This window comes from Pangasianodon hypophthalmus, chromosome 4 (genome assembly GCF_027358585.1).
Source record: "Pangasianodon hypophthalmus isolate fPanHyp1 chromosome 4, fPanHyp1.pri, whole genome shotgun sequence".
In the NCBI taxonomy this organism is placed as follows: Eukaryota; Metazoa; Chordata; class Actinopteri; order Siluriformes; family Pangasiidae; genus Pangasianodon; species Pangasianodon hypophthalmus.
This window is the reverse complement of record NC_069713.1, coordinates 33,032,094-33,153,147: the sequence shown is the minus strand read 5'-3', so window position 1 is coordinate 33,153,147 and position 121,054 is coordinate 33,032,094. Positions and strand designations below refer to the sequence as shown.

General features: G+C 40.4%; 1 protein-coding gene, 2 long non-coding RNA genes and 10 gene segments (V, D, J or C); all 13 read left to right on the top strand.

The window, feature by feature from the left end:
- Nucleotides 1–8,006: 8,006 nt before the first annotated feature.
- Nucleotides 8,007–8,513, top strand: LOC128318207 (T cell receptor alpha variable 12-3-like; the record flags this gene model as incomplete). The annotated part of the segment is given in 2 exon segments: nt 8,007–8,046; nt 8,212–8,513. Coding segments are annotated over 2 exon segments (342 nt in total), but the record flags the coding sequence as incomplete, so codon positions are not given.
- Nucleotides 8,514–16,067: 7,554 nt separating this feature from the next.
- Nucleotides 16,068–16,732, top strand: LOC117597178 (T cell receptor alpha variable 5-like). The segment is given in 2 exon segments: nt 16,068–16,176; nt 16,325–16,732. Coding segments are annotated over 2 exon segments (384 nt in total).
- Nucleotides 16,733–18,937: 2,205 nt separating this feature from the next.
- LOC128318199 (T cell receptor alpha variable 12-3-like) lies at nt 18,938–19,441 on the top strand (the record flags this gene model as incomplete). The annotated part of the segment is given in 2 exon segments: nt 18,938–18,977; nt 19,143–19,441. Coding segments are annotated over 2 exon segments (339 nt in total), but the record flags the coding sequence as incomplete, so codon positions are not given.
- A 10,611-nt stretch (nt 19,442–30,052) lies between these two features.
- LOC117596924 (uncharacterized) lies at nt 30,053–31,067 on the top strand. The gene is made up of 3 exons (XR_008301568.1): nt 30,053–30,146; nt 30,617–30,723; nt 30,988–31,067. It is a non-coding gene; the product is annotated as an uncharacterized LOC117596924 (long non-coding RNA).
- A 9,882-nt stretch (nt 31,068–40,949) lies between these two features.
- LOC117596956 (T cell receptor alpha variable 12-3-like) lies at nt 40,950–49,928 on the top strand. The segment is given in 3 exon segments: nt 40,950–40,989; nt 41,147–41,450; nt 49,868–49,928. Coding segments are annotated over 3 exon segments (405 nt in total).
- A 2,506-nt stretch (nt 49,929–52,434) lies between these two features.
- Nucleotides 52,435–52,935, top strand: LOC128318191 (T cell receptor alpha variable 12-3-like; the record flags this gene model as incomplete). The annotated part of the segment is given in 2 exon segments: nt 52,435–52,474; nt 52,640–52,935. Coding segments are annotated over 2 exon segments (336 nt in total), but the record flags the coding sequence as incomplete, so codon positions are not given.
- A 947-nt stretch (nt 52,936–53,882) lies between these two features.
- LOC117596965 (T cell receptor alpha variable 5-like) lies at nt 53,883–54,848 on the top strand. The segment is given in 2 exon segments: nt 53,883–53,936; nt 54,086–54,848. Coding segments are annotated over 2 exon segments (483 nt in total).
- Nucleotides 54,849–63,903: 9,055 nt separating this feature from the next.
- LOC117597170 (T cell receptor alpha variable 21-like) lies at nt 63,904–64,404 on the top strand. The segment is given in 2 exon segments: nt 63,904–63,946; nt 64,061–64,404. Coding segments are annotated over 2 exon segments (387 nt in total).
- An 11,756-nt stretch (nt 64,405–76,160) lies between these two features.
- Nucleotides 76,161–77,079, top strand: LOC117596943 (T cell receptor alpha variable 5-like). The segment is given in 2 exon segments: nt 76,161–76,324; nt 76,474–77,079. Coding segments are annotated over 2 exon segments (384 nt in total).
- A 4,247-nt stretch (nt 77,080–81,326) lies between these two features.
- LOC117596949 (T cell receptor alpha variable 22-like) lies at nt 81,327–81,827 on the top strand (the record flags this gene model as incomplete). The annotated part of the segment is given in 2 exon segments: nt 81,327–81,366; nt 81,532–81,827. Coding segments are annotated over 2 exon segments (336 nt in total), but the record flags the coding sequence as incomplete, so codon positions are not given.
- A 1,616-nt stretch (nt 81,828–83,443) lies between these two features.
- LOC117597129 (uncharacterized) lies at nt 83,444–96,246 on the top strand. The gene is made up of 7 exons (XM_053233555.1): nt 83,444–83,486; nt 83,602–83,806; nt 84,020–84,084; nt 85,853–85,906; nt 93,337–93,401; nt 95,537–95,576; nt 95,742–96,246. The coding sequence occupies exons 1-7, from the start codon at nt 83,444–83,446 to the stop codon at nt 96,113–96,115; spliced, it is 846 nt and encodes a 281-aa protein (XP_053089530.1). The 3' UTR covers nt 96,116–96,246.
- A 7,635-nt stretch (nt 96,247–103,881) lies between these two features.
- LOC117596925 (T cell receptor alpha variable 12-3-like) lies at nt 103,882–104,438 on the top strand. The segment is given in 2 exon segments: nt 103,882–103,921; nt 104,077–104,438. Coding segments are annotated over 2 exon segments (402 nt in total).
- Nucleotides 104,439–104,445: 7 nt separating this feature from the next.
- Nucleotides 104,446–109,276, top strand: LOC117597138 (uncharacterized). The gene is made up of 3 exons (XR_004577912.2): nt 104,446–104,494; nt 107,874–108,095; nt 108,243–109,276. It is a non-coding gene; the product is annotated as an uncharacterized LOC117597138 (long non-coding RNA).
- The last annotated feature ends 11,778 nt before the right edge of the window (nt 109,277–121,054 follow it).

Genomic DNA, 121,054 nt, shown 5'->3' with positions numbered 1-121,054 from the left:
TGGTTCAAGGATAAGCAAGAAACAAAACACTTATTTCTCAAAATCAATAATAAAATTTATTACAAAGGAAAACCTAAGCAATAAAGAAGGTCGGTCTTGAGAATGAACACTGAAGAGATGACGATAGTGCATGATTTTAAAAGTCTGGACAAATTTGCTTCCTGTAATTGGCTAATTCTAATTTGTCTTACTCACGCTAACTCTCTTTACCGCCACTAGATGTCTCCCCATCCCTTTACATCATCCATTTGCATTTTATGTTATCTAAAGCAGACGAGGCCACTGAGACCACACCAGATCAGACTGTCTTTTACTTCTCCTCATCTTCTGCATAGCCTGGAACAAACTAAATTGATTAGACAGACTTACTGGAGCCTGCCTAAGTTACAGTTTAAAAATTTTTGTTAAAAAAACTTCCCTTGGTCAGTTTGTAGTTTTTTGGGAACTCTACCTTCCTTTAGAATGGAATCAAAAGCTTTAGTCACCTCAGTTCTGGTCTTGTTTTGTAACACACGTACATACGTTCTTTCAGCATCATTAACTCTTTTACCCATTTTCTCAACATCAGCTCTTTGCAAACTCACCATACGGCCCTGGGTCCGACGGTTTATAATGTACTGAATATTATTCATCAATTGTTCAGTCATCATGACTATGAAAGATAAAACCTGTTGCATAAGTGTGTAAAGGATACGTGGTATTTACAACAAACAGAGAATCCCGATTTTAGTAAAATCTCTCATGTTCATGAACATTTCTAGTCGATAAACAACTTCTATATCCTAAAGGAAGCTGATTAATAAAAATACTTTGGTTGTTGTCTCTCAGTTCTACATTTTTTTGGAGAGCAGAGGTAAACTCAGTCTTCAGGCCTTCCTCGCAGTCAGAATAGCCGTGGCATGTTTTGAAGTTTCTTATGTATGTAGCTGGTCAGAGGGTTCCAGAGATGCGTGAAAGGTCCAGTAGTCCACAGCAGCTTCATACACTTGGTCACCACAAATTTCTTGTGTTTCCTCTTTGACCTCAGATTTGATGCGAGGCTCATCTCGCCAATCGCAGATGATGGCTTCAGCGATACCTTGAATTTTTTCCGAGGACGGAGTATGTTTGATACCGTGCAATTTCAGAGCTCTAGCCAGCGTGTATTTCAACCACAGTTTAAACAGCTTTTTCACCAGTCTGTAGGTGTTCGTGTGCAGATAGCACACGTCAGGATGGAACAAAAGTGTGTGCTGGAGTTGACTCAGGTGATCAATCACACAGCCGTGGCAGATGATAATTCTGTCCAGCGGTTCTCCGCGCGGATGATGGCTAGCACGGTGGTGGTTATGCACCCGTCAGTTTCATCATTCATTGATAGATTTTTTTTCCTAGGGTTTCACCAAAGTTTTTGCCGTCTTCAAAACCCGAACTGGTCACATCATTATCCATGGTAGCAACCGAGTTGTAAAAAATGGGCCTGAATTCATGAGCCGTACAGTTTGCTGATGCTCAGAAGGCTTTAACTCAATATGTAGGTGAACTCATTTATACCTCATACGGCAGGAGTCTCGGGAGAAAGTGGGGTTTCTGCTCTGCCTTGAAAGAGTAGCAAAATGATGTCCTCAGAAGAGCTCATGTAGTCTTACTTTTATTTCTGCTTTTTTCTCTGTTTTTTCCTCGATTTTTGTATCAGACTCTGCACTGTACTACTGCGCCATGCAGCCCACAGTGACACAAAACTCAAACACACTGTACAAAAAGTGAAGCTGGATTTTCTCTCAGGAGGGGGAGCCGTTTACCTGCTTCATTCAAATACACTTTTCTTTCTTAGTTAACAGACTTTAATGTTTGTTTGCCTTTGAAAAAACCCAATAAAGAAAATTCCCTATATGTAATAAAGATGTAACACTTTCCCTATGAAGATGTAAAATAAAGTTCAATATACTTAAGATGAATTTAAATAAATTGAAATACTAATTTATAGTTGAACAATATGTCTTCTACCCTCAGTAGAAAATGTCAAAATTTCACCATGTGAATGGTTTTTGCCAGCGCATCACACACACATAACTGCACTATATAAAAACTTTGAAACACTTGTGTTATATTGAAGGCAGTTCTACTGATGAATTTTACATGAACGTTACATATCCTTTCCTGGGGGATTCTCTTTCTCTCTCACTGTTCACATTGTCCTCTTCTCATTGGCTGCAGCTCAGTGATTCACTCTGTAGTAACCGCTTTGTCCTGATCAGGGTCATGGTGGATCAGGAGCCTATCCTGGAAACACTGGGTGTGAGGCTGAAATACACTCTGGATCAGACACTCTGGATCAGACACTCTGGATCGGACCCTGCATACACACACACACACATTCAGACACACTTTGTTTATCTACTGGCATATTTTTGGGAGATGGAAAAAAAAAACATGGAACCAGGAATCCACATGGACATGGGTCCAAAGACCCACAGGTTTTTCTCCTCGGTGAACACAAGATGGCGCAGTCACTTATCTTATTGTGGACAAAGTACTAGAGCACCACACAGCCCTGCTCACATCCTCCAGAGATGTTGAGTTCTTTGCTGATGAATACTACTTTTCACAATAAAACCTCTGTGATAGAGGCTATAGCTGTTCTTCTATCATACCTACTGCATATATATTATCCTATCCAGTAAACTCTCTTCTTCTCATGCTACCTTGAGTACAGGAATGTTTTATTTTTCATATTTCAGTAACTACCTGTAACCATGTGTTGTTATGGCTAAGCATTAGAGGCTTAGCTACCTTGAATTAACAAGTAAAGAATATTGAGTTAATACCAGATCTTTATCTTAAATAAAAAAATCTTCTCTCCTACTGCTGCACATGGCTAGCTATCATTTATCCTCCTGGTTAATGAACACTCCAGTGCTAACAAGTTGTGAGCGAAGCTAGTTAAAGTAGTAACTAGCCTCTATACAGAATACTTAGCTGGCACAAGCACATTTAAAGCTCTAGTCAAGTTTCACTTCTTTTCACAAATATGTCAGATCTCCAGTGGTGCTGGTTCTGATAGCAATTAGTAGCATTATTAGTGGTTATGGTTCTAGTTTAGTGCAGTTCAAATCAAACCCCCAACCCCGGAGGTGTGAGGCACCAGTGCTAAGCTCATGGTCATTCATGCAATTATTCAATCAGCCAATCATGTGGCAGCAGTGAAATGCATCCAGTCATGCAGATACAGATCAAAAGTTTCAGTTAACCTTTACATCATGGGGAAAAATGGGGAAAAACATGATCAGTTTTTCATAATTAGGAAAAAAAAATGAAATTACAGTAGGGCTATACATACAATTTCAAAATAACATGTAAGCTATAATATAGTTTGTCTCCAGCATGGACAAGTACACGATGACTGCAATGAAGAAAACGGGCTCATGTAATGGTGGTGTTTGGCATGAGATAATGTAAAGCTCTAAGCACTCCAAACAGACTCCCCTTTAAGGCCTAATGGCTTCCTTGATTGTCAAGACCAGCAGCTGTTTTTCCCCCTCAACAAATACCTCAGAAAATGTTTATCCTATGCAATAAATAAATTTGAATCTTTTACTTGCTACACTTAGTTATTTATCATGCTTTGCACTTCTGCATGATATCTGGTGTAGAGACACCACTGATTCAGAATATAGTAAAAGAAAACGTGCTTCATCAGACCAGGCCACTTTCTTCCATTGCTCCATGGTCCAGTTCTGATGCTCAGGTGTTCATTGTAGGAGCTTTGGGTGGTGGACAGGGTCAGCATGGGCTCTCTGACTGCTCTGCAGCTACGCAGCTCCATACGCAGCAAGCTGCACTGCACTGTGTGTTCTGACTCCTTTCTATCAGAGCAGCTTTAACTTTTTCAGCAGTTTGTGCTACAGTAGCTCTTCTGTGGGATCGGACCAGACGGACCTTCACTCCCCACACGCATCAGTGAGCCTTGGACACCCATGACCCTGTCGCTGGTTCACCGGTTGTCCTTCCTTGGACCACTTTTGGTAGGTACTAACCACTGCACACCGGGAACACCACACAAGACCTGCTGTTTTGGAGATGCTCTGACCCAGTCGTCTAAACATCACAATTTGGATCTTGTGAGAGTCGCTCAGATCTTTACACTTGCCCATTTTTTCCTGCTTCCAACACATCAACTTCGAGAACTGACTGTTCACTTGCTGCCTAATAAATCCCTCACCTTTACAGGAGCCACTGTAACGAGATAATCAACGTTATTCACTTCACCTGTCAGTGGGGTTAATGTTATGGCTGATCAGTGTGTGTGTATATATATATATATATATATATATATATATATATATATATATATATATATATATATATATATATATATATATATAGTGTGTGTTGCAACATTGGTGACACTGTCATGTGATGCTGTGGGGCGGAGCTTCATCAACCTTTATGATGTTAACATATCAGAGTACAGAAAGAATATTTTCATTCAGCTAAGACCATTCATCATGTTCACTGTTATATTCATGTGTCTGTGGCTTTCACTAGGTGAGTTCTACATTGACTTTTTGTTCTTTCAGAAATATTAAGTGTTGAATTAGTGATTAATTATTGTGTGTGGTGTTAAGAAACATCAGAATGTGGGTGTGACTTATGTAGTTCTGGTTTGATTGTGTAAAGGTTAAAAACATCATGTTCTCTTCTCTATGACAGGTGACTCCATGGCAGATTCAATACAGCCACTTTTTTACAGTCCTGAAGCTGTAGCTGAAAGTGATAATGTTATTCTGTCCTGCAAATATGAAACAAGTGGTAAAAACAATGACCTGTACTGGTACAGGCAATATCCAAAATCTAAACTTGAGTTCCTTCTCTATATTACTCAAACCGGAGCTCTGAGTCCCAACATCCCCAAAAGAATGTCTGCTGAAGTTCCTGGAGATAAACGAGTGGATCTGCTCATCTCCTCTGCTGCTGTATCAGACTCTGCACTATACTACTGTGCTCTGGAGCCCACAGTGACAGGAAATCCAACTGCACTGTACAAAAACTACAGTTTTATTACTGAAGGCAAATAAACTAATAAAGTTAAATAATTTGCTCTTCAATCCTAGTTTTACTGGATTCTTTCTTTGCATATTGTATATTTCTATCTATTAATTGATGCGCATTGTTGACTTAATATTAATTTTTATTGGCACCTTTAGGATTATATGAGGACAGCAGCAATATAAAAAAGAGATATCTGGTTGTAGACATTCATGAATCCATCCATCCAAACATTTTTAGTAGCCACTTTCTTCTGGTTAGATCATCAAACACACATACAGTGATTCATACCTTGAGGAAATTTAGAGTAGCTAAGTCCATCTATCAGCATGATTTCTGAGGAAACTGGGGTGATGTACAAAAACACTGCCTAATAAAATACAGGGTAGTTGGTCCAGATTTGTAGTCTCAGATGATATCAGATTTGAACTTCCTGTCTGTGCAGATTATAAACTATGAGCAGGGCCTTAGATTAGTGAACAAAAGTACAAACTTAATGTCTCTTGTCTGCGTCTTTATCTAGAGCTCTAAACTCACACTCAGGAAAACACTTTTTATTGATTCCTAAGAAATGGATTCCTCTAAAATGACCAATTTGTAGACATGCACTGACAATTGTCAAAGGTGAGAGGTGCTATTTTTTTTTTTTTTTACAGAGACTCAACCAACACCAGAGTCTCCTCAGCAGGCAGAGTTAGAACTGGGAAGAAGTGGTGGGCACAGAAGACAGTGGAACAGGCAGAAGCGAGTCTGAGACAGAGGGAGCTTGGACTAATTGAGACCATACAACTGCCCATAAGATCACCTGTTTCTGAGTTTCTGATCCAGTTTCAAGTTTCTGATCCAGTCAGTGTATGATGTCCTCCCAAGCCCATCCAACCTGCATTGCTGGTGTCTAGCCAACACCCCGGCATACCCACTGTGCCTGAGAAGAGGTTTGTTTGAGCACATCTTGAGCTGCTGCCAGAAAGCCCTGGGAGAGGGAAGGCACCATTGGTTCCATGTCCAGGTGTTGAAGGCCGTAGCTGACACCATCTACACGGGAATCCAACAGAGCAAACATCAGCTCCCAATAAGACACAACATCGCCTTTGTCAGAGCGGGAGGAAAACCTCAGGTGGAGCTCAGGGCCTCAACTGGGCTGCTAGCCTCAGCTCGTGTCTGGCAGCTGAAGTTTCCAGAACACATTGCAAGGACGACACTCAGGCCAGATTTGGTCTTAACATCCGAATGTTCTAAGCAAGTGGTTATGTTGGAACTCACTGTCCCTTGGGAAGACCGGATAGAGGAGGCCCCCGAGCATAAGGAGGCAGAATATCTCGAACTGGTAGAGGAATGTAGAAGGAAAGGGTGGAAGCTCCACTGTGACCCCATTGAGGTGGACTGTAGGGGCTTTGCAGCGCAATCTCTACATCAGACACTCAGCTTCCTTGGTGTCAGAAGGTTGCAGGAAAGAAGAGGCACCAAGGACATCAATGAAGCTGTAGAAAAAGCATCGAGGTGACTGAAGATCAAGAGGAGTGATGATCTGTACAAAGTTATGCTACAACAGCAGCACTTCCTGGGTGTGGCCTTCTAGAGACGTGTTCCCTCATGTGTAAAGTTCAGCACATACAGAACTATTATACACAATCCTCACAGAGCTGTGTTCAGAAATGGCTCAACTATACAACTTACTGTACATAGTGAGATACACACCACTGATTCTCACTCTAGCTACAGGTAATTCACTTTCATTAATAAATTAATTAATTTTATTAATTACTTCCCATATTTGAAGCATTAAGATAGTCATTTCCTGAGATAATGTTTTAACTTGTTTACAAAAATACTTCACAGATTTATTTCTTTATGTTCTTCTCTACAGCAGGCAGTTTTGCAGATAAAATTGGGCCGAAGGATGAAGATACCAACATTATCAGGAAAGAAACAGACACTGTTACTCTGAAATGTTCATATGAGTCAAGCAGCAATAACATTTGGCTTTACTGGTACAAACAATATCCTAACAGCGCACCACAGTTTTCACTGTATAAAGGCGCAAGGTCAGCAACTACAGAGCGCAAACCCACTGACACTCGATTAGAGTCAAAAACAACCAGAGACTCTACTGAACTTACTATCAGAGGTCTAAAGCTCTCAGATTCTGCACTCTATCACTGCGCTCTCAGAGTAGCAGCACAGTAATACAGAGTCAATGAAAGGCTGTACAAAAACATAACGATGGTTTATATGAAGTTTCTAAAACCACATCAAAGATACTCCCTTTACCAACTTGTTATCAGTTAACCACAGACACAAACAGCATTTGTGGTAACATATGCAGCTGAAAGAAACAGGAAAGAAGAATAAAGAAGGATTCACACGACAGCTACACATTTTTATCTTACTCAGTTACATTAGATAGAAAGCTGAACTCCAGTGAAGCAGCTGAGGCTCTGTACAAGTTCAGGAGTTAAATAAAGTTATGTTCTGCAAATTACTATTTGTTATGATTTGTGAATGAAAAAGAACTTCTTATTCCCAGCATCCCCTTTTTTAGTGCAAACTGGGGCATAGTGGTAGGGTTCAGCTAAAAACCACACAAACAAACAAAAACCCTTGGTGTGTTAAAGTCTTTCTCCTTTCTCCACAAGATGGCGTAGTCAGTTTTCTTATTGTGGGCCAAGTACTAGGACCCTGCTCACATCCCCCAGAGATGTTGACTTCTTTGATTATGAATACTACTTTGCACAATAATATAGACTCTACAGTTCTTCAATCATACAGACATAGTACCTTTATATATAATGCTTTGTATAATTTACATAATGTGATACTGAATGTAAAGCCAGGATGCTTCAGTAAGAATCAACAATCTGTCAGTAACATTGGTGACACTGTCATGTGATGCTGTGGGGCGGAGCTTCATCAACCTTTATGATGTTAACATATCAGAGTACAGAAAGAATATTTTCATTCAGCTAAGACCATTCATCATGTTCACTGTTATATTCATGTGTCTGTGGCTTTCACTAGGTGAGTTCTACATTGACTTTTTGTTCTTTCAGAAATATTAAGTGTTGAATTAGTGATTAATTATTCTGTGTGGTGTTAAGAAACATCAGAATGTGGGTGTGACTTATGTAGTTCTGGTTTGATTGTGTAAAGGTTAAAAACATTATGTTCTCTTCTCTATGACAGGTGACTCCATGGCAGATTCAATACAGCCACTTTCCCCTCGTGTAGTTGTAGATGAAGGTGATGATGTTACTCTGTCCTGCAGATACAACACTTCCAATGCTGCAGCAACCACCTACCTGCACTGGTACAGACAATATCCAAAATCTAAACCTGAGTTCCTACTTTACATCACTGCAAATGGCCGTAAAAGTGACCCTCTTCCATCACGTCTGTTTCCTAAAGTTGATGATAAAAATAAACAAGTGGATCTGCTCATCTCCTCTGCTGCTGTATCAGACTCTGCACTATACTACTGTGCTCTGCGGCCCACAGTGACAGGAAATCCAACTGCACTGTACAAAAACTACAGTTTTATTACTGAAGGGAAATAAACTAATAAAGTTCAGTAATTTGCTCTTCAGTCCTTTTACTGGATTCTCTCTATGTATATTATAAATTTCTATCTACTAATTGATGCAGCTTGTTGACTTGATATAAATTTTTATTGGCACCTTTAGGATTATATGAGGACAGCAGCAATACGAAAAAAAGGAATATCTGGTTGTAGACATTCATGAATCCATTCAAACATTTTTAGTAGCCACTTTCTTCTGACTTTCTTGACTGGCAGCTGAAGGTTGACCTAGGGAAGCAGCTGAAGTTTCCAGAACACATTGCAAGGACGACACTCAGGCCAGATTTGGTCTTAACTTCTGTCTGTTCTAAGCAAGTGGTTATGTTGGAACTCACTGTCCATTGGGAAGACCAGATAGAGGAGGCTGTTGCTAAAGGTGATGCATTGATTTTAACAGGCAAATACCAAATCCTTTTTTTCACCAGTCACTTTTTTTTCTTTTTTTAGTGTACAAATAATGTAGAAAACACCCAAACTGGCAGAGGCTTAGATTTTTGTATAGATGTTAAATTTTCAAACACAACACAGGCTGTCACTGATACTGTGAAGTGATGATCTGTACAAAGTTATGCTACAACAGCAGCACTTCCTGGGTGTGGCCTTCTAGAGACGTGTTCCCTCATGTGTAAAGTTCAGCACATACAGCACTATTATACAGAATCCACACAGAGCTGTGTTCAGAAATGGCTCAACTATACAACTTACTGTACATAGTGAGATACACACCATAATTAGCATACCTACTAATCTGTGTTTCTCTTGCTCTCTCCCTTATTCTTTCTCTCTCTCTGTCGGGCTACACATGCTGCTCCTGAGATACCAGTGATCCTGACCCCTTCTGCTCTCAGGACCTGCCTGATCCATCCTGATGCCCTACTTCTGGTTGAAGTTCTCATCATGTGGAAATCACTCGCTGCTGCTGAGGATGGCTTCACATGGACAGCCTGAAGATACATGAGATTACTGAGGATGGTTCCACTTAGAAACCATGAAGATGGCTTTGGACTGCAACTGCTATGAACAGTTTTGCACTCAAGTCTCCATAAGTGAACAGTTGATAACTTCAACTAAATAGACTTTTACACAATTGCACTATATATAGAAGGGAATTGGCATTTCTCAGCAGTACCTCATGCTCCTCCAATGTTTTGGAGAATACAATCAAATCATCCAGGAATACCAGCACTTTGTGCTAATTTATATCTCCCATGCACTTCTCCATTAAGCGTTGGAATGTGCTTGGGGCATTTGTCATTCCTTGTGGCATACGATTCCATTCCCATAATCCTAGGGGGAATACAAAAGCTGTCTTTCTCCATTTCTATTTGGTAGAATCCTGACTTGAGGTACGTCACCGAAAACGACTCAGACCCGCTGAGTGCAGAGAAAGATTCTCCCAGGTTAGGTGATGCATAGGCATCTTTAATGGTTTGTGAATTAAGTTTCTGATAATCAACGCATAATCTCACGTTGCCATTCTTCTTGCGTACCACCGCGATAGGTGATGAAAACAGGGATTCAGATTTTCAGATGATGCCTGCTGTAAAGGTATGTCCGCGTGTTTTTGTGTTTTGTTCCCTCCCCTTTTCGATCGCCCTCCCTCTCTTTCACTCTCTCTGCAGCAATTGCCCCGTTGTCCGTCTCAATTATCCCCGCTGATGTCATCGGACGTGACAACCAATCCACCTCTGACCCCGCCTATTTAAAACTCGCAGCCATTCGTTCATGGAGAAGTTGTTGTTCTGGTTGTTAAAACTAAACTCATTGGTACCTCTGTTTGTTCTGTGTTCTAGTTACGCTGCCTTACTGTGTTTTGTTCTAGTATGTCAATTGTTCCATGTTCCCCCTGCTTTGTTCTAGTCACTTGTTTATATAGTTAATTTATTGTTCGTTACCCTGATTGTGACTCTGTTAGTGTTGGGGAAAAGGGGACAGGTAAGTACGTCACGTGACATACATGGTGCAGCACGCAGGAGGTCCGTTTTTTTTGTATTAGCCACACTAGGTTAGGAGCGAGCACCACCCTCTGTACTTTTGGTTTGGCTAGATAGAGTAGGTCCTGGATGCTGAAGATTTATTTTCTATCTTTTGTTATAGTTAGGTTAGAGGGTTACAAAATAGTTAGACTTGTTTTGTTTTGTTCATTTCATTGCTTTGGTGCAGCTCGCGTCCCTTTTCCCCTTTGATGTCTTGTTAAGTATTAGTGTTAATATTTACAAATTATTTACAATATCACTTGGCACTACACATTTTTCCACTTGTATATAGATAAATAAATCACTTCTATTGATTTGCACTACTGGTTATTGGTCCCTGACACACACATTTTTTAATAATCAAATAAGTGTTATTCCCCACATACCCCTAGACTAATTGGGGTTGTAACACCTGCATCCGGGAGGGATTGTAAGTCCTTCCTAATGGCCTCATAATCTCGTGGATGCAGGGAATGGGAACACTGCTTGAATGGTGTTTCATCTGACAATTTGATTCTGTGCTTGACCCTTGTTGCATGACTGTAATCTAGATCATGGTGTGCAAAAACATCAGAATAACTGTTCAGTTCTGCACTCATCCACATTCTCCACTCCTCCGAAAGAGGAGAATCTCCAAAGTCAAACTTCAAGTTTGGAATGTCAAACTTCAAGGAGGTAATGTCACTGTATTGCTCGAAAATGGAATCCAGAGTATTTAATTCAATTCAATTCAATTCATTTTTATTTGTATAGCACTTTTTTAGAAAGGTCATTGTCTCAAAGCAGCTTTACACAAACAAAAGTAAAGTGAAGTGTGTGTGTGTGACGTCTCTGATGAGCAAGCAGGGCGACGGTGGCAAGGAAAAACTCCCTGAGATGGTGATAGGAAGAAACCTTGAGAGGAACCAGACTCAACAGAGAACCCATACTCATATGGGTTTACACTGTAGTGTGTGTGTGTGTGAGCACAATGTGTGTTGGTGTAGTCCATAGAAAACAGCTGAAGCGTTTTCCTGGCAGTGTGAAGCATTGCCGGTGGACAGGTCCAGAGTGAAGGGTTAGGGTTACATCCACGAGTCCCCCAGATCTACTCCTTTGTCTAAAACACTAGTCGCTAAATGCTAGGTTAAATAAATAAGTCTTCAACCTCGACTTAAACACTGAGACCGTGTCTGCTTCACGTACATTAACTGGGAGACTATTCCATAATTTTGGGGCTTGGTAAGAGAAAGCTCTGCCCCCTGCCGTGGTTTTGGCAATGCGTGGTACTGATAGACAGCCTGCATCCTTAGAGCGAAGTAGGTGCGGCGGAACGTAAGGTACTAACATATCGCTTAAATACTGCGGAGCGAGACCGTTTAATGCTTTATAGGTTAGGAGTAATATTTTAAAATCGATGCGGAATCTTACTGGGAGCCAGTGTAATGTAGATAAGACTGACGTGATATGCTCATACTTCCTAGTCCTAGTCAGGAGCCTCGCTGCTGCGTTCTGAACTATCTGAAGCTTATTTATGCATCTAGACGAACATCCAGATAGTAAAGCATTATAGTAATCTAATCTGGACGTGATAAATGCATGGACTAGTTTTTCAGCATCACTTAGCGAAAGTATATTTCTAATCTTAGCAATATTTCTGAGGTGGAAAAATGCTAACCTGCTTACATTATCTACATGCGCCTCAAATGAGAGTATTTGTCCCTATTCTGGCTGGTACACTGCCATTGGAACGTGTGTCTGATACTATCAGGGCTAATATCTGCATTTGAGGTTCTGAGTTAATGAACTCTTTACACAACTGAACACAGACCTACACACATCCAATATATGAGACTCTTTGACCGGTGGCTCCTTCAACTTCCAGCACATCATTCACAGGTTTAATAGGGTGTTCGGAGAGGTACTGATCATGGAATGATTGGGAAATTGTTGTGACCTGTGATCCAGTATCAATTAAACAGTTGCAATCAATTCTTTCCAGTTTAACATTGGCTGTAATTTCACTTCAAACCAACCCTTTTGGAAGTACAGTGTGATGATTAAATGCTGCATTTACTTTAGGCCTCTGATTGGAGCTTATCTGTTGTCTAGTTCCCATCAGCTCCTCAACGGGAATTCCTCCTAGTTTAAAGAGTGGGATGTTTTCTGTTTAGCTCCATCGTCCCTCTCCCAAACCTCCTGCTTTATCTGCAGCTCTTTTCTCTTTGCTGAACCAAGTACTGGATTTAGAGGATTGCTGCAGCTGTTGGTGATATGGCCGTCTTTGCCACATTGAAAGCAATAGGAAGGCCTAGGTTTTCTGCTTACTCTACAGGGTTGGTTAATGTTTGCTTCTTGAACGTGGAATCTTTGCTTGACTTGGGTTTCTTTTCCTTCGTCATTTTAGTTTTCTCTGATTCCCCTCTTTGGATGTGGTGAAAGCTGCAAGTTGGGCTTGGAGGTCAGCTATTTGTTTTTGAATCTGCTTCATTGCTGAAGATGAACTATCAACCTGCTTACTCACATCAACTTAGACTGAGAGTAACATATATCTTCTTTATAATTATTGATTGATTTATTTATTTGTTTATTAAACTTTTATATTTTGTAACTGGGTTACACAGAGTTAAAGGTGTACATGTGATTTCAGCATGGTGGAATGTGTGTTTTCCACCAAGTGGAGAGAGAAATGAAGATATCCAGGTGCAGATAATGTCAAGGTCAAGTTTATATTTATTGTATATTGTGTATTAGTTTATTGTGTCAGTAATTTTCCACTACTCTCCCTCTCAACTCTCTGTGACTCTCCCTTCCTTTCTTTCTATCTGTTAGATTATCTGCAATATAGTCATCATACATTTGTAGGAGACCTTCACAGACACACATGTACGGGGAAAAGCTGAGCGACGTGTAATATTTCAAATATTTCCAGCATCTTCAAATACCTTAAATTACTGGTTATGAAAAAAGTATAAATTTCACATATTTCTGCATGTCAAAAAAATGTTAATAACTATGAACAAAGCTTTACTGCACTTTTAAATAACATATGGTTATAAATCTGGATGAATTACAGATGTTCTCATTTTCCTCTCTAAGTCTCCACTACAGATGACCAACTCCCACATTTCAGGAGGAATTTAAAACTAACACAGCAAAATAAACACATAAACAGAATACTCCTGTACACCCCTCCATTATATATGGCCTTCATGCAATAAAAAATATTTTGAAACACAATAACAGCAACATTGGCTTGAAGTTAAACAATTTTAATCAACTGCTGCAAAATTGAAGTAATTGAATGAAAAGATTTGGAGGGAAAAGAGCAAGTGTCTGTTTTTCCACTAGGGGCAAAATAAAGCAATAACTCAGCTACTGACAAAAAAAAGGTGCTACTTTCACTCTGTAACCATGTCTACGAAAAAAAGAATCAAGAAAAGTTAAAGAAATTGAACAACTGTTTGTTGTTTGTAAATTTTCTACTCAAAATGTGGATTTTTTCCCCGAATGAACTGCAGTCTATTTATCTGTTCTGTAGGTGATGTATTCATCTGTACACTGAGAATAAAGCTTTCAGAAAGATGCTGATAAATAAATGATCACATTTAAGGGTTATTTTATTTATTGGTCATTGAATGTAATGTCAGGATGCAGCAAGTCAACAATCTGTCAGTAACATTGGGGACACTGTCATGTGATGCTGTGGGGCGGAGCTTCATCAACCTTTATGATGTTAACATATCAGAGTACAGAAAGAATATTTTCATTCAGCTAAGACCATTCATCATGTTCACTGTTATATTCATGTGTCTGTGGCTTTCACTAGGTGAGTTCTACATTGACTTTTTGTTCTTTCAGAAATATTAAGTGTTGAATTAGTGATTAATTATTGTGTGTGGTGTTAAGAAACATCAGAATGTGGGTGTGACTTATGTAGTTCTGGTTTGATTGTGTAAAGGTTAAAAACATTATGTTCTCTTCTCTATGACAGGTGACTCCATGGCAGATTCAATACAGCCACTTTCCCCTCGTGAAGTTGTAGATGAAGGTGATGATGTTACTCTGTCCTGCAGATACACAACGAGTTATACAGGAAACAACTACCTGCAGTGGTACAGACAATATCCAAAATCTAAACCTGAGTTCCTTCTTTATATTTCTGAACGTGGGGCTCTGAGTCTCAACCCTCCCCAAAGAATGTCTGCTAAAGTTCCTGGAGATAACCGAGTGGATCTGCTCATCTCCTCTGCTGCTGTATCAGACTCTGCACTATACTACTGTGCTCTGCAGCCCACAGTGACAGGAAATCCAACTGCACTGTACAAAAACCTACACAGACCTCACAAATGAAAGTGTTGAAGAATAACAAGAAGAAGAAAAGACAGTAAACTCTGCCTACAATTAGCATTCTAGTTACTGATCCAGTAGGAATGTAACCAAATGCAAATACATTATTTGGATTAAACAGATAACGCATTCTAAACGAGTATAACTGTAGATATGAATAGGAGAAGCAGGATTCATCCTGGAAGATCATATGGGCATTATAATGAAATGCAGCTTAAAGGATCCTAGTTTGACTTGCAGCTGCACTGCATCCCAGCTTTGTAATAGATTCTGATATCGTGTCCAGAGAATGTTTCTGATCTTTCTGTACTGTAACAAACTCAAAGAGTGAATTAAATCTGATCACATATTATTAGTTGGATATAAACTTTCTGAAATCAAGGAAATAGTGTTTATAGTGTCACAGAAATCATCAAAATTAAATAACATGGCAATGTGACTTGGGAACACAATTCTTTCACCTTGCAGAGTTTCCATCCATTGGTTAAGGCATGTTTGCTCCACGGAGTTTCCTTAAAATCAGACACTTTCCTCCAGGTTCTCTGGTTTCCTCCCACCTCCCATTAACATGCAGGTAGGTGGATCAGCAACTGTAAATTACCTCTAGCTTTGAATAGTGTGTGAATGGCTGGCATCCCATCCAAGCTGTGATTCTTACCTCGTGCCCAGTGTTCCTGAAATTGTGTGTCTGGATTCACAGCAACCATGACCAGATAAAGTGGAGACTGAATATGAATGAAGGAATGAACACTCACTATCTGGTTCTGGATCCTTGTGTTCCAAATTAGCTCCATGCAAAGATGCTGAACTTTAATGACATTTGCTGCTTAGCTGGGTAAATTAAACAAAGACCTATGTTTATATGACTTACTTATATCCAAAAATAAAACCAGTCACTTGGGCCAGCTACCCAGCATGCAGCTGGGCTGACTGCGGGGATGAAGATGAGTCCTGGCGTGCCACTAACACATGCTCAGCGCATGGCCCAATTCCTCTTCCATTTCTACTGAACTGTGTTTTGTTTTTCATAACGTTCTTGTTCAGGATCCTGCAGCTGATCCAGTTGAGCTGGAATGAGGCAAGTCTTCTGGGGTTGTGGAAAGCCAGAGCACTTGACTACGCCTAAGTAAAAGTGGGAGGAGCTAGATGTGGTGAGATACAGTTTAGACAGTTTCACAGAGATACTGCCGTTTATATCTACTGCAAGAGAGACACTCACAACAATCATGTTCCTCTTCTTTGTTTTCATAGCTGTTAAAAACATTGGTAAGTCATTTATATTATACACAAACTTTAGGTGGATGCTGGAGATTTGTACTGATACCTAAACATGATGATTCAGTTGGTGAAAAAAAAAATAACGTCCTTAAGCAATGAAAATAGAAATGTTTATGTTGTTGCAATGTCTTTACAGCAGGTGCTGTTGACAGCAGCATTACACCAGACCAACCCGTCATATCTTCAAGTGAAGGCAGCAGCACCACACTGACCTGCACATATGATCAATCAGCTGACTATCTCTACTGGTATCGACAAAACCCTCAATCAGGACCAGAGTTTCTGCTGAGGATTACAGTATTTACAGGTGATGTCACTAAAGCTGAACAACTTGACCCAAGACTATCCATCAGACTCCGTAAAAATGAGAGGAAAGTAGATCTGGAGATCTTTCCTGCTGCAGTATCAGACTCTGCACTGTACTACTGCGCCATGGAGCCCACAGTGACACAAAACTCAAACACACTGTACAAAAAGTGAAGCTGGATTTTCTCTCAGGAGGGGGAGCTGTTTACCTGCTTCATTCAAAGAAAGCAAGAGAAAGCAAGCAAGTTTATCTGCAAATGATGTAGAAGTGAGCATGGTACGCTACTGACTGGCGTATGGAAAACAGTGTAAGATCTGTGAGAAAATTAATCAGTTTGTAAGATCTAGTAAAGTGCATGCAGTTGATGACAGCGCAGTCTTTTTCATCAGAGGCTTTACAATCTTTTAATAATCTCTAACCTGCGATAATAGGCCGAAAAACCAAGGAAAGACTTCAAATTTAAAAGAGTTGTCTTTCCTTGGTGAAGTCTTTCCTTGGCTTTTCGGCCTATTATCTTAAGTGGCTTTACTTTTTCTGGGTCTGTTTCCACTCCTTTGCATGATACAGCCCAAAAAGCCAAGGAAAGACTTCAACTCTTTTACAGTTTGTGGTCTTGGCCAGGTCTTCAATGCCTTTACTTTTTCTGGGTCTGTTTCCACTCCTTTGCATGGCCTAAATAAGTTATAACTTATGGCCTAAATAACATTCCGAAGTACATCCCTCCACTTATCTAATGTTAGCTAAATCGAAGCTACATTGATAGATTCTCTCTCACATTAATAATCTAAAAATATTATATCTACAGAACCCAAGGTGTTGGAACCTCATCATGATTAACTATCAAACCCGAGTCATCTGCGTGCAAGACTGGAGTTTAGCTACCTTACTGTCAGGGCTGATAAGAAAATTTTACATTAAGATGCACATGTCAGGAAATGATTCTAGACCAGTTGTATAAAAGTCTTCCAGTGTTTTGGAGAAGACAATCCCAGCACTTTGTGCAAATTTATATCTCCCATGCACTTCTCCATTAAGCACTGGAATGTGCTTGGGGTATTTGTGATCCCAGGAGACCAGGAGAATTGCTACTTTTGGATGCTCTCTCTCAGTATCAGGATGTATTTATTGATAGAGACTAATTAAACACTTCTGTAAGTCACTCTGGATAAAGGCATCTGCCAAATGCCATAAATGTAAATGTAAAGTAATGAAATCTACATAAAAATAATCACTTAAACTGGAGAACCCAGAGGAAACCCACAAACACTGGGAGAACATGCTCAGGAACCAAAGTTCAGGATCAAACCTGGAACCCTGTTCTGTGAAGTAAGTGTGCTGTAATGAGACAAAAATATCATTAAGCCACTGTATGCTCTTAGTATTCCTAATAATCTGCTCTTTCTCTCTTTCTCTCTCTCTCTCTGGATCCAGCTGTGCTGCTGTGATGCCGGTGCCTGAACCTGACTCACTTCTACTGCTGTGGCTCCTATAGTTAATGATCAAACACTTTATCTGCTGTCACCCAGAAGAGGATGGAGTCTCTGTTTCACCTTTCAAAGTTTCTTCCTCACGTCATCTCAGGGAGTTTTTTCCTGCCACTGTTGCTTAATTCTCCATCCAGATTTCTGTAAAGCTGCTTTGTGACAACAGCAACTGTAAAAAGAATTGAATTGCACAGAATTTCTTTACTCAAGCAGAATAACGACAACATCAATGACAAAAAGAACTGGACCTGTCACAGGCATGCTTTTATAAGGTGAAATTTCATGTTTCATGTATTTTAAGTTGATAATCTCTAAATTAAAAAAAAAAGGCAGAATGTAATAACTTAGTATTAGCTAAACAAAATTTAGAAGTTAACATTTATCCAGTGGGATACTGGCTAATCTGGCCCACCAAATACGTTTAGAAATGAATTTTGTTCTAAATTAAAACTATGTTGTGGAAGTAATTGAATGGAAAGATTCAGAAATAAAAGTGTGAGTCTCTGTTATTCCACTAGGGGGCAAAATAAAGCAATAAACTCAGCTACTGACAGAAAGGTGCTACTTTCCCTCTGCAACCATGTGTCTTTTTTTAAGAAGAAAAAAATTCAAGAAAAGTTCAGGAAATTAAACAATTAAAAATTTTGTACACAAAATGTGGATTTTTATTTTTTCCCCAATGAACTGTAGTCTATTTATCTGTTCTGTAGGTGATGTATTCATCTGTACACTGAGAATAAAGCTTTCAGAAAGATGCTGATAAATAAATGATCACATTTAAGGGTTATTTTATTTATTGGTCATTGAATGTAATGTCAGGATGCAGCAAGTCAACAATCTGTCAGTAACATTGGGGACACTGTCATGTGATGCTGTGGGGCGGAGCTTCATCAACCTTTATCATGTTAACATATCAGAGTACAGAAAGAATATTTTCACTCAGCTAAGACCATTCATCATGTTCACTGTTATATTCATGTGTCTGTGGCTTTCACTAGGTGAGTTCTACATTGACTTTTTGTTCTTTCAGAAATATTAAGTGTTGAATTAGTGATTAATTATTCTGTGTGGTGTTAAGAAACATCAGAATGTGGGTGTGACTTATGTAGTTCTGGTTTGATTGTGTAAAGGTTAAAAACATTATGTTCTCTTCTCTATGACAGGTGACTCCATGGCAGATTCAATACAGCCACTTTCCCCTCGTGAAGTTGTAGATGAAGGTGTTAATGTTACTCTGTCCTGCAACTACAAACCCAGCAGTGCTATAGCAAACAACTACCTGCACTGGTACAGACAATATCCAAAATCTAAACCTGAGTTCCTTCTTTATATTTCTCAACGTGGAGATCTGAGTCCCAACAGACCCCCAAGAATGTCTGCTAAAGTTGATGATGATAATAAACGAGTGGATCTGCTCATCTCCTCTGCTGCTGTATCAGACTCTGCACTATACTACTGTGCTCTGGCGCCCACAGTGACAGGAAATCCAACTGCACTGTACAAAAACTACAGTTTTATTATACAGTGTTGAGCCTCATCAGCAGAATGAAGAGTCTACACACAGAGAGAAGGTCGGATTTGTTTAAAGTGAGAATGTGAAATAATGATTTAACATTTCAGTTTTCTTCCTTTCATTTTATAAAGTATATTTCTGATGCTCATTTGGCAGCTTATTCTCCTCTCAGCACAGTTCTTCCTGATTTTAGTCTGGTCCTTACTTAATTCTGACATCATCATCTCTATCATAGTATTCTGAAATTACATTCAAGCGTTCTGAAAGCATCAAACATTATCTTAGGAGATCTTTTGTTGGTTTTGAGGAGTTGAAAGTTCTGCAGTGTTCTGCCTAAAATGTTCATGTGAAGATGCCTTAATGTGAAGCTTCAGTGAAGCAGAGGTACTGACAGCCACACAGTTTATTACTGCGATGTACTTTACAAAAAGATATAGGGATACTGAAAAGATATGGGGACACTGATCTTATTCTCCAGCTGCATTAGATGTGAACTGACCAATATTGTCAATATGAAGAATGTCTTGGGTAAAAGCTTTGTCATTTTGAATTCTGGAAGAAATGTAGAAAGAGAACACCACTTCCGCTGTATGTTTCTCTACATTAGGGCTGCTAAATTCTGGTGCTGGAGGTTTGGAGTCCAGCAGTTTGGTGATTTCCATGCTGTAACGCCTAATTCAACTCATTCTTTAACAGCTTTAGTCGACCCTCTAGGACCGGATTTTGACATCCGTAATCTACAGAACCAGCCAACTAATGTTTTTTTTTTCTGAGGAGAAAGTGTGAAACCAAACACAGCAATCTAAATAACTTCCCTTAAAATCTATCAAATAATTTGACTGTACCTCACACTAATAATTCTTCTACAACTAAAAATAACAGACAATGAAACCAAAAACTAGAAAAACTAAAACAAGGGACTAGACTGAGGCGAGGCAAAGAAAAGGAAACTCAACATGAAACCAAAAACCACTCACACTGCAAATAACACACCAGCAGCCACACCAACTACACACACAATGCTGCACAACTAAGGAGGGAAAACACAGAACGTAAATAGGGAAACTAATTAGAGGAACACAAAACAGGTGAGCACAAACAAGGAAGGAAGTGGGGCAGACAACAAAAGAAGAATTTCAAAAAATGTGAGTAAGGGAGCCCTCTGGTGGTCTGGAGGGGAATTGTCCATGGTGGACGTGACAAACTGAAAATCTGCATAACTGAGAATTGTGCCAAATAAAAAACAAAATATAAAACACAATGTCCTCCACACAAGAAGGTTGGGTCTGCTTACACACACCAGCTCACAGTGCAGCAGCTGCAAAGGAAACAGAAACAAAGAGACAGAGACAAGCAACACTGCATGCAGAACCACACCAGTTAAGAAAGCACATTACCTGCCTGAAATGTAAATGATTTCAAATGACATGTACATGTTAGATCTACCTCCATCCATGTGGTATTTCAGTAACTACAGGGAATGGAGAAGTATTATGGCCCTGTAAAATGCCTTCAGGAGGCAGTAAATATGCTCAGAGCTCATTTACTCTTCATCTCAAGTGACATGTAAAACAGCATCAATGAAATCTACAATATTTACAGAGTCATAACATGAATTAAAGAGACCAGATACCAGATTTATTGTTTTTATGCCCATATATTAAGAAATGTAAACAGAAACATAACATGCTTTGGGGTGAGTAACAGCACAATAATAAACTAAAACATTACTATAATGTCTCCATCTGAGCTTTTGTGAGGTGTACTTATGGTATCTACTTCTTAGCCCCATTCCAATACAGCTTATGTATGAAGCCCATCTGCCAGCCAAATGAATGATTTTAATGTCCTCAAATTAACACAATAATCTGATAGGCTACCTGTGCAGTATGAGAGGAAGCAGAGTTGTGATGAATAAATGAATAAATATGAGTGGGTGGAGCTACATGTAGAGACATCAGAGACAATCTCAAATACACAACACTGGCATTTATTTCTAAAGCTAGAGGTCTGAACTAAACACTCAGGATAACAATGTTACTCCTCTTCTTGCTTTTCTTCACTATTGCTGATATCGGTAAGTCATATACATTGCACATGTAACTATAAATTTTTATAATTACCAAGGACCACAATTTCCACTTTAATTTATTATTAATAAATGCTGATTCTATTATTATAATGTTTTTATAGCAGAGGCTGCAGACAACAGCATTAAACCAGAACAAACCTCCAGATCTGTAACTGAAGGCAGCAACATCACACTGTCCTGCACATATACTGGATCAGTTTACAGTCTCCACTGGTATCAACAAAAACCTTGATCAAGACCAGAGTTTCTGCTGCTGATTGATGAATCCACAGAACGTGTCACTAAAGCTAAACCACCTCATACACGATTGTCTATTAAACTTGATAAAATGGGAAAGAAAGTGGATCTGCTCATCTCCTCTGCTGCAGTGACAGACTCTGCACTGTACTACTGCGCTCTGAGGCCCACAGTGACAGGAAACACAACTACACTGTACAAAAAGCACTACACATGACTGGAGCACAGCCATGCTTTTCTCACAAGATGGAGCTATTTACATCTTTACATTCACTTCTTCAGCTCTCTGTCTATGATGTTCATTTGTTTTTAAAGGTTTACAATCACATTTGCACCGACTACAAGTTGTGGTAACAGTATATTTTAAGAAAGACAATATTGGCATTAAGTAAAGTCTTATTATCTGTCCATTAAAACCCAAATTACCCATTTCACTATAAAATTATTCTTTATCCATAAAGATATGTATTGCTTCATAATTGGGGCTCAGTGATAATTACAGAAATTTTTACTTGCATAATGCATAATAAATATTTTTTCTAAAGCCATTGTTATGCACATTCTTGAAGAATTAATCATCTAAATTCAAATGTTATTAGTTTGATTTGAAATGTGTTATTGCTGTAGGTTCTAGGAAGCATCTTGACTTGGCAGTTTATTGCTTTAAAAGCTAATAAGAGTTTAATATATCGCTAACATGACAATACACCGATCAGCCATAACATTAAAACCACTGAGAGGTGAAGTGAATAACACTGATTATCTCATTACAATGGCAGCTGTCAAGGGGTGGGATATATTAGGCAGCAAGTGAACAGGCAGATAAAATGATCTTAGATAAAAGTTCCTTGATAAAATGTACTTACAAAATTGCTTTACTAATTCTGAAAAAAATCTAAGCTAAGAGTGAGAGTAGGGGTGACACAGGGTTACAACAAATAAACGAACGTCAGTGTGTGTAGAGTTGTTAAATGTTGCCATAGCCCTTTAAGGTTGGTGTTATACGGGAGGAGGCGGGTCGTCAGGTTTTAGAAAAAAAGGGACACAGGCAGACAGGTGTAAAAAAAGGAGAGTAACCAGAAGGAAATAAACAATACGTTCTGTTGGCAATCCTGTTCTGCATTGTATCAGTTCTTAAAACAATTTACAGAATTGTCAGAAGTGGTTGAACATGGCACAAGGTCTCCGCCGTATTGATCCACTGATTTTCGACGAGCATATAGCTGACAATTGGAGCAAATTTGAAAAAGGATGGCGTATATATTGCAACGCTGGTCTGTCAGACAAATCGAAGAAGGTGCAGGCCTATACCCTGCTGAATTTAGCGGGTCCGGACGCGGTGGAGAAATCCGAGGCTTTCACGTACGCTGAGGGGGAGGACAAGGAAGATCCCGACGTCTTGCTGCAAAAGTTTGCTGAACTCTGCTTGCCCGCAAAGAATATAATAATGGACAGACACGTCTTCAACACAACTAATCAAAAGCCTGGTGCGTCCATTCAGTCATATGTTTCCACACTGAAAATACTTGCAAAAAAATGCGACTTTGGACAATTAAATGACGAACTGATATGTGACCGCATCATTTGCGGGATTGAAAGTGACAGTGTGCGGAAACAACTGCTCCGTGAGAAAAAGCTCACGCTGGACTCTGCAGTTAATATATGCTTGTTATATGAGCAATCCGAAAAGAGCACAAAAGAACTGAAACACGAGGCTGTACCATACAAGATCGCTGCATCAACTGCAACAGATACCACGCCCCTGATAAACTCAAGTGTTTTGCTTTCAATAAACAATGCAACAACTGTGGTAAATGGAACGACTTTGCAAAGTGCTGCAGATCGGCTCCATCACACAAAACAGCACCACAGTCTCAGAGTCGTGATTATCATCCTAAGCGAACTGCAGCACAATTCAGAAAAGTCTAATTGAGTGAATGAACTGGACACAACTCTGGATGTCCCTGAGGACACTTTCTATTGCGAGACAGTGGATGATGTCTCTCAGAAAGGTGAAATATTTACAACACTACATCTGAAACATGGGTCTGGCCAGTTGAAACTGAAAGTGGACACAGGTGCAAAATGCAACATTATATCTGCCCAACAGCTACACCTCATTGTACCCTCAGCTCACATAAACACTGCTGAAAAAGTGAATCTCATTGCATATGGTGGGCAAACTATCAACACTGAGGGCACCACAATATTAGACTGTGAACAAGGCCAACTCAAATTCCATGTTGTAGATCGTAATGTGAGACCACTGCTTGGATTGCAAGACAGCATAGCAATGGGTCTGATACAGTTGGGACCACATGTGCACACTGCAAAACCAAGAACCAGAGGTGCAGGAGTTCAGTGATCTGTTTGACACCACAGTGCTTGGCAAACTGCCTGTCGTTTATCACATGCGGGTAGATGAGTCAGTAGTGCCCACTGTATGTGCTCCTAAGAAAGTGCCCATTGCAATGAAGGAAAAAGTCATGGCAGAGCTTGAGAGAATGACTAAATTGGGTGTCATTACCCCTGAAACTGATGCCACGGAATGGGTATCTGCCATGGTTGCTGCCAAGAAGAAAGATGGCTCTATAAGGATATGCATAGATCCAGTGCATCTCAACAAGGCGCTCCTAAGGCCACATCATCCATTGAAAACCATTGAGCAGGTCATAGCTGATATGCCAGGTGCCAAGGTTTTTAGTATCCTCGATGCCAAATGTGGATTTTGGCAAATCCCTTTAGATGAGGCATCATCAAAGTTGACCACATTTATGACACCCTTTGGCAGGTACAGATTCCTGCACATGCCTTACGGGATCTCCACTGGCAGTGAAGTATTCCAGCGATCCATAGAGCATCTCTTTGAGGGACAACCATGTCAGATCGTGGTAGATGACATCCTAGTCTGGGGGCGCACACTACAGGAACATGATGAGCGATTGAAACAGATACTTCACAAAATCCGTGCCTGTAACATGAAATTAAACCCGGATAAGTGCCACTTTCGTGTCACCTCTGTCTCCTATGTAGGCCACCTCCTGACTGCTGACGGCATTAAACCGGACCCTGACAAGACTACAGCTGTCCGCCAAATGCCAAAGCCTGAGGACAAACAGGCCCTGCAACGGTTTCTCGGCATGACCAACTACTTATCGAAGTTCATTCCACACTATAGTGACGTCACAGGCCCTCTACGTGAACTGTTAAAGCAAGATTTAACACCTACTGAATCTCGGTACGCCCAAATTGAAAAGGAAATGTTAGCCTTGGTATTTGCAACTCAGAAGTTTCATGACTTCATCTACAGTCGACCCGTGACTGTGGAAACAGATCACCAACCCCTCATCACAATCTTAAAAAAGCCATTACACACTGCGTCAGCACGTCTTCAAAGCGTGATGCTCAAGCTCCAACGTTACAGTCTTGATGTGATCTACAAACGGGGCAAGAAGCTCTTTGTCGCTGATGCCCTATCACGTGCTCATCTCCCTTCCACTGAGCCTCCCCTTTCGGATGACTTGCTAGAGGTAATGACGCTTCAAGTTCTCTCATCGCGACGGACAGAAGAGCTCTGATCTGTAGTTAAATCTGATCCCACATGCCAAAGACTTGTTCACATGATAATGCGTGGCTGGCCAAGCTCTTTCAAAGAGCTTTCACATGATCTCCGCCCATTCTTTGCCATGAGAGAGGAATTTGTTGTTGAGGATGGACTGATTTTTCGTGGACAGAGACTCCTAATACCACCATCGCTACAAAGTTACTATGTGAGTCAGCTACATCAAGGCCATCCAGGTCTGGTGGCCACAAAACAAAGGGCAAAAGAAACAATGTACTGGCCCACGATGTATGGTGATATAGAGAGAGCACTCTTTCATTGTGCTCCTTGCAATGCCCTCAAGCCCCATCACTCAAGAGAACCTATGCAGCTGCACAATGTTCCTGAACTCCCCTGGATGTTCACTGCTGCAGACATATTTGAATGGCATGGTAAAATGCACTTGGTTCTAGTAGACTCGTTCTTTGGTTGGTTCGAGCTCGACCATCTACCTGACATGAGGAGTATCACGGTAATTGCGAAACTTAAGAGACACTTTGCAGTCCATGGCATTCCCCAGACGCTCATGACAGACAATGCACGGCAGTTTGTATGCAGTGATTTTACAGATTTTGCACGTGCATGGGATTTCGAGCACATTCGGAGTAGCCCTCACTACCCTCAGTCTAATGGCCTCGCAGAGCGTGCCGTGCGATCCGCCAAACATCTGCTGGAGAAGTGCCATAGGGAGCACAGTGACATACAGGCTGCTTTACTCCATCTGCGTAATATTCCACGTGCTGACCTGCCATCTCCTGCCCAACTCCTCCTCTCCAGGCGTACAAGAACTTTTCTTCCTGAGTTGAAAGACAGAATGACACCCTCTGTATGCCGTGGCGTTAAGACAGTGCTGACCAGGAGGAGAAAGGAAAGCAAAGCATACTATGATCGCAATGCCCACACCCTTCCACCTTTACAACAGGGTCAGACAGTAAGGATGCAGACAGCTCGGGGTTTCGATAAACTGGCAGTCATACAGGGCGCTGCCTCTCAACCTAACAGCTATGTGGTAACCTCTCAGGGCAGACAGTGCACAAGAAATCGACGTCTCCTTCTCCATGTTCAAGAGCCTGCACCCGCTGAAGGTGTGGAGGATGATTATAGGCCCCTTTCACCAGCTCCACCTCCTTCAACCCCCCTGTCACCTGCAGTGATGCCATCTCAGGGTGAAGCACCTGCCACTGGTGCTGCTGCTGCAATTGCCCAGCCTGTAGTGACTCGTTCAGGAAGAGTTAGCCGTCCCAATCCCCATTATCAGGACTATTTCACTCGTTAAGGACAGTCTTTTTAGTTGTCCACAATGTTACGTTATGTTGTACTTATTCCTTAGTTAATTTCGAATACTATGTTTGTATGTTTAGTCTCTAAGTGTTATTTAAGGGAAGGGATGTAGAGTTGTTAAATGTTGCCATAGCCCTTTAAGGTTGGTGTTATACGGGAGGAGGCGGGTCGTCAGGTTTTAGAAAAAAAGGGACACAGGCAGACAGGTGTAAAAAAAGGAGAGTAACCAGAAGGAAATAAACAATACGTTCTGTTGGCAATCCTGTTCTGCGTTGTATCAGTTCTTAAAACAATTTACAGTGTGTTTCATACCATCTGAAGAGCTTGTTTTCCTACAAGGGATTTTCTCAGTTCCTCATCACTTCTGCAGTTATAGATTAAGTTACGTTACGTAACATAAGTTGTGATCCGGTGAGGTAGCGTGGTGAAGGGGAATGGAGCTATGGCAGAAGCACACGTCCCGGAACAGTACTTCGGGAAATACAGAGAGAGCTGGAGGGAAACACACACAACACAGCAGATTAGTAACAACTTGGAAACCAACAGAAGAACAACGAGCAGGTAAGGGTCTGTAGCCTAATAGTAGGTCAGACGCTGACTGAACGGAAACATGTGCTTATATGTGGTGCTGATTGGGCGTGATGACGAGTGACTGGTTAGAACTCTGGCGATGGTGGGCGTTGACTAGGGAACGGCTCCGGTCACTCCGTGACAGTACCCCCCCTCACAGCTCGCTCCTGAAGGCCAAGGACCCCAACGTCACAGTGGCCTACCTCGACATCTGGGTGCTGGACGATGTGGATGTTTCTGATGGAACTAGTGGAGGAGCATGGGGTCTCAGGATGAACTCTTCATCTGCTATTGGAGCAACAGGGGGTTCCGTACTGTCAATGGGATCTCTGGATGAAAGAGACACAGGAGAGTGGTGAGGTTTCAGGAGGGATACGTGAAAAGAAGGGTGAATCTTGAGGTGTGCTGGGAGCCGGAGTTCATATGTGACAGGGTTAATTTGCCTTACGAACTGGAACGGACCAATGTACTTGGGACTCGGCTTTCGGCAGGGCAGACAGAGCCTGATGTCCTGGGTGGAGAGCCATACCTTGTCACAGGGCTGGTAGGTGGGTGTTTCGTTTCTACGAGTGTCGGCATGTCTCTTATGGCAGCGTACTGCCCGCTGCGGCTGGTGATGGGCCTCTTCCCAGACTCTCTTGCTCTCCCGGAACCAGTGGTCCACAGAAGGTACCTCGGATGGTTCACCGGACCAAGGGAAGAGAGGAGGTTGGAAGCCGAGTACACACTGGAAGGGAGTGAGGCCGGTGATGGATTGTCGAAGTAAATTCTGTGCATACTCGGCCCAGACGAGGTACCGGTTCCAGGAGTTCTGGTGGTCATGGCAGTATGTTCAGAGGAAGCAACTGATCTCTACCTCTGTACGTTCCTCTCCGTCTGTCCATTGGCTTGGGGATGAAAGCCCGAGGTGAAGCTCACGGTCACACCTAGGAGAGAGAAAAAGGCCTTCCAAACACATGAGATGAATTGCGGTCCTCTGCCAGAAACTATGTCTTCAGGACATACCAAATTTACCAAAATTTCTAAATATCTGGTTGAACAGGATTTCTGCAGCTTCGAATGCCATGGGAAGTCCCTTGAGTGGGATCAGCTTGCACGCTTTGGAGAACCTGTCAACAACAGCTGGTATGCAGGTGAAGCCATCTGAAGCCAATCTACCTCTAGGTGTGACCAAGGGCGTTGAGGAATGGGTAGTGGGAGCAGCTTTCCCTGAGGTAGATGACGTGGAACCTTGGAGATCATGCATTCTCTGCATCCCTTAACAAACCTCTGAATGTCGGAACGAATGCCAAGCCACCACGAACAGTCTTGTAGTAGAGGGGGTATGATCGATCCCCGGGAGACCAGTGTCCAAGGATGTGTGAGCTGCTTGAATCAGTTGGGTCCCGAGTTGTGCGGGGACACACATCACTCCAGCGGGGCATTCCGGCGGAGCAGGATCTGTAAGAGAAGCGGCAGCGATGAGGTCTTCCATATTCCACTGTATTGCTCCTCCGGTGAGAGTTTCTTTGAAAAGAAGGCACATGGAAGAAGTTTGCTGAGGTTATCCTGCTGCTGTGAGAGCACTGCGCCTACTCCAGAGGTGGAAGCATCGACCTCTACCACAAATGGCTTTGTGCGATCAGGGTGGACGAGGAGTGGCGCAGTGGTGAAGGTGTTTTTTAGGCATTGGAAAGCTTGTTCTGCTTCTGGGGACCAGGAGAGGGACTTAGGACTAGCTTTTAGTACCAAAGTGAGTGGAGCTGTGATCATGCTGAAGTTCTTGATAAACCGTTGGTAGAAGGGAAGGCCTCCGGTGAATCCGTGACAGTCAGGTTTACCAGGACAGGAACATGTACCCTGTGGACACTGTGGATCAGAACCCCAGTAAACACTCTGTTCTGGACATTCTTGCAGCATTACAGCTACAACATTACTGCTACATTTGATTTCTTTGCTCTATTCTAGTTTGATGGAATCTGAAAAACACCTAGAAACAAAAATACAAAGCAGACTGTGTCAGATTGACTAGTTTTAAATGTTAGGTTTAGCAATGTAGAAACTAGTTTAAATTTAAATGGAACAGTTCCACTAGATGTAGAGACACAAATGATAACAAATATATCATGTGTAATTAAATTATTGACTCATTTCATTTTATATTGTGATTTAATACTTATATAATATTTTTTAAATAATTAAATTGTATGAAATATATTTTTGTGATTATTATCTTTTATCAGCAGTTCCTGCTTGTAGTTAGTGTTTTTGCTTAAAATATATTTAGGCCAGTTTCCCTAACTGCTGCTGAATGTAAAGCCAGGATGCTTCAGTAAGAATCAACAATCTGTCAGTAACATTGGTGACACTGTCATGTGATGCTGTGGGGCGGAGCTTCATCAACCTTTATGATGTTAACATATCAGAGTACAGAAAGAATATTTTCATTCAGCTAAGACCATTCATCATGTTCACTGTTATATTCATGTGTCTGTGGCTTTCACTAGGTGAGTTCTACATTGACTTTTTGTTCTTTCAGAAATATTAAGTGTTGAATTAGTGATTAATTATTCTGTGTGGTGTTAAGAAACATCAGAATGTGGGTGTGACTTATGTAGTTCTGGTTTGATTGTGTAAAGGTTAAAAACATTATGTTCTCTTCTCTATGACAGGTGACTCCATGGCAGATTTCTGAAATCAAGGAAATAGTGTTTATAGTGTCACAGAAATCATCAAAATTAAATAACATGGGAATTTGACTTGGGAAGACAATTCTTTCACCTTGCAGAGTTTCCATCCATTCGTTAAGGCGTGTTTGCTCCACGGAGTTTCCTTAAAATCAGACAGTTTCCTCCAGGTTCTCTGGTTTCCTCCCACCTCCCATTAACATGCAGGTAGGTGGATCAGCAACTGTAAATTACCTCTAGCTTTGAACAGTGTGGGAATGGCTGGCATCCCATCCAAGCTGTGATTCTTACCTCGTGCCCAGTGTTCCTGAAATTGTGTGTCTGGATTCACAGCAACCATGACCAGATAAAGTGGTGACTGAATATGAATGAAGGAATGAACACTCACTATCTGGTTCTGGATCCTTGTGTTCCAAATTAACTCCATGCAAAGATGCTGAACTTTAATGACATTCGCTGCTTAGCTGGGTAAATTAAACAAAGACCTATGTTTATATGACTTACATATATCCAAAAATAAAACCAGTCACTTGGGCCAGCTACCCAGCATGCAGCTGGGCTGACTGAGGGGATGAAGATGAGTCCTGGCGTGCCACTAACACATGCTCAGCGCATGGCCCAATTCCTCTTCCATTTCTACTGAACTGTGTTTTGTTTTTCATAACTTTCTTGTTCAGGATCCTGCAGCTGATCCAGTTGAGCTGGAATGAGGCAAGTCTTCTGGGGTTGTGGAAAGCCAGAGCACTTGACTACGCCTAAGTAAAAGTGGGAGGAGCTAGATGTGGTGAGATACAGTTTAGACAGTTTCACAGAGATACTGCCGTTTATATCTACTGCAAGAGAGACACTCACAACAATCATGTTCCTCTTCTTTGTTTTCATAGCTGTTAAAAACATTGGTAAGTCATTTATATTATACACAAACTTTAGGTGGATGCTGGAGATTTGTACTGATACCTAAACATGATGATTCAGTTGGTAAAAAAAAAAATTAACGTCCTTAAGCAATGAAAATAGAAATGTTTGTGTTGTTGCAATGTCTTTACAGCAGGTGCTGTTGACAGCAGCATTACACCAGACCAACCCGTCATATCTTCAAGTGAAGGCAGCAGCACCACACTGACCTGCACATATGATCAATCAGCTGACTATCTCTACTGGTATCGACAAAACCCTCAATCAGGACCAGAGTTTCTGCTGAGGATTATTATATCTACAGAGCGTGTCAGTAAAGCTGAACAACTTGACCCAAGACTATCTATCAGACTCCGTAAAAATGAAAAGAAAGTAGATCTGGAGATCTTTCCTGCTGCAGTATCAGACTCTTCACTGTACTACTGCGCCATGCAGCCCACAGTAACAGGAAACTCAAACACACTGTACAAAAACTCCTTCACATCACAAAAGGGAGGTTTTTCTTTTTCTCAGGAGGGGGAGCTGTTTGGCTTTTTGATTCAAATAAATTTTCCTTTTTCAATTTCCAGTCTTTGATGTTGCAATAACTTTGAATATCTATGCTGATTGTGCTAGAATAATCTCCATAGAAAATGTTAATCACCTTTCTGGATATTAAGAAATTTTATTATTTCATGAATTTAATTCTCATGCATCAGGTCTGTTTTATTATTTAAACCCAAAACCCAAAATGTCCCAACAAATGTAGCTGTTATTTGTGGACAGAATTTGTTTAGAAAAATATATGTTTAAGTGAAATGTTGTGAGTTGAATAAGATTGTGTTTATTTATTAGAGCAACTACATATCATGAAGAATATTTCACATCTATTCATGCTAAAATGTGTTTAAATAAAAAAAGGGTCTTTACATTAGAATATGTTGTTATTGTATAAAATTAAAATCCTACTCAGTAAACATTACCTCTTCAGGTAAATAATAAAGATAAATCCACTTTAAATGCATTTAAATAGACTGTAGAGAGTTATGGAAGTGTTGTGTTTTTTAAAGATCAGAATGGTGTGGGAACTGAATCGCTTTTCAGCCTCATCTACAGGTAGTTATGTGAACTCTATTTATAGCCAGGTTTTTATTCATTTTAGTAACCAAATAAAGCTTGATTTATTCATATTAATGGGCCAAGCTTCCACGCTGAACAAATAAACAAATCCATATTTCTATAGGAACAAAATGCTAAAAAGAAAGGAATCAAGTGACCAATCAAACAGGCTAATGACTATAAAAACTCAATAATAAATAGAATAAGTTTGCTAATAGTGGGATGTGATTCCCACCACTGTAAAGAGATGTTTAAGAGGTGAAGTGGGATGCAGTGTGTTGATCAGCAACAGTGGAATAGTTGTGTGTTGTATTGGTGACTCAGTTCACTGTCACTGATACTGTGAAGTGATGATCTGTACAAAGTTATGCCACAACAGCAGCACTTCCTGGGTGTGGCCTTCTAGAGACGTGTTCCCTCATGTGTAAAGTTCAGCACATACAGCACTATTATACAGAATCCTCACAGAGCTGTGTTCAGAAATGGCTCAACTATACAACTTACTGTACATAGTGAGATACACACCACTGATTCTCACTCTAGCTACAGGTAATTCACTTTCATCAGTTAATCAACTGTATTAATTAATATCCATATTTTTATTAATCTAGTCATTTCACAAGTAAATATTTTGTTTACAAAAATACTTCACAGATTTATTTCTTTATGTTCTTCTCTACAGCAGGCAGTGCTGCAGATAAAATTGGGCCGAGGGATGAAGATACCAACATTATCAGGAAAGAAACAGACACTGTTACTCTGAAATGTTCATATGAAACAAGCAGCAATAACATTGTGCTTTACTGGTACAAACAATATCCTAACAGCGCACCACAGTATTTACTGTATAAAGGCGCAAGGTCAAATAGTTATGGTAGCACTCCTGATGATCCTCGATTAGAGTCAAAAACAACCAGTGTCTCTACTGAACTTACTATCAGAGGTCTAAAGCTCTCAGATTCTGCACTCTATCACTGCGCTCTCAGAGTAGCAGCACAGTAATACAGAGTCAATGAAAGGCTGTACAAAAACATAACAATGGTTTATATGAAGTTTCTAAAACCACATCAAAGATACTCCCTTTACCAACTTATCATCAGTTAACCACAGACACAAACAGCATTTGTGGTAACATATGCAGCTGAAAGAAAGAGAAAATAAAATAAAGAGCATTTAAACATGACAATTACACATTATTCACACTAAATTCACAAATCTACATTTTTGTTCCTCAATAAATATTCTACTGACTTTAAAAGAGCCATTGGGTCAGGTGATGTTGGTGTGTACAATTTTGAATTAAAGTTACTGACATTTTTTTTGATAGTTTTTTCCCCACAGTTCATTGTTTAATTGTTCATTCATTCATTCATTCATTCATTCTGCATGTACATCCAAACACATGTTACTCTGCTGGATGTGAGCTAAGGCAGTGGCCTTTTCCCAACACTCTGACCAGACATGAGTTTGATCGTACAAATACAAAGATGAAATGGATGAATAAGGAAATGGCAGCAGCACAATGTACACAATCATGCAGATACAGGTCAAGTGCTTGAGTTAATGTTCATATCAAATATCAGAATGTGGGGAAAATGTGATCTCAGTGACTTTGTGGCTTTGTTTTTAGTGTCAGGCTGCTTTGAGTATTTGAGAAACTGCTGATCTCTTGCAATTTTCATGCACAACAGATACAAATCACCACTCTTTATAACCACGGTGAGTAGAAAAGCATCTCAAAAAGTACCACATATGAGCTAGAAAAGGAGAAGAACACATCAGGTTCCACTCCTGTCAGTGAAGAACAGGAATCTGAAACCCTGTGAGCACAGACTCACTGAAACTGGACAGCTGAAGATTGGAAAAGCATCACATTGTCTTTCTCATAAACTGCCCAGAAAGTAAAAGACTCTACACTGGTCCCTACCAGGCACTTCTGCTAAGTGACATCTTCACATCTTCACTTGGTGGATCCAAAACTGACTAAACTGACTTTAACATGAGCAAATAGCATTATATGTGCAGACTGTATTTACCAAAAGAACCTGGAAATGAATCTCTAAACCAAATCACGTTCTTGAGCAGAATTCCTCTACTGTATAATTATCACATGTAGATTTGTTTACATTATACCTTCAAGTGTTATACACAGTTCACAAATAAATAAAAATATGTTGTACTTGCAATTATGTTTAAGCCTAACCCACTTTCACCCTCCCTACCTAATCCTTTCATTAATCAGAGTCTCTCGATCTACCATCCTGATTCCTAGCAAAATGATGTGCAGACAATACTTTGTGAAGTAATTTGTAAATTAGCATTCTGCACACCAAGATTTTCAGTTCAACATATGAGAATATAATTTCAACATATAATCTCAAAATAAGTAAATATTGGTTATTTTTTAGTTTATTTCTTATTTATTATGGTCTTCTCTGTGGTGCTCTGCACATACAAGCAGATTATAAATCACACATAATAGCAATTATTATCCATTATTGCTGAAGATATTTGTTCACTGAATGACTCAGTATGCTTATCAAAAACAAATTGTAGGCAGGTGATAAACTGGGCGAGAGAGCAGGACAGCCGAGGTCTCCTACCTTTGTTTTACGTGAACGGTAAGTGGAGATGAGCTGTGTTTAACAGAGAAATACTTTCATTTACAAATTTTAAATATATTCAGTCATGGCCATTGTTAACTGCTGTGTACATGTCACATGAACATTTAATCTGTATTTGCTCCTGGAACTGGAAATCTGATTTGTTATAGTCGCTGTGATTTTTGCGTGAATTTTGTGAAATCCTCATTTATATATATAGGTGGAGCTACAGCATCAAATACACAACACCGGCATTTATTTCTACAGCTAGAGGTCTGAACTAAACACTCAGGATAACAATGTTACTCCTCTTCTTGCTTTTCTTCACTACTGCTGATATCAGTAACTCATATACATTGCACATGAAACTATTATATTTCATAATCTATAAAAAGCACAATTTTCCAAAATTGTGAAAATTTATATATAAAAAAAGCATCCTAAATAATATTGGTGTTTATTTTAATTCATTAATTCGTTGATGTTCAGTCAGCACTTTATCTTGGTCAGGGTCACAGTAGATCCAGAGCCGATCCTGAGAACACTGAGGGTGAAGCGTTAATACACCCTGAATGAGAGTCCAGTCCATCACAGAGCACCATGCATACACACATTCACACCTTGGGGCAATTTCGAGCAGTCGGTCCACCTAGCAGCATGTATTGGGGAGGTGAGAGGATACTGGGGAACCTGGAGGAAACCCACACAGATATGTGGAGAACATGCGAAACTGCACACAGACAGTAACTCAAGCTCAGAACCCCTGGAGCTGTGACGCAGCAACATTACCTGCTGAGCCTCCATAACACCCTTATTTTATTTACTTCATTAAAATTGTTTGTATGCATTAGAAATATCAGAAGAAACAGAGAGTCGAGTTGCCCTGACTATGGAGGACTGATTCCAGAGTCGTCATTCCTACATCTGTCTGTAGGGGGAGCTGGATGACTTAAGATACTGTACAATATAGACAGTGTCACAGAGGCAACACTGCTGTGTGTAAAGCCAGGAATCTGAACTCAAACCAAGGCAATCATTTTACTCTTCTGTGTTTTCATACTTATTATTAATCTCCTTCTGCAGTTATAGATTTTTCCCGAGCCGTCCCTATGGCCTGAGAACGTCATCCATCAACCCCAATAATCAGAGCTTCCTTTGTATGAGGAGTTGTTAGCTCAGCTACAACCTAGTCTGTTGGTTAACTGCTCATTATCTCCTTCTTGCACTGATCACTGACTTCTGAAGACCATGCTGTCAGGTTCCCCAGGACAGGAACATGGACCCAGTGGACACTGTGGATCAGAACCCCAGTAAACACTCTGTTCTGGACATTCTTGCAGCATTACAGCTACAACATTACTGCTACATTTGAGTTCTTTGCTCTATTCTAGTTTGATGGAATCTGAAAAACACACAGAGACAAAAACACAAAGCAGACTGTGTCAGATTGACTAGTTTTAAATGTTAGGTTTAGCAATGTAGAAACTAGTTTAAATTTAAAGGTACAGTTCCACTAGATGTACAGACACCACTGATAACAAATATATAATGTGTAATTAAATTATTGACTCATTTCATTTTATATTGTGATTTAATACTTATATAATATTTTTTAAATAATTAAATTGTATGAAATATATTGTTGTGATTATTAGCTTTTATTACAGTTCCTGCTTCTAGTTTGTGTTTTTGCTTAAAATATATTTAGGCCAGTTTCTCTAACTGATGCTGAATGTAAAGCCAGGATGCTTCAGTAAGAATCAACAATCTGTCAGTAACATTGGTGACACTGTCATGTGATGCTGTGGGGCGGAGATTCAGCAACCTTTATGATGTTAACATATCAGAGTACAGAAAGAATATTTTCATTCAGCTAAGACCATTCATCATGTTCACTGTTATATTCATGTGTCTGTGGCTTTCACTAGGTGAGTTCTACATTGACTTTTTGTTCTTTCAGAAATATTAAGTGTTGAATTAGTGATTAATTATTCTGTGTGGTGTTAAGAAACATCAGAATGTGGGTGTGACTTATGTAGTTCTGGTTTGATTGTGTAAAGGTTAAAAACATTATGTTCTCTTCTCTATGACAGGTGACTCCATGGCAGATTCAATACAGCCACTTTTCACAACTACTAAAGTTGTAGATGAAGGTGATGATGTTACTCTGTCCTGCAACTACAGTGTTTCAGTAAACACCCTGTACTGGTACAGACAATATCCAAAATCTAAACCTGAGTCCCTTCTTTTCATCACTCCAAGTGGATTTAAAACTGACCCTCTTCCATCACGTCTGTTTCCTAAAGTTGATAATAATAACCGAGTGGATCTGCTCATCTCCTCTGCTGCTGTATCAGACTCTGCACTATACTACTGTGCTCTGGCGCCCACAGTGACAGGAAATCCAACTGCACTGTACAAAAACTTTAACACAGTTTTGTTCTAATGAAGGGAGAGCAAATGCAAAGTTCAATAATTTACACCCCTTCAAACCTCTCACTCTCTCTCTCTCTCTGTTATCCTTCCTCTCTTTCTATCTGTTAATTATGAGACAGTTTTGTTAAACTGAAGGCAGATCAGCTGCTAATGTTCAATAATTTACATGCCTTTTGAGCTAGCAGACAGGAGCCCTGCTATTCTTTCTTTCTTTCTTTCTCTGAAAATGAACATTTTTCATTTTCATAGACACACAATGAGGGAAAAATCTGTTTCGAGTTTAATTGGACTGTTTAGAGTAACAAATCTGTTATATGTTGGTCTGTGGCATTCATGTCTGGAATGATGAGACATTTAGGAAACTGACTCTTGGTGTTCTGGTAACATGGGGATTAAATGTTTGTTTAAAAAAGGGAGTGTCATGATATGAGATCAGTTCCTGCCATTCAGCTGTATTGAACACAGGATGGAAATTTGACTTTAGGAAAAAACTGGTGCATGAAGCTAACAGGCTCCTGTGTTTCATATTAATACACAACAAATAACAACAACAAAATCTTAGGGAAGCCAAACTGACCTCAAAGCAGGGTTTAAATAGGCAGAACACAGGTGACCATAATGACTAATCAAACACAGGTGGAGATCATTAACCCAGAATGCAATTTGGAAAGAAATACAGATTCGTAAAATGTCCCCATCTGCTGACCAAAACAGTTACGTGAGGCTGAGCATTTACACGCAAACTAAATACTAAGAAACTCTGAAATTCATGTAAATGTTTCAAAGATTCTACTTTTCACTCGAGTTGTCAATAATATAATTTGTACTGAAAATTGTGGAATCAGAAAAGAATTCAGAACAGAAGCATTTTCACTAGTGGACTCAGATTTTTGGACCCTGCTGTGTGTGTTTTCATGGCAGACCAACTGGGGCCCAGTAACGGCCCATGTATGAACACACTCACAGCACATGCCCATGTGGAGCCCAAATGGCCCGTATTCAACCCATGATCCATGTGACCTGAGAAATGTTCTAATGTAGCACACCACATGGATTACATAAATTAAACTCTTCTAGTGGAAGTAACTGAATGAAAGCATTTGAAGAAAGCGCTAGTCCCTGTTATTCCACGAGGAGGCGAAATATAGCAATAAAAAGAAGAAAGAAGAGCCACCAAGAACATCACCAAAGCTGTAGAAAAAGCGTCGAGGTGGCTGAGGATCAAGAGGGCTGATCCGTGGCGTGGCGCGCTACTTGGACACAAGTCGGGGACTGATCACCCCGGGCTGGGTCGCCTGGGTGAGGGTGTCTGATGATCTAAGTCCTGAAACACCCTATGACCCCGGGTTCATCACTGATGATGTGTCCAAGTCGCACCATCTGGTGTTTCAAGAAACAAGAAACTGTAAATTAAATGATTAACAAACAACTTCTTGACAACTTTATGTAAGTAAATAAATAAGTAGATAAATTAATTCATGTCTGTTGCTAAAGGTGATGCATTGATTTTAACAGGCAAATACCAAATCCTTTTTTTCACCAGTCACTTTTTTTTCTTTTTTTAGTGTACAAATAATGTAGAAAACACCCAAACAGGCAGAGGCTTAGATTTTTGTATAGATGTTGAATTTTCAAACACAACACAGGCCTCTGACTCCAAAAGAGATGTTTAGGAGGTGAAGTGGGATGCAGTGTGTTGATCAGCAACAGTGGAATAGTTGTGTGTTGTATTGGTGACTCAGTTCACTGTCACTGATACTGTGAAGTGATGATCTGTACAAAGTTATGCTACAACAGCAGCACTTCCTGGGTGTGGCCTTCTAGAGACGTGTTCCCTCATGTGTAAAGTTCAGCACATACAGCACTATTATACAGAATCCTCACAGAGCTGTGTTCAGAAATGGCTCAACTATACAACTTACTGTACATAGTGAGATACACACCACTGATTCTCACTCTAGCTACAGGTAATTCACTTTCACCAGTTAATCAACTGTATTAATTAATATCCATGTTTTTGTTAATCTAGTCATATCTCAATTTCTTAAGTCAATATTTTGTTTACAAAAATACTTCACAGATTTATTTCTTTATGTTCTTCTCTACAGCAGGCAGTTTTGCAGATAAAATTGGGCCGAAGGATGAAGATACCAACATTATGAAGAAAGAAACAGACACTGTTACTCTGAAATGTTCATATGAAACAAGCAGTGAATACATTTGGCTTTTCTGGTACAAACAATATCCTAACAGCGCACCACAGTTTTTACTCTATAAAGGCGCAAGGTCATATAGTGATGCGAGCACTCCTGATGATTCTCGATTAGAGTCAAAAACAACCAGAGACTCTACTGAACTTACTATCAGAGGTCTAAAGCTCTCAGATTCTGCACTCTATCACTGCGCTCTTCAAGTAGACGCACAGTAATACAGAGTCAATGAAAGACTGTACAAAAACATAATGGTTTATATGACGTTTCTAAAACCACATCAAAGATACTCCCTTTACCAACTTGTTATCAGTTAACCAGACACAAACTGCATTTGTGGTAACATATGCAGCTGAAAGAAACAGGAAAGAAGAATAAAGAAGAATTAACACGACAGCTACACATTTTTATCTTACTCAGTTACATTAGATAGAAAGCTGAACTCGAGTGAAGCAGCTGAGGCTCTGTACAAGTTCAGGAGTTAAATAAAGTTATGTTCTGCAAATTACTATTTGTTATGATTTGTGAATGAAAAATAACTTCTTATTCCCAGCATCCCCTTTTTTAGTGCAAACTGGGGCATAGTGGTAGGGTTCAGTTAAAAAAACCACACAAACAAACAAAAACCCTTGGTGTGTTAAAGTCTTTCTCCTTTCTCCACAAGATGGCGTAGTCAGTTTTCTTATTGTGGGCCAAGTACTAGGACCCTGCTCACATCCCCCAGAGATGTTGACTTCTTTGATTATGAATACTACTTTGCACAATAATATAGACTCTACAGTTCTTCAATCATACAGACATAGTACCTTTATATATAATGATCTGAATCAAAAACAGAGATTGTACATGATTTGTAATCTTATTGCAGTCTTGCACCAAAGGCCAAAAGAAGTGTAGAAAGTATTCAGAGTATTGAACATCATTCCAAATCCATGGGAGTTAATATGGAGTTGGTCTCCTCTTTGCTGCTAGAACAGCCTCCATCTTCTCTAAAGGTTTTCCACTAGATTTTGGAACGGGGCCATATGGATTTGTTCTCATTCAGCTACAAGTGTGCAAGAGGTCAGGCACTGATTTCGGGCAAGAAGGCCTGGTGTGCAGCCGTCATACCGATTCATCCCAAAGGTGTTGAGTGGGGTTGAGATCAGGGTTCAGTGCAGGCCACTCGAGTTCTTCTACACCAACCTTGGCACACCATGTCTTCATGGATCTCACTTTCTGCACAGGGGCATTGTCATGCTGGAACATGTTTGGCTCCCTTAGTTCCAGTGAAAGGAAATCTTAATGCTACAGGATACAAACACATTCTAGACAATTGTGCGCTTCCAAATTTGTGGGACCAGTTTGGGGAAGAAGCACATATGGGTGAGAGGGTTAGGTGTCCACATACTTTTGGCCGTATAGTGTACTTGTTCACTGCTATATGTGGTGGGGCCAATGCACGACTTAGAAAAATATAACAGGCAATTAAAATATTTAATAATGCAATTATTGGATTATATTTTTATAGACTAGAATGAATAATTGTTCATCATTACATTATTTTCCTGCTTACAGTTTGAGTTCAGGACAGTTTCCCCATGTGAGGCTGAATGTAAAGCCAGGATGCTTCAGTAAGAATCAACAATCTGTCAGTAACATTGGTGACACTGTCATGTGATGCTGTGGGGCGGAGCTTCATCAACCTTTATGATGTTAACATATCAGAGTACAGAAAGAATATTTTCATTCAGCTAAGACCATTCATCATGTTCACTGTTATATTCATGTGTCTGTGGCTTTCACTAGGTGAGTTCTACATTGACTTTTTGTTCTTTCAGAAATATTAAGTGTTGAATTAGTGATTAATTATTCTGTGTGGTGTTAAGAAATGTGGGTGTGACTTATGTAGTTCTGGTTTGATTGTGTAAAGGTTAAAAACATTATGTTCTCTTCTCTATGACAGGTGACTCCATGCCAGATTCAATACAGCCACTTTTCACAACTACTAAAGTTGTAGATGAAGGTGGTAATGTTACTCTGTCCTGCAACTACAAACCCAGCAGTGCTACAGGAAACAACTACCTGCAGTGGTACAGACAATATCCAAAATCTAAACCCGAGTTCCTTCTTTATATTCATCAAAATGGAGCTCTGAGTCCCAACCCTCCCCCAAGAATGTCTGCTAAAGTTGATGATAAAAATAAACGAGTGGATCTGCTCATCTCCTCTGCTGCTGTATCAGACTCTGCACTATACTACTGTGCTCTGTGGCCCACAGTGACAGGAAATCCAACTGCACTGTACAAAAACCTACACAGACCTCACACATGAAAGTGTTGAAGAATAACAAGAAGAAGAAAAGACAGTAAACTCTGCCTGCAATTAGCATTCTAGTTACTGATCCAGTAGGAATGTAACCAAATGCAAATACATTATTTGGATTAAACAGATAACGCATTCTAAATGAGTATAACTGTAGATATGAATAGGAGAAGCAGGATTCATCCTGGAAGATCATATGGGCATTATAATGAAATGCAGCTTAAAGGATCCTAGTTTGACTTGCAGCTGCACTGCATCCCAGCTTTGTAATAGATTCTGATATCGTGTCCAGAGAATGTTTCTGATCTTTCTGTACTGTAACAAACTCAAAACCTGAATTAAATCTGATCAAATATTATTAGTTGGATATAAACTTTCTTAAATCAAGGAAATAGTGTTTATAGTGTCACTGAAATCAGTAAAATTAAATAACATGGGAATGTGACTTGGGAACACAATTCTTTCACCTTGCAGAGTTTCCATCCATTCGTTAAGGCATGTTTGCTCCACGGAGTTTCCTTAAAATCAGACACTTTCCTCCAGGGTCTCTGGTTTCCTCCCACCTCCCATTAACATGCAGGTAGGTGGATCAGCAACTGTAAATTACCTCTAGCTTTGAATAGTGTGTGAATGGCTGGCATCCCATCCAAGCTGTGATTCTTACCTCGTGCCCAGTGTTCCTGAAATTGTGTGTCTGGATTCACAGCAACCATGACCAGATAAAGTGGTGACTGAATATGAATGAAGGAATGAACACTCACTATCTGGTTCTGGATCCTTGTGTTCCAAATTAGCTCCATGCAAAGATGCTGAACTTTAATGACATTCGCTGCTTAGCTGGGTAAATTAAACAAAGACCTATGTTTATATGACTCACATATATCCAAAGATAAAACCTGTCACTTGGGCCAGCTACCCAGCATGCAGCTGGGCTGACTGAGGGGATGAAGATGAGTCCTGGCGTGCCACTAACACATGCTCAGCGCATGATGGCGTAGTCAGTTTTCTTATTGTGGGCCAAGTACTAGGACCCTGCTCACATCCCCCAGAGATGTTGACTTCTTTGATTATGAATACTACTTTGCACAATAATATAGACTCTACCAGTTCTTCAATCATACAGACATAGTACCTTTATATAAAATGCTTTGTATAATTTTTCATTCAGCATAATGTGATCCAATATGGTCTAAATAACATTCCGAAGTCTGAAAGTAGCAGAATTTCTCAGGCGATAATGTGAGGCCATATCCCCTCAAATGATTTAAAACATTTGTCAGCTGTACTTCATGCTCCTCCAATGTTTTGGAGAAAACAATCAAATCATCCAGGAATACCAGCACTTTGTGCAAATTTATATCACCAATGCACTTCTCCATTAAGCGTTGGAATGTGCTTGGGGCATTTGTGATTCCTTGTGGCATACGATTCTATTCCCATAGTCCTAGGGGGAATACAAAAGCTGTTTTTCTCCATTTCTATTTGGTAGAATCCTGACTTAAGGTACATCATGGAGAACGACTGAGACCCGCTGAGTGCAGAGAAAGATTCTTCCAGGTTAGGTGATGCATAGGCATCTTTAATGGTTTGTGAATTAAGTTTCCGATAATCAACGCATAATCTCACGTTGCCATTCTTCTTGCGTACCACCATGATAGATGATGAAAACAGGGACTCGGATTCTCAGATGATGCCTGCATCTGGGAGGGATTGTAAGGCTTTCCTAACAGCCTCATAATCCCATGGATGTATGGGACAGGAACACTGCTTGAATGGTGTTTCATCTGACAATTTGTTTCTGTGCTTGACCCTTTTGGAGCATCTCCAAAGTCAAACTTCAAGTTTGAACTTGTGTATGCATCTTGCTGATTTGAACAAGCTGCTGTTCTCATTTGGTGAAAATTTTGGATTATGTCTTGTGGAATAGTTAACTCAGCAATTACACAGTTAATAGGAATTATTATATCATGGTCCATCTCGTTTCTTACTTGCACAGGGATTTTAAAAGGGGAGATCTTTGGTAAGGAAATCAAACAGCTATCAGTGAAGATTCCACCAGGTAAGGAAGAAATTGATGGCTGCTCCAGTAATGCAAATTGTTCATGACCTGCAGATTTTATGTTCACACAGCGTTCAAGAACTTCTTTCTGACCAACAGGAACAACTTTTGGCTCACAGCGTTTAAGCCTTGCTATTCCAAGGTTAACACTTACCTCCGTTGGTGCTTCAGCAGTAGAATTTGAGGATTTGGGCATAACCATAGAATGGGGTGCTTTTGGAGGAGGTAATGTCAGTATTGCTCATGAAGGGAATCCAGAGTATTTGTACAGTACAGTACAGTGTGATGAACACAGTGCTCATTGAATGCTGCATGAACTTTAGGCCTCTAATTGGAGCTTATCTGTTGTCTAGTTCCTGGCAGCTAATGCAAAGTTCAAATATTTTACACCCCTTCAAACCAGGAGACCAGGAGAATTGCTACTTTTGGATGCTCTCTCTTGCTCTCTCTTACTACCTGTTAATTTATTTACACTATAGACGTCACACAGTCTCTAAGATTTTCATAGACACATAACAGGGGGGAAACCGATCGTCTTTACAGCGTCTTCAAATACATTCAATCACTGGTTATGAAAAAGTACAGATTTTTCTTTAAAGGAATTTTAGGGAATTCTGCATGTCAGGAAATTTCTACTGTGCTTTTAAAATGACATAAATTTAAAAACCTGGGTGAATTACAGATGCTCTCATTTTCCCCTCTAAGCCTCCACTACAGGTGACCAACTCCCACATTTCAGGTGAAATAAAACTGTTACATCACCATTAACACATGAAAAGAATATTACTGTACATCTCTCCACTATATATATAGTCTTTGCACTATTACTAATTTATTAAAGAAGTATTCGTCCATTTCTATCCACACAGCCCACTCAGGTGCTCATTCAGTCACTTATCATTTCGGGACTGGACTACTGAGACTCGCTCCTGGCAGCTCTGCTTCTGAGCTCCATTCGTCCTCTGCAACTGATCCAGAATGCAGCTGCACCACTGGTTTTCAACCTTCCTAAGTTCCCACACCACCCCATTGCTACGCTCCCTCCACTGGCTTCCTGTAGCTGCTGGATCAGATCTAAAACACTGATGCTCACCTACAAAGCCAAAAACAGACCAGCACCCACTTACCTAAAAGCTCTTATCACACCTCGCACTGCACCACGCTCCCTCTGATCCTCTAACACTGCTCGACTGATCCCTCCATCTCTCAGGGTACAAGGAAGACCTGCATCAAGACTCTTCTCTGTTCTGTAATCTAGATGGTGGAAGGAACGTCCCCTAGATGTCCGAACATCTGAGCCTCTGGAATTTCTTTACTCAAGCAGAATAACGATTAAATGAATAACAAAAAGAAATGCACCTGTCATGGTGCAATAAGGTGCAATTTCATGTTTTTCAAGTATTTTTCATTTTGACAAAAAGGTGCTACTTTCCCTCTGAACTGACCAATATTGTCAATATGAAGAATGTCTTGGGTAAAAGCTTTGTCATTTTGCATTCTGGAAGAAATGTAGAAAGATAACACCACTTCCGCTGTATGTTTCTCTACATTAGGGCTGCTAAATTCTGGTGCTGGAGGTTTGGAGTCCAGCAGTTTGGTGATTTCCATGCTGTAACGCCTAATTCAACTCATTCTTTAACAGCTTTAGTCGACCCTCTAGGACCGGATTTTGACATCTGTAATCTACAGGACCAGCCAACTAATGTTTTTTTTTTCTGGAGGAAAAAGTGTAAAACCAACAAAAACCACTCACACTGCAAATAACACACCAGCAGCCACACCAACTACACACACAATGCTGCACAACTAAGGAGGGAAAAACAGAACTTAAATAGGGAAACTAATTAGAGGAACACAAAACAGGTGAGCACAAACAAGGAAGGAAGTGGGGCAGACAACAAAAGAAGAATTTCAAAAAATGTGAGTAAGGGAGCCCTCTGGTGGTCTGGAGGGGAATTGTCCATGGTGGACGTGACAAACTGAAAATCTGCATAACTGAGAATTGTGCCAAATAAAAAACAAAATATAAAACACAATGTCCTCCACACAAGAAGGTTGGGTCTGCTTACACACACCAGCTCACAGTGCAGCAGCTGCAAAGGAAACAGAAACAAAGAGACAGAGACAAGCAACACTGCATGCAGAACCACACCAGTTAAGAAAGCACATTACATCAGAGGGTTGAAGGAAAGAAGAGCCACCAAGAACATCACCAAAGCTGTAGAAAAAGCGTTGAGGTGGCTGAGGATCAAGAGGGCTGATCCGTGGCGTGAAGCACTACTTGGACACAAGTCGGGGACTGATCACCCTGGGCTGGGTCACCTGGGTGAGGGTGTCTGATGATCCAAGTCCTGAAACACCCTATGACCCCGGATTCATCACTGATGATGTGTCCAAGTCGCACCATCTGGTGTTTCAACAAACAAGAAACTGTAAATTAAATGATTAACAAACAAATTATTGACAACTTTATGTAAGTAAATAAATAAGTCAATAAATTAATTTACATCTGTTGCTAAAGGTGATGCATTGATTTTAACAGGCAAATAAAAATTCTCTTGCCAAATCACTTTTTTCACCAGTCACTTTTTTTCTGTTTTTTAGTGTACAAATAATGTAGAAAACACCCAAACTGGCAGAGGCTTAGATTTTTGTATAGATGTTAAATTTTCAATCACAACACAGGCTGTCACTGATACTGTGAAGTGATGATCTGTACAAAGTTATGCTACAACAGCAGCACTTCCTGGGTGTGGCCTTCTAGAGACGTGTTCCCTCATGTGTAAAGTTCAGCACATACAGCACTATTATACAGAATCCTCACAGAGCTGTGTTCAGAAATGGCTCAACTATACAACTTACTGTACATAGTGAGATACACACCACTGATTCTCACTCTAGCTACAGGTAATTCACTTTCATCAGTTAATCAACTGAATTAATTAATATCCAAGTTTTTGTTAATCTAGTCATTTCTCAATTTCTTAAGTCAATATTTTGTTTACAAAAATACTTTACAGATTTATTTCTTTATGTTCTTCTCTACAGCAGGCAGTTTTGCAGATAAAATTGGGCCAATGGATGAAGATAGCAACATTATCAGGAAAGAAACAGACACTGTTACTCTGAAATGTTCATATGAGTCAAGCAGCGATAACATTTATCTTTACTGGTACAAACGATATCCTAACAGCGCACCACAGTTTTTACTGTATAAAGGCGCAAAGTCGCGAAGTTCTAGTCAGTACAATCCCTCTGGCACTCGATTCGAGTCAGAAACAACCTCAGACTCTACTGAACTTACTATCAAAGATCTGCAGATTTCAGATTCTGCACTCTATCACTGCGCTCTCAGAGTAGCAGCACAGTAATACAGAGTCAATTAAAGACTGTACAAAAACATAACAATGGTTTACATGAAGTTTCTAAAACCACGTCAAAGATACTCCCTTTACCAACTTGTTATCAGTTAACCACAGACACAAACAGCATTTGTGGTAACATATGCAGCTGAAAGAAACAGGAAAGAAGAATAAAGAAGGATTAACACGACAGCTACACATTTTTATCTTACTCAGTTACATTAGATAGAAAGCTGAACTCGAGTGAAGCAGCTGAGGCTCTGTACAAGTTCAGGATTTAAATAGAATTATGTTCTGCAAATTACTATTAGTTATGATTTGTGAATGAAAAAAGACTTCTTATTCCCAGCATCCCCTTTTTTAGTGCAAACTGGGGCATAGTGGTAGGGTTCAGTTAAAAACCACACAAACAAACAAAAACCCTTGGTGTGTTAAAGTCTTTCTCCTTTCTCCACAAGATGGCGTAGTCAGTTTTCTTAGCCTTCTGTCCCCATGCGCATCAGTGAGCCTTGAACGACCCTGTCGCTGGTTCACCGGTTGTCCTTCCTTGGACCACTTTTGGTAAGTACTAACCACTGCACACTGGGAACCCCCCACAAGACCTGCTGTTTTGGAGATGCTCTGATTCAGTCCTCTAGCCAACACAATTTGGCCCTTGTCAAAGTTGCTCAGATCCTTACACTTCCCCATTTTTTCCTGCTTCCAACACATCAACTTCGAGAACTGACTGTTCACTTGCTGCCTAATATATCCCACCCCTTGAAAGGTGCCATTATAATGAGATAATCAATGTTATTAACTTCACCTCTCAGTGGTTTTAACACTATGGCTCCTCGGTGTATCTTAGCTGATCCAACGATCTGGCTAGTTTTTGGACAGTGAAAGAAAAATGGATACCCCAGAGGAAACCCACACTGACACAGAGAGAACATGCACAGACACCAAAGGTCAAACCTGGAACCCTGTGAAGTGTTCTGTGAAGTAGTTGCACTGTGTGCTCTTTGCAGTCCTAATAATCTGTTCTGTCTGTATCAAGCTGTACATCAACTGCTGCTGCCTGATGTTATGAAGATGCCTTTACATGACACACTTACACTGCTGTAAAACTCTCAAACTCCAGACCTGCTTGATTCATCCTGAAGCTCTACCTGGTTCACCTAATCCTTCTTCTTCTTCATTTGGGGGCTTTCAGCACTTACAATCCTCATTATGCTGTTGTAATTTCACCTGGATACCCTAAGACCCAAACCCTGCTGCTATAATACTAAAAACTATCCTTTTCTCATCCCAGAACTCCTATTCACAATAAGATCATAGAGAACAGCCAGTATCAACACATTTACAGTTTTTCACAATTGCTAAGACAATAAACCCCATTCTCTGAACCAACTTCTCAATAGCCTAAACCAATTTGTCGAATAAATCACTCTTTCTGCAAAACCTTAAACAAGTTCAGGCAGTTAGACACTGTTTGCAAATCTCAGGCACTCTTTCTGCTAAACTCTAAACACATTCTCACTCACTAAAACAAAATTTAGGGTCAAAGATCTACGACATCAGTATGTGCAAGTAAGTAAACATTCAGACATACTTACAGTACACTTCTGAGCTTCTAGCCTACAGTTACTGTAAAGTGCACTATGTTGTTGTGTAGGTAAATCATGAGTGCATACAAAGACACTATTGTAAAAGTCTTTCAGTATCACTTACTACAGTAAATGACTATTTTCATTTACAGAGAGTGTTTGAATTGGATTCCATGGAAAGGCCCCATGAATGGAGTTTTGTAGATGAAGCAGTATTCAATCTTATGAAGAGAAGAAGGAGAGGGAGAAACGTAATTGGCCAACATGCAATAATGGCAGTCCCTGGTCAGCGTGGTGGCAATGTCACCACACCAGAGGGTTTTTTGCCCATTGCCTGGCAAGGGACAACATTGCCTGCAACGTAGATGAAGTCCTCTGGCCGGGCCCAGCTCAAAGACGTGATCCTGAGGCAGAATAATCTTTCTGATGTGTTTTTTCTTCTTCTTCTTCTTCTTTTTTGATCGTAACATGTTTTTCTGTAAATTCACCATAATTAGGTGTGATTTCTTTTGTTTTGTGTGTTTTTTACTATATACAAAAAACTTTTTTTGTAACTACATGCCCTGGATGCTGTGTTCTCCATTTTTTAATGTAGTGTCTAATGAATGAGCTGCAGTGTGTGTATGATTGACTCATGTGTGTATGATCTGAAAGCATTGTTTGATTTTGAGTGCTGTTGAAATGGTTTTGAAGCAATTGTTTGATTTTGCAAGAAGAGTCAGAGGTTTTGTGAATTTAGTTTGAGTATTTGGATTTGCGTTTAAGGTTTTGAGAAAATGAGTGATGGTTTCAAGAAATGTGTTTTAGCAATTCAGAAAAAAACTGTATTACTCTTTCCCTTTTTCTGTACAACTGTATAGTTATTAATTAATATTGCACTATCCAGGGTCACTCTAAAAATTATGGATTATCGTGAGTCTTGTTGCTCCTCAATGATCTGTTCTAGGCTCACTGCTCTTTTTCTCTATGTATGCTACCTCTAGGTACAATTATTCATAAACATGGTATTATCTTTCACTACTATGCCAATGACATATGTTTCAGCAAAGCCAGATGACAGACACCAGACAGACAGGAATGTGTAAAGGCCATTAGATGCTGGATGCTGAGTAACTTCCTCCTACATAATTCTGACAAGACATAAGTATTTCTACTAGGAGCACAGGCAGCTAGAAGTAAACTTTGTAATTATGTACTAGAATTTACAGTTTTGTAATTTAAAGTTTTGTGAAACCCTTTCTAACATCAGAGTCTCACCTGCATCCAATCTGTCACCAAAATTACAATCAATATCCAAAGATCTATTGAACCTTTTATTGACAGGTGTAATCACAATCAAGCAAACCATACAGCAGCAGAGGAGGAGGAGGAGGAAGCAAGCTGGTGTCTTCGTCCACTTCAGGAAAAATGGATTAAAATCTTCACTTCCCAGGATATTTTTATCAAACGTCCGCTCCCTCACCAACAAAGTCAATGAATTCAGTTTTTTAATTTGGTGTAAAAAGGACTTCACTCACACCTCTGTCTTCTCTTTCATGGAGACCTGTCTAAATGACTGTGTACCAGATATGGCAGTAGAACTTCCTGGCTTTGTGTTGTACAGAGCCAATCGTATTACGGATCTTTGCATCAAAACAAAAGGTGGAGTTGTGGGGATATATATCAACCAAAGTTGGTGCAACAATGCAGATCAACCGCAGACCATTCTACCTACCACGTGAGTTTGCCTTGGTAGATCTTGCTGATGTACACTGCACTGGCTCCCAATAAAATTTTGCATTGATTATAAAACACTACTATTGACCTATAAAGTAGTGAATGGTCTCACATTGCAGTACATGAGCAAACTTTTGGTCTTTTATGATCCATCATGCCTGATTTGATTAAAAGGTGCAGGCCTTTTGTTGGTACCTAGAATAACAAAAACTACAGCAGCAGTCAGACCTTTTTCTTAAAAAGCCCCATAGTTATGGAACAGCTTTCCGCGTAGTGTTCGGGACTCGGCCTCAGTCTCTATCTTTAAGTCTAGGCTGAAACCTATTTGTTTAGTCAAGCCTTTTTTTTAATAGTTTTTCCTCTTAGATTAAGGTGCAGCTCTGGATGGTTCATAGAGTGTTTCGGTAAACTAGAATGCTGGGTGCTGTGGTCTGCCCCCACAAACACACACACAGACTCATCTGTTCACTCAGGTTTGTTGATGGCGGAGTGGCTGGCCGCTTTATGTCCCTGGGTGCCCTCATGCCTTTGTTACATTCTGGCTCTCACTTTTTGTAGTTAGACTGTTAAACCATTACAGGACAAGATCATACCTTTTAATCTATGTCCTTCCTCTCTCTCTGTCTCTGTTGAGTTACATGTTATCCCTGCTGCCTAACATGTCTGCCTTCTGGTCCTGCCTGGCCCATGCTGATGCACAGCTTCAGCTTGAAGCATCCTTCATCTGAGAGTCTCTCACTGCTGTTGAAAATGGCCCTGCATGGATAGCTTAAAGTTTGCCTTGAGGCTGCTGTGGATTGTACCACATGGATACATGAAAGATGTATCTAAAAATGTAATAAGCCTACATGAGCCTAAGAATTGAACTTGCTAAAAACTGTGCTCAATTCTCATTCATTATACAGTGAATAACTTCACCTGAATATTATAGACTTAAAGCTAAAAATCTTTCCAACACACATAGTGCTCTGTAGAAGAGTGATGATTTAGAATCTCACTATTGAGTGTCACCAAGATGACGATGGGTTCCCTTTTGAGTCTGGTTCCTCTCAAGGTTTCTTCCTCATTTCATCTCAGGGAGTTATTCTCACACACACACACACACACATCAAATTACAAGTCAATTTTAAGTGACTGGTGATGTAATGGTTGTTGTCAGATTTGAGTTGAAGGACTGAAGCTGTTTTGGAGGAAAAGAGTGGACCTGCTCCTTACATGGACCTTAATGTAATATCTTGTTATAGGTTTACGCTTGATTGCTTTGTGTGTGGCTCCCTTTCAGCTCATTGATGTGTTTATTTGCTTCCTGTTCTCCTTCACCTTCTCAGTGATCTCATAAACCTGTACAATTGTAATTCAAACTGTGTCCCAAATAAATTTTAAAGTAGTATTTTATGGTGATAGCTGCTAAAGTAAAAATTTTCTAATGTACTATTGGCTGTAAAAAATTAGAAATTCATAAGTCCACAAATTATAGTGAGTTTAAAATGTTATCCTTCTCCAACAAGATGGAGACAGTCAGCCTCATTACAGCACTACTTCTGCTGCAGAAGTGACACTCCAAGCTCTAATGGGGTACTGGCTAATCTGCCCCACCACAATTTTGTTCTAAATTCAAATTATCTTGTGGAAGTAATTGAATGAAAAGATTAGGGAAAATGTGCTAGTCTCTGTAATTCCACTAGAGGGCAAAACAGAGCAATAAACTCATCTACTGGCACATTGTGCTACTTTCACTCTGTAACTGTGTCTCTTTCCAAAAGAACCAGTTTAGAGGTTTCACAGTGACAGGAGTGAATACTTTGGCAATTACAACTTCCTCTTTGTACATTTAGAATAGAGCTTTCAGATAAATGCTGGTAAATGAACACATTTAAGTGGAGTGGTTGATGTGTTATTCATCACTAAACTGTTTTTTTTTTTTTTGGCCCACTTGACATTAAAGTTACAGTAGTGTGGCCCATTATCTAAAATGACTTTGACACCACTGGTATAAAATATAAATAAAAACCTTTATTATCAGTAAGACAGTTTCCCCATGTGATGCTGAGTGTAAAGCCAGGATGCTTCAGTAAGAATCAACAATCTGTCAGTAACATTGGTGACACTGTCATGTGATGCTGTGGGGCGGAGCTTCAGCAACCTTTATGATGTTAACATATCAGAGTACAGAAAGAATATTTTCATTCAGCTAAGACCATTCATCATGTTCACTGTTATATTCATGTGTCTGTGGCTTTCACTAGGTGAGTTCTACATTGACTTTTTGTTCTTTCAGAAATATTAAGTGTTGAATTAGTGATTAATTATTCTGTGTGGTGTTCAGAAACATCAGAATGTGGGTGTGACTTATGTAGTTCTGGTTTGATTGTGTAAAGGTTAAAAACATTATGTTCTCTTCTCTATGACAGGTGACTCCATGGCAGATTCAATACAGCCACTTTCCCCTCGTGAAGTTGTAGATGAAGGTGTTAATGTTACTCTGTCCTGCAAATATCAAATCAGTGGTACAAACAACTACCTGCAGTGGTACAGACAATATCCAAAATCTAAACCCGAGTTCCTTCTTTATATTTCTCAAACTGGAGCTCTGAGTCCCAACCCTCCCCCAAGAATGTCTGCTAAAGTTGATGATAAAAATAAACGAGTGGATCTGCTCATCTCCTCTGCTGCTGTATCAGACTCTGCACTATACTACTGTGCTCTGCGGCCCACAGTGACAGGAAATCCAACTGCACTGTACAAAAACCTACACAGACCTCACACATGAAAGTGTTGAAGAATAACAAGAGGAAGAAAAGACAGTAAACTCTGCCTACAATTAGCATTCTAGTTACTGATCCAGTAGGAATGTAACCAAATGCAAATACATTATTTGGATTAAACAGATAACGCATTCTAAATGAGTATAACTGTAGATATGAATAGGAGAAGCAGGATTCATCCTGGAAGATCATATGGGCATTATAATGAAATGCAGCTTAAAGGATCCTAGTTTGACTTGCAGCTGCACTGCATCCCAGCTTTGTAATAGATTCTGATATCGTGTCCAGAGAATGTTTCTGATCTTTCTGTACTGTAACAAACTCAAAGAGTGAATTAAATCTGATCAAATATTATTAGTTGGACATAACCTTTCTTAAATCAAGGAAATAGTGTTTATAGTGTCACAGAAATCATCAAAATTAAATAACATGGAAATGTGACTTGGGAAGACAATTCTTTCACCTTGCAGAGTTTCCATCCATTCGTTAAGGCATGTTTGCTCCACAGAGTTTCCTTAAAATCAGACACTTTCCTCCAGGTTCACTGGTTTCCTCCCACCTCCCATTAACATGCAGGTAGGTGGATCAGCAACTGTAAATTACCTCTAGCTTTGAATAGTGTGTGAATGGCTGGCATCCCATCCAAGCCCAAGCCCAATGGCCCAATTCCTCTTCCATTCCTACTGAACTGTGTTTTGTTTTTCATAACTTTCTTGTTCAGGATCCTGCAGCTGATCCAGTTGAGCTGGAATGAGGCAAGTCTTCTGGGGTTGTGGAAAGCCAGAGCACTTGACTACGCCTAAGTAAAAGTGGGAGGAGCTAGATGTGGTGAGATACAGTTTAGACAGTTTCACAGAGATACTGCCGTTTATATCTACTGCAAGAGAGACACTCGCAACAATCATGTTCCTCTTCTTTGTTTTCATAGCTGTTAAAAACATTGGTAAGTCATTTATATTATACACAAACTTTAGGTGGATGCTGGAGATTTGTACTGATACCTAAACATGATGATTCAGTTGGTGAAAAAAAAAATTAACTTCCTTAAGCAATGAAAATAGAAATGTTTATGTTGTTGCAATGTCTTTACAGCAGGTGCTGTTGACAGCAGCATTACACCAGACCAACCCGTCATATCTTCAAGTGAAGGCAGCAGCACCCCACTGACCTGCACATATGATCAATCAGCTGACTATCTCTACTGGTATCGACAAAACCCTCAATCAGGACCAGAGTTTCTGATGAGGATTTATATATCTACAGAGCGTGTCACTAAAGCTGAACAACTTGACCCAAGACTATCCACCAGACTGCGTAAAAATGAGAGGAAAGTAGATCTGGAGATCTTTCCTGTTGCAGTATCAGACTCTGCACTGTACTACTGCGCCATGGAGCCCACAGTAACAGGAAACACAACTACACTGTACAAAAACTCCTTCACATCACAAAAGGGAGGTTTTTCTTTTTCTCAGGAGGGGGAGCTGTTTGGCTTTTTGATTCAAATAAATTTTCCTTTTCCAATTTCCAGTCTTTGATGTTGGAATAACTTTCAATATCTATGCTGATTGTGCTAGAATAATCTCCATAGAAAATATTAATCACCTTTCTGGATATTAAGAAATTTTATTATTTCATAAATTTAATTCTCATGCATCAGGTCTGTTTTATTATTTAAACCCAAAACCCAAAATGTCCCAACAAATGTAGCTGTTATTTGTGGACAGAATTTGTTTAGAAAAATATATGTTTAAGTGAAATGTTGTGAGTTGAATAAGATTGTGTTTATTTATTAGAGCAACTACATATCATGAAGAATATTTCACATCTATTCATGCTAAAATGTGTTTAAATAAAAAAAGGGTCTTTACATTAGAATATGTTGTTATTGTGTAAAATTAAAATCCTACTCAGTAAACATTACCTCTTCAGGTAAATAATAACGATAAATCCACTTTAAATGCATTTAAATAGACTGTAGAGAGTTATGGAAGTGTTGTGTTTTTTAAAGATCAGAATGGTGTGGGAACTGAATCGCTTTTCAGCCTCATCTACAGGTAGTTATGTGAACTCTATTTATAGCCAGGTTTTTATTCATTTTAGTAACCAAATAAAGCTTAATTTATTCATATTAATGGGCCAAGCTTCCACGCTGAACAAATAAACAAATCCATATTTTTATAGGAACAAAATGCTAAAAAGAAAGGAATCAAGAGACCAATCAAACAGGCTAATAACTATAAAAACTCAATAATAAATAGAATAAGTTTGCTAATAGTGGGATGTGATTCCCACCACTGTAAAGAGATGTTTAAGAGGTGAAGTGGGATGCAGTGTGTTGATCAGCAACAGTGGAATAGTTGTGTGTTGTATTGGTGACTCAGTTCACTGTCACTGATACTGTGAAGTGATGATCTGTACAAAGTTATGCTACAACAGCAGCACTTCCTGGGTGTGGCCTTCTAGAGATGTGTTCCCTCATGTGTAAAGTTCAGCACATACAGCATTATTATACAGAATCCTCACAGAGCTGTGTTCAGAAATGGCTCAACTATACAACTTACTGTACATAGTGAGATACACACCACTGATTCTCACTCTAGCTACAGGTAATTCACTTTCACCAGTTAATCAACTGTATTAATTAATACCCATGTTTTTATTAATCTAGTCATTTCTCAATTTCTTAAGTCAATATTTTGTTTACAAAAATACTTCACAGATTTATTTCTTTATGTTCTTCTCTACAGCAGGCAGTTTTGCAGATAAAATTGGGCCGAAGGATGAAGATACCAACATTATCAGGAAAGAAACAGACACTGTTACTCTGAAATGTTCATATGATACAAGCAGCGATTACATTTATCTTTACTGGTACAAACAATATCCTAACAGCGCACCACAGTTTTTACTGTATAAAGGCGCAAGGTCAGAATCTGGTGAGGAGAGCACTCCTGATGATCCTCGATTAGAGTCAGAAACAACCAGAGACTCTACTGAACTTACTATCAGAGGTCTAAAGCTCTCAGATTCTGCACTCTATCACTGCGCTCTCAGAGACGTAGCACAGTAATACAGAGTCAATGAAAGACTGTACAAAAACATAACAATGGTTTATATGAAGTTTCTAAAACCACATCAAAGATACTCCCTTTACCAACTTGTTATCAGTTAACCACAGACACAAACAGCATTTGTGGTAAAATATGCAGCTGAAAGAAAGAGAAAAGAAGAATAAAGAAGGATTCACAAGACATTTACATATTTTTAGCTTACTCAGTTACATTATTAGGTGGCTCCTGTTGTCAGCTATAAACAACAGTTTCTTGATTTGGGAAAGATGTTGTTGTTTTGAAAGATAGTTCCCTAGCTTACTCACTTACATTAGATAGAAAGCTGAACTCGAGTGAAGCAGCTGAGGCTCTGTACAAGTTCAGGAGTTAAATATAAATATAAAGTTATGTTCTGCAAATTACTATTTGTTATGATTGTGAATGAAAAATAACTTCTTATTCCCAGCATCCCCTTTTTTAGTGCAAACTGGGGCATCGTGGTAGGGTTCAGTTAAAAAACACACAAACAAACAAAACCCTTGGTGTGTTAAAGTCTTTCTCCTTTCTCCACAAGATGGCATAGTCAGTTTTCTTATTGTGGGCCAAGTACTAGGACCCTGCTCACATCCCCCAGAGATGTTGACTTCTTTGATTATGAATACTACTTTGCACAATAATATAGACTCTACCAGTTCTTCAATCAAACATACAGAGCACCTTTATATATAATGATCTGAATTAAAAACAGAGATTGTACATGATGTTTAATCTTATTGCAGTCTTGCACCAAAGGCCAAAAGAAGTGTAGAAAGTATTCAGAGTATTGAACATCATTCCAAATCCATGGGCATTAATATGGAGTTGGTCTCCTCTTTGCTGCTAGAACATCTTCTCTAAAGGTTTTCCACTAGATTTTGGAACGTGGCCATATGGATTTGTTCTCATTCAGCTACAAGTGTGCAAGAGGTCAGGCACTGATTTCGGGCAAGAAGGCCTGGTGTGCAGCCGTCATACCGATTCATCCCAAAGGTGTTGAGTGGGGTTGAGATCAGGGTTCAGTGCAGGCCACTCGAGTTCTTCTACACCAACCTTGGCACACCATGTCTTCATGGATCTCACTTTCTGCACAGGGGCATTGTCATGCTGGAACATGTTTGGCTCCCTTAGTTCCAGTGAAAGGAAATCTTAATGTTACAGGATACAAACACATTCTAGACAATTGTACACTTCCAAATTTGTGGGAACAGTTTGGGGAAGAACCACATATGGGTGTGAGGGTTAGGGGTCCACATACTTTTGGCCATGTAGTGTACTTGTTCACTGCAATATGTGGTGGGGCCAATGCCCCTAATGTAGCAGCACCACTTAGAAAAATATAACAGGCAATTAAAATATTTAATAATGCAATTATTGGATTATATTTTTATAGACTAGAATGAATAATTGTTCATAATTACATTATTTTCCTGCTTACAGTTTGAGTTCAGGACAGTTTAGGTGAGTTCTACATTGACTTTTTGTTCTTTCAGAAATATTAAGTGTTGAATTAGTGATTAATTATTCTGTGTGGTGTTAAGAAACATCAGAATGTGGGTGTGACTTATGTAGTTCTGGTTTGATTGTGTAAAGGTTAAAAACATTATGTTCTCTTCTCTATGACAGGTGACTCCATGGCAGATTCAATACAGTCACTTTCCCCTCGTGAAGTTGTAGATGAAGGTGATAATGTTACTCTGTCCTGCAAATACCCCACAAGTTATACAGGAGGCACCCTGCAGTGGTACAGACAATATCCAAAATCTAAACCTGAGTTCCTTCTTTATATTTCTCAAACTGGAGCTCTGAGTCCCAACCCTCCCCCAAGAATGTCTGCTGAAGTTGATGATAAAAATAAACAAGTGGATCTGCTCATCTCCTCTGCTGCTGTATCAGACTCTGCACTATACTACTGTGCTCTGCAGCCCACAGTGACAGGAAATCCAACTGCACTGTACAAAAACTTTAGCACAGTTTTGTTCTACTGAAGGTAGAGCAAATGCAAAGTTCAATAATTTACACCCCTTCAAACCTCTCACTCTCTCTCTCTCTCTCTCTGTTATCCTTCCTCTCCTTCTATCTGTTAATTATGACACAGTTTTGTTAAGCTGGCAGACAGAAGCCCTGCTGTTTATTCTTTCTTTCTTTCTTTCTCTGAAAATTTTTCATAGACAGACAATGATGGAAATATTTTTACAACACCTTAAAATACATTAAATTACTGGTTAAGAAAAAGTAAATATTTCACAGAAATAGCAAATGTTAATTTGTCAGCAAATGTTTATATGTATGAGCGAAGCTCCTCTGTGCTTTTAAAATGACAAACAATGCTCTCAATGCCCTCTAAGCCTCCACTGCAGATATTCAACTCACACATTTCAGGTGAAATAAAACAGTTACAGCAACATAACCTCATGTACAGATTATCACAGTACATCCCTCCACTCGTCTAATGTTGGCTACATCAAAGATACATTGATAGATTGTGTCTCACATTAATAAACCAAAAATATTATATCTACAGAACCCAAGGTGTTAGAACCTCACCCTGAGCAAGTATCACACTCGGGTTTTCTGCGTGCAAGATTGGACTTTAACTACTTTGTTGTTGGGGATGATGAGAACATTTTATATTAAAATGCAGATGTCAGGAAATGATTCTAGACCAGTTGTTTAAAAGTTCTTAAAAAACAAAGATGTGCAGATCTAGTAAAGTGCATGCAGTTGATGACAATAACAACACAGAGTCTTTGTCATCAGAGGCTTTACAATCTTTGAATAATCTCAAACCTGCGCAAAAAGCCAAGGAAAGACTTCAACTCTTTTAAAGTTTGGGGTTTTGGCCAGGTCTTCAATGGCTTTGCTTTTTCTGGGTTTGTTTCCTCTCCTTTGTGTGATCCAGTATGGCCTAAATAACACACCAAAGTCTGAAAGAAGCAGAAATTCTCAGGCAATAACATCAGGCCATATCCCCTCAAACTGTTTAAAACATTTCTCAGCACTACCTCATGCTCCTCAAATATTGTGGAGAAGACAATCAAATCATCCAGGAATACCAGCACTTTGTTCAAGTTTATATCTCCCATGCACTCCTCCATTAAGCACTGGAATGTGCTTGGGGCATTTGTGATCCGTTTTTGGCATACGATTGCATTCCCAGAATCCTAGGGGGCATACAAAAGCTGGAGAATCCTGACCTGAGGTACATCACCAAGAACCACTGAGACCCTCTGAGTGCAGAGAAAGATTCTTCCAGGTTAGGTGAAGCATAGGCATCTTTAATGGTTTGTGAATTAAGTTTCTGATAATCAACGCATAATCTCACGTCACCATTCTTCTTGCGTACCACCACGATAGGTGATGAAAACGGAGACTCGGACTCTCGGATGATGTCTGCATCTGGGAGGGATTGTAAGTCTTTCCTAACAGCCTCATAATCTCATGGATGCAGGGAATGGGAACACTGCTTGAATGGTGTTTCATCTGGCAATTTGATTCTGTACTTGACCCTTGTTGCATGACTGTTATCTAGATCATGGTGTGCAAAAACATCAGAATAACTGTTCAGTTTGACACTCCGCATTCTCCACTCCTCCGAAAGAGGAGACTCTCCAAAGTCAAACTTCAAGTTTGAACTTGTGTCTGCATTTTACTGATTTGAACAAGCTGCTGTTTTCATTTGGTCAAAGTGGATATTTTGGATTATGTCTTGTGGAATAGTTAACTCAGCAATTACATTGTTAATAGGAATTATTATGTCATGGTCCATCTCATTTCTTACTTGCACAGAGATTTTAAAAGGGGAGATCTTTGGTAAGGAAATCAAACAGCTATCAGTGAAGATTCCACCAGGTAAGGAAGAAATTGATGGCTGCTCGAGTAATGCAAATTGTTCATGAGCTGCAGATTTTATGTTCATGTATCCTTCAAGAACTACATTCTGACCAGCAGGAACAACTTTTGGCTCACGGCTTTTAAGCCTTGCTATTCCAAGTTTAACACTTGACCTCTGTTGGTGCCTCAAATGTAGAATTTTGAGGATTTGGGCATAACCACAGAATGGGGTGCTTTTGGAGGAGGTAATGTCACAGTATTGCTCGTAAATGGAATCCAGAGTATTTGTCCCTATTATGGCTGGTACACTGCCATTGGAACGTGTGTCTGGTACTATCAGGGCTTATATCTGCATTTGAGATTCTGAGTTATTGAACTCTTTACACAACTGAACACTGACCTGCACATACCCAATATATGGGACTCTTTGATCTGTGGCTCCTTCAACTTCCAGCACATCATTCACAGGTTTAATAGGGTGTTCGGAGAGGTACTGATCATGGAATGATTGGGAAATTGTTGTGACCTGTGATCCATTATCAATTAAACAGTTGCAATCAATTCTTTCCAGTTTAACATTGGCTGTAATTTCACTTCCAACCAACCCTTTTGGAAGTACAGTGTGATGATTAAATGCTGCATTAAGTTTAGGCCTCTGATTGGAGCTTATCTGTTGTCTAGTTCCCATCAGCTCCTCAACGGGAATTCCTCCAAGTTTAAAGAGTGGGATGTTTTCTGTTTAGCTCCATCGTCCCTCTCCTAAACCTCTTGCTTTATCTGCAGCTGCTTTCTCTTTGCTGACCAAGTACTGGATTTGGAGGATTACTGTAGCTGTTGGTGATATGGCCGTCTTTGCCACATTGAAAGCAATAGGAAGGCCTAGGTTTTCTGCTTACTCTATCAGGGTTGGTTAATGTTTGCTTCTTGAACGTGGGGTCTTCGATTGCTTTGGGTTTCTTTTCCTTCGTCATTTTAGTTTTCTCTGATTCCCCTCTTTGGATGTGGTGAAAGCTGCAAGTTGGGCTTGGAGGTCAGCTATTTGTTTTTGAATCTGCTTCATTGCTGAAGATGAACTATCAACCTGCTTACTCACTTCATAATCATCTGCCTCAGAAGCAAACATGACTTGGGCGTTAGACAATGCTTTTTACTTCACGAGTCCTAGATGCTCCTTCATTCTGCTGTTTTTGGCTGCTATTCTGTTTTCTTTTGTCTTGTCTCAGGGAGCTTTTCCTTGCCACTGTCGCTTCTGGCTCGCTCATTAGGGATAAATTCACATATTTACAATATATTTTTATGAATCCATTTAGTTCTCTAAAGCTGCTTTGTGACAATGTCCATTGTTAAAAGCGCTATACAAATAAAAGTGAATTGAATTGAATTGTTCTGCCTAAAATGTTCATGTGAAGATGCCTTAATGTGAAGCTTCAGTGAAGCAGAGGTACTGACAGCCACACAGTTTATTACTGTGATGTACTTTACAAAAAGATATAGGGATACTGAAAAGATATGGGGACACTGATCTTATTCTCCAGCTGCATTAGATGTGAACTGACCAATATTTTCAATATGAAGAATGTCTTGGCTAAAAGCTTTGTCATTTTGAATTCTGGAAGAAATGTAGAAAGATAACACCACTTCCGCTGTATGTTTCTCTACATTAGGGCTGCTAAATTCTGGTGCCCGAGGTTTGGAGTCCAGCAGTTTGGTGATTTCCATGCTGTAACGCCTAATTCAACTCATTCTTTAACAGCTTTAGTCGACCCTCTAGGACCGGAATTTGACATCCATAATCTACAGAACCAGTCAAATAATGCTTTTTTTTCTGGAGGAAAAAGTGTAAAACCAACAAAAACCACTCACACTGCAAATAACACACCAGCAGCCACACCAACTACACACACAATGCTGCACAACTAAGGAGGGAAAACACAGAACTTAAATAGGGAAACTAATTAGAGCAACACAAAACAGGTGAGCACAAACAAGGAAGGAAGTGGGGCAGACAACAAAAGAAGAATTTCAAAAAATGTGAGTGAGGGAGTCCTCTGGTGGTCTGGAGGGGAATTGTCCATGGTGGACGTGACAAACTGAAAATCTGCATAACTGAGAATTGTGCAAAATAAAAAACAAAATATAAAACACAATGTCCTCCACACAAGAAGGTTGGGTCTGCTTACACACACCAGCTCACAGTGCAGCAGCTGCAAAGGAAACAGAAACAAAGACACAGAGACAAGCAACACGGCATGCAGAACCACACCAGTTAAGAAAGCACATTACATCAGAGGGTTACAGGAAAGAAGAGCCACCAAGAACATCACCAAAGCTGTAGAAAAAACGTCGAGGTGGCTGAGGATCAAGAGGGCTGATCAGTGGCGTGGCGCGCTACTGGGTCTGGGCTGGGTCGCCTGGGTGAGGGTGTCTGATGATCCAAGTCCTGAAACACCCTATGACCCCGGGTTCATCACTGATGATGTGTCCAAGTCGCACCATCTGGTGTTTCAAGAAACAAGAAACTATAAAATAAATGATTAACAAACAACTTATTGACAACTTTACGTAAGTAAATAAATAAGTCGATAAATGAATTCATGTCTGTTGCTAAAGGTGATGCATTGATTTTAACAGGCAAATACCAAATCCTTTTTTTCACCAGTCACTTTTTTTTCTGTTTTTTAGTGTAAAAAATAATGTAGAAAACACCCAAACTGGCAGAGGCTTAGATTTTTGTATAGATGTTAAATTTTCAAACACAACACAGGCTGTCACTGATACTGTGAAGTGATGATCTGTACAAAGTTATGCTACAACAGCAGCACTTCCTGGGTGTGGCCTTCTAGAGACGTGTTCCCTCATGTGTAAAGTTCAGCACATACAGCACTATTATACACAATCCTCACAGAGCTGTGTTCAGAAATGGCTCAACTATACAACTTACTGTACATAGTGAGATACACACCACTGATTCTCACTCTAGCTGCAGGTAATTCAATTTCACCAGTTAATCAACTGTATTAATTAATACCCATGTTTTTATTAATCTAGTCATATCTCAATTTCTTAAGTCAATATTTTGTTTACAAAAATACTTTACAGATTTATTTCTTTATGTTCTTCTCTACAGCAGGCAGTTTTGCAGATAAAATTTGGCCGACGGATGAAGATACCAACATTATCAGGAATGAAACAGACACTGTTACTCTGAAATGTTCATATGAGTCAAGCAGCAATAACATTTATCTTTACTGGTACAAACAATATCCTAACAGTGCACCACAGTTTTTACTGTATAAAGGCGCAAGGTCACAACCTGGAGAGCGCAAACCTACTGACACTCGATTAGAGTCAAAAACAACCAGAGACTCTACTGAACTTACTATCAGAGGTCTAAAGCTCTCAGATTCTGCACTCTATCACTGCGCTCTCAGAGATGTAGCACAGTAATACAGAGTCAATGAAAGGCTGTACAAAAACATAACAATGGTTTATATGAAGTTTCTAAAACCACATCAAAGATACTCCCTTTACCAACTTGTTATCAGTTAACCACAGACACAAACAGCATTTGTGGTAACATATGCAGCTGAAAGAAAGAGAAACTAAAATAAAGAGCATTTAAACATGACAACTACACATTAATCACACTAAATTCACAAATCTACATTTTTCATGCTACAAAGTATTTTTTAAGAAAGATATCACAACTATTGTTACTTATACTAATAAAGTGCTTTTTTAGCCCCATTCCAATACAGCTTATGTATGAAGCCCATCTGCCAGCCAAATGAATGATTTTAATGTCCTCAAATTAACACAATAATCTGATAGGCTACCTGTGCAGTATGAGAGGAAGCAGAGTTGTGATGAATAAATGAATAAATATGAGTGGGTGGAGCTACATGTAGAGACATCAGAGACAATCTCAAATACACAACACTGGCATTTATTTCTAAAGCTAGAGGTCTGAACTAAACACTCAGGATAACAATGTTACTCCTCTTCTTGCTTTTCTTCACTATTGCTGATATCGGTAAGTCATATACATTACACATGAAAATATACATTTTATAATTACCAAAAAGCACAATTTCCACTTTAATTCATTATTAATAAATGGTGATTCTATTCTATAATGTTTTTATAGCAGAGGCTGCAGACAACAGCATTAAACCAGAAAAACCCTCCAGATCTGTAACTGAAGGCAGCAACATCACACTGTCCTGCACATATACTGGATCAGTTTACAGTCTCCACTGGTATCAACAAAAACCTGGATCAAGACCAGAGTTTCTGCTGCTGATTCTTGAAGCTACAGAAACTGTCACTAAAGCTGAACACCTTGACCCAAGACTATCCACCAGACTCCATAAAAAGGAAAAGAAAGTAGATCTGGAGATCTTTCCTGCTGCAGTATCAGACTCTGCACTGTACTACTGCGCCCTGCAGCCCACAGTGACACAAAACTCAAACACACTGTACAAAAAGTGAAGCTGGATTTTCTCTCAGGAGGGGGAGCATATTTACTTACTTTGATTATCCACAATCACCTAATTTCCCTAATTTCAACATTTCTAGATGGGAAAATAGCTACATAAGACATATAAATAAGATACATATAAATCTGAGGCTACAGTGGGGACAGGCTCACTGAAACTGTACAGCTGAAGATTTACAGAAAGACCAGGCAAAGTTTTGCTAATCTTCAACTCATTACTATGTTGACATCACATGAACCAGAACTAAATGCATTCGAGGATTTCCTAATTTTATAGCAGTAATTTAGTAGGATTAGAGAGAGTGAGTGAGTGAGAGAGAGAGAGAGAGAGAGAGAGAGAGAGAGAATGGGTAAAAGGTTTGATTTCATGGTGTTTTATAGCTAGTGTATTTTACTGTTTATAGAAAATATATACAGTATATATACACAGTGGAACAGAGTAACATGGTCTAATGAGTCACCTGTTGCTGTTCTGTCATGTAATGGAGGTGAAGACAGATGTAGTTGCAGGATCGAACCCCTGGAGCTGTGACGCAGCAACATTACCTGCTGTGCCTCCATAACACCCTTATTTTATTTACTTCATTAAAATTGTTTGTATGCATTAGGAATATCAGAAGAAACAGAGAGTCGAGTTGCCCTGACTATGGAGGACTGATTCCAGAGTCGTCATTCCTACATCTGTCTATAGGGGGAGCTGGATGACTTAAGATACTGTACAATATAGACAGTGTCACAGAGGCAACACTGCTGTGTGTAAAGCCAGGAATCTGAACTCAAACCAAGGCAATCATGTTACTCTTCTGTGTTTTCATACTTATTATTAATCTCCTTCTGCAGTTATAGATTTTCCCGAGCCGTCCCTATGGCCTGAGAACGTCATCCATCAACCCCAATAATCAGAGCTTCCTTTGTATGAGGAGTTGTTAGCTCAGCTACAACCTAGTCTGTTGGTTAACTGCTCATTATCTCCTTCTTGCACTGATCACTGACTTCTGAAGACCATGCTGTCAGGTTCCCCAGGACAGGAACATGGACCCAGTGGACACTGTGGATCAGAACCCCAGTAAACACTCTGTTCTGGACATTCTTGCAGCATTACAGCTACAACATTACTGCTACATTTGATTTCTTTGCTCTATTCTAGTTTGATGGAATCTGAAAAACACACAGAAACAAAAACACAAAGCAGACTGTGTCAGATTGACTAGTTTTAAATGTAAAAAAAAAAAACCTTTAACACAGTTTTGTTCTACTGAAGGAAGAGCAAATGTAAAGTTCAATAATTTACACCCCTTCAAACCTCTCTCTCTCTCTGTCATCTTTCCTCTCTTTCTGTCTTTTAATTATGATACAGTTTTGTTAAGCTGGCAGACAGCAATTTATTCTTTCTTTCTTTCTTTCTTTCTTTCTCTGAAAATAAACATTTTCCATAGACACACTATGATGGAAAAAAATCTTTACAACATCTTCAAATACATTAAATTACTGGTTATGAAAAAGTAAATATTTCACAGAAATAGCAAATGTTAATTTGTCAGCAAATGTTTATATGTATGAGCGAAGCTCCTCTGTGCTTTAAAATGACAAACAATGCTCTCAATGCCCTCTAAGCCTCCACTGCAGGTATTCAACTCACACATTTCAGGTGAAATAAAACAGTTACAGCAACATAACCTCATGTACAGATTATCACAGTACATCCCTCCACTCGTCTAATGTTAGCTACATCAAAGATACATTGATAGATTGTGTCTCACATTAATAAACCAAAAATATTATATCTACAGAACCCAAGGTGTTAGAACCTCACCCTGAGCAAGTATAAAACCCGGGTTTTCTGCACGCAAGATTGGAGTTTAGCTACTTTTTTGTTGGGGCTGATGAGAACATTTTAGATTAAAATGCAGATGTCAGGAAATGATTCTAGACCAGTTGTATAAAAGTTCTTAAATCTTTTACTTAGAAGACAAATGTCCATAATCAACAAAAAGTGAGAAAAAAAAGAGATTAGTCTTATATTAAAAAAACTGTTGATGACATGAAGCATAAGCAAGCATGCAAAAAAGAGAGTGAAAAAAATAAATCATAAACAAAGCAAAAGAAAGCAAGCAAGTTTATCTGCAAAAGATGTGGAAGTGACCATGGTACGCTACTGACCGGCGTATGGAAAACAGTGTAAGAACTGTGAGAAAATGAATTGCTCATGCTGCTTGCTCATCAGAGACGGCATACACACACACTTCACTTTACTTTTGTTTGTGTAAAGCTGCTTTGAGACAATGACCTTTGTAAAAAGCGCTATACAAATAAAAATGAATTGAATTGAATTGAATCAGATTGCTAAGATGTGCAGATCTAGTAAAGTGCATGCAGTTGATGACAATAACAACACAGAGTCTTTGTCATCAGAGGCTTTACAATCTTTGAATAATCTCAAACCTGCGCAAAAAGCCAAGGAAAGACTTCAACTCTTTTAAAGTTTGGGGTTTTGGCCAGGTCTTCAATGGCTTTGCTTTTTCTGGGTTTGTTTCCTCTCCTTTGTGTGATCCAGTATGGCCTAAATAACACACCAAAGTCTGAAAGAAGCAGAAATTCTCAGGCAATAACATGAGGCCATATCCCCTCAAACTGTTTAAAACATTTGTCAGCCATATCTCATGCTCCTCAAATATTGTGGAGAAGACAATCAAATCATCCAGGAATACCAGCACTTTGTTCAAATTTATATCTCCCATGCACTCCTCCATTAAGCACTGGAATGTGCTTGGGGCATTTGTGATCCGTTTTTGGCATACGATTGCATTCCCAGAATCCTAGGGGCATACAAAAGCTGGAGAATCCTGACTTGAAATACATCACCCAGAACCACTGAGACCCGCTGAGTGCAGAGAAAGATTCTTCCAGGTTAGGTGATGCATAGGCATCTTTAATGGTTTGTGAATTAAGTTTCTGATAATCAACGCATAATCTCACGTCGCCATTCTTTTTGCGTACCACCACGATAGGTGATGAAAACGGAGACTCGGACTCTCGGATGATGCCTGCATCTGGGAGGGATTGTAAGTCTTTCCTAACAGCCTCATAATCTCATGGATGCAGGGAATGGGAACACTGCTTGAATGGTGTTTCATCTGGCAATTTGATTCTGTACTTGACCCTTGTTGCATGACTGTTATCTAGATCATGGTGTGCAAAAACATCAGAATAACTGTTCAGTTCGACACTCCGCATTCTCCACTCCTCCGAAAGAGGAGACTCTCCAAAGTCAAACTTCAAGTTTGAACTTGTGTCTGCATTTTGCTGACTTGAACAAGCTGCTGTTTTCATTTGGTCAAAGTGGATATTTTGGATTGTGTCTTGTGGAATAGTTAACTCAGCAATTACACAGTTAATAGGAATTATTATGTCATGGTCCATCTCATTTCTTACTTGCACAGGGATTTTAAAAGGGGAGATCTTTGGTAAGGAAATCAAACAGCTATCAGTGAAGATTCCACCAGGTAAGGAAGAAATTGATGGCTGCTCCAGTAATGCAAATTGTTTATGAATTGCAGATTTTATGTTCATGTATCCTTCAAGAACTACATTCTGACCAGCAGGAACAACTTTTGGCTCACAGCTTTTAAGCCTTGCTATTCCAAGTTTAACACTTGACCTCTGTTGGTGCCTCAAATGTAGAATTTTGAGGATTTGGGCATAACCACAGAATGGGGTGCTTTTGGAGGAGGTAATGTCACAGTATCGCTTGTAAAGGGAATCCAGAGTATTTGTCCCTATTATGGCTGGTACACTGCCATTGGAACGTGTGTCTGATACTATCAGGGCTTATATCTGCATTTGAGGTTCTGAGTTAATGAACGCTTTACACAACTGAACACTGACCTGCACATACCCAATATATGAGACTCTTTGATCGGTGGCTCCTTCAACTTCCAGCACATCATTCACAGGTTTAATAGGGTGTTCGGAGAGGTACTGATCATGGAATGATTGGGAAATTGTTGTGACCTGTGATCCAGTATCAATTAAACAGTTGCAATCAATTCTTTCCAGTTTAACATTGGCTGTAATTTCACTTCCAACCAACCCTTTTGGAAGTACAGTGTGATGATTAAATGCTGCATTAAGTTTAGGCCTCTGATTGGAGCTTATCTGTTGTCTAGTTCCCATCAGCTCCTCAATAGGAATTCCTCCTAGTTTAAAGAGTGGGATGTTTTCTGTTTAGCTCCATCGTCCCTCTTCTAAACCTCTTGCTTTATCTGCAGCTTCTTTCTCTTTGCTGAACCAAGTACTGGATTTAGAGGATTGCTGCAGCTGTTGGTGATATGGCCGTCTTCGCCACATTGAAAGCAATAGGAAGGCCTAGGTTTTCTTGCTACATCATAATCATCTGCCACATCATAATCATCTGCCTCTGAAGCAAACATGACTTGGGTGTTAGACAATGCTTTTTACTTCACGAGTCCTAGATGCTCCTTCATTCTGCTGTTTTTGGCTGCTATTCTGTTTTCTTTTGTCCTAAGCAGCAACAGCAGCTCTGCAAAGGTAGAGAAGAGATGCTTCTTTTGCTCAAGCTGTAGTGTGCCGATAATAGTATTGTTCCAGCACCCTGAACAGAATTGCTTGAATAGTTGCCTGTTTGCATCACCAGCTGGGATGACTTTCCTTTTCAGAATGCTGTTTAGAGCTATCTGTAAATGCTGTAGATAGCTGGATGGATTCTCCAGAGTTCTGATTAGTATTAAGGAATTTGTAAAAAGCTCATCCCCATCTTCAACTGTTGCATATGCCGAGTCAAGCAAATCTAGGTAAGCTTTTGGGATAGCTTTTGGGGTCTAATGGTTTAACCACATTGGCTGCAGGAGATAGCAGGCTATCTACAATTTTCCTCATTAATACCACATCTGATAGGGTGGAGTCAGTCAGGTAAAACTCCAAACTGCTATGCCATGTGTCATAAACAACTTCATAGTTGGAGCAAGGACCTCTACCCAAAAAGGGCTTTAATCAAACAGTAGACTGAAATTGAGTAGCTATCTCAGTACTTTTCACAATGTGTTCTATGACTACCCATTGCACTTCTGGTGTACTCAGATGGTCAGGGGATAACTGAAAGGGATGCAAAGTCTTCTCTGCAGATGAAGGTGAAACTTTAGGCTCCGTATATGATTCTACATGAAAGGGAGGGTTTGGTTCAGAGCAATAATCAGGCTCTTGATCTGTGCCTGGGCTATACAGAGGTTCATGAGCTGGTGAAGACATTTCTACTGTCACTTTAGGTGGTGAGACTGAGACGCATTCTTAAGTTATCTTTGTGTCTACAATTGGCTCACACTCTCCAACAGACTTTTATCAATAGACCTTGTCACAAAGCAGCTTTACATAAATCCAGATGTAGAGCTTGATCTTCACTGAGCAAGCCAGAGGTGACAACGGCAAAGAAAAACTCCATAGAGTCCATATGAGGAAGAAACCTTGAGAGAAACAAATCTCAAAAGGAAACTCATCCTCTCAAGGGTGAATCTGGGTAGTGTGATATTGAGCCATAAAATATATAACACAAATATATATTATGATTCTTTATGTCTATGGTTTTAATGGTAAGTGTGTACAAAATGAATTAGAAAAATGTGTGTGCTTATTCTGGAGAATACACTACCAGAATGCATGATACTATATATAAAAATCAGGCAAGCAGTTTAAGCATTATGAATACTGTATGTCTGATCTTACACAACATCCAGAAATATGGGAAAATTTATTATCACAATCTTTGTATTTGGACTGTCCTCAAATTTACAGATAAGAGGCTTCAATGCTGTAATTAGTAGAGAGACAAACACTAATATCAGTGTCTTGTAAACAATAAATAAAGTACATATGAAAATAGTATATCAGGCAAAGTTTCCCAAAATTTAATAAACATACTGTCCACACTGTCCATACAATACTCACATTTAATGGACAAGTATAGCTACATGAAGACCAGCAGGAATTCAAACACAATAACAGAAACATTGACTTGAAGTTAAACAATTTTTAATCAACTGAAAAAGTGCTGCAAAATTGAAATAATTGAAGTTATTGAATGAAAGATTTGGAGGGAAATGCCTCTGTTTTACCACTAGGGGGCAAAATAAAGCAAAAAATTTAGCTACTGACAGGAAGGTGCTACTTTCTCTAACCGTGTCTCTTTTTTTAAGAAGAAAAAATTCAAGAAAAGTTCAAGAAATTGAACAATTGTAAATTTTGTACCCAAAACGTGGATTTTTATTTTTTTCCCCAATGAATTGCAGTCTATTTATATGTTCTGTAGGTGATGTATTCATCTGTACACTGACAATAAAGCTTTCAGAAAGATGCTGATAAATAAATGAACACATTTAAGAGTTCGTGTTGGTGTTTTATTGGTCACTACACTGTTGACTGAGTGTAAAGCCAGGATGCTTCAGGTGAAGTGGGATGCAGTGTGTTGATCAGCAACAGTGGAATAGTTGTGTGTTGTATTGGTGACTCAGTTCACTGTCACTGATACTGTGAAGTGATGATCTGTACAAAGTTATGCTACAACAGCAGCACTTCCTGGGTGTGGCCTTCTAGAGACGTGTTCCCTCATGTGTAAAGTTCAGCACATACAGCACTATTATACACAATCCTCACAGAGCTGTGTTCAGAAATGGCTCAACTATACAACTTACTGTACATAGTGAGATACACACCACTGATTCTCACTCTAGCTACAGGTAATTCACTTTCATTAATAATTTAATTAATTTTATTAATTATTTCCCATATTTGAAGCATTAAGCTATTCATTTCCTAAGATAATGTTTTAACTTGTTTACAAAAATACTTCACAGATTTATTTCTTTATGTTCTTCTCTACAGCAGGCAGTTTTGCAGATAAAATTGGGCCGAAGGATGAAGATACCAACATTATCAGGAAAGAAAGAAACAGACACTGTTACTCTGAAATGTTCATATGAGTCAAGCAGCGATTACATTTGGCTTTACTGGTACAAACAATATCCTAACAGCGCACCACAGTTTTTACTGTATAAAAACGCAAGGTCAGCAACTGGAGAGCGCAAACCCACTGACACTCGATTAGAGTCAAAAACAACCAGAGACTCTACTGAACTTACTATCAGAGGTCTAAAGCTCTCAGATTCTGCACTCTATCACTGCGCTCTCAGAGTAGCAGCACAGTAATACAGAGTCAATGAAAGGCTGTACAAAAACATAACAATGGTTTATATGAAGTTTCTAAAACCACATCAAAGATACTCCCTTTACCAACTTGTTATCAGTTAACCACAGACACAAACAGCATTTGTGGTAACATATGCAGCTGAAAGAAAGAGAAAAGAAGAATAAAGAAGGATCAACACGAAAGTTACACATTTTTCTGCATCACTTAGTGACATTATTTTTCTTATCTTAGCTATATTTCTGAGCTGAAAGAAGGCTATCCTACTTTTGTTACCTCTAGGTTGGATTATTGTAATGTCTTACTGTCTGGATGTTCCATTAGGAGCATAAACAAACTCCAGTGAGTCCAGAATGAAGCAGCAAGAGTTCCTTCTAGAACCAGAAGATATGACCACATCACCCCTATCTTATCCACACTGCATTGGCTCCCAGTCAAATTTCACAGGGTGCCCTCATGTCTGTGTTACCTTCTGGCTCTCCCTTTTAGTTATGCTGTCACAGCTAGTCCCTACTTGCACTCTGTACATTGTCCTTAACCATTATGTGACAATTAGCATACCTACTAATCTGTGTTTCTCTTGCTCTCTCCCTTATTCTTTCTCTCTCTGTCGGGCTACACATGCTGCTCCTGAGATGCCAGTGATCCTGACCCCTTCTGCTCTCAGGACCTGCCTGATCCATCCTGATGCCCTACTTCTGGTCGAATTTCTCGTCATTTGGAAATCACTCGCTGCTGCAGAGGATGGCTTCACATGAACAGCCTGAAGATACATGAGATTACTGAGGATGGTTCCACTTAGAAACCATGAAGATGGCTTTGGACTGCAACTGCTATGAACAGTTTTGCACTCAAGTCTCCATAAGTGAACAGTTGATAACTTCAACTAAATAGACTTTTACACAATTGCACTATATATAGAAGGGAATTATTTATAATCGTACTATCCGGTGTCACCCAGATGATGGATTCCCATTTGAGTCTGGTTCCTCTCAAGGTTTATTCCTCATAACGTCTCTGTAAAGCTGCTTTGTGACATGATATCCATTGTTATAAGCGCTATACAAATAAAACTGAACTGAACAAACAAAGAGACAAATTCAACATCTGAAGGAAATCTGATAAAATATTATTAGGTTTCTACTAAATAAACAGTCTATAAATAACCACTCTTTACAACCATGGTGAGCAGAAAAGCATCTCTGAAAGCACAGTGTGTCAGATCTTGAGGTGGATGGTCTACAACAGCAGAAGACTAATCTGAGGCTACAATGGGAACAGACTCACTGAAACTGGACAGCTGAATATTGGAAAAGCATCACATGGTCTTTTTCTTCAACTGTCTAGAAAGTAAATGACTCTACACTGGTCCCTACCAGGCACTTTAACTTCACATGGTGGACCAAAAACTGCAACTAATTCAACATCTGAAGGAAATCTGATAAAATATTATTAGGTAGCTCCTGTTGTCAGCTATAAACAACAGTTTCTTGATTTGGGAAAGACGTTGTTGTTTTGAGAGATAGTTCCCTAGCTTACTCACTTACATTAGATAGAAAGCTGAACTCGAGTGAAGCAGCTGAGGCTCTGTACAAGTTCAGGAGTTAAATAAAGTTATGTTCTGCAAATTACTATTTGTTATGATTTGTGAATGAAAAATAACTTCTTATTCCCAGCATCCCCTTTTTTAGTGCAAACTGGGGCATAGTGGTAGGGTTCAGTTAAAAAACCAACAAGCAAAAACCCTTGGTGTGTTAAAGTCTTTCTCCTTTCTCCACAAGATGGCGTAGTCAGTTTTCTTATTGTGGGCCAAGTACTAGGACCCTGCTCACATCCCCCAGAGATGTTGACTTCTTTGATTATTAATACTACTTTGCACAATAATATAGACTCTACAGTTCTTCAATCATACAGACATAGTACCTTTATATATAATGATCTGAATTAAAAACAGAGATTGTACATGATTTGTAATCTTATTGCAGTCTTGCACCAAAGGCCAAAAGAAGTGTAGAAAGTATTCAGAGTATTGAACATCATTCCAAATCAATGGGAGTTAATATGGAGTTGGTCTCCTCTTTGCTGCTATAACAGCCTCCATCTTCTCTAAAGGTTTTCCACTAGATTTTGGAACGTGGCCATATGGATTTGTTCTCATTCAGCTACAAGTGCGCAAGAGGTCAGGCACTGATTTCGGGTAAGAAGGCCTGGTGTGGAGCCGTCATACTGATTCATCCCAAAGGTGTTGAGTGGGGTTGAGATCAGGGTTCAGTGCAGGCCACTCGAGTTCTTCTACACCAACCTTGGCACACCATGTCTTCATGGATCTCACTTTCTGCACAGGGGCATTGTCATGCTGGAACATGTTTGGGTCCCTTAGTTCCAGTGAAAGGAAATCTTAATGCTACAGGATACAAACACATTCTAGAAAATTGTGTGTTTCCAAATTTGCGGGACCAGTTTGGGGAAGAAGCACATATGGGTGTGAGGGTTAGGTGTCCACATACTTTTGGCCGTATAGTGTACTTGTTCACTGCAATATGTGGTGGGGCCAATGCCCCTAATGTAGCAGCACCACTTCGAAAAATATAACAGGCAATTAAAATATTTAATATTTTAATTATTGGATTATATTTTTATAGACTAGAATGAATAATTGTTCATGATTACATTAATTTCCTGCTTACAGTTTGAGTTCAGGACAGTTTCCCCATGTGATGCTGAATGTAAAGCCAGGATGCTTCAGTAAGAATCAACAATCTGTCAGTAACATTGGTGACACTGTCATGTGATGCTGTGGGGCGGAGCTTCATCAACCTTTATGATGTTAACATATCAGAGTACAGAAAGAATATTTTCATTCAGCTAAGACCATTCATCATGTTCACTGTTATATTCATGTGTCTGTGGCTTTCACTAGGTGAGTTCTACATTGACTTTTTGTTCTTTCAGAAATATTAAGTGTTGAATTAGTGATTAATTATTGTGTGTGGTGTTAAGAAACATCAGAATGTGGGTGTGACTTATGTAGTTCTGGTTTGATTGTGTAAAGGTTAAAAACATTATGTTCTCTTCTCTATGACAGGTGACTCCATGGCAGATTCAATACAGCCACTTTCCCCTCGTGAAGTTGTAGATGAAGGTGTTAATGTTACTCTGTCCTGCAAATACAGTGTTTCAGTAGACGCCCTGCAGTGGTACAGACAATATCCAAAATCTAAACCTGAGTTCCTTCTTTTCATCACTCCAAGTGGATTTAAAACTGACCCTCTTCCACCACATCTGTTTCCTAAAGTTGATGATAAAAATAAACGAGTGGATCTGCTCATCTCCTCTGCTGCTGTATCAGACTCTGCACTATACTACTGTGCTCTGCAGCCCACAGTGACAGGAAATCCAACTGCACTGTACAAAAACCTACACAGACCTCACACATGAAAGTGTTGAAGAATAACAAGAAGAAGAAAAGACAGTAAACTCTGCCTACAATTAGCATTCTAGTTACTGATCCAGTAGGAATGTAACCAAATGCAAATACATTATTTGGATTAAACAGATAACGCATTCTAAACGAGTATAACTGTAGATATGAATAGGAGAAGCAGGATTCATCCTGGAAGATCATATGGGCATTATAATGAAATGCAGCTTAAAGGATCCTAGTTTGACTTGCAGCTGCACTGCATCCCAGCTTTGTAATAGATTCTGATATCGTGTCCAGAGAATGTTTCTGATCTTTCTGTACTGTAACAAACTCAAAGAGTGAATTAAATCTGATCAAATATTATTAGTTGGACATAAACTTTCTGAAATCAAGGAAATAGTGTTTATAGTGTCACAGAAATCATCAAAATTAAATAACATGGAAATGTGACTTGGGGAGACAATTCTTTCACCTTGCAGAGTTTCCATCCATTCGTTAAGGCATGTTTGCTCCACGGAGTTTCCTTAAAATCAGACAGTTTCCTCCAGGTTCTCTGGTTTCCTCCCACCTCCCATTAACATGCAGGTAGGTGGATCAGCAACTGTAAATTACCTCTAGCTTTGAACAGTGTGTGAATGGCTGGCATCCCATCCAAGCTGTGATTCTTACCTCGTGCCCAGTGTTCCTGAAATTGTGTGTCTGCATTCACAGCAACCATGACCAGATAAAGTGGTGACTGAATATGAATGAAGGAATGAACACTCACTATCTGGTTCTGGATCCTTGTGTTCCACATTAGCTCCATGCAAAGATGCTGAACTTTAATGACATTCGCTGCTTAGCTGGGTAAATTAAACAAAGACCTATGTTTATATGACTTACATATATCCAAAAATAAAACCAGTCACTTGGGCCAGCTACCCAGCATGCAGCTGGGCTGACTGAGGGATGAAGATGAGTCCTGGCGTGCCACTAACACATGCTCAGGGCATGGCCCAATTCCTCTTCCATTTCTACTGAACTGTGTTTTGTTTTTCATAACTTTCTTGTTCAGGATCCTGCAGCTGATCCAGTTGAGCTTGAATGAGACAAGTCTTCTGGGGTTGTGGAAAGCCAGAGCACTTGACTACGCCTAAGTAAAAGTGGGAGGAGCTAGATGTGGTGAGATACAGTTTAGACAGTTTCACAGAGATACTGCCGTTTATATCTACTGCAAGAGAGACACTCACAACAATCATGTTACTCTTCTTTGTTTTCATAGCTGTTAAAAACATTGGTAAGTCATTTATATTATACACAAACTTTAGGTGGATGCTGGAGATTTGTACTGATACCTAAACATGATGATTCAGTTGGTGAAAAAAAAAATTAACGTCCTTAAGCAATGAAAATAGAAATGTTTATGTTGTTGCAATGTCTTTACAGCAGGTGCTGTTGACAGCAGCATTACACCAGACCAACCCGTCATATCTTCAAGTGAAGGCAGCAGCACCACACTGACCTGCACATATGATCAATCAGCTGACTATCTCTACTGGTATCGACAAAACCCTCAATCAGGACCAGAGTTGCTGCTGAGGATTTTTATATCTTCAGGTGATGTCACTAAAGCTGAACAACTTGACCCAAGACTATCCATCAGACTCCGTAAAAATGAGAGGAAAGTAGATCTGGAGATCTTTCCTGCTGCAGTATCAGACTCTGCACTGTACTACTGCGCCATGGAGCCCACAGTGACACAAAACTCAAACACACTGTACAAAAAGTGAAGCTGGATTTTCTCTCAGGAGGGGGAGCTGTTTACCTGCTTCATTCAAAGAAAGCAAGAGAAAGCAAGCAAGTTTATCTGCAAAAGATGTAGAAGTGAGCATGGTACGCTACTGACTGGCGTATGGAAAACAGTGTAAGATCTGTGAGAAAATTAATCAGTTTGTAAGATCTAGTAAAGTGCATGCAGTTGATGACAGCGCAGTCTTTTTCATCAGAGGCTTTACAATCTTTTAATAATCTCTAATCTGCGATAATAGGCCGAAAAACCAAGGAAAGACTTCAAATTTAAAAGAGTTGTCTTTCCTTGGTGAAGTCTTTCCTTGGCTTTTCGGCCTATTATCTTAAGTGGCTTTACTTTTTCTGGGTCTGTTTCCACTCCTTTGCATGATACAGCCTTTTTCTGGGTCTGTTTCCACTCCTTTGCATGATACAGCCCAAAAAGCCAAGGAAAGACTTCAACTCTTTTACAGTTTGTGGTCTTGGCCAGGTCTTCAATGGCTTTACTTTTTCTGGGTCTGTTTCCACTCCTTTGCATGGCATAAATAACTTATAACTTATGGCCTAAATAACATTCCGAAGTACATCCCTCCACTCGTCTAATGTTAGCTAAATCGAAGCTACATTGATAGATTCTCTCTCACATTAATAATCTAAAAATATTATATCTACAGAACCCAAGGTGTTGGAACCTCATCATGATTAATTATCAAACCCGGGTCATCTGCGTGCAAGACTGGAGTTTAGCTACCTTGCTGTCAGGGCTGACAAGAAAACTTTACATTAAGATGCACATGTCACGAAATGATTCTAGACCAGTTGTATAAAAGTTCTTAAATCCTTTACTTAGAAGACAAATTTCCATAATCAACAAATGTGAGAAAAAAAGAAATTAGTCTCATAGTAAAAAAAAGTGTTGATTAAGTGAAGTATAAGCAAGCATGCCATAAAAGAGTTAAATAATTAATCAAAGACAAAGCAAGCAAGTTTATCTGCAAAACATGTGGAAGTGAGCATTGTATGCTACTGTCTGGTGTAAGATCTGTGAGAAAATGAATCGGTTTGAAAGTTTCTGAAAGAAGCAGAATTTCTCAGGCGATAATGTGAGGCCATATCCCCTCAAACAATTTAAAACATTTGTCAGCCGTACCTCACGCTCTTCCAGTGTTTTGGAGAAAACAATCAAATCATCCAGGAATACCAGCACTTTGTGCAAATTTATATCTCCCATGCACTTCACCATTAAGCGTTGGAATGTGCTTGGGGCATTTGTGATCCCAGAAGAATTGCTACTTTTGGATGCTCTCTCTCTCTTTCTACCTATTAATTTATTTACACTATAGACGTCACACAGTCTATGAAATTTTCATCGACACATAACGGGGGGAAACTGATCGTCTTTACAGCGTCTTCAAATACATTCAATCACTGGTTATGGAAAAGTACATTTTTTTAAAGGAATTTTAGGGAATTCTGCATGTCAGGAAATGTTAATATGTAATAACAAATCTCCACTGTGCTTTTAAATTGATGTATGTTTATAAATCTGGACAAATTACAGATGCTCTCATTTTCCCCTCTAAGCCTCCACTACACATGACCAACACCCACATTTCAGGTGAAATAAAACTGCTACATCATCATAAACACCTGAACAGAATATTACTGGACATCTCTCCACTATATATATAGTCTTTGCACAAATATAAATTTATTAAAGAAGTATTCGTCCAGTTCTGTCCACACAGCCCACTCAGGTGCTCGTTCAGTCGCTTATCATTTCGAGACTGGACTACTGCAACTCGCTCCTGGCAGCTCTGCTTCTGAGCTCCATTCGTCCTCTGCAACTGATCCAGAATGCAGCTGCACCACTGGTTTTCAACCTTCCTAAGTTCCCACACCACCCCATTGCTACGCTCCCTCCACTGGCTTCCTGTAGCTGCTGCATCAGATCTAAAACACTGATGCTCACCTACAAATCCAAAAAAAGACCAGGACCCACTGGTGGAAGGAACTTCCCCTAGATGTCAGAACAACTGAGGCAGTCTTCAAATGACGACTACAGACCTACCTCTTCCTGATGTACTTAAATTAGCACTTCATTTACAACAACAACAACAACAATAATAATAATAAATTGTGTTGTCTGTGTGCTTGTCTTACTACCAACAGAGACTTTTTAGACTGAGTCCATAGTATTCTTAGTCCTTGACCTACTGAACCAGTATCAGGATGTATTTATTGATAGAGACTAATTAAACACTTCTGTAAGTCACTCTGGATAAAGGCGTCTGCCAAATGCCATAAATGTAAATGTAAAGTAATGAAATCTACATAAAAATAATCACTTAAACTGGAGAACCCAGAGGAAACCCACAAACACTGGGAGAACATGCTCAGGAACCAAAGTTCAGGATCAAACCTGGAACCCTGTTCTGTGAAGTAACTGTGCTGTAATGAGACAAAAATATCATTAAGCCACTGTATGCTCTTAGTATTCCTAATAATCTGCTCTTTCTCTCTCTCTCTCTGGATCAAGCTGTGCTGCTGTGATGCCGGTGCCTGAACCTGACTCACTTCTACTGCTGTGGCTCCTATAGTTAATGATCAAACACTTTATCTGCTGTCACCCAGAAGAGGATGGAGTCTCTGTTTCACCTTTCAAAGTTTCTTCCTCACGTCATCTCAGGGAGTTTTTTCCTGCCACTGTTGCTTAAATCTCCATCCAGATTTCTGTAAAGCTGCTTTGTGACAACAGCAACTGTTAAAAGAATTGAATTGCACAGAATTTCTTTACTCAAGCAGAATAACGACAACATCAATGACAAAAAGAACTGGACCTGTCACAGGCATGCTTTTATAAGGTGAAATTTCATGTATTTTAAGTTGATAATCTCTAAATTTAAAAAAAATGGCAGAATGTAATAACTTAGTATCACCTAAACAAAATTTAGAAGTTAACATTTATCCAGTGGGATACTGGCTAATCTGGCCCACCAAATTCAATTCAATTCAATTCATTTTTATTTGTATAGCGCTTTTTACAAAGGTCATTGTCTCAAAGCAGCTTTACACAAACAAAAGTAAAGTGAAGTGTGTGTGTGTGCCGTCTCTGATGAGCAAGCAGGGCGACGGTGGCAAGGAAAAACTCCCTGAGATGGTGATAGGAAGAAACCTTGAGAGGAACCAGGCTCAACAGAGAACCCATCCTCATATGGGTTTACACTGTAGTGTGCGTGTGTGTGAGCACAATGTGTGTTGGTGTAGTCCATGGAAAACAGCTGAAGCGTTTTCGTGGCAGTGTGAAGCATTGCCGGTGGACAGGTCCAGAGTGAAGGGGGGGAGGTCTGGATCACCGGCAGCTCAGGAGTGTAGCTCGGCAGAAGGAGAAGGAAAGTGGTTAGGTACACTCACAGTCACCGTGTGGAGATAAAACTCAACATCCACGAGTCCCCCAGATCTACTCCTTTGATAAAAACACTAGTCGCTAAATGCTAGGTTAAATAAATAAGTCTTCAACCTCGACTTAAACACTGAGACCGTGTCTGCTTCACGTACATTAACTGGGAGACTATTCCATAATTTTGGGGCTTGGTAAGAGAAAGCTCTGCCCCCTGCCGTGGTTTTGGCAACGCGTGGTACTGATAGACAGCCTGCATCCTTAGAGCGAAGTAGGCGCGGCGGAACGTAAGGTACTAACATATCGCTTAAATACTGCGGAGCGAGACCGTTTAATGCTTTATAGGTTAGGAGTAATATTTTAAAGTCGATGCGGAATCTTACTGGGAGCCAGTGTAATGTAGATAAGACTGGCGTGATATGCTCATACTTCCTAGTCCTAGTCAGGACCCTCGCTGCTGCGTTCTGAACTATCTGAAGCTTATTTATGCATCTAGATGAGCATCCAGATAGTAAAGCATTACAGTAATCTAATCTGGACGTGATAAATGCATGGACTAGTTTTTCAGCATCACTTAGCGAAAGTATATTTCTAATCTTAGCAATATTTCTGAGGTGGAAAAATGCTAACCTGCTTACATTATCTACATGCGCCTCAAATGAGAGATTTAGAAATGAATTTTGTTCTAAATTAAAACTATGTTGTGGAAGTAATTGAATGAAAAGATTCAGAAATAAAAGTGTGAGTCTCTGTTATTCCACTAGGGGGCAAAATAAAGCAATAAACTCAGCTACTGACAGAAAGGTGCTACTTTCCCTCTGCAACCATGTCTCTTTTTTTAAGAAGAAAAAAATTCAAGAAAAGTTCAGGAAATTGAACAATTAAAAATTTTGTACTGATGCTGATAAATAAATGAACACATTTAAGAGTTATTTTATTTATTTATTTATTGGTCATTGAATGTAATGTCAGGATGCAGCAAGTCAACAATCTGTCAGTAACATTGGGGACACTGTCATGTGATGCTGTGGGGCGGAGCTTCATCAACCTTTATCATGTTAACATATCAGAGTACAGAAAGAATATTTTCATTCAGCTAAGACCATTCATCATGTTCACTGTTATATTCATGTGTCTGTGGCTTTCACTAGGTGAGTTCTACATTGACTTTTTGTTCTTTCAGAAATATTAAGTGTTGAATTAGTGATTAATTATTCTGTGTGGTGTTAAGAAACATCAGAATGTGGGTGTGACTTATGTAGTTCTGGTTTGATTGTGTAAAGGTTAAAAACATTATGTTCTCTTCTCTATGACAGGTGACTCCATGGCAGATTCAATACAGCCACTTTCCCCTCGTGAAGTTGTAGATGAAGGTGTTAATGTTACTCTGTCCTGCAGCTACAAAAAATTCAGTGCTACCGTAAACAACCTGCAGTGGTACAGACAATATCCAGAATCTAAACCTGAGTTCCTTCTGTACATCACTCCAAGTGGATTTCAAAGTGATCCTATTTCACCACGTCTGTCTGCTAAAGTTCCTGGAGATAAACAAGTGGATCTGCTCATCTCCTCTGCTGCTGTATCAGACTCTGCACTATACTACTGTGCTCTGCAGCCCACAGTGACAGGAAATCCAACTGCACTGTACAAAAACTACACTTTTATTATACAGTGTTGAGCCTCATCAGCAGAATGAAGAGTCTACACACAGAGAGAAGGTCGGATTTGTTTAAAGTGAGAATGTGAAATAATGATTTAACATTTCAGTTTTCTTCCTTTCATTTTATAAAGTATATTTCTGATGCTCATTTGGCAGCTTATTCTCCTCTCAGCACAGTTCTTCCTGATTTTAGTCTGGTCCTTACTTAATTCTGACATCATCATCTCTATCATAGTATTCTGAAATTACATTCAAGCGTTCTGAAAGCGTCAAACATTATCTTAGGAGATCTTTTGTTGGTTTTGAGGAGTTGAACGTTCTGCAGTGTTCTGCCTAAAATGTTCATGTGAAGATGCCTTAATGTGAAGCTTCAGTGAAGCAGAGGTACTGACAGCCACACATTTTATTACTGCGATGTACTTTACAAAAAGATACAGAGATACTGAAAAGATATGGGGACACTGATCTTATTCTCGAAATCTTTGTATTGTAAGGCGACAAATAAAAATACCAGACAACCACAAAAAGGAACCAAAAACTAGAAAAACTAAAACAAGGGACTAGACTGAGGCGAGGCAAAGAAAAGAAAACTCAACATGAAAACAAAAACCACTCACACTGCAAATAACAAACACACCAGCAGCCACACCAACTACACACACAATGCTGCACAACTAAGGAGGGAAAAACAGAACTTAAATAGGGAAACTAATTAGAGGAACACAAAACAGGTGAGCACAAACAAGGAAGGAAGTGGGGCAGACAACAAAAGAAGAATTTCAAAAAATGTGAGTAAGGGAGCCCTCTGGTGGTCTGGAGGGGAATTGTCCATGGTGGACGTGACAAACTGAAAATCTGTATAACTGAGAATTGTGCAAAATAAAAAACAAAATATAAAACACAATGTCCTCCACACAAGAAGGTTGGGTCTGTTTACACACACCAGCTCACAGTGCAGCAGCTGCAAAGGAAACAGAAACAAAGAGACAGAGACAAGCAACACTGCATGCAGAACCACACCAGTTAAGAAAGCACATTACCTGCCTGAAATGTAAATGATTTCAAATGACATGTACATGTTATATCTACCTCCATCCATGTGGTATTTCAGTAACTACAGGGAATGGAGAAGTATTATGGCCCTGTAAAATGCCTTCAGGAGGCAGTAAATATGCTCAGAGCTCATTTACTCTTCATCTCAAGTGACATGTAAAACAACATCAATGAGTAACAGCACAATAACAAACTAAAATATAACTTTAATGTCTCCACCTGACATCTGAGCTTTTGTGAGGTGTACTTATGGTATCTACTTCTTAGCCCCATTCCAATACAGCTTATGTATGAAGCCCATCTGCCAGCCAAATGAATGATTTTAATGTCCTCAAATTAACACAATAATCTGATAGGCTACCTGTGCAGTATGAGAGGAAGCAGAGGTGTGATGAATAAATGAATAAATATGAGTGGGTGGAGCTACATGTAGAGACATCAGAGACAATCTCAAATACACAACACTGGCATTTATTTCTAAAGCTAGAGGTCTGAACTAAACACTCAGGATAACAATGTTACTCCTCTTCTTGCTTTTCTTCACTATTGCTGATATCGGTAAGTCATATACATTACACATGAAAATATACATGTTTATAATTAACAAGAACCACAATTTCCACTTTAATTTATTATTAATAAATGGTGATTCTATTCTATAATGTTTTTATAGCAGAGGCTGCAGACAACAGCATTAAACCAGAAAAACCCTCCAGATCTGTAACTGAAGGCAGCAACATCACACTGTCCTGCACATATACTGGATCAGTTTACAGTCTCCACTGGTATCAACAAAAACCTGGATCAAGACCAGAGTTTCTGCTGCTGATTGATGAAGGCAGTGGACATGTCACTAAAGCTAAACCACCTCATCCACGGTTGTCTATTAAACTATTAAACTATTAAACTAAACATCTTTGTCTATAATGTTCATTTGTTTTTGAAGGTCAACCATCATTTTCTGTAACCATGATAAACTGCTAATGTGATCAGAGCTTCCTTTGTATGAGGAGTTGTTAGCTCAGCTACATCCTAGTCTGTTGGTTAACTGCTCATTATCTCCTTCTTGCACTGATCACTGACTTCTGAAGACCATGCTGTGAGGTTCACCAGGACAGGAACATGGACCCAGTGGACACCGTGGATCAGAACCCCAGTAAACACTCTGTTCTGGACATTCTTGCAGCATTACAGCTACAACATTACTGCTACATTTGAGTTCTTTGCTCTATTCTAGTTTGATGGAATCTGAAAAACACATAGAAACAAAAACACAAAGCAGACTGTGCAAGATTGACTAGTTTTAAATGTAAAAAAAAAAAACTTTAACACAGTTTTGTTCTACTGAAGGAAGAGCAAATGCAAAGTTCAATAATTTACACCCCTTCAAACCTCTCTCTCTCTCTGTCATCTTTCCTCTCTTTCTATCTGTTAATTATGACACAGTTTTGTTAAGCTGGCAGACAGAAGCCCTGCTATTTATTCTTTCTTTCTTTCTTTCTTTCTTTCTTTCTCTGAAAATAAACATTTTCCATAGACACACTATGATGGAAAAAATCTTTACAACATCTTCAAATACATTAAATTACTGGTTATGAAAAAGTAAATATTTCACAGAAATAGCAAATGTTAATTTGTCAGCAAATTTTATTATGTATGAGCGAAGCTCCTCTGTGCTTTAAAATGACAAACAATGCTCTCAATGCCCTCTAAGCCTCCACTGCAGATATTCAACTCACACATTTCAGGTGAAATAAAACAGTTACAGCAACATAACCTCATGTACAGATTATCACAGTACATCCCTCCACTCGTCTAATGTTAGCTAAAGATACATTGATATATTGTGTCTCACATTAGTAAACCAAAAATATTATATCTACAGAACCCAAGGTGTTAGAACCTCACCCTGAGCAAGTATAAAACCCGAGTTTTCTGCATGCAAGACTGGAGTTTAGCTACTTTGTTTTTGGGGATGATGAGAACATTTTAGATTAAAATGCAGATGTCACGAAATGATTCTAGACCAGTTGTATAAAAGTTCTTAAATCTTTTACTTAGAAGACAAATGTCCATAATCAACAAAAAGTGAGAAAAAAGAGATTAGTCTTATATTAAAAAAACTGTTGATGACATGAAGCATAAGCAAGCATGCAAAAAGAGAGTGAAAAAAATAAATCATAAACAAAGCAAGAGAAAGCAAGCAAGTTTATCTGCAAAAGATGTAGAAGTGACCATGGTATGCTACTGACCGGCGTATGGAAAACAGTGTAAGAACTGTGAGAAAATGAATCAGATTGCTAAGATGTGCAGATCTAGTAAAGTGCATGCAGTTGATGACAATAACAACACAGAGTCTTTGTCATCAGAGGCTTTACAATCTTTGAATAATCTCAAACCTGCGCAAAAAGCCAAGGAAAGACTTCAACTCTTTTAAATTTTGTGGTTTTGGCCAGGTCTTCAATGGCTTTGCTTTTTCTTGGGTTTGTTTCCTCTCCTTTGTGTGATCCAATATGGCCTAAATAACACACCAAAGTCTGAAAGAAGCAGAAATTCTCAGGCAATAACATGAGGCCATATCCCCTCAAACCATTTAAAACATTTCTCAGCATTACCTCATGTTCCTCAAATATTTTGGAGAAGACAATCAAATCATCCAGGAATACCAGCACTGGTATGTGCTTGGGGCATTTGTGATCCGTTTTTGGCATACGATTGCATTCCCATAATCCTAGGGGGCATACAAAAGCTGGAGAATCCTGACCTGAGATACATCACCAAGAACCACTGAGACCCTCTGAGTGCAGAGAAAGATTCTTCCAGGTTAGGTGAAGCATAGGCATCTTTAATGGTTTGTGAATTAAGTTTCTGATAATCAATGCATAATCTCACGTCGCCATTCTTTTTGCGTACCACCGCGATAGGTGATGAAAACGGAGACTCGGAGTCTCAGACGATGCCTGTATCTGGGAGGGATTGTAAGTCTTTCCTAACAGCCTCATAATCTCATGGTTGCAGGGAATGGGAACACTGCTTGAATGGTGTTTCATCTGGCAGTTGATTCTGTTCTTGACCCTTGTTGCATGACTGTTATCTAGATCACGGTGTGCAAAAACATAAGAATAACTGTTCAGTTCGCCACTCATCCGCATTCTCCACTCCTCCGAAAGAGGAGGATCTCCAAAGTCAAACTTCAAGTTTGAACTTGTGTATGCATTTTGCTGATTTGAACAAGCTGCTGTTTTCATTTGGTCAAGGTGGATATTTTGGATTGTGTCTTGTGGAATAGTTAACTCAGCAATTACACAGTTAATAGGAATTATTATGTCATGGTCCATCTCATTTCTTACTTGCACAGGGATTTTAAAAGGGGAGATCTTTGGTAAGGAAATCAAACAGCTATCAGTGAAGATTCCACCAGGTAAGGAAGAAATTGATGGCTGCTTGAGTAATGCAAATTGTTTATGACCTGCAGATTTTATGTTCATGTTTCCTTCAAGAACTACATTCTGACCAGCAGGAACAACTTTTGGCTCACGGCTTTTAAGCCTTGCTATTCCAAGTTTAACACTTGACCTCTTTTGGTGCCTCAAATGTAGAATTTTGAGGATTTGGGCATAACCACAGAATGGGGTGCTTTTGGAGGAGGTAGTGTCACAGTATTGCTCGTAAATGGAATCCAGAGTATTTGTCCCTATTATGGCTGGTACACTGCCATTGGAACGTGTCTCTGATACTATCAGGGCTTATATCTGCATTTGAGGTTCTGAGTTAATGAACTCTTTACACAACTGAACACAGACCTACACACATCCAATATATGAGACTCTTTGACCGATGGCTCCTTCAACTTCTAGCACATCATTCACGGGTTTAATAGGGTGTTCGGAGAGGTACTGATCATGGAATGATTGGGAAATTGTTGTGACCTGTGATCCATTATCAATTAAACAGTTGCAATCAATTCTTTCCAGTTTAACATTGGCTGTAATTTCACTTCCAACCAACCCTTTTGGAAGTACAGTGTGATGATTAAATGCAGCATTAACTTTAGGCCTCTGATTGGAGCTTATCTGTTGTCTAGTTCCCATCAGCTCCTCAACGGGAATTCCTCCTAGTTTAAAGAGTGGGATGTTTTCTGTTTAGCTCCATCTTCCCTCTCTCAAACCTCCTGCTTTATCTGCAGCTGCTTTCTCTTTGCTGAACCAAGTACTGGATTTAGAGGATTACTGCAGCTGTTGGTAATATGGCCATCTTGGCCACATTGAAAGCAATAGGAACACCTAGGTTCCCCTTCAGGAACTCGAGCTGCGTCACGAAACGCTATGGGAACGCCCCCGCATGACCGCGCTCTGAATCACATGTCTAATCCGTCCAATGGATGGGCGAGACATCACGGGCGGGGTGAAGTAGCGACCCGGAAGCATAAAAGCCCGAGCGGCGAGCCCCGCGTTAGCTTCCTGTTTTCAGCAAGCGCTCTGTGTTTATTGTCTGTCTATTTTCTGTCTGGTTGGTGTTTCATCGTTGGCATGCCTAAAGCCAAGGATAAGACGAAGGGCGAGAGCGGGCAGCGCTTCAGGCCGTGTGTTCCTCCCTGTCCGCGATTTATTACGGGCGGGGATACACACAGTCTGTGCGTTGCCTGTTTGGGAGCGGAGCATGTTCAGTCGGCTGTCGAGGGAGCCGGCTGCGCACATTGCGAGCGTTTACTCTCTTTGAGGAGGGAGCCCTCACTTGCGTGCCGCGCGGTGCCGGCCCCGCTTCTGCCGAGGCAGAGCGGCGGTTGCGCTCGTGGGGCTCGCAGATGGACCTGGCGGAGGGAATGGAGACGGGCCCGTCCCTTTCTCCTTCCTCACCCTCCAGGTCCTCTGTCCCCTCCCTGGGCTCGGAAGCACGCTCTGCAGTTTCTTCCCCCCGGGGAGCGGACTCGGCGCTCCACCTATCGTCCTCCGAGGAGGTCGATGTGGAGAGCATCGACCCTGAGCCGCAGTCTCCTCAATACGGGGAGCTGCTCGAGGTGGTTGCTCGGGCAGTCGCTAAGCTTAGCATTGACTGGCCCGCTGAGTCACGGCCTGAGCCTCAGGGCTCTAGACTGGAGGAGCGTTTTTTGCGCAGTAGGCCGCCACCTCCGCCCCGGAGCCTGCCCTTTTTTCCGGACCTCCACACTGAGGTGTAGAGGTCCTGGAATAGGCCGTTTTCAGCCCGGTTGTTCAGCCCCACTTCTTCCCATTATGCTAATGTGGCGGGGCTGGACTACTCCGGCTACTGGGCGATGCCCAGGGTTGAACAGACGCTAGCCAGCTATCTGTCCCCTGCTGCTGCATCGTCCCTGAAGGCTCCGGCGTTGCCTACCAAGCCGCTGCGGACCACCTCAGCGCTGGTAGGCAAGGCGTACACGGCAGCAGGTCAGGCTGGTGCGTGTCTGCACACCATGGCGGTGTTACAGGCATACCAGGCTGACCTGCTTAAAGAGCTGGATGAGCAGGGGGAGAGTACGTCTGAGCAGGTAGCTGAGCTCAGGCGGGCCACTGATCTGTCCCTCCGCGCCACCAAGGAGACCGCCCGTGCTATCGGTTGGTCTATGGCAGTCCTGGTGGCAGCGGAGAGGCATCTCTGGCTGACCCTGTCCGATATGAAAGAGAAGGACAGGGTCGTGCTCATGGACGCCCCGCTTACTCCCTCGGGCCTGTTTGGCGACGCGGTAGACTCCGTCGTCGAGAGATACCAGCAGGCCCGTGCTCAGGCGGCAGCGTTCCAGCGGTTCCTCCCCTGTCGCTCTCTAGCTCGTGGGGCTGCCGGGTGGGGGCAGCCCCCTCCGTGTACGGCCCCCTCCTACAGGGAGGCCCAAAAGCAGAGCGTCGCCTCCCGTGCTCCCCCGAGGCGGGAGCAGGAGTCGCCACGACGCTCTGGGCCCGGCCCTTCGGGCACTAAGGCAGATCTGAGGACCGTCCTCATGTCCAGAAGGGCCGCGGCTAAGAAGCCCTGATGGTTTTGGCCCAGGGCTTTCGAGGGCGGGCCCCTCTGGGGCGACGCGGCGTACACCTCATCTTAAGGTGCCCGGGTCCCCCCAGTGCCCTCAGGAGGTCGATCTGCCAACCCTGCCACCTATGGTGCTTCAGGGCGCAGCGGTCTCCGGCGAGCGCCTCTCCCAGTTCTCGCCCGGCAATGTAGCGGGTCTGGGAGGCTCGCGGCCTCTCCTGAGGCCTTCGCAGCGGTTAGCTCATTTCCCCCATGTCGGTTCGCCGCCTCAGGGCACCCAGCTAACCGCTTCTATTACACCAGAGGTCAGTCTCGAGAGACTGATTCCCTTAGTGAGCTTTCTGGCAGCGTGGAAACTTCTGCCAAATGTCTCTCATTGGGTCCTGCGTACTGTAGAAAGAGGCTACCGAATTCAGTTCGGCTCACCTCCACCTCGTTTTTCTGGGGTTCTTCCCACTGTGGTGGGTCCCGAGCAGGCTCTGGTATTGGAGCAGGAAGTACGTACTCTCCTGAGGAAGGAGGCCATCGAGGTGGTCCCTCCTCACGACAGAGAGTCAGGGTTCTACAGCCGGTACTTCATTGTTCCCAAGAAGGGGGGAGGGCTGCGTCCCATTTTGGACTTGCGGCAATTGAACCTCTCAGTCGCTCAACTGAAGTTCAGGATGCTTACGGTCACTCAGGTCGTGTCTCAGATCAGGTCCGAGGACTGGTTCATCATGATCAACCTAAAAGATGCGTATTTCCACATCTCCATCCTTCCCCCGCACAGGAAGTTCCTGAGGTTCGCTTTCGGGGGCAAAGCTTACCAGTATCGGGTTCTTCCCTTCGGCCTAGCACTCTCACCCCGCACCTTCACAAAGTGCGTGGATGCTGCCCTGGCTCCTATGCGACTACAGGGCATCCGCATACTGAACTATATCGACGACTGGTTGATTTTAGCTCATTCAGAGCAGATGGCGGCTCTAAGACTAAACGCTGAGAAAAGCGTGCTTTCTCCAGCTCAGAGAACCGCTTATCTAGGCGTCGTGTGGGATTCGACCACGATGCAGGCACGTTTGTCTCCTGCTCGGATCGAGTCGGTCCTCACAGCAGTCACGAGAGCGAAAGTAGGCCGGTCACTCACTGTAAAGCAGTTTCAGAGACTGCTGGGCCTATTGGCAGCTGCGTCCAACGTGATACCGTTTGGCCTGCTGCACATGAGACCCCTACAGTGGTGGCTCAAGACCAGGGGGTTTTTCCAAAACAGAGGAAACCCGCTCCGCATGATCAAGGTCACGCAGCGATGCCGCTGTGCCTTAGCTGTGTGGAGAGAACCTGGGTTCTTGTCTCAGGGCCCGGTCCTGGGAGCTCCTGGTCGCCGCGTAGTGCTAGCGACGGATGCGTCCCTCACCGGATGGGGAGCGGTCATGAGTGGCCGTCCTGCCCGTGGTCTGTGGAGCGGCCGCCATCTCACTTGGCACATCAACTGCCTGGAGATGCTGGCCGTGTTTCTAGCTCTGAAACACTTTCTCCCAGACCTAAGAGGCCGCCACGTGTTGGTGCGCACCGACAACACGACGGTGGTCTCTTACATCAACCGCCAGGGAGGTCTGCGTTCGCGCCCCCTTTACAGGCTGGCGCTCCAGATCCTTGTGTGGTCCCAAGGGAACCTCCTCTCATTGAGAGCGGCCTACATCCCTGGTCATCTCAACGTGGGAGCGGACGCCCTGTCGAGGCAGGGGCCGGTGCCCGGGGAATGGAGACTCCACCCCGAGGTGGTGGAGCTCATATGGCGTATGTTCGGCAGAGCCCAGGTGGATCTGTTTGCGACGCAGGAGACGTCGCACTGTCCCCTTTGGTTCTCTCTGATTCATCCAGCTCCTCTTGGACTGGATGCCATGGTACAGCCATGGCCGAGGCTGCATCTGTACGCCTTTCCTCCGGTCGCTCTGCTCCCGGGAGTTCTAGAGAGAGTGCGCCGGGACGGAATTCGTCTACTGTTAGTAGCCCCGTTCTGGCCGGGCCGAGTATGGTTCTCGGACCTGATTTCCCTCCTAGACGGCTCCCCATGGGAGATTCTGATCAGGAGGGATCTCCTCTCACAGGCGGGGGGCCATCTTCACCCCTGCCCGGAGCTGTGGAAGCTGTGGGTGTGGCCTCTGAAGGGGCACAACTCCGCGCTTCCGGTCTCTCAACCGAGGTTGTGGAGACCATCCTCCAGTCCAGAGCTCCCTCTACGAGGAAACTGTACGCCCTGAAGTGGAAACTGTTCACTTCCTGGTGCGGAGACCGCCGGCTTGACGCTGTTCACTGCCCAGTTGGTACAGTGCTGGAGTTCTTGCAGGCCCGCCTCTCCACGGGACTGACCCACTCCACCCTGAAGGTGTACGTGGCAGCTATTGCGGCCTGTCACGCCCCTCTCGATGGCCAGTCAGTGGGCAGGCACCCCTGGGTGACACGTTTCCTCCGCGGTGCGCTGAGGATCAGACCTCCAGCTCGATCTCGGGTCCCCTCGTGGGACCTGGCCGTGGTTTTAGAGCCTCTCTGCAAACCCCCCTTCGAGCCCATAGAGGAGATTTCGGACCGTCTTCTGACGTTGAAAACTGCCTTTCTCTTGGCAATTTCCTCTCTTAGGAGAGTGGGGGATCTTCAGGCCCTCTCGGTGGCCCCTTCCTATTTAGACTTTGCGCCTGGTTTGGCCAAAGCATTCTTGTACCCCCGAGCGGGGTACGTACCGAAAGTCCCCTCCTCGGCACCACGGCCGGTCGTGCTGCAGGCTTTCTGTCCTCCTCCCTTCAGGGAGCCCGACCATCGGAAGCTCAATTGTACGTGTCCAGTGCGAGCACTGGACGCGTACGTCCACAGAACTGCCCTGTGGAGAAAGGCGGACCAGTTGCTTGTTTGCTTTGGTCCCCCTAAGAGGGGTTTTCCTGCTTCTAAGCAGACCCTCAGCCGGTGGATTGTAGAATCCATTTCTCTGGCTTTCGAGTCCTCTGGTCTCCCCAGTCCCCTGGGGGTCAAGGCTCACTCTACCCAAGCGGTGGCGGCCTCTAAGGCCTTTCTGGCAGGTGTGTCCTTACAGGACATCTGCAACGCGGCGGGATGGTCCACGCCCCTGACCTTTGCCAGGTTTTAGGACCTAGATACCCGAGCCACTCCCGGCTCCTCTGTCCTTGTGCCTTAGGCTTGCCTCCTCCTGGAGGCAGGGACTTGTAAGTCTGGCGGCATGGGTATATTCGTTCCCATAGCGTTTCGTGACGCAGCTCGAGTTCCTGAAGGGGAACGTCTCCAGGTTACGTATGTAACCATGGTTCCCCGAGGGAACGAGACACTGCGTCTCGGTGCTACACTTCCGGCGTCCCTGCGGCGCTTGCTTCATTTTCCAGTAAGCTAACGCGGGGCTCGCCGCTCTGGCTTTTATGCTTCCGGGTCGCTACGTCACCCCGCCCGTGATGTCTCGCCCATCCATTGGACGGATTAGACACGTGATTCAGAGCGCGGTAACGCGGGGGTGTTCCCATAGCGTTTCGACGCAGCGTCTCGTTCCCTCGGGGAACCATGGTTACATACGTAACCTGGAGACGTTTTCTTGCTTACTCTATCAGGGTTGGTTAATGTTTGCTTCTTGAACGTGGGGTCTTCGATTGCTTTGGGTTTCTTTTCCTTCATCATTTTAGTTTTCTCTGATTCCCCTCTTTGGATGTGGTGAAAGCTGCAAGTTGGGCTTGGAGGTCAGCTATTTGTTTTTGAATCTGTTTCATTGCTGAAGATAAACTATCAACCTGCTTACTCACATCATAATCATCTGCCTCAGAAGCAAACATGACTTGGGCGTTAGACAATGCTTTTTACTTCACGAGTCCTAGATGCTCCTTCATTCTGCTGTTTTTGGCAGCTATTCTGTTTTCTTTTGTCCTAAGCAGCGATGCTTCTTTTGCTCAAGCTGTAGTGTGAAGATTATAGTATTGTTCCAGCACCCTGTACGGAATTGCTTGAATAGTTGCCTGTTTGCATCACCAGCTGGGATGACTTTCCTTTTCAGAATGGTGTTTAGAGCTATGTGTAAATGCTGCAGATAGCTGGATGGCTTCTCCCCAGAGTTCTGATTGGTATTAAAGAATTTGTAAAAAGCTCATCCCCATCTTCAACTGTTGCATATGCTGAGTCAAGCAAATCTAGGTAAGCTTTTGGGATAGCTTTTGTGGTCTAATGGTTTGACCACATTGGCTGCAGGAGATAGCAGGCTATCTACAATTTTCCTCATTAATACCACATCTGATAGGGTGGAGTCAGTCATGTAAAACTCCAACCTGCTATGCCATGTGTCATAAACAACTTCATAGCTGGAGCAAGGAACTCTTCCCAAAAAGGGCTGTAATCAAACAGTAGACTGAAATTGAGTAGCTATCTCAGTACTTTTCACAATGTGTTCTATGACTACCCTTTGCAGTTCTGGTGTACTCAGATGGTCAGGGGATAACTGAAAGGGATGCAAAGTCTTCTCTGCAGATGAAGGTGAAACTTTAGGCTCCGTATATGATTCTACATGAAAGGGAGGGTTTGGTTCAGAGCAATAATCAGGCTCTTGAGCTGTGCCTGGGCTATACAGAGGTTTATGAGCTGGTGAAGACATTTCTACTGTCACTTTAGGTGGTGAGACTGAGATGCATTCTTAAGTTATCTTTGTTTCTACAAACTCTCTCACACTCTCCAACAGACATTTATCAATAGACCTTGTCAAAAAGCAGCTTTACAGAAATCCAGATGTAGAGCTTGATCTTCACTGAGCAGCCAGAGGTGACAACGGCAAAGAAAAACTACAGAGGGTCCATATGAGGAAGAAACCTTGAGAGAAACAAATCTCAAAAGGAAACTCATCCTCTCAAGGGTGAATCCGGGTAGTGTGATATTGAGCCATAAAATATATAACACAAATATATATTATGATTCTTTATGTCTATGGTTTTAATGGTAAGTGTGTACAAAATGAATTAGAAAAATGTGTGTGCTTATTCTGGAGAATACACTACCAGAATGCATGATACTATATATAAAAAAACAGGCAAGCAGTTTAAGCATTATGAATACTGTATGTCTGATCTTACACAACATCCAGAAATATGGGCAAATCTTGTTACCACAATCTTTGTATTTGGACTGTCCTCAAATTTACAGATAAGAGGCTTCAATGCCATAATTAGTAGCGAGACAAACACTAATGTCAGTGTCTTGTAAACAATAAATAAAATAGATAAAAAATAGTATATCAGGCAGATTTCGCAGAATTGAATAAACTTTCTGTCCACACTGTCCATACAATACTCACATTTAATGGACAAGTCTAGCTACATGAAGACCAGCAGGAATTCAAACACAATAACAGAAACACAATAACTGAAGTTAACAATTTGTAATCAACTGGAAAGTGCTGCAAAATTGAAATAATTGAAGTAATTGAATGAAAAGATTTGGAGGTAAAGGTGCGAGTGTCTGTTTTTCCACTAGGGGGCAAAATAAAGCAATAAACTCAGCTTTCACTCGGTAACTACGTCTCTTTCCAACAGAACCAAGTGAGGGGTTTCACAGGAACAGGGGTGAATACTTTACAATTACAGCTTTGACGTTTGTTATTGGTAAAACTTTCTTGCAAGCTATATTACTTCCCCACCCCCTTCAGTATTATGATGTACGCCATGTGTCCAAAAATTTGTGCACCCCTGACCATTACACCCATATGTCCTTGTTGAACATCCAGATTTATTCCCCCTTTGCTGTTATAATGAGCTCCACTCTTCTGGGAAGGGTTTCCACTGTCTGTTGGAGCGTGGCTGTGGGGATTTGTGTTCATTCAGCTACAACAGCATTAGTGAGGTCAGGTGCTGATGTTGGGATGTCGAGGAGGTCTGGGGTGCAGTCGGTGTTCCAGTTCATCCCAAAGGTGTTCAGTGGGGTTGAGGTCAGGGCTCTGTGCAGGACACTCGAGTTCCTCCACTCCAACCTTCACACACCATGTCTTGATGGAGCTCGCTTTGTGCACAGGGGCATTGTCATGCTGGAACAGGTTTGAGTCTCTTAGTTCCAGTGAAGGAAACTGTAATGCTACAGCGTTCAAAGACATTCTATACCATTGGAGAAGAACCACATATGGGTGTGATGGTCAGGGGTGCACATACTGTGGATTTAGTTCTAATGAGTTTCAGTCAGTTGATCTGTTTTGTAGGTGATACTGCATATACATTTATACATTTAGAATAAATCTTTCAGTTAGATTTTGATAAATTGACACATTTAAGAAGAGTCATTGGTCACTAAAATGATTTTTTTAGTTCTAGCACAATTGACATTGGATTAATTGTAATGTAGCCTGTTACCTAAATTGAGTTTGACAGCCCCAGTATAAAATATAAATTAAAACTTTTATGATTAGATGATCATTTTATAGATTACATTTATCAACTTCTACTATTTTCCTTTCAGTTTGACTTTGATACTGAGTATAAAACCAGGATGCTTCAGTAAGAATCAACAATCTGTCAGTAACATTGGTGACACTGTCATGTGATGCTGTGAGGCGGAGCTTCATCAACCTTTATGATGTTAACATATCAGAGTACAGAAAGAATATTTTCATTCAGCTAAGACCATTCATCATGTTCACTGTTATATTCATGTGTCTGTGGCTTTCACTAGGTGAGTTCTACATTGACTTTTTGTTCTTTCAGAAATATTAAGTGTTGAATTAGTGATTAATTATTCTGTGTGGTGTTAAGAAACATCAGAATGTGGGTGTGACTTATGTAGTTCTGGTTTGATTGTGTAAAGGTTAAAAACATTATGTTCTCTTCTCTATGACAGGTGACTCCATGGCAGATTCAATACAGCCACTTTCCCCTCGTGTAGTTGTAGATGAAGGTGTTAATGTTACTCTGTCCTGCAACTACAAACCCAGCAGTGCTACAGCAAACAACTACCTGAACTGGTACAGACAATATCCAGAATCTAAACCTGAGTTCCTTCTTTATATTTATCAAACTGGAGCTCTGAGTCCCAACCCTCCCCCAAGAATGTCTGCTGAAGTTGATGATAATAAAGATAATAAACGAGTGGATCTGCTCATCTCCTCTGCTGCTGTATCAGACTCTGCACTATACTACTGTGCTCTGCAGCCCACAGTGACAGGAAATCCAACTGCACTGTACAAAAACTTCAACACAGTTTTGTTCTACTGAAGGGAGAGCAAATGCGAAGTTCAATAATTTACACCCCTTCAAACCTCTCTATCTCTCTCTCTCTCTCTCTCTGTTATCCTTCCTCTCTTTCTATCTGTTAATTATGAGACAGTTTTGTTAAACTGAATGCAGATCAGCTGCTAATGTTCAATAATTTACATGCCTTTCGAGCTAGCAGACAGGAGCCCTGCTATTCTTTCTTTCTCTGAAAATGAATGTTTTTCATTTTAAAATCTGTTATATGTTGGTCTGTGGCATTCATGTCTGGAATGATGAGACATTTAGGAAACTGACTCTTGGTGTTCTGGTAACATGGGGATTAAATGTTTGTTTAAAAAAGGGAGTGTCATGATATGAGATCAGTTCCTGCCATTCAGCTGTATTGAACACAGGATGGAAATTTGACTTTAGGAAAAAACTGGTTCATGAAGCTAACAGGCTCCTGTGTTTCATATTAATACACAACAAATAACAACAACAAAATCTTAGGGAAGACAAACTGACCTCAAAGCAGGGTTTAAATAGGCAGAACACAGGTGACCATAATGACTAATCAAACACAGGTGGAGATCATTAACCCAGAATGCAATTTGGAAAGAAAAACAGATTCGTAAAATGTCCCCATCTGCTGACCAAAACAGTTACGTGAGGCTGAGCATTTACACGCAAAATAAATACTAAGAAACTCTGAAATTCATGTAAATGTTTCAAAGATTCTACTTTTCACTCGAGTTGTCAATAATATAATTTGTACTGAAAATTGTGGAATCAGAAAAGAATTCAGAACAGAAGCATTTTCACTAGTGGACTCAGATTTTTGGACCCTGCTGTGTGTGTTTTCATGGCAGCCCAACTGGGGCCCAGTAACAGCCCATGTATGAACACACTCACAGCACATGCCCATGTGGAGCCCAAATGGCCCGTATTCAACCCATGACCCATGTGACCTGAGAAATGTTCTAATGTAGCACACCACATGGATTACATAAATTAAACTCTTCTAGTGGAAGTAACTGAATGAAAACATTTGAAGAAAGCGCTAGTCCCTGTTATTCCACGAGGAGGCAAAATATAGCAATAAACTCAGCTACTGTCAAAATGTGCTCATTTGTATCTTTCTAAAAGGACCAGTTTAGGGGTTACACAGCAACGAGGTGAATACTTATACAATCACAATGTTTACATGTTTTATTGGTAATAATTTTTGCAAACTATATAGTTTTTTCCCCCACATCAGTTTTATGGACTATTTTGTGTTCAAGAAGGTGAAGGATAATGAAAGGCACATTCTATATATATATTTTTTTAATGAATTGCAGACTATTCATCTGTTGTGTAAGTGATGTTTCCATTTGTGCAGTTAGAATATAGCTTTGTGTTGACTGTTGACAGCTGGGTCGCCTGGGTGAGGGTGTCTGATGATCCAAGTCCTGAAACACCCTATGACCCCGGGTTCATCACTGATGATGTGTCCAAGTCGCACCATCTGGTGTTTCAACAAACAAGAAACTATAAAATAAATGATTAACAAACAACTTCTTGACAACTTTATGTAAGTAAATAAATAAGTAGATAAATGAATTCATGTCTGTTGCTAAAGGTGATGCATTGATTTTAACAGGCAAATACCAAATCCTTTTTTTCACCAGTCACTTTTTTTTCTTTTGTTTAGTGTACAAATATTGTAGAAAACACCCAAACTGGCAGAGGCTTAGATTTTTGTACAGATGTTAAATCATGAAACAAAACACAGGCCTCTGACTCCAAAAGAGATGTTTAAGAGGTGAAGTGGGATGCAGTGTGTTGATCAGCAACAGTGGAATAGTTGTGTGTTGTATTGGTGAATCAGTTCACTGTCACTGATACTGTGAAGTGATGATCTGTACAAAGTTATGCTACAACAGCAGCACTTCCTGGGTGTGGCCTTCTAGAGACGTGTTCCCTCATGTGTAAAGTTCAGCACATACAGCACTATTATACACAATCCTCACAGAGCTGTGTTCAGAAATGGCTCAACTATACAACTTACTGTACATAGTGAGATACACACCACTGATTCTCACTCTAGCTACAGGTAATTCACTTTCACCAGTTAATCAACTGAATTAATTAATTCCCATGTTTTTATTAATCTAGTCATTTCACAAGTCAATATTTTGTTTACAAAAATACTTCACAGATTTATTTCTTTATGTTCTTCTCTACAGCAGGCAGTTTTGCAGATAAAATTTGGCCGACGGATGAAGATACCAACATTATCAGGAATGAAACAGACACTGTTACTCTGAAATGTTCATATGAGACAAACAGCAATGACATTTATCTTCACTGGTACAAACAATATCCTAACAGCGCACCACAGTTTTTACTGTATAAAGGCGCAAGGTCATATAGTGATGCGAGCACTCCTGATGATCCTCGATTACAGACAGAAACAACCAGAGACTCTACTGAACTTACTATCAGAGGTCTAAAGCTCTCAGATTCTGCACTCTATCACTGCGCTCTCAGAGTAGCAGCACAGTAATACAGAGTCAATGAAAGACTGTACAAAAACATAACAATGGTTTATATGAAGTTTCTAAAACCACATCAAAGATACTCCCTTTACCAACTTGTTATCAGTTAACCACAGACACAAACAGCATTTGTGGTAACATATGCAGCTGAAAGAAAGAGAAACTAAAATAAAGAGCATTTAAACATGATAACTACACATTATTCACACTAAATTCACAAATCTACATTTTTAATGCTAAAGTATTTTATTGACAGTATCAGAGCTAGCACTCCAGCTTTACTGAAAACATATTTTCAGAGGCCAACATTTGTTAGGCTGCAGCTGCAGGACCCTGAGCAGCTGCTTGTATTGTTTATAAGGCAGAGGGGGTTTGTATGTGATTTTATAATATGTCTAATACCAAAGTTAAGGAGTTTTAAAGGTCTGGGCCTCAAGATCAACACAAGCCTGCAGCTGTTGCAGTTATCAAAGGCATGGACTTATACTAATGTAGAGCCCTGAACAAATGTTTGGATTTCTGAATTTGGCATTATGTTTAAAAGAAAGACAAAAGAGAATTTCATCCCTAGTATTTGTTTAAAATATTACATTTAAGGAGATCGCTGATTTTTTTTTTCTTTTCTTACATATATGTGCAAATTAAATGATGGACTTCGGTTTTATATATGTTCATTTAGGACATTTCTAAAACAGTTGCACATGTGTATGTGTGAAAGAAAAGTCATACAAGGACTTCAATTTTGTTGTATTTTCTGAGAACGTCAGTTTGTCCTATGAGAACTGTGAACTTTGACCCCTCAAGTTCAAGCGGGCGGCGGGGATAAAACGAGTAGGGGAGGACAACGCAGTTGTGTTTTTTCGGGGGTAGTCAGAGAAGTTTGGGGTGGAAAGAATGACTTTTCACCGCGAAGAAAGCTCGCAGCCGTCACATTCACGGACGTCTTGAGTGGCAGGCTCTGTGGAGAAAGTCTTCTGTGAGTTATTTCAGCATGAATGCATCAGTTCACAGCTCGCCGCACGAGAGAGCGCTGTGTGAGAGTTCGAAGGAGGCCGCACGCACCCCAGCCTCGCGTGAGTCCGCTGCGGAAGAAACCCAGTACGAGGATATTCCCCGTGAGAAAGTCTCTTTTACGGTTCGTAACGACTTTTTTTTTTCTTCGTTCTTTTGTTATTAGATTAAGGGTGAAAGATCATCCGGAAGAATATTCCCGTGTTTATTTTTCTCAAGTTCAGTGATGCAGTTATAAGTCATATTATTCGTTTGAAATTCGGAAGAAGACACCCGTGTTTATTTTATTAATTCGTTGTAAAGTATCACGGTGGTGTGTGTAGTTTGGAGTTGTGTCACCTGCGTGATAACCGTCTTTTACGAGACTGAGAGATAGTCGAGTCAAGGTTGGGAGGTGGAAGAGGATTTTCACGGATTCATCTGACCTGTTCCAGGCGGGAGGCGTCACGGAGGCTGTGCTTTTCAGCTCATCGTGCATTGAGGGTCAGCGATTATTATTCCGCAAGTGAAATCTAGTTTCTCCTGGATTCGTGAGTACAGTTTTTCCTATCGAAAGAGCTCCAACTAGCGCGCCAATGGTGTACTTCAAATCCCAGCTGGGTAATATTGAGGTGAAATCTGAGTAAAACCAGAGCATTTCATTGACATTGGGTTTATTTATTTATGTTTTTTTCCCTTTCTTTTTGATTATTGTGATTAATACTGTAGAGACTGTGTGAATTGAATTATTTGTTCACTCACGTGACAAACAAAAGAGAAACATGGAGAAAAGGAAAAAACATACCAAAAGAGTTCCTGAGAATAATAAATCCACATTTATTTATCATCTGTAACTTTGTGTGTTTTCCTGTGGAAATTCTAAAAGATTTGTATTCTCAAGTTAAAAGTAACATAGTTTTGTACTTAAATTTCCAAATAAGAAACATAAATCTGAGACCTGGATTATATCATGTGAATAATGTAATGAAAGAGAAATGTGCCTTTACTGGGGTAGTGTTGGAAATAATATCCTCTAGACAGATTTTTGAGCCGCAAGATATTTACCTGGCAGGAGGGCTACACTAATAAAAGCTAATCTGCACATCTAATAGGTTAGAGATAGAGTAACAGACATTGGGGGGAAATGCATTTGTGAATCTGAGCATTTGGACACTTTTCTTTCTCTGCCATACAACAGTTCTGTTCTCCTCCCTAACTCAAAACGTGGAAAGGTGGTTGAAGGTCTCGGTAAGCGTAACCAGGTGTTAGAAACAGAAACACAATGAACAACAACAAGCATCAGAAACTGTATTATCAGCATTTTAATTCATTACTTTCATTAATGGATTGTTACACCACATATGTAATATCAGATGAAATGAGGTTTGAGTTTACAATATTATAAGTGGAAGTAGTGATGAAAGAATTTACATGACTACGTGTAATTATAAGTGGGTGGAGCTAGATGTGTAAGATACAGTTTAGACAGTTTCACAGAGACAACACTGCCATTCATATCTACTGCAAGAGAGACACTCACAACAACCATGTTACTCTTCCTCTCTGTTTTCATAGCTCTTACTGATGTTGGTAAGTCATTTACATTCTTTTACAAGATTTTACTCTCATATTAAATAAAATGTTATTGATATTGATTAAGTCTATAATAAACATGACATTAACTTCCATTTGAATGTTCTTAAGTGATTAACACTGAAATGGTATCAAAGTAAATGGCAATGTCTTTTTTTCAGCAGAGGCTGTAGATGAGCTCATTAAACCAGACCAAACCATCATACCTTCACGTGAAGGCAGCAGCACCACACTGACCTGCACATATGATGACTCGGCTCTCTATCTCCACTGGTATCGACAAAACCCTCAATCAGGACCAGAGTTTCTGCTGCTGATTCAAAAGTCCACAGAGCGTGTCACTAAAGCTGAACAACCTGACCCAAGACTATCCATCAGACTCCATAAAAATGAGAGGAAAGTAGTTTTGGAGATCTTTCCTGCTGCAGTATCAGACTCTTCACTGTACTACTGCGCCATGGAGCCCACAGTGACAGGAAACACAACTACACAGTACAAAAACTCCTTCACATCACAAAAGGGAGGTTTTTCTTTTTCTCAGGAGGGGGAGCTGTTTGGCTTTTTGAATCAAATAAATATTATTTTTCAAGTACTAGTATTTGATGTTAGTCTAACTTTGAATATCTATTCTTTTTTTAAACATATCTTTATTGGTCTTATACATTTAACACATTGTATATATGTAACTGAAATTTTCATCAAATCGAACATGTGGCAATATGAAATAAAAATAAAATTAGTAAAAAAGGAGTACAATCACAAATACGTGGCAGTGTATAGCACATATTCTCACCATAGATTAGTTAATTACACCATAACTTCACTCTTGAAAAAAAAAAGCCTCTTCAACGTCACCATTTTTAACCAATTCCTAAATCTCCTCCCAGATGTTGTAAAATTCAGAAGCTTTCTTCCTCACTGCATATGGCAGTTTCTCAAGAGCCAAACTTGAGATTACGTTTTTCAACCAGTGTCCAAGGGAGGGACAACTAGCATTCTTCCAACACAGGGCGATCGAGCGTCTAGCTTGTAGTAGCCATAGGTCAACCATTTTCCTTTCTGTGTTAGAGAGAGAACAGTTGTCTGGGTAAATGCTTAATGTACACAGTTTAGGACTTAGTGGTACTGGGGAAGAGGTAGTTTGGGAGATATAACGACTCATAATTCATTTATGAACCTCCTCACATTCCCACTGAATGTCCCTCCATTTTCACAGGCTCAAAAGTAATTGGACATTTGAAAGCGGTTTCATGGCCAGGTGTGGCCTGTTTCCTCCTTATTTCATCACAAATTAAGCAGTTCGTCCAATTAATTTTGACTGCAAAAAAGGGCTGTAATTCCAAAAATTTTAAAACAAAATGAACATAACTGCTGCCTCTCAGCCAGTGTTTTCAAGACAGGCTCTGGATCCACTGTGCACTTACTAAAGAGGAATGAACGTATGTAGGCGTATATAGTTAGTTATGGATGTGTGCTGTTTTTTATAATGCTGTTTAAGATTAAAATCCCTTTGATGAGGACGGCTTCCCTTTTGAGTCTGGTTCCCCTCAATGTTTCTTCCTCAGATCGTCTCAGGGAGTCTTTCCTCACCACAGTTGCTCTGTGTCCCAATGTCATAGTAGATCCTGATAACGTGTCCAGTGAACTTTCTGATCTTTCTGTAACAAGTTCAACATCTGAAGGAAATCTGATAAAATATTATTAGGTGGCTCCTGTTGTCAGCTATAAACAACAGTTTCTTGATTTGGGAAAGACATTGTTGTTTTGAAAGATAGTTCCCTAGCTTACTCACTTACATTAGATAGAAAGCTGAACTCGAGTGAAGCAGCTGAGGCTCTGTACAAGTTCAGGAGTTAAATAAAGTTATGTTCTGCAAATTACTATTTGTTATGATTTGTGAATGAAAAATAACTTCTTATTCCCAGCATCCCCTTTTTTAGTGCAAACTGGGGCACAGTGGTAGGGTTCAGTTAAAAACCACACAAACAAACAAAAACCCTTGGTGTGTTAAAGTCTTTCTCCTTTCTCCACAAGATGGCGTAGTCAGTTTTCTTATTGTGGGCCAAGTACTAGGACCCTGCTCACATCCCCCAGAGATGTTGACTTCTTTGATTATGAATACTACTTTGCACAATAATATAGACTCTACAGTTCTTCAATCATACAGACATAGCACCTTTATATATAATGATCTGAATTAAAAACAGAGATTGTACATGATTTGTAATCTTATTGCAGTCTTGCACCAAAGGCCAAAAGAAGTGTAGAAAGTATTCAGAGTATTGAACATCATTCCAAATGGGCATTAATATGGAGTTGGTCTCCTCTTTGCTGCTATAACAGCCTCCATCTTCTCTAAAGGTTTTCCACTAGATTTTGGAACGTGGCCATATGGATTTGTTCTCATTCAGCTACAAGTGCGCAAGAGGTCAGGTACTTGTTCACTGCAATATGTGGTGGGGCCAATGCCCCTATTGTAGCAGCATCACTTTCCCCATGTGATGCTGAATGTAAAGCCAGGATGCTTCAGTAAGAATCAACAATCTGTCAGTAACATTGGTGACACTGTCATGTGATGCTGTGGGGCGGAGCTTCAGCAACCTTTATGATGTTAACATATCAGAGTACAGAAAGAATATTTTCATTCAGCTAAGACCATTCATCATGTTCACTGTTATATTCATGTGTCTGTGGCTTTCACTAGGTGAGTTCTACACTGACTTTTATTTCAGAAATTATTAATTAGTGAATAAGGATTAATTATTCTGTGTGGTGTTAAAAAATAAAATAGTATGATTTATGTAACACCTTATCATTCCTTATCATTTAAAATACATTACGTTCTCTTCTCTATGACAGGTGACTCCATGGCAGATCCAATAGAGCCACTTGTTACTTCTAAAGTTGTAGGTGAAGGTGATGATGTTACTCTGTCCTGCAGCTACAAAAAATTCAGTGGTACCGTAAACGACCTGCAGTGGTACAGACAATATCCAAAATCTAAACCTGAGTTCCTTCTTTATATTTTGGAAAGTGGAGATCTGAGTCCCAACCCTCCCCCAAGAATGGCTGCTAAAGTTCCTGGAGATAAACGAGTGGATCTGCTCATCTCCTCTGCTGCTGTATCAGACTCTGCACTATACTACTGTGCTCTGGCGCCCACAGTGACAGGAAATCCAACTGCACTGTACAAAAACTACACTTTTATTCTACAGTGTTGAGCCTCATCAGCAGAATGAAGAGTCTACACACAGAGAGAAGGTCGGATTTGTTTAAAGTGAGAATGTGAAATAATGATTTAACATTTCAGTTTTCTTCCTTTCATTTTATAAAGTAGATTTCTGATGGTCATTTGGCAGCTTATTCTCCTCTCAGCACAGTTCTTCCTGATTTTAGTCTGGTCCTTACTTAATTCTGACATCATCATCTCTATCATAGTATTCTGAAATAACATTCAAGCGTTCTGAAAGCGTCAAACATTATCTTAGGAGATCTTTTGTTGGTTTTGAGGAGTTGAAAGTTCTGCAGTGTTCTGCCTAAAATGTTCATGTGAAGATGCCTTAATGTGAAGCTTCAGTGAAGCAGAGGTACTGACAGCCACACAGTTTATTACTGCGATGTACTTTACAAAAAGATATAGGGATAGTGAAAAGATATGGGGACACTGATCTTATTCTCCAGCTGCATTAGATGTGAACTGACCAATATTGTCAATATGAAGAATGTCTTGGGTAAAAGCTTTGTCATTTTGAATTCTGGAAGAAATGTAGAAAGAGAACACCACTTCCACTGTATGTTTCTCTACATTAGGGCTGCTAAATTCTGGTGCTGGAGGTTTGGAGTCCAGCAGTTTGGTGATTTCCATGCTGTAACGCCTAATTCAACTCATTCTTTAACAGCTTTAGTCGACCCTCTAGGACCGGATTTTGACATCCATAATCTACAGAACCAGTAAACTAATGCTTTTTTTTCTGGAGGAAAAAGTCTAAAACCAACAAAAACCACTCACACTGCAAATAACACACCAGCAGCCACACCAACTACACACACAATGCTGCACAACTAAGGAGGGAAAACACAGAACTTAAATAGGGAAACTAATTAGAGGAACACAAAACAGGTGAGCACAAACAAGGAAGGAAGTGGGGCAGACAACAAAAGAAGAATTTCAAAAAATGTGAGTGAGGGAGTCCTCTGGTGGTCTGGAGGGGAATTGTCCATGGTGGACGTGACAAACTGAAAATCTGCATAACTGAGAATTGTGCAAAATAAAAAACAAAATATAAAACACAATGTCCTCCACACAAGAAGGTTGGGTCTGTTTACACACACCAGCTCACAGTGCAGCAGCTGCAAAGGAAACAGAAACAAAGACACAGAGACAAGCAACACTGCACACCAGATGATTAACCACAGGATTAACCTCACTTAACTACAGACACAAACAACATTTGTGGTAACATATGCAGCTGAAAGAAAGAGTAAATAAAAAGCATTTAAACATGACAAGTAGAGACAATCATTCTAAATTAACAAATTTACATTTTTCATGCTCAAGTAATATTTTACAGACTTTACCAGAGCCATTGTTTAATTTTGAATTAAAGCTATTGACCTTTTCTGGCAGTTTTCCTCGTGATTCACTGTAATTTATTTCTTCATGTATTCACTGATGTGTTTTTTATGCATTTACACACAAATGCATGTTACTCTGCTGGATGTGAGCTAAGGCAGTGGCCTTTTCCCAACACTCTGACCAGACATGAGTTTGATTGTACAGATACAAAGATGAAATGGATGAATAAGTCAGGAAAGCGTACATATCAATGGGTAATAGGTTGAGGGGAAGTAACCAGCTGTGGCCATAAATGATGTGAGGACATAACGTGAACTAGCTCAGTATTTCTAGGGTGTCTAAGAGTTTATAATGTAATTTTACTGCCTCTTTTCCATCACTAAAACAACTGGCACAGATACACAGTAAACAGCATAAAATGAGATTTAAAAGCCTGCAATGGACTAATATAACTGCAGAGGGACTTCAGTCAGTCCCTCCTTCCTGCTCATTTACATTCAAGCACCACAGTGTGAAGGCAGTTGGCTCCAAACAAAACACACCACTTTTCCATCGTTTGTCATATTGTGTTTCTGAGCACCGTCCAGGTGTGCAGATGTTACCATTGAAGACGAGTCACTCTGAAAGCTACGGTTACATTTCAGGGAGATGCTGTGTGTCAGAGTACAGAGGAGCTGAAGAGGAGACCAATTAGAGCTGGAGCTTCAAAAGAGATTGGGATGACACTAACTGGAAAACCACCCACAGCACTAATCTTGAATCTTTGGATAAACTGGAGGAACCTTTGGTGGAATCTGGTTGCAGAGATCAAGCTCCAAGTCCTGGAGTTTTAAAAGTAATTTTCCTGCCAGCAGTGTAAACAATAAAGAAAACATGAGAATGAAATTATGAGCCTGCAGCTAATGATTGAGGAAAAAGTAGGCACTGATGATGATGTGCTGCAAAAGGTCATTTTACACCTAAAGGTGTAATGCTATGTTCTCAAAAGGCCAGAGAAATATACCAACAAAGGACAGTGGACGATATTCTTTATTCGGATGCAACAGGCATCGTTCAAAAAAAGTGAGAGGAACAGAACCTCAGGTTAATGTTTATGAACTGGTTGTATGAAAGCCATTAAAAGCAGCCACACCACTCCCAGTAGCAACCTTCTTAACCCTTTCAGGCACAGTGGCTGCTGTGAGAAACCACCTGTATTTTTCTCAGTCAATTCTCAGTTTGCATTAAAGTTTACAGAAGGAACCTCTACCATTTTTGAAAAGGCTAAGTGTTGTTCAGGGGATGGCAGAAAAGGAGCACACAGGAAGAGATGCAATAACTGTATTTTCTCTTGAAAGTTGCTGAAGCATCCTCATCAAAAATTGCTTTTCTGCTGATCGAAGTTACATTTACATTTATGGCATTTGGCAGACGCCCTTATCCAGAGCGACTTACAAAAGTGCTTTCAAGTCTATCAAAAAATACATTCTGAAGTTATTTTTTGTTCATAAATCTGAACTCAGACCAAGGCATTCATGTTACTCTTCTGTGTTTTTATGGTTATTATTAATCTCCTCTGCTGCAGGGACTGACTCTGTAGTGTACAGCTGTGCCATGGAGCCCACAGTGACGGCAAACCCAGATACATAGTACAAAGTGTTTCACACGACAGATTCATATTTTCATATGAAGTGAGGAGTACACTCCTTTTTTGTCAGTAATCTTCATTGAAAAATTCAATAGTCTTCACTGTGCATTGTGCTAACTAGCAAAAAAAATCTGATTCATATTATACAAAGGGTTTTTTCTCAGTTCCTCATCACTACTGCAGTTATAGATTTTCCCGAGCCGTCCCTATGGCCTGAGAATGTCATCATTCGCTGCTTAGCTGGGTAAATTAAACAAAGACCTATGTTTATATGACTTACTTACATACAAAAATAAAACCAGTCACTTGGGCCAGCTACCCAGCATGCAGCTGGGCTGACTGAGGGGATGAAGATGAGTCCTGGCGTGCCACTAACACATGCTCAGGGCATGGCCCAATTCCTCTTCCATTTCTACTGAGCTGTGTTTTGTTTTTCATAACTTTCTTGTTCAGGATCCTGCAGCTGATCCAGTTGAGCTGGAATGAGGCAAGTCTTCTGGGGTTGTGGAAAGCCAGAGCACTTGACTACGCCTAAGTAAAAGTGGGAGGAGCTAGATGTGGTGAGATACAGTTTAGACAGTTTCACAGAGATACTGCCGTTTATATCTACTGCAAGAGAGACACTCACAACAATCATGTTCCTCTTCTTTGTTTTCATAGCTGTTAAAAACATTGGTAAGTCATTTATATTATACACAAACTTTAGGTGGATGCTGGAGATTTGTACTGATACCTAAACATGATGATTCAGTTGGTAAAAAAAAATTAACGTCCTTAACCAATGAAAATAGAAATGTTTATGTTGTTGCAATGTCTTTACAGCAGGTGCTGTTGACAGCAGCATTACACCAGACCAACCCGTCATATCTTCAAGTGAAGGCAGCAGCACCCCACTGACCTGCACATATGATCAATCAGCTGACTATCTCTACTGGTATCGACAAAACCCTCAATCAGGACCAGAGTTTCTGCTGAGGATTATTATATCTTCAGAAACTGTCACTAAAGCTGAACAACTTGACCCAAGACTATCCATCAGACTCCGTAAAAATGAGAGGAAAGTATATCTGGAGATCTTTCCTGCTTCAGTATCAGACTCTTCACTGTACTACTGCGCCATGGAGCCCACAGTAACAGGAAACACAACTACACAGTACAAAAACTCCTTCACATCACAAAAGGGAGGTTTTTCTTTTTCTCAGGACGGGGAGCTGTTTGGCTTTTTGATTCAAATAAATTTTGCTTTTTCAATTTCCAGTCTTTGATGTTGGAATAACTTTGAATATCTATGCTGATTGTGCTAGAATAATCTCCATAGAAAATGTTAATCACCTTTCTGGATATTAAGAAATTTTATTATTTCATAAATGTAATTCTCATGCATCAGGTCTGTTTTATTATTTAAACCGAAAAACCCAAAATGTCCCAACAAATGTAGCTGTTATTTGTGGACAGAATTTGTTTAGAAAAATATATGTTTAAGTGAAATGTTGTGAGTTGAATAAGACTGTGTTTATTTATTAGAGCAACTACATATCATGAAGAATATTTCACATCTATTCATGCTAAAATGTGTTTAAATAAAAAAGGGTCTTTACATTAGAATATGTTGTTATTGTGTAAAATTAAAATCCTACTCAGTAAACATTACCTCTTCAGGTAAATAATAAAGATAAATCCACTTTAAATGCATTTAAATAGACTGTAGAGAGTTATGGAAGTGTTGTGTTTTTTAAAGATCAGAATGGTGTGGGAACTGAATCGCTTTTCAGCCTCATCTACAGGTAGTTATGTGAACTCTATTTATAGCCAGGTTTTTATTCCTTTTAGTAACCAAATAAAGCTTGATTTATTCATATTAATGGGCCAAGCTTCCACGCTAGTTATTTCCTGAGATAATGTTTTAACTCGTTTACAAAAATACTTTACAGATTTATTTCTTTACGTTCTTCTCTACAGCAGGCAGTTTTGCAGATAAAATTGGGCCGACGGATGAAGATACCAACATTATCAGGAATGAAACAGACACTGTTACTCTGAAATGTTCATATGAGTCAAGCAGTAACATTCTGCTTTACTGGTACAAACAATATCCTAACAGGATGTGGCAGTGGCCTTTTACGAACACTCTGACCAGATGTGAGTTTGATTGTACAGATACAACAAAGATGAAATGGATGAATAAGGAAACTATGGGTGGAACGTTGGATGTCAGTTTGACTGCATACAACTTTCATGATAAAGGGCCTAATATGTTTCTTTTATATACTCTAAAGCATGATTGTGGGATTATGGATGTCTTAGCCTTTGAGTTAACACTATTCTGTTCTCACTAGAACTGTGACATTCAGGATTTCCTGACATCAGATTTTTATAGGCCAGCATTAGTTAGGTTGCAGCTGCAGGCCACTAAGCAGCAGTTTATGTAAAAGTTTGATGTTCCACAACGGCGTGAGAAACGGACTTATACCGTTGAGCCACAGGGAGGTGGTGAACCGGCGAAGCAAACGCTGAAGTAGTGCACAAGAATCTATTTATTAAGTAAAAAATAAAATGAAATGACTCAAGGGAAAAAACGGGAAATCGAGAAGACAATGAATAACAAAAAACGAAGACGGGCAGGAAAACCGAAAAAAAGCCAAAACTAAGATAGAGAAAAAAAGGAGCAAAAAAAACCAAGGCAAGGACGCTAGGAAAAAACACAGAAGAAATTTAACTCCAGAGACGCAACTATAACGACGACAGGGGCTTAGGAAACAACAATAACCAAGCGGGGAGCAAAGGCAAACGGGACGGCTTAAATACAACAAACGGGAACAAGACACAGGTGAAAGCAATGAATCCAATTACAACAAAGAACTAAGGCTGAGCGACATCTAGTGGGGAAAACGTAACACAACAAAAACACAAAAAAAGGACCAAAACTCTGGCTTTGCGAATGCAGCGAGAGGTGTAAATGTCTGTGATGGAGGGAAGAGAGACCCCGATGATCTTCTCAGCTGTCCTCACTATCCGATGCAGGGTCTTGCGATCTGAAACAGTGCAATTCCCAAACCTGGCAGTGATGCAGCTGCTCAGGATGCTCTCAATAGTCCCTCTGTAGAACGTGGTGAGGATGGAGGGTGGAAGATGTTCTTTCCTCAGCCTTAGCAGAAAGTACAGGCGCTGCTGGGCTTTCTTTGTTATGGAGCTGGTGATGAGCGACCAGGTGAGGTTCTCCACCAGGTGAACACCAAGAAACTTGGTGCTTTTGACGATCTCCACAGAGGAGCCGTCGATGTTCAGCGGAGAGTGGTCATTCTGTGCTCTTCTGAAGTCAACAACCATCTCTTTAGTTTTGTCCACATTCAGAGACAGGTTGTTGGCTCTGCACCAGTCCATTAGCCGCTGCACCTCCTCTCTGTATGCTGACTCGTCGTTCTTGCTGATGAGTCCCACCACGGTCGTGTCATCGGCGAACTTGATGATATGATTCGAGCTGTGCATTGCTACACAGTCATGAGTCAGCAGAGTGAACAGCAGTGGACTGAGCACACAGCCCTGTGGGGTCCCAGTGCTCAGTGTGGTGGTGTTGGAGATGCTGTTCCCAATCTGGACTGCCTGAAGTCTCCCAGTCAGGAAGTCCAGGATCCAGTTGCAGAGGGAGGTGTTCAGGCCCAGCAGGTTCAGCTTTCCGATCAAGTGCTGAGGAATGATTGTGTTGAATGCTGAACTGTAGTCTATGAACAGCATTCTAACATAAGTGTCTTTATTGTCCAGGTGGGTGAGGGCCAGATGGAGGGTGGTGGTGATGGCATCATCTGTTGAGCGGTTGGGGCGGTAAGCGAATTGCAGGGGGTCCAGTGAGGGAGGCAGCAGGGTCTTGACGTGCCTCATGACGAGCCTCTCGAAGCACTTCATGATGATGGGTGTAAGTGCAACGGGACGGTAGTCATTGAGGCAGGACACTGAAGACTTCTTTGGCACGGGGACGATGGTGGTGGCCTTGAAGCAGGTCGGGACAACGGTGCTGCACAGAGAGGTGTTGAAGATGTCCGTGAAAACATCTGCCAACTGGTCTGCACATCCCCTGAGCACCCTGCCAGGAATGTTGTCTGGTCCAGCAGCCTTCCGTGGGTTGACTCTGTGTAGAGTCTTCCTCACGTCAGCCGTGGTTAGACGCAGCACCTGGTCATTGGGAGAAGGGGTGGTCTTCCTCGCCGTCACGCCGTTCTGTGCCTCGAACCGAGCGTAGAAGTCGTTCAGCGCATCTGGGAGGGAGGCATCACTGTCACAGGCAGATGGTGATGACCTGTAGTTGGTGATGTTCTGGATGCCCTGCCACATGCGCCGGGTGTCTCTGCTGGCCTTGAAGTGGTCGTGGATTCTCTGAGCGTGTGCGCGCTTCGCCTCTCTGATGGCCTGGGACAGTTTGGCCCTTGCTATTCTTAGGGCCACCTTATCGCCTGCTCTGAAGGCGGAGTCGCGGGTCCTCAGTAGCGCGTGCACCTCTGCAGTCATCCACGGCTTCTGGTTGGAGCGTGAGGTGATGGTCTAGGAGGCGGTGACGTCATCAATGCACTTGCTAATATAGCTGGTCACTGATGTCGCGTATTCCTCCAAGTCAGTGAAGTTGCCGTCAGTTGCCGCTTCCCTGAACATGTGCCAGTTAGTGTGTTCAAAACAGTCCTGAAGAGCAGAGATGGCTCCTGCTGGCCAGGTTTTCACCTGCTTCAGAACCGGTTTGGAGCGTCTGACTAGCGGTCTGTATGCTGGCATTAGCATAACAGAGATGTGGTCTGAGTATCCGAGGTGGGGGCGGGGCTCCGCCCGGTACGCGCCGGGGATGTTCACATCCTCCAGAGATGCTGACATCTTTGATTATGAATACTACTTTGGACTATTAACCAATATATAATATATATATTGTTATATAGATACTCTCTATATCTATATCTATATGTATATCTATATATCGTAACCCCTGCCCTGCTTACTCTGATTAAGACTAATGTAGTTCCTTTTCACACTGAACTCATCTGGAGCACTGCTTTAGACTCTCTTCTTCTGATGCTACTTTGAGTACAGGAATGTTTTAATTTTCATATTTCAATAATAGCCTTAGCGTGTGTGTTGTTAAGGATGAGTATTAGGGGTTATGTTCCAAATGATTTTTCCTTCAGCCCAGATTTACAGAAAAAGGAGGATTTAAATGATGAAATTCTACATCATGATTTATTTCAGTTGAAGGATGAAGAGCAGGTAAGCAAGGAGTCTTCATTTAACATTAGTGGAACCAACAGTACGTTGTGCCAAAATGGTAACAAAATGAAGTTATATAGATCGTAATATTAAGCTTCCTGCTGCTGCACATAGCTAGCTAACATTTAGTCTACTGGTTAATGAACACTCCATCAGCAGTGCTAACTAGCTGCTATCTAAGCTAGCTAAAGGAGTAATCTTTTATAGGAGACTCAGAGCCAGCACAAGCACCTTTAGCTATTTAGGCAAGTTTCACTACTTTACAAGTTTGTAAGATCTCCAAATGAAATCCAAAAGTGTAACAATCACTGAACACTTTGTTAAGAACACCTGTACACCTGCTCATTCAAGCAATTATTCAATCAGCCAATCAGATCTCAGATTTCAGTTCATGTTAATCAAACATCAGAATGAGGAAAATTCTGATCTTCAGTTTCTCATAATGAGGAAAGAAAAGTGAAATTGCAGTAGGTCTCTACATACAGTTTCTTACTAATGTGTTTAATGTTGTTTGTCTCCAGCAAGGAAAAGCACATGATGGGTGCATTAAATAAAATGGGCTCAGGTTCTCTAGTAGTTTGGGAAAATGGAAAGCCCTAAACACTACTAACTTTATTTGCATACACAATTTTCATGTTTAAATGACAACCAGCAGTTATGAGATCAGGAACACTACTTTTACACATCCATCTTATTAAAACTTCATCTCACCTCAACTGTAAGTCACTTTGGATAAAAGTAAATGTAGATGTAGCTCACGAGGAGGAAGTAAGACACACAATCCAAATAACAAACCCAGCTTACCACACACACACACACACACACACACACACACACACATACAGACTCCAAGTGATCACCACTGCAACCTTCACTCAGTCCAGCACACCTCTCTCTCTCTCTCACTCTCACACACACACACACACCGTGCCCAACTCCCCTTTAAGGCCTAATGGCTCAGTGGTATCCTTAATAGCTGCCAAACCCAGCAGCTGTTTTTCCCTCATCTCAGTGAAATATCTCAGAAAATGTTTATCTCATGCAATAAACAAATAAAACAATTGAGATGATGTTACTTGCTACATTAATGATTGATCATGTGTTGTACTTCTGCACAATATCTGCTGGGGCCAAGGTCCCTAATGTAAAGACTCCACTGATTAAAAATATATCTAATGACAATCTTTAATAATTATTTTTTTTTTATCGATTAACATAATCATTTTTACATAATTACATTAATTTCCTGCTTTCAGTCTGTGTTTGTTAAATCTCCTCAGGACAGTTTCCTCATGTGAGGCTGAATGTAAAGCCAGGATGCTTCAGTAAGAATCAACAATCTGTCAGTAACATTGGTGACACTGTCATGTGATGCTGTGGGGCGGAGCTTCATCAACCTCTATGATGTTAACATATGAGTACAGAAAGAATATTTTCATTCAGCTAAGACCATTCATCATGTTCACTGTTATATTCATGTGTCTGTGGCTTTCACTAGGTGAGTTCTACATTGACTTTTTGTTCTTTCAGAAATATTAAGTGTTGAATTAGTGATTAATTATTCTGTGTGGTGTTAAGAAACATCAGAATGTGGGTGTGACTTATGTAGTTCTGGTTTGATTGTGTAAAGGTTAAAAACATTATGTTCTCTTCTCTATGACAGGTGACTCCATGGCAGATTCAATACAGCCACTTTCCCCTCGTGAAGTTGTAGATGAAGGTGTTGATGTTACTCTGTCCTGCAACTACACAACCACAAGAGCTGCAGCAGCCACCTACCTGCACTGGTACAGACAATATCCAAAATCTAAACCTGAGTTCCTTCTGCACATCACTGCAAGTGGACAGAAAAATGTCCCTATTTCACCACATCTGTCTGCTGAAGTTAATGATGATAATAAACGAGTGGATCTGCTCATCTCCTCTGCTGCTGTATCAGACTCTGCACTATACTACTGTGCTCTGGAGCCCACAGTGACAGGAAATCCAACTGCACTGTACAAAAACTACACTTTTATTATACAGTGTTGAGCCTCGTCAGCAGAATGAAGAGTCTACACACAGAGAGAAGGTCGGATTTGTTTAAAGTGAGAATGTGAAATAATGATTTAACATTTCAGTTTTCTTCCTTTCATTTTATAAAGTATACTTCTGATGCTCATTTGGCAGCTTATTCTCCTCTCAGCACAGTTCTTCCTGATTTTAGTCTGGTCCTTACTTAATTCTGACATCATCATCTCTATCATAGTATTCTGAAATTACATTCAAGCGTTCTGAAAGCGTCAAACATTATCTTAGGAGATCTTTTGTTGGTTTTGAGGAGTTGAAAGTTCTGCAGTGTTCTGCCTAAAATGTTCATGTGAAGATGCCTTAATGTGAAGCTTCAGTGAAGCAGAGGTACTGACAGCCACACATTTTATTACTGCGATGTACTTTACAAAAAGATATAGGGATACTGAAAAGATATGGGGACACTGATCTTATTCTCCAGCTGCATTAGATGTGAACTGACCAATATTGTCAATATGAAGAATGTCTTGGCTAAAAGCTTTGTCACTTTGAATTCTGGAAGAAATGTAGAAAGATAACACCACTTCCGCTGTATGTTTCTCTACATTAGGCTGCTAAATTCTGGTGCTGGAGGTTTGGAGTCCAGCAGTTTGGTGATTTCCATGCTGTAACGCCTAATTCAACTCATTCTTTAACAGCTTTAGTAGATCCTCTAGGACCAGATTTTGACCTCCGTAATCTACAGAACCAGCCAACTAATGTTTTTTTTTTTTGGAGGAAAAAGTGTAAAACCAACAAAAACCACTCACACTGCAAATAACACACCAGCAGCCACACCAACTACACACACAATGCTGCACAACTAAGGAGGGAAAACACAGAACTTAAATAGGGAAACTAATTAGAGCAACACAAAACAGGTGAGCACAAACAAGGAAGGAAGTGGGGCAGACAACAAAAGAAGAATTTCAAAAAATGTGAGTAAGGGAGCCCTCTGGTGGTCTGGAGGGGAATTGTCCATGGTGGACGTGACAAACTGAAAATCTGCATAACTGAGAATTGTGCAAAATAAAAAACAAAATATAAAACACAATGTCCTCCACACAAGAAGGTTGGGTCTGCTTACACACACCAGCTCACAGTGCAGCAGCTGCAAAGGAAACAGAAACAAAGAGACAGAGACAAGCAACACTGCATGCAGAACCACACCAGTTAAGAAAGCACATTACCTGCCTGAAATGTAAATGATTTCAAATGACATGTACATGTTAGATCTACCTCCATCCATGTGGTATTTCAGTAACTACAGGGAATGGAGAAGTATTATGGCCCTGTAAAATGCCTTCAGGAGGCAGTAAATATGCTCAGAGCTCATTTACTCTTCATCTCAAGTGACATGTAAAACAACATCAATGAAATCTACAATATTTACAGGGTCATAACATGAATTAAAGAGACCAGACACCAGATTTATTGTTTTTATGCCCATATATTAAGAAATGTAAGTGAGTAACAGCACAATAATAAACTAAATCACATTCTAAAGCATTTCACTGCACATTATACTCTGTATGGTTGTGTGTGAGACCAATAAAATCTGATTTGATTTGATTCATGTGACCTGCAGGCTTCTGTAAGCACATTAAATGTTTATATTCATGAGACAACAATCAGAAAAAAGACTGAACAAGTATGACTTTCATGGAAGAATGGCTAGGAAAAAGCTGCTTCTCTCCAAAAAGAATATGGAACAGGACTTAGGTTTACAAATTTGCATCTGAACAAAAAGCAATAGTTCTGGAACAATATCCTGGACTGATCAGACCAAGGTGGAGAGGTTTGGTCATCATGCACAGCACCACGTTTGGAGAAAACCAATCACAGGGTATCACCACAAACACCTCATACCAGCTGTGAAGCCTGGTGGTGGAGGGCTGATGATTTGGGCTTGTTTTGCTCCACAGGACCTGGGAAACTTGCAGTCATTGAGACAAAGATGAACTCCACTTTATACCAGAATAAAATGAGATAAACATGAGTCCATCTGTCCAGCACCTTAAGCTGGGCTGAAACTGGGTCATGCAACAGGACAATGATCCCAAACACACCAGCAAATCGACTGAATGTCTGAAGAAGAAACAAATGAAGGTGTTGGAATGGCCAAGTCAAAGTCAACCCCATTGAGATGCCGTGGTGGGATCTTAAGAGAGCTGTGCATAAAGGAATGCCCTCAAACATCAATGAACTGAAGCAATGCTGTAAAGAAGAGTGGGTTAAATTTCTGCAAACCCATGTGAGAGACTCATAAACTCCTACAGAAATGTTTACTTCAAGTTATTGTTGCTGAACCTGTTTCTACATGTTACTGAATTAGAGGGTGTACTTATTTTTTCCCATCTGGATTCTGAATGTTGGTTTATTTTTAGGGAAAAAACGACTGCATATTGAAATCTGTTGTGTTTTGTTGTTGTGACCTGAAGTTACGTCTTTGTGTATAGAAGTTGGTGAGGAAGACACAATTATCATTTAGGTTCTGATCAATAAAAACACAGAATTGAAGCAGGGTGTACTTTCTTTTTCCCATGACTGTAAGTATTATAGGCTGTCCATGTGTAATTCTCATCCCACCGTGTGAATAGCCAGGTATTCGGAGGTATGATATACCTATAGATATACCTACTGCTGCTACACTACCAAATAGTTTATAGTTTACAGCCCATGTTCTGTATATTTACTGTTCTGTGTATTTACTGTTCTGTGTATTTACTGTTCTGTGTATTTACCGTTCTGTGTATTTATTGTCCTGTGTATTTATTGTCCTGTGTATTTATTGTTCTGTGTATTTATTGTCCTGTGCATTTATTGTTCTGTGTATTTATTGTCCTGCTCTTGTCTCACATGTTGTGTGGCTGCACTTTATGTAGTCTTGTGTGCTGTTGTGTGTTGCACCACGATCCCGGAGAAACGGCATTTATTTCCAATGTATACGAGCTATATAGAGGAATGACAATAAAAACTAACTTGACTTGACTTGTATGGTTTGCATGTTTAACACCTACAGCTGTTTAAACACCAGCGTTTTATTATTTACCTTTAAAATTAGGCTAAGGACATTAGACAATGAATTTGTGATGGCAATCATGAAGAAGCCGTATATATTTTGAATGTTGGTTATTGTGACAGTGGGGACATTTTCAAGTGCCGGCTGTGCATGGGAGGACAGAGAGAAGGAGCGGGTAAGGAGCGGGTAAGTGGCTTTTGGACCCATGAGAGAGAGAAAGAACCAACACAGCAGAGCTGCCAGTGAACTTGTCTGTGATCAGGCTGGAGGAAGAAAAACTGCTGAAAAGTGCAAAAATAACAATAAGTAAATAAAAAGTCATCATCGCTCTTTCCGAAGCCTTCCTGCCATGTCCTCATTCCCTTCATTGCCTCCCGGGGTTTTCCTGTTAGATATGTTATGTCAGCTTTCTGCCTGTCTTTATCAGCAAAGGCAGCAAAAATATGACCACATTCCTTGAGGCCTTTTTGCAGGTTTGCAGGTTAAAGCTGTGAAATAACTTTTTTCTGTAAAAGTGAACTTGCTAGTCAAGCCAGTTTTTATGTCTGAGTCAAAATAGCACACATAATTTGGCTACAATAAAATGTCATATTAGTGTTGGCCAATTTAAATTTAAACTCCTACACTAATACACATGCTTATTTTTTTGTATAGAGGTTTAATCTTGAGCCACAACACAGGCCTCTGACTCCAAAAGAGATGTTTAAGAGGTGAAGTGGGATGCAGTGTGTTGATCAGCAACAGTGGAATAGTTGTGTGTTGTATTGGTGACTCAGTTCACTGTCACTGATACTGTGAAGTGATGATCTGTACAAAGTTATGCTACAACAGCAGCACTTCCTGGGTGTGGCCTTCTAGAGACGTGTTCCCTCATGTGTAAAGTTCAGCACATACAGCACTATTATACAGAATCCTCACAGAGCTGTGTTCAGAAATGGCTCAACTATACAACTTACTGTACATAGTGAGATACACACCACTGATTCTCACTCTAGCTACAGGTAATTCACTTTCACCAGTTAATTCTTTGTGTTAATTTCTACTCATGTTTTTATTAATCTAGTCATTTCACAAGTCAATATTTTGTTTACAAAAATACTTCACAGATTTATTTCTTTATGTTCTTCTCTACAGCAGGCAGTTTTGCAGATAAAATCTGGCCGACGGATGAAGATACCAACATTATCAGGAATGAAACAGACACTGTTACTCTGAAATGTTCATATGAGACAAACAGCGATTACATTTATCTTCACTGGTACAAACAATATCCTAACAGCGCACCACAGTTTTTACTGTATAAAGGCGCAAGATCAGTATCTGCAGAACGCAAACCCACTGACACTCGAGTAGAGTCAAAAACAAGCAGTGACTCTACTGAACTTACTATCAGAGGTCTAAAGCTCTCAGATTCTGCACTCTATCACTGCGCTCTTACACTAGCAGCACAGTAATACAGAGTCAGTGAAAGGCTGTACAAAAACATAACAATGGTTTATATGAAGTTTCTAAAACCACATCAAAGATACTCCCTTTACCAACTTGTTATCAGTTAACCACAGATACAAACAGCATTTGTGGTAACATATGCAGCTGAAAGAAAGAGAAAAGAAGAATAAAAATTAATCAGAGTAAATTTGGTAAACATTTTTTTATGCTCTAAAATAATTTTTAATGACAGTAAAAGAGGCATTGTGTCAGGTGTTACTGGTGCATACAATATGAACTTAAATTTATTCTCCTTTTCTCGCCAGTTTTCTCCATGATTCACTGTAATACATTTTCAGTAAATTAAATAATTATGTAAAAGTTAATACATTTTATAATTCATTCATTCATCCATGTGTTTATTATGCATGTATGTACAGATGCATGTTACTCTGCTGGATGTGAGCTAAGGCAGTGGCCTTTTACAAACACTCTGACCAGATGTTAGTTTGATTGTACAGATACAACAGAATACAGATGAATAAGATACAGACGAATAAGGAAACTATGGGTGGAACGTTGGATGACAGTTTGACTGCATACAACTTTCATGATAAAGGGCCTAAAATGTTTCTTTTCTCTAAAACATGATTGTGGGATTATGGATATCTTAGCCTTTGAGTTAACACTATTCTGTTCTCACTAGAACTGTGACATTCAGGATTTCCTGACATCAGATTTTTATAGGCCAGCATTAGTTAGGTTGCAGCTGCAGGCCACTAAGCAGCAGTTTATGTTGTTTATCTTTATCTCCAAGATCCTAGGAAAGGTTGTAGCACAGCAGCTATGCTCATACCTACATAGGAATATAACTCATGAAATGTACGAGTCATAGCACAGAAACAGCACTGGTTAAAGTGGTAAATGACCTCCTACTGGCTTGTGAATAGGGTTGTGTCTCCTTGCTTGTGTTGCTTGACCTTAGTATCGCTTCTGCACAGTTGTATGTTTCAGCAAAGCCAGATGACAGACACCAGCTTAATAAAGTTGAGGAATGTGTAAAGGACATTAGAAACTGGATGCTTATTAACTTTCTCTTACTTAATTCTGACAAGACAGAAGTACTTGTACTTGTACTCTTGTACTAGGATCACATGCAGCTAGAAGTAAGCTTTCTGATCACATAATAACACTGAATCATTCATTTGTGAATGAAAAAAGACTTCTTATTCCCAGCATCCCCTTTTTAGTGCAAACTGGGGCATAGTGGTAGGGTTCTGTTAAAAAACTAACAAAGAAAACTCTTGGTGTGTTAAAGTCTTTCTCCTTTCTCCACAAGATGGCGTAGTCAGTTTTCTTATTGTGGGCCAAGTACTAGAACCCTGCTCACATCCCCCAGAGATGTTGACTTCTTTGATTATGAATACTACTTTGTGCAATAATATAGACTCTACAGTTCTTCAATCATGCAGACATATATGTTTGCATTGCATAAAACCAGAGATTGTACATGATTTGTGATCTTATTGCAGTCTTGAACCAATCTTTGAAGCATCAGTAACATCTCTGATTATTTCTGATTCATCTCTGATTCATTAATAGAATGACTTGTTTCTTTTAATTAATAAAGAAAACTGAAATTGCAGTAGGGCTATAAATACAATTTCTTAATAGTGTGTGATAATATATTTGTCTCCTGCATGAACAAGCACATTACTGCTGCAATGAATAAAAGCAGCTCTGGACAGGTGGCACAAAAGGTAAGAGGGTACAGATACAAATGCAGAGAAAGAGAGAGAGAGAGAGAGAGAGAGAGAGTTAGCAACAAATCAGCAGCTTGGTAAGTCAGGTACAGACACACTGAGCATTACTTCACAATGAGAATGTGAACCAG

What these genes read in the sequence shown, in the direction of transcription:
- LOC117597129 (XM_053233555.1), top strand. Translation starts at nt 83,444, where the DNA reads ATGTTACTCCTCTTCTTGCTTTTCTTCACTATTGCTGATATCG. An exon ending in AGTCTTCTCTGCAGATGAAG is followed by an intron (nt 93,402 to 95,536) that starts GTGAAACTTTAG and finishes AGACCATTCATC; the next exon opens with ATGTTCACTGTTATATTCAT. An exon ending in GTGTCTGTGGCTTTCACTAG is followed by an intron (nt 95,577 to 95,741) that starts GTGAGTTCTACA and finishes TCTCTATGACAG; the next exon opens with GTGACTCCATGGCAGATTCA.